Here is a 143,640-nt window from a genome sequence, read left to right on the forward strand (position 1 = left end):
GTTTTTTTTTATCATTGCTCCATGCCACAAAGCTACTCTTTGCTTACCAGACCTCAGGAAGGCTTTAACTACATCTGTCTGCAACAGTGCAAAACCACAGGTCAGTCTCAGGATCACAGCGTGCCGGGAACCTCGAGGCCATGGCCACAGGTATTGACTGGGCTGCTGCAGCCTCGTGGATTGTGCAGCAGGTGAGCTCACTGCTCCAGCCAGCACCCTCAGCCTGGGCCCCGACAGCAGCTCCTGCACAACAGAGGGGAACAAATTCCCCAGCCTGGTGCTGACTGAGGCCCTCTGCTCCCTTAAGCAATGGCGTTTAATTTTCTAATATGTTTCATCTCATGCATCTCGTTATGATTTTAAAGTAGCATATGAAGCTACAGGACTTTTAGACAGGCATTTTCAGGATTTGGCTATCATATATGTATATTTATAGCTCAATAAAATAAGAAGAAATATTCAAAGTAAACAGACTGTGGAAAGTGATTTCTTCCAATTCTCTACTGCAGAGTTGCAAGAAACCAATCAAAGAGGCTCAGGAGTGGTTTGAGCGTAATTTATTAACCCAAAAGGGGCCGCATTGTTAACCAACATTATTTATAGTGAATGTCTCAAACATCTCTACTGAACAATTGTGTGATACTGCAGGGACAAGTGCAATGAGTTACTACAGAGATAGGACAAAACCAGCAGCAGGTCTTTGTTACAGCTGTTAGAAGAAGCATCCTCAGGAGACAGACATTGAATCTCTAATGGCTATCTTATTTCTCTGACAATTTATTTAAGTTTTAACTTAACAGCAGGAATGATAGCCACAGTTACACAGTGACTCCCAATAAAGGAGCATATTGCTGATCTGCAGCTGGTGTTTTCTTATTTATTTCAAGGTCTTTAAGTTCCAGACTTAGCATATGGTGCCATATAAATAATGATATAATAATACGTTTTTGCTTTCCATGTGCCCGGGTAGAAAAAAGCCATGTGATTTATCTTACATGAGCATTGTATTTAAGGCATTATTTTGCTCAGAATTTTTAATGCATTTAAAATGCAGCTTCTGCTTTTTGTAATCTGTTCTTTTGAAAGAATAAACAGAGCAGTGATGTTTATTTAATAGAGTCATTCATCTTAGTTCCTTGTGCAAAATCCTAGCTTTCCAGTCCCAGCAGCCAGATCCCTGCAGTAGGCAGTGGGGTTGGAAATGGAGAGATCTGCTGTTTACCAATGAGGCACAGATGAAAGGAACACACGGGGCTCTAGATTTACCCACAGCACAACACTATTTGAAGCCAGCAGGCAGCTGAGAACCGCTTAGTCCCATCCAGTAAAGGACAGAGAGGAGAAACCCATGGGAAAACTTCTGTAGGGAGTCATGCTGTGGAGAACACAGCACTCAGATGGCTCAGCACACAACATACACAAATTTAATATCAAGGTGAGTCCTTCAGATAAAACTGTAACTGCAGTTACCAGAGCAAACACCACCGCCACAGAGTATGACAAGGATGTAACTGTTCAGAGCTTTCCTTTTAAACCCTTGATAAACAAGCTCTGTGAGCATTACAACTGCAGAAACACCCAGCTAGAGGGCAGGGAAGATCTCAACTCATACCTCAAGTCTTTCTGGATGTTGCTGTCTTAAGTTTCTAGACTGGCTGCAAAAGCTTCTTGACAGTTACAAGAGTCTTCAAAGCTATAAGTGTTGCAAATGTGGGTTTATAACCGCACAGGTCATTGCAGAACAATCAGAGTATTTTTAAGGGGCATAGAAGACTAACCAGTGAATATTCTACTTGCAAACACAAGCCTGATCCGTTGGTCCACAACTCCTAGAGGAAATATGGCAGGGTCCACTAATCAAAGACGGACAACCCCGAACACCAGACAGCATGCTATACTCTCTCCCATCATGTGAGGATTGGATAATCAGCGGAGATTGAAGGAGTTAAATCCTGAAATCTCCCTGAAAGTCCACCCACCCAACTGCCTAAGACCCTTCAATGATTTTACCAATTTTATCCAGAATCTTTCAAGATCTTCCCAAGTGAACACAGACCAAAAAAACCTTCACACTCAAAGAGCCAGAAGTCCCATGCTGTCCAGAACCATCACAGTCACATGGCAAAGTGGGAGAGGCCAGATAGGCTCAGGGGACTCAAGTAATGACCTGGCATCCCGTGAGTGCAAACAGCTGTGCTCCAGTGCAAGATGAACTGAGTGGTCAGTGTGGTTGAGGAGATGGACAGCACTGTCATAAACCTGTACTGGAGCAGTGGGGCAACTGTTCATCTTAGAAGCTCAACAGCATACCCTGAAAAACACACACAAACTGAGCTGCTCTGAATGGAAGTGACATCTGTATGTTTAGAACAGCTTTTGAAGTCCTATAGTTCCCTCCCTCTCACCCCACATAAGCCCCCATGGCAGTTTCAGCCATTTGTTTCAATCCCAGCTCTTGCAAGAACCAGAATATGTCAAAAGCTGGTTACTGTAGTAACCTAGCACAGCTTTTATCTCTATTCCTTTCATGTCCTCTTTGGGGGAAACTGGCAATCTGTTTATTTGCTTTTTCTGACGAAGTTCATCACGCAGCACACCAACTGTCTGTGTCCGTGTAAAACTGAGAAGAAAGTACCTCTCGCATGAATGCACATGTAAATATTTCTCTTGGCACTCTACTACCCCACCTCTTCCTTCCCTGCTTCCCTTTATGAGCTATTTGACATGTCTTTTTCCATCTGCCCCTCCATGCACAGCTTTTCTCTGCCCTTCTCCTCCAGGCTTCCTCACTACTATGGCAATTATTAACAGGGCCAACAGCAGCAAATGGCTTCCCTGGGCTTTCCTGAATCCCTCATATGAGCGTGGGAATGTCAAAAGGACACTGGAACTCAAGAGTGAAGTATCTCAGCTCCTTGCAAAACAGAAGGCCAGTGGCAGGCTGGGCTATGGGCAACCTCCCTGCCCTTCTCTGTGCCAAGGGAGGCCCCACAGACGGTTCTCTGGCTCTGGCACACACCGAGAAACCTCTCTGGCTGCTTCAAGGGGAACAATAACACAGGCAAGGAGGCGGCTGCCAGGATCAGAAGCAGAACCAAGACCAGGACCAGAGTTAGTGCCAGGACCAGGGCCAGGGCTAGGCACTGCCAACAACAGCATCCTGGCCTGGATCAGCAACAGTGTGGCCAGCAGGACTAGGGTATTGATTGTCCCCCTGTCTTGGGCACTGGTGAGGCCACACCTCGAGTCCTGTGTCCAGTTCTGGGCCCCTTGCTACAGGAAGGACATTTTGATGCTGGAGCAAATCCAGAGAGGGGCAACAAAGCTGAAAGAGTCTGGCACACAAGTCCTACGAGGAGTGTCTGAGGGAACTGGGGTTGTTTAGCCTGGAGAAAAAGATGCTCAGGGTGGAACCTCATCGCTCTCTACAACTGCCTGAAAGGAGGTTGTAGCCATGTGGGCATCAGTCTCTTCTTCCAGGCAGCTAGTGACAGGATGAGAGGATGCCAGCTGCACCAGGGGAGGTTCAGTTTGGATATTAGACCGAAGTTCTTCACATAAAGGGTGATTAGACATTGCAATGGGCTTATCCAGGGAGGTGATGGGGTCACCATCCCTGGTGCTGCTTAAGGAAAGACCAGACGGGCACTTAGTGCCATGGTGTAGTTGACATGGTGGTGTTCCGTCACAGGTTGGACTCGATGCTCTCAGAGGCCTCTCCCAACCTGACTGATTCTGGGATCCTGGAATTTCCTCACCCGCCACCCGCCCTCCCCTCTCCCCCCGGCGCTTCCGCCCTGACCCAACATGGCCGCGCGGCACCCGCCGCCCACGTGACCCAGCGGCACCGCCCACCCACACACGTGACGGCGGTTTCCCCGGCAACCGCCCCGGCGTCTCGCACCGCCCCCCCACACACACACACGCGGCCAGTGACGAGCAGCAAAAGGGCGGCGGGGGCGAAGCGGCCCCTGCCTTGTCCTGCGGACCCGGGGGCAGGTGAGGGAGAGCCCCGGCCCCGGGAATCGCCTTCTCCCAGGCAGCTATCAGTAAGACAAAAGCTCTGCCAGGGGAGTTTTGGGTTGGATATTAGGAAGAAATTCTTTGCAGAGAGGGTAATCAGGCATTGGAGTGGGCTGCCCGGGGAAGTGGTGAATTCTCCGTCCCTGGAGGTTTTTAAGATGAGGCTGGATGTGGCACTTAGTGCCATGGTCTAGTAACCACGGCGGTAGTGGATCAAGGGTCGGACTTGATGATCTCAGAGGTCCTTTCCAACCCAGCTGATTCTATGATTCTATGATTCTGTGATTCCCGGGCTACACCGACCCGCGCTGCCCCCGAGCAGCTTCCTCGCCGAGTACCCGGTATCTTTTGTCCCCAGGCTCAACGCCCCCTTCCTAATTGCGGGGATGGCTTCAGGCAACGCTGCTGTCACCGGGACCCCCAAAACCTTGGAGCAGCCGTGGCTGCTGCCTCCTGTCCCGGGCGGGTTTGGAATGGGAGGGAGAAACCGGGCAGGACTCTGCCTGCGCTCAGTCACAGATCTGGGAATGGGAGAGCAGGGCGTGGATACAGCACAGCCCACAGCCAGCTGCTCAAGGAGGGACTGGGTGAAGCCTACACAAATTTCGGTGGCTTGCTGCCAGAGAGCAAGACTGGGACTGTGTCAGGCAGGGAGAGGAGCCGGGAGCTGAGGGCAACCCCAGCACAGGCAGGTTGCTGGTAAGAGGGATCACCGACGGCCCCAGGCAAGGAAAGGTCATGAACCGGGTCTGGGATCCATCCAAGAGACTTCCATAGAAACAGAACTACCTACAATACGTACTTACAGAGTCGCCCTAGGACAACTAGTTAGTAAGTGAGGATCAGGCACAGACCAGTTCTGAACCTGAGCTTAAATGGAGTTCCTGGGATCATGCAGAAGGTGCAGGTGGGGCCAGTCACAGAAATTAAAGCCTATTAGTGCATGTTTTAAGAGGGGTTGCAGCATATTTGCAAAAGGTTACAGTAATGTGATGTATCTGATCTGTGGAGATGCATGTTTAAAATATTCTTTGTTCTTTATTTGTTAAATATTTTAGCAAGAGCACAACAATCATTCAGAATCCAAAGTGGAAGAATCTAGCATACCGTCACCTGCCGAATCATCTGAGGACCAGACACCTGTAGTTGAATCCCCACCATCACTGGATGACTTACCTGGGTTTAAAACACCAACTGTCTGTAGTGGAATTGCCAGTGTCTGCAGACGACCTGATTATTGAGAAACTACCAGGTTTTGAGGACCAGTTACCGCTCATTGAATAGTCCACATCCAGGGAAAGCTCACCTGAGATCAGATCATCTGTGGGTGAACTGTCAAGTTTTGAAGTCAAGATGTACATGTCTGACTCCACACAGGGTGGTAACACATCTGAGGCTGTATCATCAGCAGCAGAGACTGCGTATGAAACACCAGAGCCAACGATATTTGAAAATGCCTATCAAATGTCCATCGATTACGTGGAGAAACATAACATTATGCAGATATTTCAGGTGAAATATATATTTCCTTCTCCTTCCAGAAGCTTAAATGAGAAGCTTGGCCTAAAGTTAGCTTGAGCCAAATTATCCCTTCCCCAGATCCCTCCTTGTCCTTGTGCTTTCCTAAGTGTAAACTTAGGAAAAGCAGTAGAAAAGGACCCTTGATCATCTTTGAGGTTTGAAAGAGATGCTTGCTTTTTAAAATGCAGATAGTGTTAGAGCAGAAAGTGCAGCCACCCACCTACCCAAGGATCAATAATTCTTTCCTTCTGTCTGTCTCTGTCTCAGGAGATCACAGAAAAATTGGTGTACTCTAAACCTGATGACCCCTTGCAGTTCATACTGATGGAGGTATGGTCTTGCTGAGGCTCAGTGGGGACTGCCTGTTAGGGCCACAACAGAAAGCCGGCTTTACTGAGCACACCAAAGTCAGGGTCAAGCCAGGACTGTTTCTCTCACTGTGTGTCTTCTTGGGAGGAGGAAAAGCACAGGGCAGGAGCAGAGTGCTTGGGATGCAAGGGGCCGCGTGTGCTCCAAAAGGAGAGGGAGAGAAGGTATGAGAGTGTGGGTGAAGAGTTCAGTTTGGGGGAAGGATGGGGTAAATGTGCCCTGGAGTTACCTGAGAAATGAGGGAAGCTTAAGGACAGATATAGGGCCCCTCTGTGACCCTTCCCCAGCTACCTCTATCCTAGACTGGGAGGGAACACTTTTTTGCCCACACACCTCTATTCAGGAGAGCTATCTCTGCTGATCCTGCAGGGTATTAAAACACAGCTAATTCAAAGTCAGTCAAATTAGACAATAGTTTAGGAGTGAGTAGAAGTATGGGTTGCGTCTTGGAAAAAGGAGGAGGTTAGAGAAAAGAAAGGAGACAGAAAGAGAGTGAGTCTTTTCCTTCATTGCCCTCTAGTCAGTCAGGAAAAGCACCATCTTTGTGGTTTGCTGCTGGGTTCATGGTGTACTGAACACAAAACCTGCAGAGGAATGGCAAGGCAGTTCTGGGCACCAGTGTGTGAGGAAATAAGCTCCCAAATGACCTTTTTCCTTTTCCTTTGTCCAGGTGCAGTCTATGATAGAAGCCAGGCAGGCAGAAATGGAGAGAATATCAGAGGAGAACAAAGATGTGTAGGTATTTCTAGAAGAGGCCTGCACACTCCTTTTGGGCCCTACTGACCTTGCTATTGTGATATTGCATCATGCTTTGGTAGTCATTGGCAATAACTTGGAAAAGGTCTGCGTGTATCTGTCTTTCATGTTTTCCCTGTTCTGTATGCTTCTGCTTCCCCTTGGGTTTAAATCCTGCAACCAAATATTGGTATGGAATCACAAACTCAGATCTAAGTGTGCATGGACCTGCATGCACATATGGCACACCTTGAAGAGGCAGGTCTTCTGAACTCCTATGTGGTCTGTGCATACAAATGCATAAGTCCCATATTTAGGCCACTCCTAGACTCTGCTTTTCCATGCAGAGAAATCCCACAGCTCAGACAACAAAAGCACAAAAGCAAGTAGAATTTAAGAGCAGCCCTGGAAAACCCACAACCCTTTCTTTTTTTCCTGCTGCACTGGTGGCACACAGCTGTGCAGCTATGCAGCAGCACCAGTGCCCATCTAATACTTTGATGGGCTGGGTCTGGGCTTTCCTGCTGGCCCCAGAGCTCCTCTGATGCAAGAAGCTGTCTTCTGCCTCTTCCACACACTGGGTGCAGCTGTCACACCCTTTATCATCCCTGTTGGGTACCAATCACTCTGCTTCTTGGGGTTGCCTTACTTGTATCATTGCAACTACAGTGTATATCTTGATAACAAAAACAGTAAAGCAACAGTTGCACACACCCTTAATAGCTTCAGAAAACATTGTCCCTCAGGAATGTGGGAGGTGAATAAAACTAAACAAACCAAACCCAAGCACTGGTAGCTCAGGAAATTCATCAGAGTCAAGGTACATTTCACAAACACGTCATTTGAGCTGCTTTTGATTCTTAAAACACAATTCTCATTTTCATACTATCCAAGTGTCTGTTTCCACCCTGATAAGAAACATTGTCTTTCTTTTTTTTGCATCTTGCCTGAAGATTATTGAAAATCTGCAACAGAGCATACTATTGTTTTGGCTTCATGTATTGTGTATGTGCAGTAGATGCCAGATAGTGGGTTTTTTTGCCACTAGGCTTTTCTCTTTTTTAGGCAAGTGCTCTAATTTCCTGATGGATGGCAATGTATTCCCAAATGACTGTCTCTATGACTATGAAGAGAACACCATAGAAACTTCATCTATCTATTTTTAGCTAAAAGTCTGATGATTAGGTTGTGTGATTCTCTGCAGCACAGCTTGGGCCCAAAAAGTCTGGGAATAACAGAAGCAAGTATTTGACATATGAATTCCATGTCTGAGAAGAGTTTCTTTTTTATCTAAGGTTCTCAAAAAAAAAAAAATCAGTAACTCATTTGTTTCCAGGTTAAAGGTAGGTAAGCACCCATCATTCTTAGAGCAGGGAGGTTTTTAAGGTTATTTTGAGCCTAGGGGTGGCTCAAGATTCAGATTCAATCTTTGTTGGTTTTGTAAGAACAAGCATTGAGGCCATGTTGCTGAGAACACAGCTGCACTAGGCAGGGCATGTCTCAAGGATGAAGGACCACCGCCTCCCTAAGATCTTGCTTTATGGTGAACTTGCCACTGGCTGTCGCAAGAGAGGAGCCCCGAAGAAAAGATACAAGGACTCCCTGAAACAACATCTCAGCCTTGGCCATATTGATCACCATAACTGGTCTACTCTGGCCTCCAGTCGGGAGGCCTGGAGACACACTATCTTCAACACTGCTGTTTCCTTTGAGAACACACTCAGGATCACTCTCGAGGAGAAAAGACAACGCAGAAAGAATCGTGTCTTGCAGAATAGACCACCTAAGGAGCCTTTCTGATGTGCCTTTTGCAATCGGATATGTCTATCTCATATTGGCCTCATTAGCCACCAGCGTGCTTGTAACAAACGTGGGTAGAGCCTTCCTAAATCTTCGTTCGCGAAGCCTGGCCATGAGGTGTAGACTTAGGCATCTAGGTGCTACTGAAGTGGTGAGATGCTTTTGAAATCCCTACTTATCCTTGGCAACTGGAAGAATCAGACACTGAGATTGTTTTTCAGCCTGATATATTTTTGATCAAGAGTTTGTAAGCAGCCCTGTGTATATATGCCCTGTCCTAACGTATCTCTGTGAAACAGAAAACATGTGGAAGATGAAGACAGTGGCTGAAGCCTTCTCATCTCTATGGTCATTTGTCATCATGTTGTCCCAGAAGATGGAGAAGTTGGCATGTCTTTAAATTATGTTGTAGAACAGGATTAGGGTACAGGATTGGGTACAGCCTTAGCTGTATGTTTCCTGCTTTTGTCATTTGTGTATTGTATTTTGTTGTTCTGTTTTACTAATGAAAAGCTTTTGACTTGTAATATGTTCTCAGACTATAAGTGTATGCCTTCAACTTCATGTCATGATTAAGGGAGTTATGCAAGGAAGGATCCTTAATCCCTCTGTCATGTAGGTTGAAATGGACTGGAAAGCAGTATTCTTACAAGTGACAGAAATTTTGAAAGAGAGGCCCTACCCAGTGTTCCTCAGCAAACTCAGGGCCAAAATTTTCCTTTGGTGGCCTGGCTACCTTATCTCATGCTAGCAAAGTTTCTGTGTGGTAGCAAGAAGTCTTCCCATTGCACATAAGACAGAGCACCTGTCTTTTCTGCTTCTCAGAAAAGTGAAACAGAAACAGTGTTTTCTGTTCATTTCTCTCCTCAGAGGAGAGGTCACTCTCCTTTGGGGAGCAGCAGTTGTATAGAGATGAATGAGACTGTACTCAGGACAGCTCTTTGGGCCTAGATTTGTCATGTGTAAATGGCAAGAGACTGAGGAAGACAGTAGGCTGAGGACAATCCTTCAGCTTTCACTGACTTAGAGGGAGTTGATCAGCTCTGAGCAAGGACTTTGACCAGAAATCTTGGGGAACATACCATGAGCTGAGGAGAAATGTCACTTCCTTCACCTTGAGCCTCTCAGATGATTGAATTGTATTTTAAATTGCAGTTTTTAAAGCAAAAAGAAGCTCAGGAACTTAATTTTATGAAAACAAAAAAGCATTCTCCAGAATGTTAGCAGATTATTGTGTTTAAGCTAGTGTCACCCAGCTGTGCTTTTTTATTTGCTTCACAGTTCTTCTGAAAAATACTTTAGTCCTAGAAAAATTCTACTTTATAGTAAAGAACTGCTGTTTGTGTATAAGAAGGCTTTCCTGTGGCAAGGAGGCAAGTTAGATTTCAAATGGAAACTTTTACTGTAGTCTTAATTCCAGAGTGACTGCCCCTTTTCCATAATTTATTTCTCAAACCATTGGATCCTTATTTCTTCTTCATAAGTGGACATTTATCAACATGACACTAAACTGTCATTAAATTTCTTGCCTTGAGTGCTCTGAAGGAATTAGCAGTTCATTGTGTGTAACTGAAACTATTCCATATAAGTCCTTATAGCACACTAGTCACAGTATATTTGAATGCTCTCCAGAGTGTGCTAAGCAACGTGACTAACATCTGTTGTTTGCTCTTTTTCCTCTCCACATGGGAGATGTCTGTGCATTGAAGTACATTCTTTTGAAAAGGGTGGCTTGTGGTTTTTTTTACCCACACCTGTGTGTTGCTGTGTGGTTCTAATGGATAAGGATAGGTCATAGAGTGAAAAGCGTTGAAGTTGGAGGTAATTTGTAGTTCCCAAGGATGATTACTCCTCAATATGAGCTGGACACCAAGAAAGTAAATTATTTTGAAGGAACAGATTTTTTTTTTTGCCGATCCACGGACAGGCACAGAAGCGTGACATCCGATTCATCTGCCAAATGGCATGACCTTATGGCCCATAGAATGTTTCTGTTGTGAACCTTGTACTCCAGAAGCAGGATCCAGAGGAGCAATCAGAAGGAAAGTGTAATCACTGTGGAATAGGTCTCTTGGATGAAAACATCAGTTTCTTTTTCTGCTATCTCTGTATGGAAGTTAAAATTACTCAGATGCACCAAACAATACTAAAGTTGCCTATGTATTGCTTCTAACCAATGCAAAAAAACCCCAATGTTGCAACAGCTGATTAAAGATCCTTTTGAAAAGTTCACAGACTCTGCTCTGCTTCTTAGTTAGGTGGAGAGCACATTTTTCAATGGCCAGCTGCTTATAGCATGAGACATTTCATTGTGACTCATTGGATATGAATCACTGCTACATAACACCAACTTCAAGCTAGTTTAATGCCACTGATTTCAAAGTTTCACAATCATGTGAAACTTTTAGGCAGCAACAACTATTGAGGGCTTTCGTGTCTGAAATGGAAGAAATTAACCTCTGGGTAAAGTCCGACAAAGAGCTCAAGAGAAAGCTCCAGCTGAAGACTGGAGAATGTGGAAGAGCTTGGAAAGGAATACACCAGGGCAAATTGATCAAACCCTATCTGGCATGCCTTTGAGTTGTATTCAAGGGAAATCTGCTCTTGACCATTCTTTCAGCCAGAGGAAATGGAGAAGAAAATGAAGGTGAATGAAGAAGAAAATGACATTACCTGAAGGTCAGGCATTAATATCCATGGCTGCATTCCTTTTTTTGGGACTGTCCTCATGGACAGAACTGATGTAGTAGCAGTACCACCAAAAGTTCATGGCCATAGCTCAACATACAGAAATGAAAAGGAGAACTTTGAGTTGTTGGGGTGACATGGATTGGATGAACACTCATCTTCTCCTGGGGAAAGGTGGCGGGTTGGAGTGTCACTGCAGAACAGATGAATTTAGGCGAAGCAGATGCAAGAGATTTCTATATACATAATTCAACACTGGAAACTAACTGCAGACGCTGCAGTAGTTGGTCTGTTTTAGAAACAGCTGGTATGAATTAGGAGAATGGCTCTTCCTTTCCCCCTTAAGGCTATCATCTCAATTCCCCATGCAACTCCTCTCACAAGTGGGAAGAGCTCACCCTCCTTTGTGAGACCTTGCTGCTTTCAGGCACTAGGAAGGACATCTCATTGGCTTATTCATCCAGGAGTCTGGGGTAAACTTTCTATCTTCCAGTGCAGAAAATAGGAGAAACCGCTGGTGTACTTTCATAAACTGCAGTGAAATAATACCATGGAAGAAATGAATTATGAGATGGACTCATTTGCTTTTTTACATTGTTACTTTGAGACCAAAATAAGCATCTTTTTTGTTGTCACTCATTAAAGCGGCAAGAGATGGAGGAACTTGGAACTGCATAGAGCTGGACTTACAAAGGTGCATGGCTATCGAAAAAGGAAGGCACTGTAGCTAAGGGAGTGCAGCTCTCCATTTACACTGGCCATAAAAACTTCACTATAAACTTTCAAGCCTTTGAGGCAAATACCTTATTTGGAATCACCTGGTCCAACCTTAAAAATCCTTATTATTAACTAGGAGGAAAAGATCTATATTAGGGTTAGGGAGTTTGTAGGAAAAAGAGATGACCTCTGTCCTTCCTCCTTCCTGTTCCCCAGCTTTCCTTCTAGCATAAAACAGGAAACAGAGGTGTATACAGGCATGTGTAAGAGCACAATAGTTTGTTAATGAGAAAAATGCATGTCATACCAGCCCTTGAAGAAAAACAGTTTCCACCCTGAGGAGCTTTTGGTGTTCTGACAGATGAGTCGACGTTAGGGAGAAGGCTATATTACATTCAGACAAATGGTCAGAGACCCAAGATTTTTAACAGTGGCTCAAAGTTACACAAGCACCATGAACAAACATCACAGCCCCTTTGAGGAGCAGAATGATGCTGGCCCTATCCCGCTATTGTTTAAGTATCCCCTTGGGTCTAGCACAATATCCTGCCTCCTTGCAAGGAGATTCAGGGGAGGGCAGCATTACCAGTTTGCTGAAACCCCACAGTATTGAAAGCAAGTATTGCCCACTGGATAACCCAGCTTTTGGCCCTGTGGTTTGAATCCTTGGTAGGATAAGAGAGATATCTTGAGAGACTCCTTGACTGTAGTATGGTGCCATGATGCCAATACGTGTTTGGTATGGCAGATAGGAGTGCATATAGTAGAAACTCAGCCTATTGTTGGGAGCAACAGCTCCCTACATTTTGCATTGGTAGGCGTCTAAATGTTTCCAAATGAAGAGAAAAGCACTTTAAAAATGTAAGAGCTAAGCAGGGTCCAGAATAACTCTAACAGAATCACGTTTTGTAGCTACATTTCATACACCTCTTAGAAGTTGTTCTAAGCCTTAGTGGCTTTTCAGAAGTCACGAGTGAAAAAACGGCTCTTGAGTAGCAGGTTAAAAAGCATCTTGAAACTGAGTGAAACATAACCTTTCCTATGTGTGCCCATGAGAGGGCAGCACAGACCGACTGAGCCTTCTCTAAAGGCTATTAAGAGACAGGGGGACTAACTCGAAGAGTTTATGTCCAGCCATGGAGCAGCTACAAGTAGAGAAGAAACGGTCCATGTAAAAGGTCTGAATTGCCCAAAGCACAACCGCATCCATCCCCCACCTGAAACTAAAACTCAGGTGCAGCTGAGTACCGGTTTGACTGAGTCAAACCCCAGGTGCATGGAAGGGTCTCAGGGAAGTTTCCACTTAGTTACTGAAACCTTAAGAGAGTTTCAGAGGAAGAATATTGGACAGTGCCTACAGTCCTGTCAAAGCAATGAGTTGATGTTAGACATCAACCACACCCTTGCCAAGGCAGAGGCTGTCACCCAGGAGCACTATAAACTTGCCCAAGGCGTGCATACTATTTATTTCCATCCCAGTATTGCACCAGCCAACACCCCTCTGCTATTGCCCTTTCTTCATGCTGCCAAGACTCTTGTGATACAGCTTTCAGTTGACTGTCCTCCCTCTTTCCCTCGGGTGCTCCAGCCCTTTGACAAGGTGGATGATGGAGATGCTGAGATAAATGAGACATAGGCTTGCAGCAAGTGTGTTGGAAACTGGATAGTGACAGCCAACCATATGTAGATGGCAGTGCTCCACAGCCAGCCCCTTACAGCCTCCCACATCAGAGGCAGCTAATGCAGAGGAGGCATCCATTAGGATGGATTTGGGAGGAATGAGATATCCCAAAACACCCTTCAATAATAGGATGGAATCAATTAATGTGAATGGATTTCTTTGGCCCCTTGCAAACAAGCAGTAAAGACCGCTTCTTTTGAGCATGTTGTGGCTCATGACTGACACACAGAATTTTGGAGAAGAGGTTTTTAACCATAAGAAAGAACAATGCAGTCACTAGGTCCAGACAGAACAGCTTGTTCCCAGTCTGTTAGATGAAACTCGACTGAACCAGCAGTAGCAAAGGACCATCACAGTGCCAAGGCCATTTGGTAGCTGGGACCACATCCTAGTGGATATATTGACACTGACATATGCAGTCTTTTAGAGGCCAGGAAATTCATAACCAAGAGCAATACAGAGACACTGTCTAGCAGACCTTCCCTGGACATTGTTAGCTTTTTAAAACAGAAGCAGAAAATTTCTATATTCTCAAAAGTCCTTTCTTCTGTCAGAGATTTCCTTGCAAATCCCAGACAATCCTTTGCCAAGACACAATGAGATTTCTCTCCTCCTGTGAGCCTTCCCTGTGAGCACTTCACCTATGAAGACAGGCTGAGAGAGCTGAGACTGGTCAAACTGGAGAAGGGAAGGCTTAGGGGAGACCTCATTGTGGCCTTCCAGTACCTCAAGGGTGCTTATAAAAAGAAGGGAGAGGGATTTTTTATACAGACAGATAATGATAGGACAAGGGGCAATAGTATTAAACTGAAAGAGGACAGGTTTATATTAGATGTCAGGAAAAAATTCTTTACTCAGAGGGTGGTGAAGCACTGGCACAGATTGCCCAGAAAAGTTGTGGATGTCCCATCCCTGAAAGTGTTCAAGGCCAGGCTGGATGGGGTCCTGAACAACCTGATCTAGTGAGTGGCATCCCTGCCCATGGCAGAGGGGTCAGAACTACATGATCTTTAAGGTCCCTTCCAATCCAAACCATTCTATGATTCCCTCTGGTCAGGCTCCTGTTCAGAGTGAGCTGCCTGCCCTCATCAATCTCATCGGAAGATGAGATTGAAAAGAAAGCCACATCTCCTTTACTGGCACTTTTATGCTATCAAGGGTGTTGGCTAAGGAGCATCACTCTTGAAGGGCTTGGCTCCCTTTCCCTGCCAGGAGAAACTCCTGCCAGTGGGAGGGGAGTCAGGGCAGGGCTTGACGTCAGGCTCCTCCATGCGTGTTTTATCATCTGCTCTCTGCGTGTACAAAAATGTGACCTGTAGGTTGCTGAAAAACATAGGTGAGATCAGCTACTCTAAGATGCAGATATTTTGGTCTGCGTTTTCCTTTGCAGAAATTAGCCTCAGGCCTGTGTTGAGGCTCTCCTATGAGTTTCTTTCATAGTCAGCAGAGTAAAAGAGGCATCCTTATGGTGAGATTTAGAGCCTAAATCTCTCTCAGTATGTGCAAGAAGGCACCCTAAGGGTCTTCTTTATTAACAGTAGTAGCAGCCAATAGAGATTAACCTTTATATACATCCACTACTTCTCTAAGCTTTTGGGTTGAGACCGCTGAGGTAGGGAACCTAAGCAGCTGGTCTAATTGTTAGCAGTGGGGTACCAAGATTTAATTTGTTACTGGATTTATCCACGCATGCAAATATCACTATATGCACTAGCCCAAAAGTCCCTGGGGAAGCAGTTCCCTGCCTGAACTCAGTTCTTTACCACACAGAGTAGCTTCCTCCAAGTTGTTCTTTCTGCTTGCTCACGTGTCAGGAGAAACAGTCTCTTCTGAAAGGCTGAAAGTACAGATTTTCATGCAATCTCATGATTCCAGTAGCTCAGGCTTTATGCAACCACCCAAAATTGCGAGTCTTAATGACACCAAAATACAGGCATGGTTATAAGCTCATTAATAAAGCTACCCTACAAAATTAGAAAAATACGGTGTGTCCCTTTCCTTCCCCAAAATATTTAAAAAAAAACAATTCTTGAGAGTGTGCCTTAGGAATGAGGAGTGCAATGCCATATTCATTGCAAAATGCAAAACACCAGGATTACCAGCGTCACAACGATGCTTGTTCTCTGTAACACTCTTTCACCAAGATATCTAAGTTTTAGAGAGAAGCTACTTACCGCATTCCACATTATACTAAATATATACATACAGTTGGGCTTTTCAGCCTATATGTTTGCAGGTTTAGCTGGGGTGGCCAGCCCAGTGACCCGGTGGTTTATTCTAACCCACTATAATTAGCCCATGGTTGTTGCTAACCGTATGCCATTTGTCTCCCCACACTCAGCACTGTTTGGTAAACAATTTCAGAGACAGAGTTGCTCTCCCCTGATCTCACTAGGTGGTGTTCACTTATTTATTCTCTGCACCCCACAGTTATTCCTCTCTCTTGAGATTGAGGTTATAAAAGTGGCAAAAAAAGGGCAAAAATTTGCCAGAAGAGGGAAGTAGCTGTAGCAAAAGACACAACTGGGGAGGCAGGAGGCAAGCCTGGCAGGAGGCCAGGCCAGCTGCAAACCCGAGGGGCACAACGGACGTCTGTCCCCCACAGCCCACATCCTCGCCCCCCATGCGGATGCATTGAGATGGGAGAGGAGGCAGCCATGAGGAATTCCCTTCTTCTCCTGGGAGGAGCTGGCTCCTGGCCATGGCACGTGGAGGGCTTGGGTGGTAGGCACGAGCCTCAAACCCAAATCTGGCCCAGGGAAGGAAGGTCAAACTGCGGACTGGGAAGCAGCTGTTTGCAGCCCTCGAAGGAATGCAGGAGCAGAGCTGGGTGGCAGGAACTGGGGCTGCAGCCACGGGGAGCAGTGCCCTCAGGAGGAGGTTGCCGGTGAGGTTGGGGCTCTGCCAGGAAAGGCAGCAGCCTCTCCACTCGTGGGCAGCGCCTTTGCAGCTTGCTGCAGCAGGGATGCTCGGCTTCACTCCTAGCAGGGCTGCCATGCACTGCCACCATGTGCTGGAGGGGCAATCATCAGAAAAGCCCCTCTCCCTGGGACGAACAGACAGTGCCAATCAAGCTGAACCTGCATATGGGTGCACGGGCTTGGCCAAGGCTGAAGCTGCACTGCTGGGGGTGCAGGATTTCTTAAGTCCTCTCCCTCAACCATGAGATCTGATCTTCCCATGCAACATTGCAAATCCAGTCAGGAGCCTCCTGTTCATGGATGGGAGTGGCTCCACCATGATGCTGACATGAGACAGTCACAGAAATGACTCCTGGCAATCTACTACTTTGACCATAAGCTCCTTTTCCTCTCTGTGTGCTCTCTCCCTTCCTAAATCCACCCTCTCATATTCTCTCAGTCTTAAACCCTTATTTCCATGGTATGAAGAAAAGAAATTCAAAGGATTCAGGAAGGTGAAAAAGTATTCTTAGAGGTGAGGAATGGGGCCAACCCACTGGAATTACCCACAACATCTAATCAGCCCTTTTCAGCAACTTTGGGCATCCTCCAGCATGCCTTCCATGACAATTCTGAATAAACACAGCATACTTCATGACGGGCATGTTCTCACATTGCCCTGTCACCCACAGAGCACACTGCAGTAGCCAAGTGATAGATCTGAAAAATTTCATTTTCCACCTCTATCTGAAAATAGGCCAGGCTGTGGCCTCAGCATCTGACTGTCCCTCCAGACGAAATCCCAAATGACTGTGTGTCTTCACTCCCAATCCTGCACTTTGCCTTTAACTCGAACGCAACAGAGGTGTGGACCTCATATGTGGACCTATGTCTGGATACGCAATGAAAGCACGTGCATGTGTGGATTTCTACATGTGCAGATACACGTGTGTGTTCATGTGGCTCTGTGAGAGGGTGTGCACACTTGTCAGTCTGTAGCTTTCACAAATACAAGAGCTTTCACAAATGTATGGGTCTGGCAGTATAGAAGTGTTGGTCCACCTGCAGTATGCCAGCACAGATACAGACAAAAACACAGACAACAGTCAGGCTAAAAGAGCTGCAGGCACCTCAGTGGAGGTACCCATGGGGGCACTTCCCACTGCATGGCTTTTCAGCCCCACTGCGCTCCCTTGCTCGGACAAGGTCTCTGACCCTCCTCTGCATGGGCATTCAGGCAAACTTACAGACTAACCTTGTTAGCGCACACCAAGAGAAGTGCAAAGAAACAAACAAAACTTCTCATTCGCTCTCTCCTTCTCCATATCAAATTTTGCTCCAGAGATCACCAAAAATATTCTTACCCAGATTCGAAGCCAGATTAACAAATTGTGAGCAGACAAATGGTGATGGCAGCTGAGGAGTGACCACCACCCACCCTAGCCTTACCCTCTCTTCCAGCCCAAAGAAGGATTCACTCTAACAGCCTTTTGCAGTGTCTTGGACAGGGCTACAGAGCTGCAAGAGCTCTGCTGCACCAGTGCTGGTGATTGGCAGAACTACGAACTTCAATGCCAGCTTCCACTTCCCTCTCTCCTCTTTCCTCATCTGCTTTTCCCAAAACAATATTTCCAGATGAGAGGTGAGGAGTGTCTTACCACAGCAGGCTTGTGTCTAATCACTGCCCAAGATCAGCCAGACTGAGATGCTCAGGAAGTGCACTGCCTTTTCCCCCATCAGCTGCTCTCAGTGTCCAACAGCAACAATGAGAGCCTGCCCTCCTGGAGCTGAGCACACCAGCTGGTGTGAAACACCTGGTCCTGCCAACACTGCCAAAATATGGGGTGGCGGCTGCACCAAAATAGACTTCACATGTAAGGAGCACAAATAATGGGCAAGGAGATCTGAGTTATTTAAGTCTAGACAAATAAGCATCTGTATGCTTGAGGAGCCAAATGACCACTTTCTTGTGCCTGTCTGCTAGATCAGACTAAAATGGCTGGGTCTTCTTTTGTGTATAGCTGTGATACCTCATGGCGCTGGAAATGCTGAAAGCACTGTCTTTCCTCAGGGAGAAATCTCTCAGGGACCTCATGCAAGAGCTGAATCTCTCTTCAGTTTTCTCCAGGTACCAAAGGATCCATACAATGTTAGAACTATTTCAGTTCTCACTAATTTCACACAAAATATTTTCCAGGATGGCTACCAATGGGATATATACATGTTATTTTCATGTTTGGTTTTGACTTGTGAAGGCTCTAACAACATGGAACTCCCCTCACCCTTCCCAAGCCCATTATTTATTTGGCTGGGTTTTGCAGCAGTAGATGAAGAACACCGAGCACAACCACCTGTGCTTTTGCCAGAGACATGTTCAAGGCTCCAGTAACACGAATCATGGCTTTTGGAAGATTTGGACTGGAATGAGTGAGGGAGAGGAAGGTGAGAGACATTCCTTTTTTTGCCATGTTCCTCAGCCTTAGTCCTTCTCAGTTCATCACAGGCCAACTAATATATATGTCTGTGCTTGACTTTGCTCAGTCTTAATAAGACTGAATATGTTAAAAATCCAGAGGGCCCCAGGAAATGGGATGGTCTTCCCACTTTTTGTGTTATCCACAGTGTCTTGCAGAGTATCCAATGCTTACACTTCTGTTTCCAAAAAAAATCCCAAACTAAATAAGATGAAAATGGACCCAACCCAAACCACTGGATTTTTTTCCATGCAACATAATTAAATGGAAAATTAAAATTAATTTAATCTCTGTTTCTATTCAGTACATTCTTCTTATACCCACGTTCAAACAGCAGTCCAGTAATCTTTTAGTCCAGCAATACTTACGTCCTTCCAATTTACCCATCATGTTTAAAGTTCAAGTACCTCATATGAGTGACTCATTCATCCACCCTTTCAAGAGTATAATAATAGAAATTCTTTAAAGCTTTGTGTTTTCAGCACAACAGCATTCCAATACGATCTAAGAATCACAGAGACACCCTCTGGTCCCAGGAGGACTGGGGAACAGGTTTGGCTAGAAAAAAAGTTTTACTCATGTGATGGGCACCCTACCAATCACACAGCACGTTCCTCAAGCGACCTGTGCTCTTTAAAGCCCAGTGGAGGTGGGAGAAAGGGGCTTTGTTGGCTTTGCAGGTGCATTGGGATTTCTGCTGGGAAGCATCACAAGAAGAGAGAGGTGAGTGCCTTGCTTTGGTCATCATCTTCCTCTTAATGAGGCATGTGAGCCATAAGTGTCTGTTAGGAGAAAAGGCAGCTCTTATGTTTAATGTCTTTTATTTTAGTTCCTGGACTGTGTTTAGTATATGGGAATCTGGTACCTGGATAAGATTAACTGCAGTAAATTATCAAGTATTTCATTTTTCTTCCTCTGGCTTCTCTATGGCTCTTTTAATTTGTTTCATATTTTTTCTCCTAAAGACTGGGTAGGAAGGAATGGAAAAATTAAACCTGTTGTAAATCTGAGTGTAAAAGAAAAAAAGAAAAAATGTTGCAGAGGAAGATGAATCTTGTAATTCCCTCTCACTTGTGAATATAGGAAAGGAAAAAAAACCCTCTTGTTTTGGCTGTGCTGAACTAATAAGGGAGAGAGGAAAAACCTACCTCCCAGCACTATTTCCGAGGTAATTATGCTTGATGATGATTTACCATCCACTCCACTCTTCACACAGGCTTCATTTCATAGCAATCTCTCTCCAAAGGAAACTTAATTAGTCTCTGACCCCTTCTTGATGCCAAGCTTTGGTTTTGCTTTATTTTTCTCCCTGGTAGCACAAAATAACTGTCTGGCTCTTCCTTTTCGGAGTGTGGTTGACTCCTAACATACAAGCAGTTCTCTGTCAGAGATGGCTGCACTTTGGGGAAGGTGGAGCATTGCGAAAAGTCCGGAGGGGCAGGAGGAGTGCACGAGTTTGTGTGCATGGGAGGTGTTTGCTTTAAAATAAGTAAACATATGATGAATGGATATTTGCAAAGCATTTGATTTCTTACAGCGAAGCACAAGCTCATCATTAACATATTAAATTACATCCTCTTAAAACCTGTGTAACTCTGATGATGACCCAAGCACTTGGAAAATACCTCCTTTTTAAGTCCCTTAGGGGCTAAATTTTCACTCTAACTAATTAAAAAAAAAAACAAAGTAGGTTTATCGCTTAATGCATCAGACTCCACAGCAGGTCCGGGTGTGGGCAGGTCTGTGGCTCACAGAGGCTTCCCACGGCACCAGTGCTGGCATTGGCACAGCACCTCCGGCAGCGGTTCCGCCTCGGTGACTTCTGTCCTTCAGCACCACAGGACTAGCCCAGGCATCTCCCTTCTGCCTGTGGAGACATGCTCTCCCCCAGGGCAGGGTGAGCACAAGGGATGGGAGGTGTGGTGCCCGGGCCTCTGTGCCGGAGGGGTGTACAGGCAAGGACCAGGTTTCTGCCGTTGAACAGCTGGGTTTGCTTAGTTGCGCCCGAGTGGTACCGAGCCCTTCAGCCGAGGCGTGCGGAGCCCATGAGTAATAAGGCAAAAGCGTCCTTTGTCTCTGCCTCCTTGCACCTGGGGATGGGAATGCAACGCCCTGCACGGGGACGCTGAGGTAGCAAGGGGTGATGTGAGGCCCCTGTAAGCCCCACCACCGTGCTGAGAAACCTCCATGAGCAGGGTTTAGAAGCAAATAATACTCACAGAGGTGGTTTTGGACATCCCTTTGTCACAATGCTTGACAAGTACCACGAAACACAAGACAATCAAAATGCCACTGGCTTCTGCATGTGACAATGCCAAATCAATTCTTATCCTGTGGCTTTTTTGTCAAGAGGTGGAATAGAGCTAGGCTAAAAAGGGGAATTCATCTGTAAAGCCACTGAAATCCTGTCCTGATCTATAGAAATAGGGTATGGAGGCTTCAAAAGATCAACCAGCCCAATGTGTGTGAAGGGCGCACAACAGAGCCCAAATTGCACTTGAATCCAGGAACTGCTGGCAGAAGGGCTTCCTTTCAAACCCTGCATGAGATTATCACCTCAAACGCAAGGGCAGAAGCCATCCTCTGCAGAAAGAAGCTTCCTTTTCATCTCCCACAGTTGTGCTGCAGGTCTCACAGAGCCCGCGTGAGTAGAGGCAGTGAGGAGAGGTCAAGAAAGCTCAAAGGGCATGGAAAAAGCAGATCTGTCTGCAACTTTTGGAGGAGCAGGGGGAGGGGGAGGCAGGGCTACCACTGCTCCTGAACTCGAACAGGCTCAGCTGGACCCAGGGAGTGTCAGGAGTATTTGAGGAGTCTGAGTGGAGAGGAGTGGGGAGAAGTTGCAGTCTGGGTTGAGACCAGTACGTCAGAAAAAGGAAGAGATATGTGCTTCAGGAGGGATATAGGGTTTTTCCATACAATGAGAAAAACAGACATCTTTCCAAAGCTGCTTGGACTATGAAGCAAAGTCTCTGGTAGTGATAATTGAATACCTCAGCTAAATTGCAAGGTTTTTGGGATGTGCTGAGAAACACTGGGTCAAGGCTGAAATCTCAGGACCTGGCTGCTTTCTTATGTGGAGCTTTTGGATAGTGGTTGCAGCTGAAGCTCCAGTTTCCTCTAGGAGTTCACAGAAGCCCCAGGAAACTGTATTTGGGTCATAAAACTAATCTTAACCAGCCCAGGAAGAAAGCTCCTCTACCTCCAAATGCATTTGTGTCCACAGGCAGAGGCTGATGCACCTGTGTCTCTGGGGGTTGGGAGAAGGGCTGCCTACCAGTGTCACACCCGAGTTGTTGTCAGGTCACATCACAGTTGTTGTGAGTCACATCTCTGTGCAGCTTGCCTTGGGCAAGTTGGCCAAGGTTTGCCTCATGCCTCTGTACTCATGTACCAGCACCAAGTGCTGTGCTATCTGCTCTTGCTTAATGCAGCTTCCCTCTGAGGCATGAGGAGCAGATAGTAGGTGGAAAGCTCCAGATCTTCCACAGCTTCTCCTCTGGGGCCTGTTGAAGGATTGGCTCTCCAGCTGCCCAGCTATTGTCATGGCCTTGGAGTACCTGCATGGTCTCTGATTGGTAATGATGATACTGGACCACCTGAAATGCAGAAGGAGTCAGACAAAGGGTTGCCATATGTGGCACAGGGGAATGAAGTGAATACAAAGTAATGGACTCTTTCAATGCCAATGACTTGAGGTAGAGGGAGAATTCACAGAAATACGGCAACATTATTACAGTGTTTATTTTTAGATCTACAGTAAAGGCTTTTCCTTCCCTTTTCCTCCTCCTGGTCTCTCTGCTTTTCTCCATGCTGCAATCCTATTGGATGTACCTAAGGAGAAATAGAAATTTGCCACTCTCCAGCTGATACCTGTGTGGTGGTGACTGTGTCCAGTTTTCTTCACAACTATAGTAGCCTAAGAGATGGGCTAACCCCAGGAGAAGAGGATTGCTTTCTCCAACTCATGTGACTGCAGTAATAGCTGCCCAAGGGGAGGGAGGAGTAAGCTGGGCTCTGCCTGCCAAGGAGGAGAAGAAAGCCAGCTTCTGGGGAGGCAAGAGCATGGGCCAGATGGACGGCCCACATACAAGGTGTGAGCACTCTTGTTACACTGAAGAGGCACCTCACGCTCAACCATGATATTTACATGGCAGCTGGAGCAGACCCACTTTTCAATGTGGTACTCAGAGTTCAAGTGCCTGCATTTGAGCAGGAAAGATTTCCTTGCTTTTTGGACTGCTCCCTGGCTTGTCATGTTTCTTAGATTGCAATAACTGAAGGCTTTTCTAAAATCTCTGGAGTTTGCAGCACATAGGTCCATGAGCCAGACAGCAATCTCTCCAGCTTTCAGATGAGTAGAGGACCAGGATCCATCTCAGGTTTGCCAGAATTTGCAGCGCTGTATTGCTGAACATGTGGCCAAACATTGCCCAGATCCAGATTTGACCTGCAAAACAGTTTTACGTGACCCCCTGGACATACTCACTGGTCAGTAAGTTTGGCAGTGACAGAGCTTCAGGTTGACCTCATGAGCCTGCCATTTTCAAATACAGAGCCATACAGCTTCATATATATTGGTCTGGCCTCCAAACACCTGTTTGTGACTAAAAATGGCTTCTCACCCTAGAAATAATGGCCATGCCTACACATGCTATCACAGGAAAATAGAAAATACTTATGTGCTCTGCTGGTATAATGGTGAGAGCACTGGAGATGTCTCTATGCCTAACCCTCAAACCACTGCAGAAAGAATAGTAGGAAATACCTGTTTTGCATCTGTCACTGTTGGAAGTCTTGCATACCCCAAATAGAGCAGCTGCTTAGGCAGCATTGTTAGAGAGGTCTCGCAATTCTCTGTTCCTCAGGGAAGTCCCCTTCATTGACACCTGTGTCTGCTTATATATTCCCACAGCTTCTTTGAAGAATCACAGAGTCAGTGATCCCAGCAAGAGACACACAAGTGCAGGTACTCTGGCAGAAGTAGGATGTTAAAGCTGCTTTTCCTGTTGTCTGCTTAAGTTGGGCCGACTTCAGCCTTTCTTTCTGGGTTTATATTTTCATAACCACCTGGCAAATGCAGCTGTCTCTGGGTTTGGGTTTTTTCCCTCCCCCTCTCCATGCAGACACATGTTCCATCCCTTTGAAAGAAGGACTTCGTAGGAGCTGGCATTTGAGCTTCTTTCTCCAAGAGGTCTCACACCACTGACTAGTGCCTTTATGCTCCTCTCTCTGGAAGGGGCTGAATTTGACACGGGGCACCTGACTCCAGACTGCAGGATATAGCACTCTCAGGAATTTGGTGGGAATGCTACTTGGCCTGGCTCCCATGAACCAGCTGCAGCCTGAGCTACTCCCTCCCTCCTTCCCTCACATCTGACTTGCGGGGCTCAGCCCCAGTTTCCAACATGGGTGGGATATGGGCTACCCTTAGCAAAGTGCAGCCAAGCCCTGCACCAAAGGTACATGTGTGGGATACAGCTAAGGAACCGTGCTTACCAGTTCAGTCCCATGGTAGTGAAACAGCCAGCAGAGTGGACAGCATCCTCTGGAATAACACTGGCTCCTTTGGAAGAGGAGTGAGGTGAGGGCACTGAACTTGTCCGCTGTCCATCCAGATGTAGCTGGTGTTTCTGGCTAGGTGGAAATGCAACACCATGAGCTGAGGTTGGCATGGGTGCTGTTGTGATGATGAAAACCCTACCCAAAACAGAGATGAAGACACGATGCCCTCAAAGTGGTCCCAGTCTTCTGTAGCTCAAGTATCAAGGAGAGTTATCAGATTAATACCTGGGGAAGTTTCTCCTCTGAAACTACTACAAAGCAAGGGCTGAGAGGTATACAGACAGGCTGGCAAGTTCTATCTATCTATCCTTCTCCTCAAGGATAATTTCTATTTCTTTGTGAACCATATTGTACTGGTGGTCTAATTGAAGACTATTTGGCTTTTCCTAGGTTGCATGAAGAACTAAAGATGGCAAAAAGTGAGGACTGCATACACATTTTACAGGGTCTATTAGTCTTTGGAAATGTGGTCATTGGGGTAAGTGAAGTGGAACAAGTACAGTGGAGGCTTCCTTCCAGTATGACACTTCTTAAAAACAGCAGTTTTCAAATGTGAAATCCTTCTTCAAGTGTGAAGTCCACACATAAATAGTCCAATAAAGTGTGAGAGAAGAGGAAAAGGAGAGCTGTCCTAGATGAACAGTTTGGTGGGAAAGGGACAGCAGGGGGTGATCCAGAAGATCAAGGTAAGTTCTAGAGAAAGAGTCCTAGAACTGTCATCAGAAGCTGACTAACATCTTTCCAGCCACCTCTCTCCATATAATGATGGAATGGTTCTGTTCATTCTTTCATAACAACATCCTCAGGTCCTAGGCCAGACCTCTCAGGTCTAGGCTGGGTGAGATTTGCCTGTAGTTCTTCTGTGAAGTCACAATACAAGAAATTGTAGAGCTGGGCAGAGGAGGAGTTGAGTAGCTCCCATTTGTCAGGCAATCAAATGAAAGGAAAGCAGTCTATGCCTGCTTCTGTCTCTCCTGTTTCTTTAGGGAAGCTTGACCTAATGCATTTCCTACACTTGTGCTCCTCAGATGTGTGGCATTGCCCTGACAGCAGAATGTATCTACTTTGTGTCTGATCCACATGGTCTCTACCCTCTGCTGGAAGCCACAGAAAATGATGGCATCTATGCTGCTGCCTGGATTGGCATCTTTGTTGGCTTTGCACTGTTTGCTCTATCTATCCTTGGTATCATTGGAATCATTAAGTCTGACAGGACCTTGCTGCTGGTGGTAAGTATAAGAAAGTTTGCCTACCTATTGCTATCAAACTGAACAAATGCTGCCTTAGTTTCCCTGATCACCTCAGTAATCCACCAATGAGCAAAGACAGCTTTTATAGCGATGAGGAGCCAAAGGTTCTTCTTGGTCATGGCTGTGGTGTCCCAGAAAATGACTCCTGTGAAGATGCATGCATGAGAAGATCCCAGACCAGGCTGAGGGAATGGATGGAGGTGGCCACAGTGGAGGTTTAAGCTGACTGGCTTGACCCTGACCTTGCCCTTAAGCAATGCAGAAGCACTTGTGCAATCACATATATCTGGGATGTGGTTTAGATCCTTGTTTCTCCCCACCCCTTACTGCTTTTCAGCTGTCATGCACCATTCAGTTTAGGAGCTGATAAGTAATTATTTCTGTACAAGGCATTAGTAAGTGTCAGTATACCAACTATGGATGCAGTTGAGAACATGAGACATCAGCAGGCAGGCACAAATTACAGGGGTGGGGACAGAGATTTTGATAAGCCGAGGACAATGTTAAGATGTGAACAAATCTTTGTACAGTGTCTTACTTAGTCCTTTGGTCTGGCAAAACATTAGTGGCAAAACTTAGCTGATGCTTGTATGAACAAAAGGTGGAGCTGAAAACTCTGGAATTGGCTCTCTCTTGGATTATTGTGGGGTGGCAGGGTGTCTGTTTTAGACAAGAGGCACTCAGAGATCTGAACTCTTGTGCCAGGGAATTTGCCAGCAAACAGCTGAGGAAATAGAATTCCCTTAACTCTGAATTTTGGTGTCTTGGCTAAATCCCAAGGCTCTGATTTGAGAGATATGAGAGGCTACAAGGGACAGAAGCTTGGATAAGAAGGAAACTTGAATCAGAGATGAACATTATAAAATGTGAGAGGAGAAATAGACATGAGAACTCGAAAGGGAATATGGAAAATGTTAAAGGGATTGTGCAGAAAAGGGAAAAGAAGGAGTGAAATAGACCATGAGAGGTGACCCTTGGAATCTGTTTTCATGAAGGATCTTTGCTCACAGTGTAGGAGTGTTAAGGAAATCTGATGATGAAAAATCAAGAGGATCTGAATGATACCCTGAATTGCACCTTCTGTTTCCCCAAAGTACAAGTTCTCCTGCTAGGAGTGAACAGCTTCTTGCTGAAAAGCCTATAGCTGTCAAGTGGAAGGAGAAGACATGACACAAACATAGGTTGCCAATGAGTTGCAACAAAGAAAAGGGCAAATGTTATTCTAGGACATATTAGGCAAAATGTTTTCCATAAAGGCAGTGTAGTCTTAATGCCATGAGGTCCTGATGAAATCTCATCTGTGAGATGGGGAACAATTCCGGTCATTTACCTTCAAGAAAGCAGATTGCAAATTGAAACAAGCACAGGGAAATGCTATATGAACATTCAGGGGCACAGAGAGGACTGAAGAAACCATGATAGCCTGGCCACCTTTACCTTGAGTAGGGTTTCAGGCTTAATCTCGAAAAAAATGCATAACTGTTTCTCTAAGAACTAACTCTGCTCTCTGTCTCCCACAGTACATCATTCTGATGCTGATTACTTTTGCATTTGAAATGGCTTCTTGTATCACGGCAGCGACTCACCGAGACTTCGTGAGTATTTCTTTCCTGATGTATTCTTTTAACTGCACTGGGAAATGCAGTTCTAGGGCACACAGTTGTGCTGTTCCGTGTAGTAAATGGCCTATGTGATAGTACAGTGTAAACTCATAGGACTACTGCTAAGCAGAAGACAGCCCTTCAGGGAAAGACTCCAACATCATCATTCTAATCAAGGAAATAACTTTGTTTTTTCTAACATAGTTTTGTTATTTTTAACATTTTAAAATGTTTACAACCTTGCAGTTAAGGAAATAATAGCGTGGGCTAGCTGAATCATCAATACAGTGTTTAGTCTTTCAGCTACAGACTGATTAATCTATTATACACGTCAAAGACAAATCTTCAGTATTGCCCCAGGCAATGTTACTAGAGAGGGAAAGATTATATGGGTTATTGAAGATATTGGTGGGGAGCAAAATGATTTGTGGTACTTTAGTTCCAAGCAACATATCAAATGCAACCCATAGCTTCTGCACATCTCCTGTGGTTTGACATCTGGTAGTGCCTGCTTAAGATCTATGTCTTTCTTGCTCCTGGTCCTCAAATCCTGCTCTTTATTCTCTTTTGTGTAAAACCAGGGTAGAGGCAGCATTCCTGTTCTCCATCAAGACACTGAAACAAGCAAACAAACCCTCCACAAATAACCCTATATTTTCTTTACATGGCCACTTATTTACATTGTTTTTGCATCAACCAACTGTTGTTTTTTTTCTGTAGCTCACTCCAAATCTCTTCCTGAAGCAAATGCTGGAGAGGTATCAGAAGGCAGAGCCAGCTAATAACAATGACAAATGGATGACTGAAGGGGTCACAAAGACGTGGGATAAACTCATGCTTCAGGTAATAATAACAATAATAAAAGTCACTAATTACTAAATGCTCTGCAGGTCTGGAATTTCAAGTCCTTCTTGGGGCCGCTCAGTAATAAAGAGGATGGCATCTGCCTTGAACCTTAAAGAAAGTTCTGACATACTCCCCCTTTTGCTTGTTTATCAGATAGACTGTCAAAGGCAGGCACTTCAAAAATCTCTCCCATAAATCTGTAGTTAATGCCTAACCAGCCATGTGCAGTGTCCAGACATGTGTGGGGCTGTGGCCTGGGCCCATAAAGACTATTCTCTTCTCTCACCCTGCAGAACCATTGCTGTGGGGTGCTGGGCCCCTCCGACTGGCAGGAGTACACGTCTGCCTTCCGCTCCACACACAGCGATGCTGACTTCCCCTGGCCACGAAAATGCTGTGCCATGGATGCCCAAGGGCTTCCCGTCAACCTTGATGGCTGCAAACTTGGAGTCCCTGGCTATTATAACAGCAATGTAAGACCATCCCTGCTTTTTCCAGTTAATGTATGTCAGTCAACAGTGCCTTTCTGGAAGGGAATGAAACTGTGAATAGCCTTTCTTCTCTACTGTAATCTCTGGGTTTCTCCTATCTTCTGGAGCAGAAGAGCCTGGAGTGGAGTCCTGGCCACGTTGCTGAACACAGGATAGGGGTTTTTTTTAGGATAGAGACTTTCCTGATGGATAGAGAACTATTAAGAAAACTCTCCCAATACCACCAGAAAGAAGTGACATCTCTAACATGTAGATGGACAGCAGCTGAATCAAACTTAGCCCAAAGATGAGTGCATATAATATGAGCAAATCAGCAGTTCTACCTCAAGGTAGAACTTTTCAGTAGACTAGCAACTAATCTATTCAAATAGGTTGCTGGGTCATGAGCATCAGCTTCTGCATTAGCATGCATTTCTAGAAGGCATTCAAGCTTCCAATTTTGCCTGTAGCTTCTTAATTCTAGAGGTCAATTCTGTGTCAACTGTGTTTGGTTATCTAAGTGTACTTGGCAAGTGGATGGCACAGGAAGCTGTCCTTGAAGTGTCTGAGATAGATTTTTGCATTTGGAGCTAGAAACAGGTAGGTTATCTAGAAGTTGTCAATAAGCAGTGTAGCTCTGGCTTGGTTTTTTCAGATCCTACGAGGTGCCCAAATTGCAGTAGGAGAGGAAGATGTCACCTCAGTCTCTCTCAGAAGTGCCTTGCAGTAAAAGCTCAAAGCTGGTATTGAGTCATCCCTGGTTGTCTTACAGGGTTGTTATGACGCTATTTCTGGACCAGTGAACACACATGCCTGGGGTGTTGCCTGGTTTGGTTTTGCCATCCTCTGCTGGACTGTAAGTACTTTATATTTGCCTTTACTTCCTCTTCTCTTTTCTCGGTATTCCACACCCAGCTGGGTGGAGGTGGATGACAGGACTGACACATTTAAAATGTCCATAGATTATCGTATTCATTCCTCACCTAACTGCCTATAGCCTGTTCCACTAACTGCTACATTTACAAGTTCTCCTCCATTCTGGCTTCCAGAGGTGAGGAACTAGATGGTTTTCTAGTCTGATGAGTCCTGCCGCCAGCTCAACAACACAACTCAGCAAATACAGCTTGCAGATACTTGTTTGTGAAGGGTATTGGATCATCTAAACAGCAATCATGATAGATAATTCAGTTTGTAGTTTGAAGACTTTGTATGAATGTTTTAAGTACTCTTAAAAGTAAACTCTCAGGGTTCAGCAGCTTCATGGAGATAATCCCTAGTAAGATGAGTGATACAGTCAGATAGTTATGGCTGCACACATCTTCTTTCTTCACTGCGTAGTTTCTGTGCAGATAAAAAAATTTAAGCTTCCTCTGCCTGAACAAGCTTTGCTTTTCAAGAATTTCTGTTGTCCCTCCTAGCAACGGGACTAAATGAGGATGGGGGAAAGGTGGAGAAAAGGAAATGGGGAGCAGAGAAACTTTAGCAGTCTTGTCTTTCCAGTTCTGCGTCCTCCTTGGTACCATGTTCTACTGGAGTGGAATTGAATACTGAAGGCCCGGTGTGCTCAGTGCTGTCCTGAAATGCCGTGTGAAACTGCGTTTGTCTTCTGCTCCATTCTCCTTGTGCCATGGAGGATTTGAAGTTTTCCCACTACCTCTCCCATATATACTTTTGCCTCTCCAAAACCTGACACAGAGAACTGACTGCAGGAAAGAATCTTCTTGTCCCTCCTTGCCCCTTGTTCTGCAGCCTTTATGTCTCCTGGCTGAGGCACAATCCTTCTTTCACGGTGCAAGAAATCCTTGGAGCATAAGATAAGAAGTCATCTGATTTGTTCTCTGATACCAGTAAAGAAAATCTCCATATACACTTGCTGCGAAACATGGCTCTCTAAAGTAAGATTGAACTTAAATGGTAACGCTAAAGGCTCCAGCAAGGGCTATGTGAGCAAAGCTGTAACCTCTTGTGACCAAAACTGTAACCTCCCATGACCAATAAAGATGGATGCTGCAAGGGAGAAGACTGCAGACCTCTCTAATATATTTTATTGTTCAACTTCTCTTCCTGGTCTCTATCACCCCTTGCCTTGGAATAAGGCAGATTTCCTGAGAGTTTTAGTGTGTCAGCAGTAGAGACATGTCACAGAGAAAAAGTGTTGCTAGTCAAGCCCAATAAAAGGCTAGCTCACTCCTCAGCAATATGCTGCCTATAAGCAAGCCTACCTTCTGTTGCTGATGAAACTACTGCATGTACTCCTACCTTCAGAAGTGCCAGTCCAGGAAAATCTTCACTTGCTGACAAGCAACTCCTTCAAAAAGCTGTTCTGTACCTCACACAAGATTTCACACATCTACAGGCTAGAATTCGTGCAGAATACAAAGGGTCTTGTGCTGTTGTTGGCTTTGCAAAAGTGGCTGTCCCATGCCCCTAGTTTACTGTGCTTCTTGCTTCGGCTACCTGTATGTATATGGTTACATCTCCTGTGTAATTCCCCTTCCACATCCCTGGGTCAGGTAGGACATAAGGCAAACAATGGCAATGAGTATCTCTTGTGAAAAATGCAAGCAAGGTGCTAACTGAACCAAATCCAGTCCTTGCATCAGCACTTACAGTTCTCAGTCAGTTCAATAGAGGTTGCGTATTTTGGCCCGGACTTATCTGCTGTCTTTCCTAGTGAACACTTCAGCAGTTAAATGTATCATGAGAAATATGCTCCTGTAGAGCATTTTAAGATTAATCCTTCGGAAGTTCTACTGGTTCAGGTCCTGACACTTGCCATCTGCCTTGATTCTTTGTTTTTGTATATTCACCAAAATACTAATTAAAAAGAAGTGGAGATGAATTTTTTCTCTTGTTCAAGATGGTGTGTTTGGGAAGGGGAAATAATAAAGGTCTGTATCTGGGTCGTCTGGGGCAGGACAAAGGCAGGCTTTAATGTCCTGTAATGCCATTCTGATGCATGGTGCTACAGAAACACTGAATAATCCTTTGCTAGAGTGCTGGGGAAGAGAAAGAGGCAGATATGAGGATGAATAGCTTAAGGAAGAAATGCAGAACTGCAACATAGAAGTTTTCTGTATGAGTGTGCCTTCAGAACTGAAAGTCCTCATGGTTCAGCCACTCCCCTGATTCAGTGGGTGGTGACTGTCTTGGAGACCCTGGACCCTCAGAAATTCCATAAGGAAATTAGTCTTTGCTTTTTTTGTGAGACATAAGTCATGAATAGATCATGGAAGCCCTGTATGTCAGTGGTTAGAGTTTGTTTTTGAAGGGGAGGAGGGGGGAGTTTGGTGGTAGGATTGGGGGTTTTTTGTGTCTATGCTGCTGAGAGCTACAGTAACACCTAAATGTAAAGAAATCTTAAGAGAATCAGCATCTGCCCAAATTAAGGAGCAATAGCAAAGACTGAGTTCTCTGCTACTTGACATGAACTGCAAATGCCTGTCAACTGCAGCCAGAAGAGAGGAGAGAAATGGGGGAGGAAGGACAATGCAGGCACACAGCCTCTGTCCTTGCTTGGCCAAATCCCCCCAATAACTCCTCAGCCATGGCAGCCATCGTGGATAGAAGCACTCCTGTGTAAGGGCCTCTTGCTTGAGTTATTTCTGAAACTCAAGTAGCTCTGCAAATGAGTGAAACAACTGAATATGGGACTTTCTAGAGCCTAGTAGTGCCTTCTGCACACGGATGTCTCTGTAGATACCCCGGAAAAAAACTTTTAGGACTGCAGAAGCAGGTAACTTCAAATATTATTTTCCTTCTCTAGTCTTTGGCTTCAGACTGAGAGGTCTCTTCATTTCTGGTGCATCTAAATGTGGTGTGATTATAGCACTACACTCAGTATAGGGGGAAATGCTGCAAGATTTTGCAGGAGAAAAGAGACTGAAACTACTTTAAATAGACTATTTCAATATTAACTGCTCCAACCAGATGCAAATGATACCATTGACCTATTACATAAATGGCAGCTCAAGTCAATTAAGTTTAGGTTCTTCACATTTGTTTTCTGCTTCCTAAGCCTTTCCCTCCCATTGCACTTCATGATTCATGTTCTCAAAAAATAAAAGCAGTAAATAAGTGATCCAGGCAACGGTGGATCTATGCAGACATGCCAAACATGCCTCAATGCAACCAGAAAATGCCAGCTTTATCCATCCTGAACTAAGGAGGAAGGAGAAGACTGGACTGATGGCAGAATGATGTCGAACAGGGTAATGAAAAATCCTGCACAGCTTTTTCTGGTTTTTCAGCTTCTGAAGGTTGATTCCAATCTCTGCAAGTTCATTGGGATGCCAGAGGGAGGGTGAGGAAGGGATGGAGTCCATGACAGGAATGGTGGCAAACAGGTTTATGTGTCAGCTGAGACTTGTAAAGATATCTTGGTCATTCTCGGCTGTTTGGATTGTGTCCTGAAGGTATGGATGTATGTGGCCTTCAGAGCAGGTAATATGCATATGTGCATGAAAACTACTGAACAAAGACATCCTGATAAGATAGGATGAAGAAAAAATCTCCAGGTAGAACTGTATGGTTTGTTTGCAGATTTGCTCTGTTTATTTGTTCTCTGTAGGAGTGATTATTCACAGTTCTCTCTTGGCAATAAAAATGCATTTCAATTCTCCCACAGAGTGACCAAACATATTTTTGGATTATTAATTTATTGTAATATTCCCAGCTCTGAGAAATCAGTCTTGCTGAGAAGCATCCTCTGTTCAGACATGATGAAGTAATGTGGCCTCCAAGCCAACAAGAATCCCACATCCTCATCTGCTCCTCTCCCATGTAGTCAGAAATGTAATCTGATGTTTTTCACACTGCCAAACGTTTGTGGCTGACAGTACTGAAGGCCTCTGTTCCTTCAGGCAATGAAGCAATGAGAGAGCTGCCTTTGCATATTTTGTGCCTTGACTCCCTTTTTCCAGCAGGCTTTCCTACCCTTTCCACCTTTCCTTTCACTTCTTCTGCATGAGATCTCTTTGCACAGACTCTCTCAGGCCTTATTTTAATTTACCTTGCTGGTTCATGGATGATGTACAATGACCATTATGTGCCATGCTTGCATCTGGCTGCGGCCTCATTGTGAAAACCAGGAACCAGGCTGCTGGTAGTGCTCGGTATCCTCTGACTCAGATGATTTATTCCCCATCCTGCTCACTGACCTGGCATCTTAGTTTTTCACATTCCTTACAATGGGGACTTGTGCCAAGCAAATGTTTCCTGGGACCAGGAATGACCTAAAACTAGCTATAAATGAAGCCTCCTACTCCCAAGGCTTGGCAGCCCCACCCTCCTTGACAACTGGGGAAAGCCCCTGCAACATGCGGTATGCTGGGAACCTCCTGCAAGAACTCTCCCTGAAATCTCGGCCATCTATCTTTAGGAGACTGCTGCAGAGGAGTTGAGGATGACTGTTGAGGGTTAATCCTCAACTGGAAAAAAAGGTAAGGGTGTTTCTGTGCTAACTTGCACCAAGGTGAAATTCCAGTATAGGCAATGTCATCTGCACTTGTTGTACATTCACTAGTTGAGATAAACCCTGTAAGAGAGCTAAGTGATGAGCAGTGAGCTGCTCTGGCTACCCAGGGCTGTTGCTAACTGTGAGAGAATGCAGGACTTCTCTATTTTTCTTGAGGCAACGCTCACCTTTAGGACGGTACTGTGGCTGGCACAGAGTCTGGAGCCTGTAAAGCCAAGTTACTTCAAAAAACTCTCTGCAAATGAGCAGCCTAGTCCTTTTACACCTCTCTTCTGCCTCCACTATCTGATCCTTAGTCTTTAAGTAAATTATCTCACAACGCAAAAAAAAAAAAAAAAAAAAAAAAAAAAAACGAAAAAGCCCCTCCAACTAGTAAAGCAGTTTGAGAACACCTGTTTCTTCTGATTTAGTCTTCCTGATTCTTACAAAGGAGGAGGAAAAGAAAATTTTACCTGATATTTTTCATACTGGTTCAACTCTATCTTATGTCTGAGTGTTGGAGTTTTTTCCTTTTTGGGTTTTACTTACCTAGAAACTTTCTCTGTTTAATAATTATCATGTGTTATTCTCCTTTCTCCAGAACTGGTTGTTCCCATGTTTGTGTGCTTTGTGGTTCTTTCTTAAGCAGCTACAAAATTTTCTTTCAAATCATTTCCTCTCACTGAATTCAAATATTTCCTGGTCTTTTCAGATAAGGGGTTTAAATTATACAAGTATGTAGTCCCTGCAGCAGATGTGCTATGGAAGAAAACAGGTCCCATTTTAAGATGGATGACATAATTCCTATGAGTTTTCTAGGTTTGCAGAATGTTCATCTCACACTGCAGTTTGCTAAGACATGAGAAAATACCTATTCTGTTTAATTATGGAGTGAAGCAAATATTCAAGTTTTAACACTCATACTGTATCTAACTTTTGAGGGCATCGCAACTTGGGCAGGTCTGAGCTTTGCAGGTCCCATTCATTTCTAGTCCTTAACACTGAAACACTAAATGCATGTGGTGAGGCATGTTCTTTCAAAAGTTTATCCTGCTCAGATGGAAAATTAACTCAGAAATCTCACTGTCTTTCTCTGTCTTGATCTTTATGATTCTGTTCTTTTTGCTGTTGTTGATGCCTCGTGCCAGTCTCCTTCACTGGGCTAAATTTCCTTCTCTGCACTGCCTGCCTTTTCCTTTGCTGCCAGGTGACCTTTAGCCCCATCCAGTGGAATAGCAGCTAGATGTTCTGTTGCCCACAGCTTCTGGACTCTGGGGCGCAATGAGGATGTGTGAGACACCAGTATCAAATGCTCTTTCACACTGAGTGGTTAGATTGCTTCCTGATTAACAGCCAGTTTGGGAACTTGCTTAATCTTGGTTTTGGCTTAGCTGAAAGTATTCAAGATGTTGTAGCTGTGGCTTCCAATACAACCTACACAGACAATTGTCCTAAGTCAGGCAGGCAAAAGAAACTGGGTGAAATTGTGTTCAAAGACTTCCATGTGTTTAAGCACCCTGATTTAGGGAGCAGTGCTGATTGGAGCATGAGCAGGTCTACAGTGTGCCTTTTACTTAACTTTCAAACCATGGGAATGCTGTGGGGCAGTTCAGGATTCTCCTCTTGCCCTATGGCCAAGTCATTGCTAGATTCTGTGGCACAAAGAATAGAAAAATACTGTTTCTTGTACAGAACTAGTAATTGGCTCTGGCTAACAATTTCAGAGTTCAACAAACATGATTTTCTTTCTCACTTTGTGTGCCAGTTGCCATGGTAAGCAGGAAGCACAACCCAAGCATTTCCCTAAAGGGAAACTGAAGTCATGAAGGAGGTAGGAAAGGGAGACAAGCTCTGAGTTCAGCTGCTGAGTAGGAAAAAAAAAAAGTATTTCATTTAACCTAATGATTCATCTGGTTTTTAGGGAGAACAGTGAGCAAGCTGCACTACAAATACATCCACCGAGGCTACAGCCACAAGAACACCCCCCCCCCCTTCCTTATTTTGTTTTCTGTTTTGTTCCCAGGATAGAAGGGGCACATACTAATAATATTGACTTCCATGCTACAGCTCAGAGATTGGGTTAATGAGAGTCAGGGAACTAAATTCATAATTTGCTTAAGTTCTTGCTTGTCCTTTACAAAGCAACAGAAGTGCATATATGATGCACCAGAGGCTTCATAGTAACTTCTGTTCCAGCTTGGCTTCTGCTATACAAACACTGGGATCCCAAAGTTTTTCCATACTGCACTCTGCATTGCTCTGCATTATTACAGGCAAGGCAGAATTCTGCAGGAGATATGCTTAAAGGGATGACACGGTTGTACGTCACGGAAACTTCAGCATGGTAGAACTAGAAATTGTAAGAAAAAAGATAATTTTACCCTTGAAAATTTTAAAGTATGTCAGGTAACAGTAATTCTACAGAAGTCTCCAAGCCCTCACTTCATCTTCAGAGCTGCAAAGCAGCTGCAGTCCTCATAACCCCAATCAGAAAAGTGTGTGGTTGGGCCCTAACCTCTAATCCCCACCATCCAAACCCTCACAAACACAATTCAGTGCCCTGGCCACTCACACAACAAAAGAGGGGCTCAAACTCCAATGTCAGAGGAAGACAAAAATGTTTGCACTGCATTCATAAACCAAATCTGGGAAAAAGAAAATGTTCCAAAACATCACTAGGGCACAGGTCTGTTTTTTATGAAAACTCTAGTTTAATCTAATGGCTGAGACCTGGCAAAACATCTTTCTTTTGTGCCTTTTGTTTTTCTTTCCTTTTTTTTTTTTTTTTTTTTTTTTTAAAAAAAAAGCAATTAGGCATGGGGGCAGGCAAGTCCACACAGAGGAAAAAAGCTTAACAAAAATGCAATTCATCAGAGCTAGCAGGAAAAATAATCACAAACCAGAGTTAGTGGGATTGGGACAGTCCCTTTCACAGTGTCTGACTTCCAGCCCTTCCTTTGACCTGGCAGCAAATAATATTTCAAAGGGGACCAGTGCCTATAAGCACAAGATCTAAGGTCTGGACTGCTGCACAGAGCCCTCAGAAAGCTCTTACCTCTTGCCATCCTTCCTTTCTGGGGCTGTTACAGTCCTACTCCATCTCCAGTCAAACTCAGTAGCAAGCTTTCCATTCCTTGCTTGGAGCAGAACTAGTTATCACCAAGCCTTTTCATCAACTGAGAGCAAGCAAAGGCTAAAACAAATAGGGATCAGCTACAGCTTCTCCCCCCACCCTTAGAGATTTTTATTCATTTTTTCTAGAGGTGGAGACAAGCAAAAGGGACAACTGCAAAACCTGGGCATGCTTGAAAGATAATATATGCTTCAGTAGACTGTTTGCATTTTCAAGGACTTGGGAGAAGATTATGGTGGAAAGTTAAATCAGTCCTTGCACTCTGGTCTCCCCTGATCTTATTCCTCCTCTCCCTGGACAAGATCCTGCTCAGGAAGGTGTATTCAGGCCTTCTGCCCACCACAGATTAGCCAGAACTAATTGGCTACTTTGTGGGCAAAAAGCCCACATTTGATCTCACACTCTCAGTGCTGCAAAAGTTGCAGCAGAAAACAGTTCCATGCATCAGCCCAAGTTTAACAGATATGTAAAATACTATTTAGGCAATTCCTTCATTTTAATTACATTTAGTTTTTAATATATTTATATAGAATGATCTTATATATATATATATATATAAATTTAAAAAGTGTTCACCACGACAGGCATTTCAGAATCAATAAAGAAAGAAAAAAGATTTTTATTGCACCATTTGGACTCTGGATGAGGGAAAATGTTGCAGGCTTTATGGATGCTCTCTAATACAGATCTAAGTTCCTCTGAAGCTCTAAAGGTGAAAAAATAAGTACTTCAGTCTTTCTGCAGTCATACCATGAGAAGGACATCCCAGAGGACTGGGATTTATAAGGTAAAACATAGTCTTCCTTTCTGTTTACTCTCCTGCAAATAAGGCAGCTCCCACACAAGCTAACATTAACCGTGTCCCTCCTTTCTGTCAGGGAATTCTCATCTTTGCCAGCTCAGCCATTTCACTCTGAGCTACATTTAACAGAAGCTGCACAAACCCCCGACTACATGGGAAGAATAAGTGCAATTTACTCACTTGTCTTCCATTGGTAAAAGTCCACAAGCAACATATGCTGGTGATATGTCATGTCTGATACTGGGGCCATCTGCAAACTTGGGAATAGCCTTTACACTGTTCACAGTCTCAGGAGAATTGAAATGTACTGCTGGGTCCCTAAAATGATCTTTGTGGAGCTGCAGAGGATGAGCCAGTCTATTTAGTCTTTTCAATACCAAGAACAACCAGTAGCTCTCTGGTACACAAAACTTCAAATTCTGGGCCAGACTCTTCTCCCATAAATCTAATCTATCCCTCTTCATAATGCTTCACAGATAAACAATTAAAAAACAAACAGAACTCCAAACAAACAAACAAATAAACACAAATCTCAAAACAAGGAGAAAAACCCATAAATCCTTTCTTAGCGAGATCAGGACTGACCCTAAAACTGACATCAGGGATAGCTTAATGAAGTTGGATCTCAGGAAGCTCCTGCCACACAGTCAGCACCATTCAGTGGGAGATGGCATCTGTCTTCTGGTTCTGGCCAACTATCAAACTCTGGTCCTTCAAGCTGACTGCAACTACCAGTATCAACATGGATCCATCATCAAGCATTACAGATTCCGCAGAAGGCTGAGTATGAAGTTGAGAATCATGACACCTGTCCAACGGCGCACCTTGCAACTAAGCATGTACTTTCAGCTCTGCAGGACCTGAGGCTTTATCTAAGCGCTCTTGGAACATAAGCTGAAGGCTGGAGATGAAATTGTAGATAAGAAACAGGATCAAGCTACAAAATAGACATATCATTACAGCATCTCTGCTTAATTAAAATCCAGGACCCGGATCTGAGTTCAAATTCTGAAACATCCTTAAAAAGTATGGTCTGGATACAGATTTTAGTTGAGGTTGATCTTTAATATTAAGTAAAGATTTCTAATAATTTTCTCTTGCAGGAGTTTCACCACTTATGCCAAAAGCGCTATTACTTACCGGAATGCTGTTAAGAGCTGAGACAGTGTATTATATACAAATTGCCAGACCTCATTTCTTGTTCATACATCAACTTATATGAGAATAAGGAGGGGGGAAAAAAAGTGGTTTCAGCATGCCAAGGTTTCATCACATTTTCTTTTTTCTTCTGGTACATTATTTTGTGAGCTTCTTTAGCTCTCTTCCAGGTGCCTTGGCTGTCAAAACTTCTAGGAACTCAGAGAATAAATCCTTGTCCAAAGTAAACTATTTTGTTGATGCAAAAAAACCCCTGGGCATCATTTCCACAACTTTGCCTTCTTCTAAACTCTTACAATACCTCATATCTCACCTTCCCGAATCATTTGCCATTAACCCAGCCATGGTGATTAAAAGCTTTCTCATGAGGCAATAAAAAAGGCATTTGGGTGTTAATGCAGCCTAGAGCTGTGATAACTATGAGGACCATGGAGGACTGGCAACTCCCTAGTTTTTATAGGAGGCTGCACAGGCATCTTATGGTCTGGGAGTAGAATTATACGATTGTCATGAAGCTGCATATTCTGGGCCTGCTGTCCACAGCTTGCCCAGCTAAAGCACAGGCTGCCATCTGTGAGAGAAAATGGACCCAAACAAAAACTCCAGGCTCTCATCTGGTTTACTATTCTCCCTTAACAAAACCGACAGCATGGATTTAGTTCTCTGCTCTGTTGCCTCTTATATGGCATTATGCACACATGAGGAGTACAGTGGGGAGGATCAAAGACTGCAACTGGTGACAGGGAAAAGCCCTCTTGTTTTTTCACACTCCCTTTGCATATGGCAGGAGAAAATTCTGCTGAAGATATATTGCTTGCATTTGTGGACCCAAAACTTCTAAAAACTACTCTGGTACCTCTTCCCGTTAGCAATCAAAGAGTGGAGAGAAAGCATTATACAGGCTCAGGGCCCTCCAGCCACAATAACACTAATAAAGTGACAGTCAGACTAGGAGCTCATGGGTTGAGTTTACTAACCATTTGAAACTGCTAGTACTTCAGAAAAAAAGCCCTAAACATACATCCTTTGGGAAATTCTGGCTGACACTCATTTTGGTGGCTATAGCACTTCATAACAGATGCTCAGTTACTGCTTCAACTACAGCCCATGATACCCAACAGAGGGCCTACAGACTCAGACATCTCCAGGAGTGACGGCCCCTGTAAGTGCCATTACAGGGACAATCTCAGTGCTGGCAGCAACACCTGTGTACCTGTCTCCTCCGTAGTCACTAGTGACACTTAAACTGCAGAGACAGCCTAGGCTGTGCCTGACTTTGCAATCACCCACGGTCACAAAGCAGTCAATAGATGAGCCTGTGGAGAATGTAGAGTTAGAGGCTTTATAAAGGAAGCTTTAATTCTATTCCCACAGCAGCTGTTGCATATCTGAACCTGTATTTTCCTGTAACATTAATGTTCCCTTCAGGGGAGACTTTAATTCACTTCAAATCTCCCTCTCAGGACTTGTTCATGATCTGTTCTGCAGTCCCACAAACCATCCTCTTTACCACACTTTTAATCAGTCTGAAAGCACTAAGGTCCGGGGAGGTGACAACCAGCCATACTCTCAAAGGAATAGTGTAAAATCACAAGGAGTGGAAGTTTAAAGGAATAAGAAGCACCTGGGGACATGCCACACAGTGGCAATGAAAGACCAAGGGTCAAAGACATGTCAATCAGGGTACAAGAGGGCAATAGCCCAAGAACATGCAGATCAGGAGATCCTCTTTCTTTTCTCTCCTGTTGGCAGTGTGGAGCTCAGCCAGAGATAGCTGCAGAGGTGTCACCTGGCTTTAAGCAATGATGAAAATAGTTGATACTGGACTTTGTCAAGACCACATCTTGGCTGTCACTGATACCAGCCTGAGAAGTCTCTACGCTGGGCAGCCAGCTGCACACTCATTCCTCAGCCACATGGATCTTGTCTACCCGAGGAAGGTGTGGCTGAGCACACAAAACTCATGAGCAGGACTTGGAAGATTAAAAGAACAACTAGGCGTTTCCTGTACAGCTGCTTTCATTCCAGCACTTGCACATGCTGGAAAGAGCCCATCTTTGATGCAAGGATAGAGCTGAGGGCATTGTTCAGGTTGTATGTTTGTCATTGGAACATCCTTGAGTGTCTCACACCCTGTGTGACTGTGACCTGCTCATGCCAGCTTCACTTTCCCCTTCAGCTATCCCCAGCCTCTTGCACTGTTTATTTACACTGTCTAAATCAAACAGTCCTTCACCAGTGTCTGGGAAACAATGGGAAGAGTTCCTAAACATCTGGATCTACCTCCTCAGCACCCTGGGCTGCAGTGTTTTGTAACAGGGTTTCCTTCAAGCCCTGTTTTCTAATTATAAAGAGATTTATTTTTCCTTTTCTTCCATAGGGAGGATGAGATTTTCACAGGGCTTGTTAGACAATAAGCACGAGAAAATGCAAGTTCCCTGGGACTGGCTTACAAAAAAAAAAAAAAGCAGGCAGTGAGGGACTAAGCAGAGGTGAGATAGGGAAGGAAAAGCAAGACAAAGAGACTATGACCTTCCATAGCAAAAAGCTTTGCAGGAAACCATAGAGGATTCAAGTCCATCTTGCACAAAATAACAACAGCAAAATGGCAACAGAATTGGTCTTGGACACTCCCATCCCAACCATCACAGAAAAGGAATAGGAGAAGCAGCTGCTATTCAATCTGCCTCCCACTTCGTCCATCCAGAATCACGGAGCGCCTCTGGGGCTGGTAAAAGCAGCTGGTAGATGTCTCCAGTCTCTGGCCATTCTTGGGGATGGTCATTTTGTTCCGCAGTGTCACCCCCTCAGGTGTCGTCCGCGAAGTCTCAGACAGATCACCACAAATGGGGCTCAAAGAGGTGGTCTGAGTGGGGCTCCTTATGGGTGATAATAATACCCTGGAGTCTGCTGAAGTGGTGGGGTGGTCCATAATGGGGAAAGGGGGGCTGAAGAGAATCAGACTTTGGGGCCTCCCGGGCCTAGATCTATAGGAAGGCTTGGAGAACCCTGATGGCCTCTCTATCTTTGAAGACTGTGGGTTATCTCCAGCTGTCTCCCCTCCAGAGGTGCGCTTTCGGCGCAGAACGGGGGCATCCAGAGGTGGGTTATGACTGGACTGAGATGGCTCCAGTGGAGGGCCAAGGCTGCCATGCCAGGGACAGGCTGAGTCCTTCTGAGCTGGGTCACTGTTTTCTTTCTCTGCTTTGGCTTTCTTCTCTGTCAGAGGGCTCTTGGGGGCCTCCAAGTGACTCCATGCCACCCGTGGTGTTTGCCTGATGGTCTGCTTGGCTTCTGCCTCCTTCTTCTCAGCAGGTGGAGCAGCATTCTGAGCCTGCAGGGGCTGGGGGATCTGGGTGTACTGAATCTTGGGTGGTATCACAGGCACAGCTCTAGCCTGGCACATCTTAATCATGAAGGAGGTCCTGACTGCCGACACACTGACGGGGGCAGAGTTACGACGGCCAGTGCTGGCATGGGCCACTGCCAGGTAATCCAAGTCTAGATCCACAGGGGAATTGAAACTAGACCCCCAAGGAACACCTTTACTGGCAGCAGGGCAGTGTGTTGGCAGGGATGGGACAGAATCACTGCTTTTTACTTCCTTCTGCCCATATAGGAGATTCCCAGGGGCAGATGGCACAGACAGGTTCTCAAATGTGAAGAAATCTGGGGCTGGGAGGAGCGAATCCAAGTTGAGGGAGGAAGGCCTAGTCTTTACTTTGCGAGGTGTTTCTTCCCCTTTATTACTCAGCTGTGACTCAGGGGCAGAGCACAATGCTTTGGTGACAGTCTCTCCTCCCAGGGCAGTGTCCTGAGAGATGGATAACTCCTCCTTTGTGTTCTTTGTCTGTGAAGAACTGTCTGGGCTCTTTTGGTAGGGCAAAGACAGCTCAGGCTTTGAGGTCCAAGGTTTTTCTTTGCTCACATCCACTTTCTTTTCCTCTGGCTCTGAAAGAGGTATTCTGTAGGGTCCTGCTTTCTCAGCTGGTACTTCCTCCCTGCTGAGGGCATACTTCAGCTTCTCAGGTTTTGGAGATTCTTCTGGAGGACTTGGGCCATTCTCATCTTGCCTAGCTTTGCCCAAACTAGAAGGAGAGACGGGTTTTGTTTTGGACAGCTCACAAGTCACTGACAGAATGTCACTGTGTGGTTGCTGCTGGTCAGTGGCATCTATGAAAGAGAATGGGATAGTCCATAAACTCATCACTGTGTCTTTACTGTCCAGGGAGAGGCTGCGACTGAATCGTGGTCTAAGAGAAAGGCTTGTCTCTGCTCTCTGGCTCTGTGGATGAAACTCCTGTATCATCTTCTCCTGAATGTCCTTAGAGGTGGGGGAATGGAGAGGGCTTGTAACCCACTGGTGATCCTCCCATGGCTCCACAAGTTCTAAGCTCTGCACATTATCTGTCCAGGCGTCCTCATCATCCTGGTCACCAGCATCCTGGGTTCTGCTAACAGCATGGCCCTCCTTCACCTCTGGGATTCCATCTCCACTCAGTGCCTTGGAGGAGAATGTGTCCCTTTCATCAGTAGTCATTATCTCTTGCTTCTCCTTCTGGGTCTGGACTCTGGTAAGACCATCCTTTTCCCTCTGCTGCTGGCAAGTGCTATCTTTTTCTCTCCCTGACTCTGGACGTGCTCCTTTGGAACAAGAAAATTCATCATTTGGGGCAATCTTATTAAATTCCAATTGACTATGAATCTTCTGGTCCAGGCTAGGAGCAAGACATTCACTCCTGCTGTCCACCATTGGGTGGTGGTTCTTTGGAGTGGCTGTGCCAGTTGGAAGAGTACTCAGTTCAGGTAGGGCTGAGCCACAGCTCTGCTGTGCAACTGCATCAGACTGGCAGTCGTGAGGGCTGTCTTGTCGCTCCATGCTGCTGGCACCAAATAAGGGCACCTGAGTTACTTGCGATGCTGTGCTTGAAGATGTCTGCTCAGCTAGTGTTGGACTCTGCCCTGGACCAGAGGAAAGATGGTCTGTTTGTACTGAAGAAGAAGATTCAGAAGTTCGGCTTGTCTTGGGGGCAGCTGCTGGCAAGAGCAAGAGCTCCTCTTCAGGTTCAATAATTTTCAGTTCCTGCTGTATCTCTGGCCACAGAGGTTCTAGAAGGGCATTTGCTGTGTCCTCCTCAGTCTGAAAAACAAAAGAAATGCCATGACCTGGGAGCTCACAACTCTACCAGTAAATACCCCTCAGTTTTCCCCAAACAGCTCTCTCAGAACAGAGAGGGTCCCAGATGAGCACGTTCATGGGTACAGAAATACAGACACACATACTGCTACCAGTTCAAGGAAGGAAATACATCTATAAACAAGTGGGGTTATGGAGGAGAAGATCCGAGGTGCAGCCAAAAGGAGGTCTGGACAGATGTACTGAAACAGTGAGCTGAATGAGTAGCTGGAATATTTCAGCCCATTTCTCAGCTCTTCCCATTCAGGCTCGCTTGGCCTTGCCAGAGAATACGCATTCCCAAAATTCACACAAACGCGAATGAATAATCTATTCAAGGAGCTATGCCAACAGATCTTTAAATAGCTGTCCAGAGATGAGTATCACTGTAAGAAACTTGGTGAAAAGGCTCTGCTAGAGATACAGAGGAGGCAAAAATAGTAAGAATTTAAAAAAATTTGTGTGCAGCGAATGGAAGAATAAAGGACTGTTCAGGCTGTCCAGGACAAATGGGACAGCAAAAATAGAAGGGAAATTCAGAGACCGTGGGTCAAAATGCTCAGACATCCGGACAGTCTCACATCTGGAGAGTCTCAGAGCAGACAGATTGCAAGGGCTGAAATTGTATAGTTACAGGAAAAGAAGACCAAAAGGGGACAGTAGGTAGTTATGTAAAGGTAAATCACCACATGGTGCTGTGGATAGAAGTGAAATCAATTCATGATCTATTCTTGACTCTGCTTTGCCTAGGCTGTGGACTGAGTTTTCACAACTACAGACACACAATGAAACTTTAAACAACCTCTCAGTCACTACCATGACATGGTTCCCCACCTTCATTCTCATGTCTTCTTGCTTACCACATCTCTTAGGCATGATCCTTCTTCTGTCTTAGCTGTCTCTATCTCCTGTTGATGACAGCTTCCTTCTGAAGAGACATCCTTCATATTGAGCTGTCCTTGCTCTGCTCTGTCTTCCGGGAGGGGCCCCTTATGAAACTCCGACACTGGTGTTTCTTCCAAGGTGGCTCTCTGCTCTAAGGACTGCTGGGGGCTCTTGGTGCTGCCTGTGCAGCTGCTTTGCCCACATGTCTTCTGATTTTCTGCAGCTGGCTGTGGAGTTTCTAAGGACTCAGGTTTCCTGGCTGCCACCAGTTCCTCAGGGTGAGAGCCTGGATCAGAAATGCAAATGAAAGATGTAATTGTTTGTGACTGAAAACTTGTGTCCCGAGAAAAAGTGGTGCTGCTAAAAGCCAATACCAACTAAAAAAGATAAGAGCTCCCTCCAGGCACAACTGGGCACTTCCCCAGTCTCTTTGCTGCAACAAACAACAACCCGACCTGCTTTCAGAGTCAACACCCACCCTGCTACAGCTTGGTCTCTTTTCCACCACAAGAGCAGGCTGGAGAAACCTCCATGCCACCAAGCTGTGGGGCACCTCCAGTAGCACAACTGAGTATCTACACCCCCCTCCCTTAACACAATGTACCTCTGGACGCTGCCACCGGCAGAGTGGGCTCCAGCTGTTTCTCCTTCTGCTCCGTTGCCAGGTCTGTCCTTGTGTGGGTCCCTGCTTCCAGAGCAGAGGGGCTTGTGCTCTCCACCATTAGGGAAGAGAGCTCCTCTAGGCTGGAAAGGGAAAGCTTCTCTTTGGTGGGCAGGCGGCAGGGCGTGCTGTTGGTGCTGATGACTGCGGATACCCGCAGGGGGACAGAGACAGCGAATGGCTCTGAGATGTTCAGGGCTTTCCTCTGGTGACGAGGAGAGGCCTCCAAGGGGAAGAGGCTGCTTGGGAAGCCTGACTTGGTGGCTGTTTCAGAGGTGTAGAACATGAGCGCTCCTTTGGCTGAAGTCTGCTCATTTTCAGCATCCTCTGCCACCCGGAAAACCTTCAGCTGCTCAGGGGGTGACTTCACCTGTAGTGTCCTGGGAGGACCTTTCTCCCCACTCAGCTCTGAGCTTCCTTTGGCCCCCATGGCAGATCCTTCACGCTCCCACTCATTCTCCTTGCTGAGGTCATATGTGCTGCCTGTTCCTCCTGTCCGTATCTTCGTCGGAACGAAAAACCCTCCAGTAGTCACTGACCGTTTGAACCTCCCTTTTTCATCCTCCCCTAGAGATGAGAACACAGGAGGAAGTCAATGGGAAACAAAGCACTAGCAAACAAACTTACTCTGTAAGGAGCCCTCATCAATCCCCCCAGGAAAGAGTCCTGCCCTGGTTAACACATTTCCCAGATAGATAGAAACAGTAGGTACTAAAGACCTTCCAGCCTCTAGCCCTGGGGCCTCCTTCAAACTGGGCAGGCAGGGCTGGATAGAATGCCCTCCAGTGGAAATCACCCAAGACTTTTATTAGATACCCTTCTTAACCAGATGCAACCAAGTCTAGGGCTATGCACATGCCAGGCTTTGTCTTATTGCAAGCACTTTTCACTTATGAATTGGAATTTTGTGCCCAGAATAACCAAAAAAGAAATCAAAGCTATTCAACTGCTAATAAAGATGCAGCTAGACACAGTGGTAACTCTCAGGGGCATGCACTGAGATAAATGACACAGAAAAGGGTCAAAAATGCATGCACACAAAGTTGGGGGCACACATCACCATACAAAAATACACAACATGGTGAGATAGACAAAGATACAGACTGCTGCATCCATTGAGGACAGCGAGGCAATGGAACAGGCTGTTCAGTGAAGTTGTGGATGCCCTTTCCCTGGAAGCGTTCAAGGCCGGGTTGGATGGAGCATTGAGAAATCTGATCTAGTGATAGGTGTCCCTGCCCATAGTAGGGGGATTGAAACTAGATCTTTAAGGTCCCTTTGAACCCAAACCATTGTATGATTCTATGATCCATGATGCTGAGAATGCAGAGCTGCAATCCTTCACTGTTACACTATTGATGTCTCACCTTCCACTGGGAGAGAACACAACGAGTCCATGCTCTTTGCAGGCCGAATAGTTGCTTTTTCTGTGGAAAAAAGAGTTTTAGAAGCAGGTATCAGATCCTGTGGCTTTGCAGGCTTCAGCCCATAAAGATCAAAGACTACGCACATATAGACAGGCGTGCCAGGCAGACATCAAATTTTCCATTTTCAAGCATTCTCCCCATGTATCTGCACCACGTGGCTCATTACCCACAACACTTGTCCGCACAGCTGGGGATCTGCTAGTGCTAACAACAGCTTTGCACCTGCTGGACATGTGGAGAGCTATACTTAACCCAGCCAGTCAACACCATCTCCACTGTGAAGCAGTTAAGCATCCCAAAAGCTGTTATGTTCCACTGCCCTCCCTGATCGAGTCAGGCTATTGGTTGTGGGGCACTTTTTAACTAAACTGACATAAATGCCTTTCACCTCTCATTCCTGATAGCAAATGTTGGGTTATTTTTATGTTGCACTCCCTGGCTCTTTTGCTGATGTGAGCATGCCCTGCCTCCAGCAAGCACTCGGAGAAATTTATGAGGGCAGTAAGAAACCTATTTTCCTGGTCATTCTAGCTGGACTTGCTTGTCCAGAAACAAGCTGCCATTTGTTACTCGACACTCTACAGGTCTGTTCCTGACAGGTTTTGGAAGCTTGTAGCTATTATTGCTTTGAAAAAGGGAGATGAGGAAATGTAGCTGGCAAGGAAGACAAGCTAGTCTCTGACAGCCCAAAAAGGGTCTGTGGAGATCTGGAAAATGTCTGGGAGCAAAATTTGCTGTTTACAGAGTTGCACAAAGTAGGTAAAGCAGAAAGTGAGCAGGCTTGTTGGACTTCATTTGTTTATATAATTAAGGCTTCTGGCTCTAACTTTTGTAGGAGCATAGGAGAAACTCCAGCTACTTTTTGCATTTATATGGAGTCCTGGCTACTTTTTACATTTATATGGCATGATGTCTTGAGTACTGGCTCAGCTTTCCAGGAGGAATAGAATTCAAGCTGTGGAGCTCGCGTTTTGTGCGACTTACAGGCTTGTGTGCATGGACACAAGCTGTGTTACATGTGCTTAGTTTCAACAGCAACTTCGTGTGTTTCCTTACATTAGGCTGTAAGCAGAGAGCACACAAATATAACATGGCAGCGCAAAAGTACTGCTTCTGAAAGGCACTACTTCAGTGCTTAAAACTCTGTGCACAGTTTTGCATTTATGTGTCCTGCTCATGGAAATGTACAGCCCTCTGTTGCTCATTACTGTTCCTGGAACAAGGCTCAGCCTTCACGATCACTGGGCTCCAGTCATTCCTGGGCATCCTTGGGTTAGCACTATTTTGAGACAGAGTATTCCTTATCAAAGTGAGAAGGTGGTCCCATGATCAAAATAGGATAGAGAGCTATTTTGAGGTCTACCATAGGCACCTTATGTAAAGCCATCCGTACATGCAAAAGCTGGGGAAGGCAGGGGTGCTAAAGAAGCTGGATCCAGCATTTGGCATCACACTAATTTCTTATACAAACAGAGACTGTCATATATGTGGTGGTAGGTAATGTTGCCAACATTAACTATTTTATTTTAAGTCTTGCAATATTTGGTAGTGGTCCTCCAGACACCAGCTCCTGGAGTCATGAGATTATATAAATAAAAATTCCATCTTCATCTTCTTTTAAAAACTAAATTCCTTGACTTGGAGATACTAAAAAGTCTAGGACATATAAACCTAAAACATTTCTTTATGAACTCAGAGAAAAGGGTATGCTTTCTTTAAAAACTGTGATTACTTTTAAGTCAAGTTCCTGATTTTTAGAACTTGAGTCATAATTTCTGAACACTGGGAATTGGCACTGTCATTTGATTTTCTAGGAAGCGGTGTTTAAGAGATTGCAGCTCAAAAGAGGCTAGAACTTGGGATTACAGCCAGAAGAAAAGACAACTTCTCTCTTGGAAATTCTGCAAAAGCAATGACTTCCTTCAAAGTCCTGAAAGCCAGGAGCCACAGGAACTCTTGGTACCTTGTTTTTCACAAAGACATTGAACACAGTTGGTTCTTACTGCCCTTTAGTGGAAGGACAACCCAGAAGGACAGGCTAAAAGGACAACCATTCACCCAGTGCCATGTAAGGAACATCAGGAGACAGAGGCTGACTGTGCTGGAATGGACTAATCCAAACCTACATAGAATTTCCAAGTTCCCAAACTTGACAGCTGGACAAGAGGAACCTGTTTAGGTACCAAAATGAAATATTTACTGTAGCTGTCTGGCATATCCTCCTGAAAGGCTGCTTCTTGCCATCACATGAAAACGAGACGTGTGAAACCACACAACAAGCATGACCCCATTAGACTATCCCAAGTCTTAGTGGCATGTGGATACAGGTTGCCCCATGCTATCAACATCACAAGATAAAGCTTCAGAGAGAAACACTTCACTGAAAGGTGTGTTCTTACCAGAGAGCTTCTGTGCCCTTACAAAGACACTCCCATTTCGACTCAGTTTAGACTTTGATTCTGATCCAGAGCGGCCCAAGTTAAATATCGACTTCCATTTCTTGGACTTTGTGGATAATTTTCTCCTGGAAGGAAAAAAGGCTCAGGAGGTTACTGAACCCTAGAGACTTTTATCTTTTTAATATCCCACAAAGACCTCTGAGCTGTCTCCCCTCAATACTGTCCCTCTTTTCTTCCCACATCTCATTTAACTCTAAAGCATGCAAGGCATAGCTGCTATACAACCAACTCTTCTTGGTTATATAGCTAGCAATTACTCTGCAAGTGATTTATCTGTATTACTGATTTAACCATTTCATGGATGGAAAGTCACCTAAACCTTCGGATAGCTGGGTCTGGCATCATGCTACAGCAACTGCGATTGACTGAGCAATCACCCATGCTTTTGTCCAGAAAGAAGAGGTTTCCAAGGCTTGGACTATCATGCAATACACCAAAGAAAAATTGCCTTTTTAACAGGTTTTAATGATACAATGCATGATAAATTCCAGAGAATGGATGGAACCAGTGCAATTGCTCAGTGCAAAAAGCTATCTTGTAAAGACCACATCTTATGATGAAAATAAAAGGATCCCTTAATAAAACTAGCTATTAATGCTTCTCAAGCCAACATTAATTTAATCATAGGTGTTATATATTCTTATGCAAGTATAATGTACTAACCAAATAAGAGGAGGCTTAAGGGAATTAAATAATTTTCTCGGTATTGTCAGAGGAAGTGGAACATCATTTCCTTGGGTCTCTTCAGAAATCACAGTTTTATGCAGAAAGAAACTGCCAGTCCTGTAGCCATTTTTTTTCCTATGCATATTTTTGCATGAAGCTCTGTTTTAGTTCCTTCACATATCCATTCTGATTCCTCCTTCAATCTCCCCTCTTCCAGAGCAAGAACTTTCTTATCTCCCTGTCTTGCTCTCCATAATGGGCTTTCTACCCCCATAGTTCTACTTTTCTTTCAGATCAATACTCAGAAGAGTACAAATCAGTCCTACAAACAGGATTGATATCTTGGGGATAGGACTGTTCTCTTCAAATGAGAAAGGAAAAGGCACTCTAGAGGGACAATACATCCTTTTGTCTTAAGCTGGTTATCGTCTTGCCAGTATTCTGTTAGACGGCTCCTTTTTGCTTTAATATATCGAGTGACAATAAATATCTTTTCTCTGGTGCTTTATGGGTCAGTAGATTAATGAGCCTCCTGCTGCAGAGGCTGTAATCTATCAGAACCTGGCAGCAGAGTGGCCATGTATTAACAGTTAGATAGACCGATAGATAAATACTTAGGCTGGGCCACTGTGCCAACAACTGCAGCAACCTCAGCTGAAATAGGACTCTTCTCCTGGCATAGACATAGCTGGCATAGGTACTACTATCTAAGTATCTCTCCATGCTGGGAGTGAAAATTAGCCTTACTACTTGGCCATAATTGCAGAGGAACCTGGAGAATGATGAAGCTGAGCAGGTCAGTGGCACCAGGCGTGCCGTGGATCAGCCACCAGCAGGTGGAACTCGTAGGCGAGCTGGGACCCAACCTGCTCCACGTTCATCCCGTGTTTAGCCAAATTCTGAGCTGGCATAAGGTTGCAAAGGCAGCTAATTCCTCCCACAGGAGGCCTATGAAGTTCTGCCCTGATGGAGGGATGAGGACTAGTGGAGCTATGAACCCAGTAACTGCAATACTTCTCAGTAGCAGCTGTGCCTCTTTTGAGAAAGGCACAGAATTTTCTCTTGATGGTGGTTGTAGATTCATGTGTGCAGGTGTGGGGGTACCATGCTAACAAAAGGATCGTTCCCAATCACACTAGGGAGCCTGCACTTTTTTATTTGCACTTCAACTCCTCTTGACACTCACTTGCTGTCGGGGAGGTCAACAACTGTGTGGAAGAAGGACCCAGTTACAGGCACAATTTCAGGCAAGCTGTTCTCTCTCCTCTCCTTCCGAGCAGGGTGGGATGCAGACAGACTCCGTGCCTGTGCTTCTTCCAGGCTCACCAGTTTCATTGGCAGGGAGGCTGAGGGGAGGGTCAGACTTTTCACAACTGATGCACTCTCTGAAAAGCAAGAAAATACATTCCAGCCTGGGGTGAGAAGAGACGAGAGAAAGAATTTCATGTCTTTATTTGACTGGAACATCTCCTGTGGAGGGGGGAAAGGAGTGGCACGTGCAGGGAGAAAGGCTTTTTTTTCAGATAAGTCTTTCAACTCCCCAGCAACGTTATCCATCTGAGTGTATTCCCAGCAGGGGCCATGCTTGCCAGCCAAAGGCACTTCTGTTCGAAAGAGGTGTCTCTGAAAACCACCAGGATTCACACGGTCCCTTTTCTCCTCCCTCCTCCACCCACTCTCACCCTAACCCGATATTGGAGCGGTTCAGTCCCTGATCCAAATGTGGTGCCTAGTTCTTTCTCTCACTTCCACATCGTTCTCCTTTTCTTGCTCCAGGAAGGGGAATTGTTCTAAAAGCCAGCAATACTTTAACTTTCTAATCCATTTCAGGGCCACAGAAACAGTGGGGCTGACAGTCCGGGAAAATGAAAGCGCCTGTTTACAGAGGCAGTGGAAGAGCCAACCTCCCATATGCCACCCCAGCAACAGTGCTGTCCTGAACAGGCTGCCCCGAGGTGTGTGAAGGAAGCGCAGGCTCTGAAGTCCACCTGGCACTTAGCCCTACTGCTGAAGCAGGGTGCAAGTTCCTGCCTCTGCAGAGGGGCTGGGTGAAGGGGCACTTTCCCACTAAGAATCAACCGAGTTCATCAGTATGTTCCTCTCTTGACTCCATATGGCTATTAAAATGCCAGCAGCGTTCAGCACTTCTCAAAGCTGGGCCGGTTTTGGGTCTGTGACCTGCAGTACAACCAGAAGTCTTAGAATTTACTAGCCAGTGTTTCACTACAATGCTTAAGGCAGTACAGGAGCAGTTGCTCACTCCGTGCCTTCTGCCAGGGCATAATAAGGGCATAGGAATGACAACTTCACCACAGTGCAGGGGTGTTACAAGTTGAGCAGGGCACCACACCAGAATCGTGGGATATATGCACATGTGAAGGAAAAGATGGGCAGGACAAGCTGACACAAGGCTGGAAAGCAGAAAGGTGGATACTCCCTGAGTTCTGAAGGTATTACAAGTCTTTACAGTGTGTAAAACAGAAAGGTGCATATTTCTGAAATTATTTGAGGTCAATGTGGATCCAAACCTTCTCACTTCACAGCCTTTGCCAACAAAACCTTCTCTAAACAACAAAATCAGCATCTCAGAAAACTGTTGATGTCCGAGGAAAAAAAGAAATCTCTTACATAAAACATCATCAGGAACAAGACATAAGTTTTTGGAACAAAAAAATTAACTTTTGTCCTGGGAGTGTGACCTCTGACTTGGGTGGATACGGTGGCTGGAGGGCAGGTATTGTTGGTATGAGGAATTGTAACTGGGGGAGCCTGAGAGAAGAATTGAGATTGTGGCTGATGGACTTGGAGAGAGAGCTTAGACCAGGATTGAGAATCTGTCAGGTGGTCTTCTTTTTATGGAAAGAATTAAGCCAGATGAGATCATGCAAAAGATGACATAGGATCAACCTGAGAAAACACTGAAGGAGGCTAATATTCAAAAAGAAAATGTTGAAGATAGGGACAAAGAGAACAAGAATAATAAGGTATTGGGCGCAGGGTGTCTTTGGGGGAGTCTGTGATGCTGGTAAGGGTTAATATGCTTGAAATATTAGTTGAAAGGAGAGCTGGAGTACATGACAAGTGACAGTGTGAAGTGGCTCAGGGAGGTTGTTACCGATGTTCTCCGAAGAGCTGGCTTTTCTGTTGTTGTTGAAGATCTGATCAACGTGATTCAGGATGAACTCAATCACCAGTTGCTGCACTCGCACCTCCAGGAAAGCTGCATCCCCATTGCAGCCAACTGCCTCAATCTCCTTTGACCTGCATGAGGAAAGAGGTGTATCAGTTCTGAGAATTGCCACACACAGACCCTGGGAAGGAAAGACTAGATTTCTTCCTGCAAGCTTTGGAACATGAATGATTTCCCCACTCTTGCTGCACTTCTTGTTCTCCTTTCCTCCCAGGCCCTCATCCTCTCTTTGCCTTTTCACTCTTTTAAAAATTATTTTCCTTGTTTTCTTTGCAACCTCTGTTATTTTCTTTCCTGACTGTGTTATTTTCCCTATTTGGCTTTTACATTCTTCAACACAGATAAGATTGTGACTCTCAAACTCCATCCCTGTCTCTCCTTTCTCCTCTTTTAGCTATTTCAAAATTGGGCCTGAAAGACAACACAGGAGCTTTCAAATGCTGCCTCTAGATCCTACTACTCAGTGCTTCAATATCTCTTAGTGAAATCCCTTAGAACCCTGCTCAGGTCTTCCCCACGTCAATTTTTTCAACGCTTTCCCGTGTGCCCCAGTAGTCTCTTCTCTGCCCCCCTGTACTCCCACATTCTCACTCTTGCTCTCAGCAAAGAAACATTCCTTATCTTGACATGCCGAAGTGTTGCTGAAGAAATTATCTCTGGGCAATGGATCCTTTGTAAAGTTAATGACTGGTGTGTTAGATAATAGCTTGGGGCATTGCCAAGAGGATAACCCTGTAAGGAGACTGCAATTGCATTGCCTGCTCCTTCCTTTTCCTCCCTGGGACTTGTACTTATGAAAGATTGCAAAGAGAAAAAAACTATTTTTTTTTGACAAGGATAGATGCTAGAACGAAATTGTTTCAGTAGTAAAGGCCCACTTTATTATATTCAATAGAGTCAACATTTGATTCTTTTTCAGAACCTGCTCTGCTAGTTTTGTGATTTAGAAGGGTGAGATAACTCTTTAGAGAATGCTTTTCAGGCCTGTACCTCTCTAGCCAATGTCCTTTGCCAGCCCAGGGCTTCCAGTACCAGCTCTGCCATCACACCTTTCCTGCCCAGCTGCAGTCCTGGACTCTCCCTGCATAGTTCATTCCTCTAAATACAGGCGTATCGGATGGACAGCGAAGATAATTTCAACAGCATATAAAACATTTCTTTTTTTTCCCCAGACTCTATTTTTTCTTGTTCTTCTTAGCTCTACAACATATCAGCCAGACCTCTGCCTGAATCTTATCCAGGCTTCTTCCCAGCAGAGTGCCAGGCATAGAAACATGATAAACTAGGTGGTGATCTCAGATCTGACACTGGCCGCCATTTTAAGCCCACCAAGCTCATCTCACTTTTGGGCAAGCAGATCTGGGCACAGGTCTGCAGTATTATTGCCCTGTTGCTCTCCCTTCCAAGCCTTGCTCTCTCTCACCACTCCGCTGCAGAAGCACTCGCACCATGAAAAATGTCATTAACGTTCCCCAGTGATGAGCTAACTCCTCGTTTTTAAATCTATGCTCAACTTGCAAATAGCAACTTCTTTTTAATAAGAAACACACAAAACCACAAGTTTCCTTGGATGCTGGCAGTAAAACCTTAGATTATTCAACCTGGAAGAGCTGTTTGCTGTGCTCTGCTCTTCCCTTTAGTTGTTCAGCTTTTCCCTGTCTTTGCATTTTCCTCAGGTGATTGGGTCTTCAGGCTCAGGCGCTGGCATTCACCGTGGAGCTCAGCATGGTGCTCTGGACAAGAGGACTTTCTACTGTACCTGAGAAGATTTGGAGCCCACACCAAGGCCAGGTTTCTGGTATGCATGTTGGTCATGTTGCTGAAGGAGGCCAGGTGAGTCAGATGCTTGATCAGGTATTCCAGCGTTCTGCAGTGGTTTCACATAAAGAAAGAAAAATGTGTCAACTTATCAGTGCCTGCCCACTGGGACAGCAAGGCTCAGACCCAGCTCTGTCCCCTTCTCAAGGAAGGCAGTGCCTGCAGTGGCACAACAGACCCCACAGGGCAGAGGATACACAGCATCAGCATTTACATGGGATGGCAGTGAACACCTACAACTGTGCTCTGGGGTTGCCAAGGATGGGGCATGAACCTAACTGTCCTTAGCAAGATGGGAGCAAAGAAGATGGGAGATAGATGGAAGAGGAAGTGGGATTATGCAAAGACTGAGCTGTTGCTCAAGCACCTCCAGCAGATCATCTTCTCCTTACCACACCTATGACACTGACCAAGGGTGCCCTAGCAGTCAGAGCTGGGGAAGGAGGATGACAGACTGCAGCAAGGAGATCTTGTTCTGTCTCTAACAACAGTTTGTTCAATGACATTTAAATGCCACATAAGTTGTTGTCAGATTTGGAAATGGTGAGTCAGCTTTGGGGAATTGATTTCTGGAAATGAATACCAGTGCTGTTTCAAGCAATATTCCCTGATGGTGAGGATCAGCACAGTGATCCTCAGCACCTCAGGGGACACGTTCTTACCTGTAATGTGATGGTGGGAGCTCCTGGATGACATTTTGAATTCTTGCCAACTGCTCGTCCTCAGGGAAGCGTGATACTGCTTCCTGCAGAGATACAAGGGAAAAATACAACCTGGCAATGGACTTAGGGGAAAAGGAAAAGGGATTAAAAAGGGTCACATGAGACAGCCTGTCTCAGAGGGAATGCTCTCTTGTTACCTTACAGAGCAACTGGTAGAAGAGGTTGCTTTGTGCCCCCAACACAGCAGAGATTTCCTGCATTGTTACTTCAGGTCTCAGTACATCATCCACAGACATTCAGATAAGGTGGTCAGTGTTTAGGGGAGAGGGGCATTTAAGGACTTAGATTGGAATTGGAGTTTGTTTGTTTGTTTGGGGTTTTTTTTATAATTCTTTTCCCTTTTTTTAACTTGGGCAGTGATGGGTGAAATAAAAAGAGAGGGAACAAGACAAGTGAAAATAATGGAAAAAGTAAAAAAAGTGATACATTCCCCCACTCCCCAAACTGTGTTAAAAATCAATCAGGTTTCTGTAGTCCTGTGTTATGAGAACACCTTGGATATACATGTTTCATATTTTTCAAATAAGCAATATTTTGACTGTCACATGAAGATAGCTATAGGGATTGTTTGTGTGAGTTTGACTCTTTTATGATGGGAGAAGCCTTGGCAAAATCACTGTCCAGGCAGATTAATAAATTCTTACACTCAGGGTTAGACAGAATCAAGGCTATACATCTTGGTCTTGAGCAAATCTCTACAGACCAAGAGCTTAGAGAGCCACGATAGACTTTTGTCTGCATTCCTAGGAGTTCACTGCACTGGTATTCATCTGCTCAGCCATTCCCTTTCAATATGTGTGCTGGGGGAGGACAAACCACCAGAAAGTTCAAACAATGCATGACTGTCTGGGAACCTCCTGCCTATCCTACTGCCACTGGAGTTTGGAGCAAGTTCAAGGAAAGATGCTGCGACCCACACTGCCAGCAGAATCTGTGCCTACAGACAGACGTCAGCACTGCTAGGAAAGGAAAGGAAGGAAACAACCCTTCCCCAACCACTCGTTGCTTAAACACTGTGAACCTGAATTTGCCAGCCACAACCAAAGAAGCATCTTCTTGTAACATCCACACTGATGATGCTACCCTCTCTGTTTTTGTCACTGTCCTTTTCCCAGCAGATCACTTCTCACGTACAAGGACCAGCAAAATAAACATCACCAGTTTCAAGGACAGAGATGTGATGGCAAAGAAAAACAAGCTCGCTCACTAGTTTGGTGTATATGAGATGCAGAGGTACTTGTTTTGCTCAAATTAAAGGTAGGTTAACTCCTTCTAGTGTTTTTTACACATAACTACAGGTCTTTTTCCTTTTCTTTTTTTTTTTAAAAAAAAGCCTGTTACCATCAGCCTAGAAATCCTATGTAGAAGAGCCCTTATGATCTTGGTATAAGGTTTCTACTTCAATAGCCTTGTCCAAAGATGGAGACGGAGAGAAATAAAACATTTAACTGGCCCACCTAAAGCATTAGATTTCAAGTAGACTGTACATGATATTTTCTCCTCCAGTGCTGATTTTCATTCCCATATTTAACTTCCAGGTCTCAAAGACCCAATGATTTGACAGCAAGTGAATACCAACTTCTCTGAGGTCATGACCTGTTCAAACCTCTGAGCAACATTTTTGACTCATACAAGTTGTGCCTTTGAAATCTGAGGCTCCCTCCAAAACTATGGATCACAGTAGCAGAATACAGAATTCAAGGAAGAACCAATAATTCCATTTATTACACACTAGTTGATCATGGTATGAATTTATGTAATTTAGGATTTTTTTATACTCCACTAGTGACTCTGGGAGTGCATGATTCATAAGCCCTGGTTAACAAGTGGAATAGAGTCCAGAGAGAAAGTAGGCTTGGCCTCCTAGAGCTGATTTGCTCTGAGGGAGTACTTGATCCCTCTATGTGCAGGCTAGAACAAGCCAAGAAGAGTCAGTTTATCTATCCTGAGAAACAACCATCCATCATTAGAACACAAGATGGCAATCATTCAGCAAATGTTGATAGCCAGTGAGGTCATGACTGGGAAGTCACACCTGTGAACGTGACATAGTGATGACCAAATGGCCACTCCTTCCCTAGTCATTAAGAATTTGACTTTCCTTAGACAAAAATCTCTGAATCACTCTGATGACTCAAAGTGCAGCCTATCCCAACTCAGAGACAGCTCTGACTGAGTCAGGCTGGGCTTAACAAGTGTTCTTTATTCCTACCAGCACTCACTTGCTGAGGTACAGCTGCCACTGTTCCCTATTCAGACACCCCACGCATACACACGCTCCTAGTGGTTGGTCCTTGGGGAATTGGTCTTTTTTCTTTCTTTCCTCCTGGTGTATGACTGTGCTTCCTGTCAGCTGGGTTACCAATTATAAATCCATACTGAGTAGATTACATGAATAATGGATTTTGTGGCTGAGTGGACAAACTGAAAGGCCAGAGATGAAAAAAAAACCTTTAGGTCAGCCCAAAGTGATAACATTTTGAGAGTTGGCATAAGATTTTTGAAAACAATTGTTCAAGGTTGACAAAAGCATCACATTCAACCACACATTAAAGAAATTATATTATAAATTTTGGGCTGTTTAACCCTTTTCTAAAAGACATGTAAGTTAGATGTATTGATATAATGTTGAAACATTTCCTTTAGAAAGTATTTGTAGAAGAAACACTTAGTTACAGAAATGTTTTTCCTTTTGTTTTTGAATAAAGCTATTTCCCAAATGTATCTACTGAAAATCTGCAAGTCATCATTCCAAAACTGCACCTTTCAGCAAACATTCTTTCCTAAAAAAGTTTCCATCTAAATCGTCATGTTTCCTTTACAGCATTTTTCTTTCATAAATCAGTAGTGATGGCCAGAAAGACACCAGCCAAATAGCTTCAACAAGAATGAAACTCATCAGTTACAGTGAATGGTTGAATAATGCCCTGTATTTTCAAGATCCTATTCATCCTGAGTATCTCCAGAGATCCTACCCTATATCCTCAGAATGCTTATATCCTGAGGATACAGGTCAATTTTTCAAATCTGCTCAGAATTTTTCCTGAAAATTTGGCTATACATCACCTTGAAACATAGACCAGTTTTACTTAAAATTTGGCATCAAAACAGCAAGACACCTAAGACTATTGCATATCTGTCAGGCAGCACAGCGAGCCACTTTCCACCCCTTGTTCCCCAGTACAGTCGTGTCCTAATAGCTACCTGACTTTTTATAGCAGGTTGCTGCTTGTCTGGTTCCATCTGGCTTTGCCCCACAGCAAGCTCCCCCATCCACAGATATGCCTGCCTCTTCCTATAGCGGGCAACAGGCAATTCTCTTTGGAGAGTGTCTTCTTGTGTGGAGCCAGTGGATCTCCCTCAGTGCCTCCTGTGCCATAGCAGCATCACTTGAAAGTGTTTAATTCAGGATAGAGGCAACACAGACAGAAACACCGGATTTTGCAGAATGTCTTCTCTGTAACATCTGACATTTTTGGCAAAGACTGTCCCCTCCTTCTCCCAGCAAATAGGAAGGAGTAGGATGACAGAAATTCTTAACAAAGGATGGATGTTTCTGACACTGAGAATACAATAATTCCCATCCCTCCACCCCAGTTATCCATAGAAGTTGGTGAATTCTTTTAGCTGCAAATGCATACCTTTGACACATAAGATTTCAACCCCAGTGATGGGATTTAAAATTGTTGATGTTATAAAAAACTGAAAGTGGATTTAGAGTGGTAAGAAGCAGATAACTTTAACAACAAGCATAGCTTGCTGTGCCACTTTTTAATAAAATATTATCTGTCATCAAAATTAGCCAACTCTTAAAAAATTCAGGCATTGTGGTGTTATTTTTCTGCTCCCCTGCTATCTGCTCCTGGGCTCCAACTCCATCCACGTATAATCTATGGCTGTTTTACAGAATCAAGTAACTACTCCCTGAATTGTAATCTCTTTAAACAAAGTTAAAGATTTCTGCTTGGCCAGTTGCCACTTTCCTCTGCCATTTGTATTTATGATGTGATCCTGACTGACCTGATATGCCATAGCTGGCATAACCTGTGTCATCATTTGCACTCCTACAAACTGTGTAAAAAATGCTACAGATGCAGAAAAGCTGATGCTTTACACATGGGCTGAGAAATCAGTTTGTGCAAATGTCAGTGACAGTTGGAGGGACAGGAATGAGGAAACCACACCCTTGTGATTATGATCACAAGCCCCAGGTGACACAGAAGACTCTCAGTGATGGACAGTAATGAGGAAAAGAAAGAGCATTTGTAATTCTGAGAGGAGGTGCACAGTGGGGAGAGAGGCAGCAGGGAAACAATGCAGTGAAAAAATGAGAAGATGAAGGGGAGGAAACAGCAGACAAACTGAGAGAAATAAACATTAAATGGTGAAAAGAAACAAGGACAGGGAAAGAGAGCCAACACAAGATGAGAAGGGAAGAACACTGAGAAGTGTTTATATGGGTAGATGCACCAGAAGCCAGGACATTGGAGTGAATCCCAAGCAGCTGTCATGGAGGAATCTGCAGCACATCTACACGGCTGTAGAGGAGCAAGAACAGCCAAGGGTCTCACCGTGAATTTCTTGTAGAGCTCATAAGTGAGGAGAGGGTTGGGCAGTTCCCTGAAATACAGCTTGCAGAGTGACCCCACGCAGTGGATGTCCTGAAGGTACACTTCCCTTGTTAGATCCGGGCATTGGTCAGAAACAAACTCTTGTCTGAAACAATATGGAAACATAACAATATGGGTGAATAAGAGCCATAGCAGGCCAGTACTCCACCCTCAGTACTCCTTTACAGCTACAGAAAAAACAAACTGGAAAGCAGAAATGTCTCTGCAGGCTGGCCCAGATTGTCTGCCATGTTCAGGCCTTGAGGTTTCAACTAGTCTCCATTATCCCTAACATAGTCCCATGAGGGGACTCCACACTGATATAAAGATATTGCTTTCTCTTAAAGTGAGAGAGCAACTCAGCATTTGTGCTGAGCCCCTCCATGCCTTTCCCATTAATAGATGCAGAGAGAGAGAGTTTTTTACTTTGTCATGGGCTTGTCCTTCGAAATGTTGTATTTCCCTTTTACCAACTTTAGAGACAATTTATCTTCTGCATCAGTATAGAGCTCTGTTGGCCACAGTCTATGTCTGAGGGATTAACACCGAAAAGGTACTGAGCAGTGTCACTGAATTCCTCTGACACTCAAATATGCCGCCCTTACCTCAACTTTTGTATGTTGGATGTCACTCCTGAGAGGCGGTAGATCCCATCCACAATGCCATGAGTCTCAATGAACTCCGCACAGCTCTTCAGCACATAGGGGACTAGGAGAAGAAAGCAAGGCAAGATGCCCAATAAATACACGCTGACAACTTCCACAAGTCACCACAGAGGAGACAGTTACACAAAAAAACAGCAGAGGCTCTCTGCAGATGCAGGCAAGGGTACAGCAATGGGAGAAATACAGACCAAAAGTAGACCCTGAAAAGTGACCATGAGGATATGCTATGGTTGTGCCATGCCATGCTCCTTTGCAATGACTAACCCTGAAGTCACAGAAACATTGTAGAAAGTAAGGTAGGGTTTCTCTCTCTTGCTTTTTCTTTTCCTTCAAAAAAAAATAAAAGAAGCTATTTCATTCTAATTGAAAGCATGCGGTAAAGCATGAGGTCCTGGGAACCTCCCCCCTCCCCAATCTAGGCCTGTAGCCTCTCTGAATTGTGCCAAAAGGTCTGATTGGCTTGGATAAAAATCAGAGAAGCATTCACACTTCCATATAAGCCTACATACCCACAGTTTAGTGCTCATAAACTCCCACAGAGGGGTTATAAAGTTCAAATATTGACTAGATCTGCACACTGACTAAACCTGACATCTGCTTCAAAAGAACTCCAGCAACATAACTAGACAAAGACTTAACCAGTCTTAAAGCTGAGAGGAGCCTGAGGCACAACATTTACATCCAGACCTGGATCCAAAGTATATGTTTATTTTTTCCCCATTATATAGGCATAAGAACCCCCCATTCTCTTGGTCAGACCAAGCTTCCCCGTCCACAGTACTATAACAACCCTAGCTATAACAATAACAGTAAGAAAGCCCTTCCTTATTAGGTGCTAGAAACTACTGTGTACTTAATGCAATGTTTCATACAGCCATAGGCACAAAAGTCAGTAAATGCAGAAGTTAAAAGTTCCCCATTGTAACGCTGATTCTGCTGCACTGCACATTTGGAAAGCTGTATGGAAGAAAACAAAGTCATAGACTTGACTGGAAAGCCAGGCATAGGAATTCCTTCAGCTTTGAGGCACCACAGAGACAATGCCTCTGGCTGGACCTTCCCTGAGTTCTGCTCAAAGTTCAGGACCATAATGACATATTAACATGTGCTTCATCAGACGGCATCCAATGATAGCCTGAAAAAAACCAGCTGGTACATTATTGTATTTCTCCTGGGAGCCACTGAGGCCAGAGCCAGCTCACGGGTAGACCTGCCCCTACCAAGCAGCCTAGGGCACAGAATCTGGTGAGAAGGGCTCCCAAGCTGGTTCCTACCTCAGTGACACACTACTACCAAGCCCAATCACTCAGGGAAGTGCTACCCTTCTGCCTCCTGACCCCTTACCTAAGGAAGCAAAGAGGCCCTTTTGTGTGACCCTTCTCTTCCCTTTTGGCAAACCCAAATGCAGGAATACGCGAAGTGCCAGTGATTACTTGGAAGCCCAAACAATCCAAACAGACTAATGCTTCTCAGTCAAAGGAGCCTCTCCAGAACAACAGGGAAAATTTGACTTTATGAGTAAGGACTCGTAATGCAGGTACATTAGTCACGCTATGCTACACTCAAAGCCCTTGCGCTGATTTTTAAGAACTTCAGGTCGCTGGACTAAGACTAACTGTTGAGCTCACATCAGAGGCCCCAGCCTACTACAGCAATGTTCAGGGGTAACCGTGAGGTCACCAAGAGAACAGGTGAAGTCTACAGAATGAAAGCTTTGTCCACAATAGTCACAGAGTTATAGTAGTCTCTCCTCAAGGACTTCTGAGGAGACATCACATCAGTGCCTTCCAGAACAAACATGGGAAACATTCCTTTCAGTGCCTACAACACCTGCTTCCTAGGAGGACTTAATGGTGTGGAAGGAGTCAGAGTAAAAAAATAAGTATAAAATTTCCTTAATATCCTGCCAAGAAAAGTCCAAGTGACGCATCAAGAAAGAGGACCTTCCTATCTCTGAGTAAGTTCTGATTATCTGGAACCGCAGTAGGGGACTCAGATCATATGATGATGATCATGCTAAAAATAATAAAGGGGAAAGACAAATTACTTCAGGCCTCACTCCATTTCTGGATAGTCAGGCTGTAACCTCTTTATGGAAGGAGCTATGCATACACAGCATATTGAAATTTTCTTCTTGGTAGGGGTCTCCAGAAATAAATGTAATGCAATCAGCAAAAATGAAAGTTAGGCAGATTCACTTTCACCTCAGATCTATTTGGGTGGGAAAATGGAAACCATGCAACCTGAAAAGAGAATAATTAATTGAACAGAAAACATATTTGATCAGGATAGCCATGTGACAAGGTTTGTTTAAAAGTTTAACAGTCTTTCATATAGACAAGCTTCATATGATGGTGACTAGCTGCCACAAGAATGGGGTCCTTTATTACATACTTTATTTAGATACTTTTTTAAACCTCAGTGTTAAGAATAAGAACACCAACAAAAATGCATATACTGATATATGTTGTGACTAATTGAACCTCTTGAAAGTAAGATCTATTAAATCACACTGGTTTTTTTGGCTGAGTTTTAAGTTTCCGTGTAATAAATTAGGTCAAGAGGCCTCAGGCAGGTAAGCAAACCCCCCATACACAAACCAGAGAAGGCTAGATCCGTCTGTTGAGGACTGGTAAGCAAAAACAGGGGCCTGAGGGGAACAATCCGTAGCAAATGTATAAAATTCGACCCATTTTTTAAAGTGAGTGAAGACTCCACAGTAGAGACAACCTATAGATTGCGGATAGACAATATGCAGCAACCTCTGCCAGCATCTCTTACTGCAGCCCTGAACTCTTCCAGCCCTGGACTCCTCACATATCTTTGCTGGTGCCCTTCACTCATCATGTACAAGATTTCCTGCCATGTCTTTGGCTCGTATGAAGAGAAACAGCCAGTTACGCCAAAATTTGTGGCGGTTTTGTGATGTCAAAAAAAATCCCACATAGGACACTTTTCACTTCCAACTGAAAATTACAGACTTTGACCTCAAGTCCCTGGAGGTGAAGGGACTGCATCAGCTTCCTGCAAATCAAGCCCCTAAATGCAGCTCTTGTATGAAACTGGAGCACAATAAATGTTTTCTTTGAGCAGAACCTGTAGCTCTGACATTCCTGAGCAGCTCTGATCTCCTACAAGGCTGAGTCTTTTGGGCACTTGGGGGAGGTGAGGTTAGAGCAGCAGTGTGCAGCTCTCTACCATTTCCAGGCATTTCTGAGGTGGTTTGATTATTTCGGACAAAACTTCTGATGAACCAAGGCTGTGATCAATCCTGAGTGGAGGGAGGCACAGACTCTGGCACGTGCTTTACAACAAGACTCTACTGGCATTACAGGGTGTATGTAAATCACAGACCTGGGTCTCTCGAAGGAAGATCAGACGTGGATGGGGATTTGTAGCAAGGTCTGTACGTGAACACAGAAAGGAGTGGGTGGGGGGTGTCCAATCTTGACACTTCTATAATTAAAACTGCTCTGAAGGCTTAGAAGTTGGAAGAGGCAGCTGGTGTCACACAGACCCCGCTTGTTCTGCCAGACGGCCAAACTGTCCTCATTTAAAACTACAATAGAAACCAGATGGAGGAGGAGAAGAGAGCATGGAGCAAGGCATCAGTGAGAAGGGAAATTGAGTTATAAACATACTGCATACAAAAGACAATACTTCTCTTCCCCTAGACAAAAATAAGACATAAAGGCAGTCACAGTAACTCGTTCCACTCACTGGATATCACAAGCCCAGTGTACGCAGACATTCACCTTCACCAGGGTCTTTTTCAAGACCACAGATCATGCCACCTCCTTTACACATCTGCTGCTCCTGCTAGGTCAGGTACCGTGTCTTCCTCCTTCTGATCGCTCTGGCTTCCCGTGCCAGCAATGGGCATTGAACTTCTCATCTCTCAGCATTGCTGGTATGGAGGGGGGCTCTCCCTTCTGTCCCTTCCCAGCCATAGTGGTGCCACCCACTAAACCTCCCCACCAGCAAGGAAGGTGCTCATTCTTTGCCTGTCTGACAAAGGCTTCACCTGGCACTAGACTGGGCATTTTGGCTAAGCTGGGGAGACCTTTAAGCATGTACCTGTCTGAATCACCAAGCAGCCCAAGTAGGAGAGGACGCTAGGGAAGGAAGGAGTGATCCTATCTAATGACTGCTGGGAGGATGGCTTCCTGGCCTCCCACCAAAGCCAGCAAGGAGCAAGAAAGACCCTGGTCCAGCAGGAGATGCAGGCAATATCCTGTGGCCTTCAGTGCCACCTTCTAGAAGAAACTGAGTCTCCATGGGCTCCAGAAGGACTCCAGGGAGGCGGCTGCTGAGTCAGACACCCCAACCAGTCAGTGTGAATACTGCCCAGTAAGACAGTAAGCTATCTTACTGTCTTACTGGATCATGTGTTCGGGGTACACTGCACTGAACTGGACTGAATAGCAGCAGGCTTCATTTTTCACTTTTCCTTCTGTGGTTTCCTCAGAGAACTCCTTGTAAGGATAAACATTAGTGACAGAGATATTCAAGACCTCCTTACTAGTTGGTTTCTGTCACATGGAGGAGGTTCATGTCCTCTCTAATTTTATTTTAATTTTAGTTCAAGTAATTGTAGGATAAATGCAGACCTTTCATTTCACCTGGAACATCACCTTTTTGATGTTTGACTTGCAAGAAATAGTTTGGATTTTTTTTTTTTTTATTTCCCCCCAAAATGAATACTGCATTCTAAAAAAAAAAATGTTGTGGGCATTTTTATTTCATCATTTTGGGGGGTTTATATATTAGAATTTTTTTTTTAAATTGTCTTCAATTACCCTCAATAGCAGTGTATGCTTCCTATCATGCTATGTCAATAGCATGACAATAAAGGTCAAAATAGTCTCTTGTTTCAATGACTAAAATTACTAAAGTAGGAAATATTTCCTTCTCAAAAGTAAGTGTTTCAGTCTATTAAGCAAGAGTTGTTATTTTGCACAAGCAAAGAATAACAAAACAGAACAAACCAATGTATTAATTTGGTCTCCTAATCACAGGAAAGGAACAGGATTATACAAATGGCGACATACTTGAGAGTCAGTATCTCTGATATGACATTTTTCTGCATTTCCTGACTTTCTACTGTAAATCACGAGTTTTAAAGCTGATTCACTAGATATTTTTATTTTTATTTTTTGCTGACTTTGCCTGATTTTCACTAGGCATAAGGTTGGCTGAGAAACAGATTCCAGAGCAGATCAAACTGTGCTTTCCTCTCTGCAGCTTGCCCAACCCCGGGTCCAGCACATCAGTCACAATTCCAGATGGCCTCCCAATGCCTCCTCACCAGTGGCAGCTAAGGAAAAATCCTGCCTTGCCCCCAGGTATTACTTTCTTTGCCTTCCACTGTCCCCTTTTCAGTGGCAGATGTGGATGAAAGGGAACATAGCATCTAAAATCCCTGCAAAGGGTCTCTCCTGCTCAGAGATGAAGTTGGCAGAGCTGGGGAAAGGGGTGGTTTGCTCTATCTGGACATAACTGCTACAAGGACAAAGAGAGGGCTTCAGTCTCCAGGATGCCTATGCGTACTTTTCACCAGCACTAGATTAATTTTATAGAATTAAAAAAAAAATAAACTGTCTCACCCTCAAATTCCAGTGTTGAGTCTGGCGGTTAGTGCTGAGCTGCCACAACCCCTCCATGCATACATACACCTGTATTTAAATAGCATGAGATAGCTAAACAACACCAAGCAGGCCTAAAAACAAATCAACTTGTTGCAGTTCACCCTGTCTTTTCCCTCTTAGCTGCCATAAACATAGTTTAAAAAGATGAATAACTGGTGCCAAGGTGATCCTGTCTGCATGGACAGCACAACTGAGTCACTGTATGTCACACGTTTCATATTTGTTTTCCCCTCTGCTTTTGTGAGAAATGTTCCTGGAATGTCACAAAGGTTAACGCAACAGTGCCATTCCCTGCAATGAAAGCACTGTCCTGTACACAGTTGTGATTCTGGTGGGCAGAAATGTAGGAAAAATGGATGTCAAATCTGTCAGATGCTGCAAACCATCACCTTCCATGCCCTGCCTGGGAAGTGAAAATGCTGAGTGCTGTTCGAGATGTGACATTCTGATTTCAAGTAAATGCATTTCAACACAGCCTGCAGGCCAAGTGTGAGTTTGAATGAAGTCAACCACACCACTATCAAGGGATTTTTTCCCATTGATATTATACCCTGCTTACATCTGACGTACCTAAATAATACATGTCAGAACACCTGATTTTCCAGAGCAGATCTGACAACTGTGGTGTTCCAGACAGAAATGAAAGAGCCCAGGGCAGACCTGGCCATTTCATAGACAACAGACATCAAAGAAAGCCTAAGAGAAAGCACTGCCAAAGCAGACATTGAAGGCTGACTCTCAGCCCCAGCGGTCACTGCGCCCCTCTGAAACCTGACTTTACCTTGACATAGCTGGCAAATTCTGTCACGCAGGCACTTTTGAAAGAGGTTGTACTAAATACGAGAATAGTTTTGTTAGGAAAACATCCTGCTGTGAATTTCCTGCAAAAAAAGACCAGATAACCGAACAGGATATCTCCACTCCTAACTTTTATGACTCTGTGGTACAACTACCTTGGAAAATAGAAGCTTAAGTTCTGAATGGCAGGTCAATGAGCTGTGCACGTCCTCATCTAATAATTTAAATCCTAACGACTCTAATCCACAGCAGATTAGGGTGGACATTGTACAGCATTTTGTTCACCACAGCACAAACAACTGGGGTAAATAATTCTGGAGGTAGGAGTAACAGGATAATTTATACTGTCTCAGGAAACAGAGTTGGGTGTAAGTCTAGACAATATCAGAATAGTTTTGAAGTTGCGTGTCATGAATTGACCTCCGTCTCCATAAATGCCTAGATACTGTGAGGATAAGCAGATCATAAGACAGGGATTCTGTCATTAGCCTCAATTCTGATGACACATACTAAAAACACTAACAAATTCAAAGGCTGCATCAGCTGATGGAGTGCAGGAGTGAGTAGGGGGCAATGCCCATGCTGCAGCTCAAGAGAGCTGGGAGAAGCAGCCTGCAAGGGAAGAGTGCAGTGCAGGTAAGTGTTGGTGCTGGGGTGGACAACCAGTGATGTAGGCTTCATATGAAGTCTCTTGAGTGTCTACTGTATTTCATCCAGATCAATAAACAAGCTTGTGGACTGCAGGTGTCAAGTTTTCTATATCATGTTTTCCCTTCTTCCTCTGCTCTCTTCTCAAGCATGGATACTTATGAGAGCCATGCTAACCTACTTAACTGCTGGCAACAAAGCGATGAAAATATAAAGACTTTTATAAGCTTTTTCCTCCTCTCAACAGATTTTAATCTACATGTTTTCATTTACAAGGACTTCCAAAGCAAGTCAGAAAAGAAGCAAAGTCTCCATCTTTTACCTGAGCCTGCTAGATGATGCAGACTTGCTCAGTTTCTTACAGTCCCAAAATTCCTCTGGAGGCAACTTGTAAGCCATTACACCCATTTCTTAACTGACAAAAAGGTGTAGAAACCAACATCTCCCTTGACACATTGGGATCCTTACATGGGATTCTTAGGATCCCAGAATCTGGAGAAAGGCAATACAAGGGGATCAACGTATACTCCCTACCTGGCTGTCAGTGTTAGTTTGTCTCTTAGTTCTTTTCAACTTAGACTCTAGTGTGCCAGGCAATAGGGATTCCAAGCTTCTCTTTATAAGGAAGACTTTTAGGGCTGTTACAAAGAAATTCTGGATACTTAGATCTTCATGTGCACGTGGAAAACACCAGTTATTAGTTAAACAGTTTTGAAGTCCTTTGTACTGTGCTTTTCACAAGCACCACTTCCATACACTGAAATCTATAACAATCTCTGGAGGATACAATATTCTGTGCTGCTCTGTCATGATACTTCCCTGTTTGACAGATCCTTACTACACTTTTGCAGTGATGACATAGTGGTGACAAAGAAACTAACTCCCAAATAAATGCTCTTGGAAGGCTTTAGGAAGGAGGTGAAGAGACAGGGTGAAGCAAGGAACCAGTTTGTTATCTCATGAACACGCTCATGCTGCAGAAAAGTGGGCTGCTCTGCAGTTCTCTCTGCTGTTCTTTCCCAGGACATTTCTGTTGTCCCTTCAAACGTGCAAGGTTAAGATGGAGGTCCATCAGCACGCGTGGCTGTCCTACCATGCTTGCCACACAGCAAGTCATTTACAAGCATATATGACAGCCACTCCCAGGCTTTAAAGTGCACATCCAACTGTGCCAGCTAATGCAGAATGGCAGTGCCAATGAGCTTAGGGGTGTGAAAGGGAGAACAGATGCCCATCACCTCACTGAGAGGCCAGGTTATTCTTTGGTAGCAAGGTACAAAGTAACAGAGAAACTGGTCCTGGACCAAGCTCTCACATGGATGAAAAACTGCATGGTTGAATCTCACAGCACATATTTATATCTTCTCTCTCCTTTTTTATTTTGCCCTCTGTCACACTGATGGAGTGATGCAGACTGACACTAGACTGTACAGCAATGTACTTTCACTCAGGCCTCTCACTGATCTTGCCTCTAGGGCTCTCCCAGTGAAGAGCAATATAGCAATTTCCAGAGGTTATTCCAAATGGGCTGTTTTACAGGTAGTCAAAAATTTAGGGCAGAAAGCAGTAAAAATCACTGGGGATCATTATATATCACAGACAGACAGATGAGGAGCTTAAATACAAACCCATAACAGCTGCAAATGAGAAGTGAAAGGCAAATGAAAACAGACTTTTGAGTAAAAGTAAATAAGGCTTTATGATGTCAATCTGATTGAAAACAAACATGTGAAGGCATTAGAAATAATCAGTCATTATAATTTGAAGCCAAGCAGCACCAAATCCATTCCATCTTTGCTCAGTTCCTGAGCATATATTTAGACTGAGTGTTTTCATTTCGAGGTTGCCTGGGCCTGACCCAAAGAACCACACTCATACAAAAAGTCCCATTGAATTCAGTAGTATTTTCCAGAAGAGAGGAAAAAACTGATTTGTTCTACACCCTCTTACCTTTTACTGTGTCATGCAAATACTAGCAAAGGAGGCATAAGAATGATAGAAGCATTTTCACCAGCTTTACAAGAGCATAAAATGTTGGTGTGAGTTTTGACACAGAATGGAGAATTAAAAGTTCTGCTGGCAGTGGAAGGTCACCTAGAAATTCTCCTTCCAGCTCTGCTCAGAGGAGGCTGAAAACAGGTCAGTCTTTATTTGAAGAGGATTAAGCAGTGGGTGACTCGGACTGCTGAAGTTTTCCTGCTGAAACAAGTTGTTGTTCTACCCACCCTAAGTAGTGCCCAGGGTATACGATCACCACAGCCTGTGGGCTCAGTTTCTGTGTCTGTGAAGCACAAAGAAAATTCTGCCAGAAGCAGCTGGTCAGACATGTATAATTCTACACATATATAAGTGTATATCTATGTATATATCAGCATATATATATGTGCATATATATATATATATATGCAAGCATTTTTACATATACAACTATATTCATTTATGGACGTATATTATGGACGTGTGTGAGAGGTTTCATGTGCATTACCAGGAAATTCTTCTTAGAGAAATAGCTGATTTTTAATAAGGTGTCAATCAAAGCCTAAGAGAGTCAAAAGATGCAGAAGTGTAACTAGCCTGATGTCACAGGTCTTGGGGATACATCACCACATGCTGTATCTCCTGCTTGTTGAATCTTGCTCAGCCAACCAGAGAATAAGACATTGCCAGACATTTTCAATGCTTCCCTGTCCCAGGCAAAGGGCATTAAGCTACTGCATTTCCCTTCTACTGTGCTGAAGGTCTTTCTGGGTGAAGTACGTGCTCTCAGCCAAGGAAAGCTGTTGGTTTGGGGGTGTGTTCCTCAAGTATGCATGGATTTCTACATCAGCAAGTCCAGAACCAGTCTCAGTGGATTGGTTTAACACAGTAGCTTAGTTTAGAAGGGCAGCCCATGGGATATGGGTCATTTTGGCTACATCTTTTCATCTCCAGAGGCTGCACTACTCTAAAGTGTACTTTTACAGCCTTGATCAGAGGGATCATATTTTTCCTTTCCATACATCAGGGAGGGTAAAGAGCTCTAAAAGAAGCTGCTGAGCAGCCTGGCTCCAGCATCTGGATGTGGTGCTGCTCCTTCAGGGCTTCTTTCAGGAACAGCAGGGAGCACAGCACTGCTCCATCTGCCAGCCTTGTGGCACATCAGTGCTTCACATATGTTGCAAGAGGGCAGTTTGCTCGCTCTCCAGAGCCCAAGAGAATCATCAAGGACAGCAGAGGAGGCAGACCAACATTTGCAGATTGTGTCACAACGCCTCCCAACTTTCTAGAGGCTGATCCTGGGCTGGGATTGTTTAGAAGAAAATATTTCCTGCCATGTTGTTTGTGTCTACCTCCACCTCAGGATGTCAGCACACAACTACTGAGATGCACCCAGAGCACATGGAATGGTTTCTCTCAAGGCTGAGCTGCAGAGACTGTACTTCTGCAACTGCTTGCCAGAGTGGTAAGAGTATTAGAAACAGAAACTAGTTCTGTGAGGTCAGTGACAAAAGGAGGCACAATATGGCTTTTACAGACCCTAGTAAAAGAGGAAAAGAAACAAAGCTGAACAAAATATTCAGCATGGTGGTGTCTTCTTATTCCCCAAAAGGTTTCTATCCCCTCACCTAGCAGGGAAAAGTCACAAGAGATATCCATCTATACAATACTCTTCTTTATATTCCCAAGACCCTCCTACCCCCCAGTGGTAGCAGTTGTCCCCCTGTCTTTCATCCTCCACAGAAAATCCCTCCAGTTCCACACGGGATACAAGCTTCCCCCTCCCTTCACCTTTCAATAAGGGTGAATCTCAGGGGTTATCAAGCTGAGGGTCATTCTCAGTGCTAACAATGGAAAAAAAAGCAATATCAAGCTGTTACTAAAGTAGTAAATCTAATCACTTTGCAATTGTGCTCCTCAGTTTCCAAGCCCCCCAACAGATTCCTGATATATTCCATATTTCACTCTTTATTTTGTTTTCCATTTGGCAAAGGACAGGCTCTGAACCAGTATGAAGAAAAACAACCTTCCCGCTGCCCCTACCCCCTCAACTTTTTTTTTTTTTTCCCCATGCTATCTCTGCTCTAAGTCAGGCCAGGTAGTGCTTATCATTTCCTCTGCACAGCAAACACCAGTGTGCATGCGTTTCCTGCCAACGAGTCCTAAACCGTGAGCTGACATTGTTTTCAAGGCCCCCCTCTCTTGGAGGCAGAAGCAGCTCCGCTGCACATTGCTTCCTGTTGATGTCAGGGCCCTCTTCCTCCTAAAGCAAATGGGCTTCCTGATGGCATCTGTGTCCTTTTCCATGAGGATTAACAGGAGCCATTTTCCTACACAGTGGCCGGGCAATAAAAAAAAAAAAAAATGGTAGTGGAGAAAGGGATGTAATAGGGAGAAGCCAGGGTGGATTTGTTTTTTTCCTAGCAGTCTTGGAGAACATCTGGGACCCCTCGCAATGAGGAGGAGAGAGAAGAGATAAGAGGTCAAAACAATCCAGCTGTGTCTCAGGGATGCTGGTATTTGCTAGTACTAGAAAATCACTTATTAGCAGAGAACATCAGAGACTAATTACAGCTGCCAATTTCCCACTGCTAAGGAATGTAAGCTCACAAAAGAAAAGCTACAGCCACAGCCCCTTGTTCCAGCAGCGCTGTCATAAGCTGTGGGAAATGCCAAGACCTTTACACCAGACTATTGCCTTCGTTTTTATTCTCTCAGATGGAGGAATCACTACCACTGCCAGCACTGTTTCATCAACAGCGGAGAAACTGGGTGACGATTGCAGAACACAACTCACACCAAGCTGAATCACTTGAGCACTACAGACTGCCATTGTGTTAGCCACTGCCACAGCAGAGAAGGGAAAACCTAACCAGACACCATTTCACATATTCACCATTTCCCCCAGTCCATGGTATTTAAGGTTTGCACTTTTCCCATTAGAGGAAAACAGAGGTTGACAGTTTGCTGCACAGTGTAAGAAACAGTCATGGAACGTGTGACTATAGGCTCCATCATCTTGGTGGGGACACAAAACAGGGCAGAGGATGAGAAGCACAGCAGTGCTGCCTGTTCTTTACAGTGTTTCAGCCACGAGGGTCCCATGGCCTCCTGCATAGGGCAAGGAGTCAGGTTGCCTTAGGACATCTTCCCTTGCAAGCAGAGGTTTCCCATGGCTGAGGAAACAGAGACCCCCAGCATTTTCTATGCCACATCTGTTACCACCATGGCCAAAAAAAGGTGGGGTGAGAAGGGGGTTTACTAAGAGATCCCTAACAATAACAGAACAGGCCTGTCCCTTAGCAGACCTGCCAACCACTGCTCCTAATGGTCCTCTGGGTTGAGTTTCAGGTATATTTCAATAAAATTTACTGTTATAATATGATTTTTTCCTTCTTTTCCTATCTGTGGCCTGGTTACCTTCCTGTGTCACTGTAGGAACTAAGCAAAGGGTTACACTTCCAATTTCTGGCAGTAAATTGCCACAGAGGCTGACAAAATTATTCCAGCTGTATGCAACTGTAGCCAGCAGCAGATGTGGCCCCAAGTCTGGCAGAGACAGCAGAGATGCAAGAGAGTGAACTGGGGCTTATTTTTCCTCCCAAGAAGAAATTCCTCTTCAAGGTGCAACTGCAAAGTCTTAATGGCTGGTGTGGGTATAAGAAGCAAAGGAAAAAAGCCCACCTACATTCTCACAGCAGAGTTGGCCAGGGCTGCTGAAGTTTACATTGCTGACATTGAAGCAAGCATTCCCGGACATGGAAGGTGTGACAAGCACAGCCAAACTCAGCTGGAGCTGTGCCACTGTTCTCACATGGCAGTGGGATGAAGGACTAGGAGAGGAGATCTCCCTGCGCTTTTTAGGGAGCTCCAGCCTGCACAGTGCCAGCAGTTCTGGAAGGTGCTGAGCAGCTGGCAGTGCCAGCTAAAACTTGTGAGTACTTTGCAGGATGGGACCCCATTTTCGAAGCTGCTCTGGGAGCAACGCCTCACTTTGATGAAGGATTGTGCAAGAGAAATAGGCTCCACTGAGCCCAAATTTTCCCATTGCCCTCTCCCTTTCTTTTAGAACGGCTTGTTATTTGTGAATGAATTACCTCAGTCCCTGTTAAGCAGTGTACTGACCAGGAAAAGGGCGTGGGGATTATTAACGGAAAAATCCTTGAGTCTTTCAGCCCTGCAGCATGGCTACAGTTACAAGAAAAACAGGATACTATGCTTCATATGGGGAGGAGGAAGAGAAAAGGAGCAGAAACTCTAATGATCTACAGAGACCAACTAGCAAGGAAGAACATGTGGTGGTGGTAAATAGGCACAGATGGCCTGAATGACCAGGAAAGAAACGAAGGCACACAATAGTGTGTCTGCACAGGGCATGAATACCACTGAGGGAAATGGCTTGTTCTAGGCGATCAAGGGGTTGTAACTACGAGTGAGTGAATGAAATTATGAGGGGATATTTAGGTAGAAAGGTAGGAAAAACCTCCTAAGACTGAGGCATAGTATCATGTAGAATTGCCTTCTTAAGGGAGGAGGTGGGAGGCATACTGCCTGGATATTTAAATTCAGTCAGAAGATTACTCTGAAGGGAACAGTCCTGCTCAAGCCGGAGACAAAGACAAAACAATCTTGCCAGCTTTCCCATGCTGTTATCAGGTGATGCCTTTTAAGCCACAGCAAGATCCCTTGGAAGAGCTTGCTGAGTTAATTATAAAGGAAAGCATATAGTGCCAGCACTCACTACAGCAAGGGACAACCACAACCAGCAGCTGGAGTTTAAATTGGATACTACAGCATATGGGAAGAAGGGCTACTTGAAAATTATCCAACAGAATAATTTTCCAGTGGGAAAGTTTCACATTTCACAGAATCAAACTGTTTCACCAGGATACAGGGATTCTGTTCAATTTTTCAACCAAAGAAATACTCAAATCTATTGTTTCTAGAAGGCAAAATGTGTTCACTCCCATATCATTATTTTCAGTGTAATATAACCTTCTGGAGAATTTTTGTTTCAGGGGAGTTTCTACTTTTTTATTCCAATTCTGAGTGAAAGCAAGTCTTGTAGTAGGGGAAGTGGAGTACAGTGCAAAACAGGAACCAGCTCTAATGGATATTGAGTGATACCATCAATGACTGGCTAGCGTTTGCTGCTCTCTGTACACTTCCGAGGACAGCAGCACTCTTCCTTGCAAGCTGAAGCCCAGATTATTATCTGTATTTCTTGTCATCTTCCTTGCAAGCTCAAACCCGGAATATTGTCTGTATTTCTTGTCAATGAATGAGAGAAAAAGGATGCTAGTGCCCTATGGTTTGCTTTTGACCCTCATTTGAAATCCTGCCTGTATCTCACGTCCCCCATTGTGAGGATGAAACCCCAGCACAGTCTCACAGAATGTGCTTTGCTTCTGTCAGCAAAAATCTAAGCCCTTGGCAAGGAGTCATGAATTAAGAGAGGATAAGTATCATTCTCATTCTATAGGTACAAACAATGAGAAACAGAAATTATTTGGCAGCCTGAGGTCATGCACTGAGATAGTGGAAGACCTAAGGTTAGAGCCCATGGCTTTGATTTCCAGTCTGTAACTAATCAAAATGGCTAGTTTTCTTGTATCTGAACTCCAGGTAAATAGAAACTTACCTTCAAAAATTCAGAAGTTGGTAAAGCATGCAGAGATTGCAACTGATTTGTCAGAATCACTGACCCAGAGAGCTGAGCTGAAAATCTCGCATAAATGTGTTTTTCTGGGAGAGACTCAATTTCCCCCAAGCTTCTACCAAGCCATAAAGAGCCTCTCTACACAAACTTCTAGCCAAAACCTGGACACACAGGCTAAAACCTCAGGAGATTTGAGTCAGAGACCACTGATCAGATTGCGGAGCAACCTTTTGGGCTGTGTGTCCTTAAAGTTAGTTTGCCATAAGACCAGACTTCAGTAGCCCCATGCTTGGGAATGTTTGGAACTGGACCCACACTTTGTGGCTTGGTGTCACTTCTGTAATTCTTTTCTTTTTCTTTCCTCTTGAATGGTTGTCTCATAACTAAATACCACAATAATAGCAAGAAGCTACCAAGAGGTCATCTGGGGAGAAAGTGCAATACTTCTGATCATTTCAGGGAAGGGAGGTTGGTAGGGGGTGGCAGGACTGGTCCAAATTCCCTGAAAAAGATGTCCTGTTTGATCACAGATCAGTTATACGAAACTTCTTACATTCCTTGTCTACTGACTTCCTCCATCTCCTTAACACCCATTGGTTTCCTTTCTTTACCTTTCATTTTAATTTCACAGGGCACTCAGTTTTCAGCAGAATTTTCTTTCCATGGAAATCACACAAACCCCACCATTGGGACCTGGATAGAGGTTTGAAATCCCCCCTCGGCAAAAAGGCACTTGGATCTGGCATTTATGATTCAGGCCCATATCTTCCAACTGCAGCTCTAAACTGCATCAAAGACTTTTGTTCCTAGCTTTTGTTCCCAGCTTTTGTTCCCTTCTCTGTTCCCTTGAAATGTCAGCAAACATGATGGCTTTGTTGATGCCGTCAGGGTGGTCTGACCGCTTCCCACGCTGGGCATGCGGATTGGGTAGCCGTGGAGCAGTCTGCAATTCACTGGATGTCTCCTCTAGGATGTTGTTGTTCCTCACACCAAGGCAGTGGCCTGAAGCAGCAACACTGCCATGAAATCAACAGAAAACAAACCCGCCTCCAGCTGCCCTGGCTCACACAGGGACATGCAGACTGTTTGTTCCAAACTAGCAGCTGCTGATGCTGCCATGAGGACAGGAAACCATGCTGGGAACTCGGGGCTCTCCTTGGATATTGGGATGGATATCCACCCCTTCAGACATTCCCTGCTTTGTCTGGAGTAAGTCTCCAAATATGTGCATTACTGCTGCCTCCTGAGCCAACAGACTGCAGGGCTGTCAGAGCGCACAAACCTCACGTCTGCTCTAGCTCTCTGCTGACTTCCATGTGGAAATGGTTTCTCTCACATCCAAGTGTGTGTGCCTGCATGTGTGTGTGTGCGTGGCAGGGTAGGGATGGGATGGACAGGCATGTCCTGCACCAGACACCTCCTGTTACCTCCTCAGATGCCCCTGGACCACTCTGTGATGACCTGAGACCTTCCTGGCTACTGGTTGTTTCTTGGTGAGCACTGGATGCCCTATGGGTAGGGGTAGACAGCACTGCTGGCCATCCTGACCCACATTGCTCCCTGTAAGGTTGCAGGAGAGTCCGTGTAGGGCCCAGCAGACTCTACCTGAGCTCTGGGAACTACCTGCAAAACATGTCTGCTGTCACAGCATCCTAGGGCAGTTCATGGGAGGAATGGGAAAATCAGCTGAGTCAACTACCAAAAACAGGCCATATTTCTCCACCCCATCACAGGAAACACTTTAGCCTGCACTGCCCAGTAAGGATTGCCTTAACGTTACTCCTCAGCCCACCCCAAATATTTGTACCAAGGGGGATCTTCAGGGCTTCCAGGACATTTATCCTGCTCTCTCTCTCTCTGCTTTGCCTAGCAATGTGCTGCAAAATTTAAGTCATGGCCTCTCAGCTGTTCTGAAATTACATGTTTTGCTTCAGCCTGAAGAGCCTGAGCAGCACTGCTCTTCTGCACTTCCCTGGGAGCCATTATAGTAGGGATGTGATCCTATTTAGGAATGAGCAGAGGTACTTCTTGCTCTCTGCTCTGCATCTCTCAGGTTCAGTAGGTCTTTTCCTATCACAATGATCTTTCCCAATTTTCTTCAACTGCAGCAAATAAAAAGGGCCCTGGCCAAAGAGGAATTTTGCAGCAAGTCTCACAAAAGATCATATTTGTCTGCAGCTTGGTTTCATTTAAGGAAGGTCATTCCTTGGTCAAGAGCTCTCAAAACAGACAATGCCTTGTCTCCAGGTCTCCAGAACCTCCCATCCAGACACTGTCATCGAAGCTTTCAACTTGAGTGCTCCTCTGATCCATATCCAGCCTCACCAATAATTTCTCAGCAGTCTGAGAAGAGTTTTAGGCCAACACAACCTACTTCCCTTGGAATTGATGGTACCAGCATCTGCAGTGTCAACTGCAGAAAATAACAACAGTGCTACCTACTGTTGACAAATCCACCTAAAATTTGGTTATTTTTTTTCCTCTTGACACCAGTTGTGTTCTGGTGAATTCCTTGGGCTTCCCTGGGACTAATTCATGGCTCACTCTGGTCGTAACAGGGAAAGTGTGGATGTTGTGGAAGCACTTTGTCACAGGGGAGATTTGCAAGTACTCACATCACATAGAAGTTGCTTTTGATCTGCTGTTTCACTAACCTCAATCTTAAGCCCCTTTATGGCTGGGAATACTTTCTGTATATGCAGAGTTGAAGTACTTCCATACCAGTTGGCTGCAGCATCCCAGATTTATACTAGTATCACTGAGGTCAGAAGCTGGCTCGATGCCACACATGCTGTGGTTCCAGAGGAGCTCAATGGTAAAAGGCAGTGTGCTGAAATGAAGGCAAGGCATCAGAGTGCTGCAAGGTGCTAGAAAACCCCTATAGAGCCCCAGCAACAAAATGAAGACACTCTTTCTCTGGAAGCATGCAAAACTCTTATACTTCTCATGTCCCACTGCGAGAGACCTGTGTGTTGGAGCACTTGAAAGGACACATGGGGTGACGAGAGCCACATGCTATGGAAGACTTGTGGTACAAACGTACAGCCAAGGTATGTTCCTAACTGGATCCCTTGGCTTGTACAGCCCTGCCCCATCCAGCTTTGCCACACTGCTCTGCACATTATCCTCTACTCCATAGCTTCATATGGCAAAATATAGCTGAGCAGGAGACATCCAATGAGGCCAACTCTGCCTCTGGTCTATCTGAGCAGAGTAGGGAAGGGTCTGCAGGGAGGCACATCAATAGAAATGCATGAAGTGCAGACACAGCTGTCAAGGTCTACAGACCAATGCCCTGGTCGCCTGGGCACAGATGATCCCTTGTAAACTTAAAGACTGGTTTCACATGCAGCATTCAGGCCATCCCAGTTTCTAGGACAGCTCTGGGCAGAGATTGAAGTCAGTTGTATGAATCCTATACGTAATGCCTGTCCCTTGATCTGAAATGCTGGGCATGATGGCATGATTCAGGTGCATAGCCTGGTACATAAACCCCTTGGTTTTGCAGTATGTAAGCAGATATTTGGGTGGACTGGGGCTGTAAGGGGAGATGGCAAAGAGGCTGGGAGTCACAGTCAGGTGTACATAGGCAAGCTTAGAGAAACAAAGGAAAAGTAGCAAAAGATAGTGATGTTCCCAGGGAATCCACATTTGAGTTTGGCTTGTCTGACCATGACCTGAGACTCCTTTATAAATTGCATCAGGAAGACAGCACTGGCCAAAAGAACACAACAGCTAATCATAAAATGTGAAGAATATCTATTATGTGCTCAGCTAATGACATTTTAAAGCCTATAATTTTTTGCATCTGTAGTTTCCTGGCCTGTAGTATTTTTTCTCCTTTCCCTTGGAGCCAAGCTGGAGGCAGATTCAGATAAAAATCCTGCAGCTGAACACCCTGTATTTCAGGGAAATTGAACTCAGGCATATGTACTTCATATTCAGCCCTGATCAGAGCAGTCTGAGAGAAATCAGTTCAAAATGAACTGGGCTCCAGACAGGCACCTTCAACTCCCACTTTGGACAAGAGACAGCAGAGGCCAGTGCGAGAGCTCCAGAGTATAATTCAAGTGGGCTTTTGAGATACGCAAAACTCAAGTGCAAATCAAGTCAGCTTTGTAGGCCTGTAGACCTTCATAGACAACACAAGTAAGGTCTGTTTCTTCTGATTTCAGGTTTTGTTGGGGAAATTTCTTAACATCGATTTGGTAGCGCTTGGGTAACCTCAGTCTTCTTTTACACAACTGCCTGAGCACTCCTCATTGGAATCTTTACAGAGGGTTTGAAAAAAAAAAGCATTGGAAGAATATGAATTCAGGAAACAGGAATGTTATAACCTTGCTAACACAAAGGCATAACCAATTGTGCGCACACAAATTTAGAAGCAGCAACAGCAAAAAACTTTGAAGGAAAACAGCAGCGATTTTTATTATTGCCTTATATGAGTTCAGAATGTTGCAAAGTTAAACAAAGCAATTATAAGGCTAGGCATTTAAAAATACCTAATGTTTTACAGGCCCCTTTGAGATGAATCAGGTATCCAAACATCTGGGGACTGCAAAATCTATCAGGAAACACAGACAGATGAGGTACATTGAGACAGGAAGGTTCAGGGCTGCCACTGATGAGACAAGGAACAGCAGGAGATTCCCACACCTTCTTTTGGGTACAAAATGTTAGTTCTACATGGATGTGTGCACTAAACAAAAAAAGGAAGAAAAAGAGAGAGCTAAAAAAGGTTTTTGCAAGTCTCATGCTGTTCTGTGTCTTTCTCACTTCGCTCTGATCTCTCTGTACATGTCACTGGCTGGCAGGATGACTGCTTCCTGATTCATGATTTCATATTTAATTCTTTCTATATAAAAGAAATTTAAAGGAAATAATTACAAATAGTTTGGCCACACTGCATCAAGTCACTGGAAACTATTTCATTATCCCTGACATCTTCTCTTTTTTTCCTCCTTTTTTTTTCCCCTTCAAGGGAAAAGCTAAATACTTTCCTAAACACTTTCCAGACTTGAGCTATTCACAGATTGCATGTGGAAGGCAAACACAGCCCAGGCCTGGAAGAAATACTCTCTCATACTGGTCACCCCAGTAGCTTGGGGCGTTGCAGGCAATGTCCTCAGTAGCGTTTCCTTTCAGAGAGCTGTTGCTGCATAAAAATGCTTTGGGTGTAGCAATCCTGTGCTCATCCCACAGGCACTTCATGAAAGAGACAACTGTTCCATGTTGGGAATTCAGAGAAACCTCTGGCCAGTAGTGGCTGCTGGAGGCACCCTGATTAAAGCCCCATTGTTTTGCCCACTCCGGCTAAACCACTCCCTGATGAAGCCCCTGTCTGTCCAGTGGTTTGGGAAGAAGCAAATAAGTAAATACAGTTGTTGCTGGGAATAACAAAGATTGGAGGAAGCAAGGAAAGAGGAAGTAACAAAAGAAAAAATCCTTTAATGCATTACATTCCTTCAAAGGCACATGCCCAGAAGTTGTGTTTCTGAACTGTGTTTCTTTTGTCTTTCTTACTCCTGGATCTTGCTGTACTAAGGGCTTTGAGACACTAACAAACACATTGCAAACACAAGAAGGGGTGTTGCAGGAAAAGGGCGTTGAGATCATACTTAATCAAACTTCCTTACATTTTGATAGCTACAGTACTGCTATACAAGTCAATCATCTCTTTGCCTTTGCAGTTCTCTACAACCAACACAGTGGAGCCACGCACTTCAGTCCATGACCTGTATCATGATTTTAGTACATGGCTGATGTGTTTCAGAGGGAAAAAAGTGCCAGGCTAAGTTCATTCCCTTGCACAGGTCTATCTCAAAGGGGGATTAACTGAATGAACTAAAAGCAGGAACTTGCTGGAGACTGTAAAATCAGAGAAGTTTTGATTCATAACATAGGCTTCCAAAGCAAAGGAAGATGAGACACTACATCCTTCAGCAGATGTGGCTGAGCACATTCAAACATAAATATTGAAAACTTAACCAAACGAGACAAAGCTGCTCTTGCTCACATCCATAGACTTTGGAACTGATCTGAGACTGAAGCTCATTATAACATCAGTTAGGTACCAAAAGGGGAATGAAAAAATTTAGTTAGGTAATGAAAAAATGTAGTTGGGTTATGAAAAAATGCATTGCTCACAATGTAGTAACTCAATGGCCTCTCCATGCACTTCACAAAGCCAAACTTTCTTCAAGGGCTGAAAGGAGTCAGAAAGTATTATTTTACGTCTTGCCTTGTCTCAGTTTTAGGTAAGAATCTGGAAGAGGAGTTTTGGATAACAAGAGTTGTTGGCACTGCAAGCATCTTCCTTTACTCCTGCCTATCCTCCAGCTGACTATACCCGAAAAGTATCTCTTCATCTGCTCTACCCCTACTACTAAAGCTGCCAGGATTTTGAATTTTGTTCCCACTTACAGCCCTCTCTCTCCTACCATTCACTGGCAGGCTCTGTTTGTTCCAATACAGTAAGTTTTGCTCTCAGACTAGTTTTTCCAACCTCCCCCTCTTCCATTTCAAGCATATTGGAATTTTCTTACATGCTTTTCTCCACTCCACCTTTGCCCTTATTCTCCATCCATTCCCTCCGGTGTCCTTTTCCATTTCTCTGACACACTTTTTCCCACCCAGCTGTTTCTTTGAATGCATTATCATTAGATTCTATCCATAAATTAAGGTTGGGCCTGGTCCCAAAACCAGAATCAACTGGAGTTGCTGCCGGTGACTTGTAAGGGGCAGTCCTATCCACAAGCCAGTAATAAACCATGTCCTGTGGTGTGCAAAGAGAAAGCTGTGTTATTGCATATGCTTCCTTCTAAATCAGAGACTATAAAATGAAGACTGCAGTCTTGCAGAAATTCTTTGTAGCACTTTTTTTTCTGCTTGGTTTCTTTTTTTTCTTTTTTTTTTTTTTTTTTTGCAAGATTAGCAGAACTAAGGACAGCATCCTGGCCAAATTTCTATTTAGGGTAATCTCTTCTGCTATTTCAGATACATGCTGCATTGTTTTTTTCCATTTCCTAACCCCAGAGGTTAGGTGGTAAATGGCTGTCATGTTCTCTTAAAATCTAAAATGTCGCATATTGGAACAGAGGTTTTACCAGCTCGGAAGGAAGCACTAGCAACCTTCCACTCTGGGTAGTTAATGCCACTCTGGTGATACTCACACCTCCCTCTGAGGTTTGTGGTATGAGGCCTGCCTGAGACAGGCAAGCTGGGCAAGTACTATGCTTTTCTCCTCTCACTGGCACCCAGTGTGGCACTCCATAGCTGCAAGAGCCCACTTTTCAGTACTGGGTGATGAAAACATCTATGACTCTTCACATTTAATAATAATAATAAGCAACAATAGTAGTGAGAACTTTGAACCAAAAAGAAGACGATACCAGCATCATTTAATCACTGAGGGGGGTAGGATGTGGAAAATGAAGGAGTGCCCTAAGGTCTCTCACTGAGTCAGGCAGTGTCAGCAGCAGAGCTTGCCATAGCCTGTGGCATGCCATCTATGTGACTCCTGCCACCTCCTTTACGCAATTCAAACTCCAGTTTGAGAAACTTGGCCTTCATTTGTGTACAGGCACTGGAATCCAAAGAGAAAAGCAAAATGTGTGCTTTTAAGCTGCTTACATATCCATCAGGTCACCAACTTGTATGCGGGACACAGGAAGCCAAGCTGAGGGTGCAAAACCTCATTTCACACATGAACATCCCTGTTCCCTTGTAGCCACCAGTACTGCCTCTGCACAGGGCGTGGAGAGGACAGCACTGCTCAGGGCACACGTGGAGCTCTTCCCAATATTTCAGACAACTATGCTGCTGGTAGCTCGCAAAAGCACTCAGCCAAAACTGCTGACACGTGTCAAATTCCCCAGGCAGCATTACTGGCCTGGCCAAGTGAGTTTGAGGAGCCATCTGGCCAGGGACACGGAGCCCACGTGTCAGGGAGTGGCCTCTTGCTCCCCGGGCTGGGATAATTGGACATTGTTCAGACACTGAATCGCTGCTCTGTTGGGCTGCGGGCTTGTCTCGTAGGGACGAGCTAATTAACATGCAAACTGCCAGAGGAAGGAGAGGGTCAGAGATGGCCCTCACCCCTTCTTCTCTCACATATAAACAGGAGGATTTGGTGCCACCACAACACCCCGAACCAGAGAGGGGAGAATGGGTGGGGATGGGGAGGTGAAGGGAGAAGCCTCTTGAACGCATCCCATTCAAACACAAATACAGGAACCCGCGTCAAACATGGGAGAGGATTTTCCTGCCACAACAGCCCACAAAGCCGCCCAGAGATCTCAGCAGCACACAGTGCCGTGCTTGCTGCCTTCTCTTCCTTGTCCAACATCAGCCAAGGTCCTGCTTTTCCCCACCACAGTCCAACCAAAGAGCTGAAAACACTGCAGAGACAGGAGTGCATTGAATGTCCCAATCTCCACACTGGCATCACCATGAGGTAAAGCCAGTAGCCTTACTGCTGTCAGCCTCTTTTCAAGGAGACGGGAGTGGGGCAAAGGATAGAAACAAGGCACTTTACAAGATAAAATATCTTTCCTTGAGCACAAGACTGATGTCAAGTGCACCTGCACTATTTCTTAATCAAAACTATACAAAATCTTTTCATATCCTGCAAACATTTTCTGTCAAGAGGTGGGAATGGATTTTTCTGTTTTTTCTCATTCTCCTAAAGAAAACATGCATGTGTCTCTCCCCTTTTTCTACCAATGCTCAGTTAGATTGGTTTCATAGGTATCTAATGTTGGAAATAAAAGCCTTGCTGTCACCCTTTGTCCATCTGTTAAATCCTGCCACCACCCTGCAATGAGTTCAAATCTATAGTAAGATATGCATGAAAAAACCCTTGTAGGGAACAATCATTAGGGCAGGGATAAGCCTCCAAAGCACTTAGGATGCAGAGCTGCAGTTCACGTCTGCCTTTAATGCCCAAGAGCTAACATCAATAATTTAATGAGTGCCTTACATCCTGAAATATTTCACAAACGGCAAAAACAAGACTCACTCCACCCAACTCTAGGCTGGGAGGTGGCAGCTGTTGAGCCAGGCAGAGCAGTGCTACGTGACAGTTTAGGACACTGGATGAAAAAACAAATCCTAGCTCCAGCAGAAACTGCTTCTGTGAAGGAAAAGACACAGCACAGCATGTACATGTATAAAAAAGCCCTGTCCTCTAGGAAAAAAAAAAAAAAAGATAAGCCAGGGATTTTTTAAAAGCATTGAGGTCCTTGTTTTACCCTGTGCTCAAATGGCAACATTTCTCCAAATGATGCCAAAGCAGCAAGTTGACTGAATCGATACTACGCTTGCCATCTTCTGAATCACTCACTCCATTCCTGTAGCAGATTTTTTTTGGCCACTCCCATACAAGCACTAACCAGACATAAACCTGCTTAGGGTGTAATTGCTGCAAGTGTGGCTTAAAGCTGAACAGCAGCACACTTACTAAGCTGCCGTGCTGAGGAGCCTAAGTAGTATCCAGTTAATCTTCTCAAATCTCATTACTGCAGCAGAGTGACAGATGCATATTTTAGCAGGCTAGAAATGAGGCCTAATTAGGACTCCTAGCCCTTCTTTGTATTTATCTCATCAGTTCTTCCCTGACTCAAGCAGCTTTGTGACCAGCGATGGAGGGCTGCCTCTATCACTGTGCTCTGTCTGCCACCCCGAGGACAGCAGGCACTGGGTCACCTGCACCCACCTGATCTAGGCTGCAGTAGTGTCTCATTCCTCATCTAGGTTCTGGCAAGTCTGGAGGACGAGCCCAAACTAAAGTTATTGGGATACAGAATTGAATTTCCTGACTCGGACCCCGTTTGTGGCTTTACACAGCAAACCCTGGGCAGCAGCATGTAACCCACTATTGAGCCAGGAGGGAAGAATGATGGACTCAATGGATCAAAACCAGCTCTTCTCATTTCTCCTCCTAAGCCTGCCTTAGGCACAGACACTTGATGTATTGACTTTGGCAACATGTGCATACTGCCATCCTGGCAATAAAGTTATTGAAATGGAGGGGGACAGGAGGGGATAAAAAAAAATCTTCAACTAAATAGGGGGAACTGAAACACTTGAGAGAAGGGAGAATCCTCCACAGCCCCACTGTAACCCTGAGCCATCGCCTCAGGCCTCCACGCTCTTTTTAGAGATTCCAGGACATTTGTTTTAACTTCTTTTTTTTTCCCTGCATTCCTCCTTTTTGTACTTCTGGTTTCCAGTTGGGACTGGAATGGAGAGAACAGGATTATAGAAGGAAGTCTGTTGCTCTATTTTTCTGGCTTGATTAGAAGCAGAAGATGCAATAAATCTCACAAGAGAGTTTGTTCTCATTTAGCCTCTTGTGTATCTGAAACTACCTGACCAGGGCAAGGGTAAGGAAAATGCAGTACCAAGTGGAGCACACTGAGAAGATAAAAAGAGAAAGGGCAAAGTACTGAAGCTGTTTCCCTCTCTGATTTTGTACAAGGAAACAAAACAATTCAGTCCCACCGACAGCTTATTTATTTCACACAAATTGCAGCACAGATGCAAGGGCTCCTGAAGGAGTCTTACCCTGCCTGATCACACCTCTGAACCTCCTGAAGTGTGACTGCCACCACTAGCAGTGGCACCATAATGAGAGATGAATAGAAAAACAAGCACTAGTTGCACATGGAGCAAAGGGTTTTCCACATGCTGGATGGCCCTGTTGTGCTGCCAAGATTACTGTCTGCAATAGTACTGACAGTCACATTTGCTGCTGAGATGGTAAAATGCAGAATAACAATAGTATGAAAAATATCCCATCTTAAATATTCCCAACCAGATACACACACAGACACATACACACACCCACACCCCCTTCTCTCCCAACGTTCTGTGTCTGCTAAATCATCATTTTTCTATGAGCCAGTGACTATAGATGGTGAGCTCAGGCACAGATCTAGCCTAGATTCTCAGCCCTGGATCCCACATGTAGAGAAAATTTGTGAGTACGTTCAGCACCTTTCAGATAAAAAGGTGGTACCAATGCTGCTGTATTTAGTGAAAACCAGCAGTGGTATCCTTTAAATGAAGTTTGTACTGGAGAATCTGACCTGGTCTCCTGTCTAATGCTCTTTAGAAAATAAGTTAAACAACTTAGTTACATCAGGAACATCTTCTGGCCATTTGGATGTTCCATCACTATTTTAGAGATGGAGGTATATCTCCGCTAACCATTTCCTCGTGTGCCAGTATTTAATGACATTATAAAACCAAATACGTGTACGTTCCCAGATTGGAGAGAGAAAAGAGAGAACATGAGATTTAAAGAGACCTTTGCATTTGAGTTGGCATTTATTTTTTGTTCTTTCTTTAACTGTTCTGTGCTTTATAGAACTAAACAAAGCCTCCTGTTCCAGATGATAAATCTTCACGCTGCTCCTGGCCCCAGAGAGCACAGGAGATAATAGCATTTCCAAAGGCATTTAGTTAGCTGAGCCTTGAGTGTAGAAGAGGGCAGTAAGAGGAGCTAGAGATAAATGGCTATGAAACCAACTCAGCTGCTCAGGGCATATTTCTAAGAGCAGCAGCCACAGCTGAGAATCCTGCAGAGCGGTGCACGTTTCCCCTCCCCTTGCTCAATCCCTGTGCTGGAGAAGGGCTTGTAACACAGCCACCACAAAAGAAAGAAGCCTGGCCACAATGTCCTGGTTCAGTGCACAGTGGCTTTTTGGGGAGGGAGAATGGAGTTGTTACAATCACCACTTGAGAAAAGTGTGCTGTTTCAAAGCATTATTTGTAGACTTTCTATTAAGCCAAGGCTCTACTAAGCTTTCAGAAGATGCAGCATATCAATGTATTATATAAAGCATACATTAATTCATTTAAGCTGGCCCACAGCAAAACTGCAGAAACCATTAAAGAACAGGGGTTCTTTATGAAAAGACAATTCATTTCAAGCATTAACCAGGGCAGAAAGGATCCTTTACACTGTCCCAATTGCACATTAGTTATTGACTGAATTTTACAGCCTAAGCTGGGATAGCAAGGTAAATTCTGATAAGTAACTGTATCAATTACTTAAGAACATCAGAAGAATTAGGAGGAGGGGGGTTGAGGGGGGAAGATCCTTCCCCTCTGCACCACTGAGCCCACACCTGGAGTCCTGTGTCCAGCTCTGGGCCCCATAGCACAAGGACTTACTGGAGCAAGCTCAGATGAGGGCCACAGAGATGACTAAGGGACTGGAGCATCCCTCATATGAGGAGAGGCTGGAATTGTTCAGCCTGGATACAAGACGGATCAGGAAGGATCTGTCAATGTGAATGAATGCCTGATGGGAGGGAATGAAGAAAAGGAAGCCAGTCTCTTCTCAGTGGTGCCTACTGACAGTACAAAACACATGAATTAAAAACCATGAGACTCCATCTGAACACAATACTTTTTTACTGTGACAGTAGTCACAGAGGTTGTGGAGTCTTCATCTGTGGAGATATTCAAAACGCAGCTGGACACAGTCCTGGGCAACTGTCTCAAGATGACTCTACTTGAGCAGAGGTTTTGGTGTACATAGACTCAAGAAGTCCCTGCTCACCTCAGTAGTCATGTGATTCTGTAACATTTTCTGCTGCTGTTAAGGTAACTCTTCCTACATGGACATTAACTAACCTAAGTCAAGGCAGCCACCCAGCCAACCCAGCATTGCCTGGAACTCGCTCTGTCAGGCACATTATCAGCTGCTGACAGCAGAATGGAGGAAGGCTGGTTTGAGTCTAGGCCAGGCTGCTGCTCCCAAACGAAAACACAGCAGCTGAGGTAGAGGAACTGAAGGCAAATTCAAAAAGCATGAGTTTTGTTCTACCCCTTTTGGTGCATTGTTAAAATCAAAAGGCCCTCCGCTGGGGTGAAAATGGGGAATCTAATCCAGCTGCAATATCACGTTCAAGGCAGGAGGATGAAACAGAAGAGGATTGGGACTTTCCTGTCTTCTTATGTGCCAAAAGACTTGTAGCGTTAGGGGCTGAACTCCTCACCCTCACACACAAGGATAGCATTGATCTGGCACTTGAGTGAGGGTGAACTTCAGCATTGGTGTCTTTAACTTCATTATATGCACAGGCCACAACATCTGACAATAAGCTACGTTTTAAGCCCGTGGTAAGTACTTTCATATCTGCAATCACACTGGTGCAGAAGATTAGACAGAGTGATGTGGTTTCAGATAAATATAGAAAACAGAGGTCTACATTATTGAATTAAGTATGAAAGTTAATAATACAGTCAGCACGGTTGCACAACGTTATTTCATTTAACATTAAATTCAATTTATGTTACACTGTTCTCTGTCTGTGGCCATTGTAAACATGCTGCAGATTCTTTTTCTTTTTTTTTTTGTTGACAATGCAAAACACATTAACTGAAGTTATCAGCAGAGAAGCTGAAGGCTCTGGCATACAAACAAAAGACAGCTGGGGCTTGAGGCTCTGGGAATGTATGGAGAGGAGCCACTAGTAGGCAGCTAGCAACACTGCTTGCCCTTAAAACAACCAGCACTGCAGCCATTTAGCAGCCTTTGCATTTTAATAAGGTATCTGCAGGTTTCCATGTCAAAGTTTTAAGTGTGTCTGGTGCCTTGTTGGTGGTTCAGGACTGGAGGCAGATGCTGGTAGCTCTCCATCCTTTAATCACTCTCCAGATGAGAGATCCAGTCCAAGCCATGATGTGGGCAGTCCATCTGCCAGCCACCCCAGCCCAGGCCCTTCAGAACAGGGCTGGGTATGCTATTACTGACAGGCTGTTTTCATTTCCCTCATTACCGTTAAAGGAAAAACACTGGAACATAAATTTTTGGCACAACCCTGACTGACAGCAAATGTTGCTGCTGTAGCACTGCGTCATATATGCGAAGCCCAAGTTACAGATGTGAGCTTTCGAGTATTTTTTTTTTGTGTCATGAGTGCTCCAAAACCAAAAGTTTGGATCCAAGCACCCACGCCAATGGGGATCTCCCAGACTTTTTCATCATATCTAAATCAGCCTGTGTTGTACATCCACCCTGTGCAGTGCCAGCATTTCATCCACCTTTGAGAGCTGTGATACCACAAGCAGTGAAGTTTGGTTCACTCCTTGGTTTCCATGTTCAGATGAAATCAGCTGTTACCAACAAAGAGGAAACATTTGCGAAATCAAAATATATTTTCTAATCTCATATGTGCAGGCAAGACGTGTGATTCATGCTGTTCACAGGGGGTGGGGGAGAAGGCAGGATCAAAGTGGGGCTCAGTGCATGCAAACGACACGTCTGCCTCCTGTGGTTCTCAGAAAGGCAAACGTAAAGCAGGAGGCAACATGGAAGAGCTCTCTGCTAATCACACAGTGCTAGCAATGCAAAGTCAATACAGAACAAGGAGCTGAGCTCGCAACATGAATGTTAAATGGCAGTAACACTGTGCTACAGAGACACAAAAAATCCAGCTCCCAGGAACCAGAAACAGATTGAGCAAGTGACAAAAACATCATCCAAAACAAGGAGGAACAGCAAAGCAACAGAGGCAAACAGATGGCTTCTGCTCCTGTTGTTCCCAGTGTCTTTTTGCTCTCACTTGTTGCCATAGAGGCTGGTATCTGGGACTCAAAATGTGACGCTTTGCTTGTGGGAGCGGGTAGAGAAAAAGCAAGATTTACATTATTAATAATTTCCCCCACACTGTCCATTTTGGCAGCAGAGTTTCTCACTCTCCTGTCTGATGGACATGCCTTGGCAGTCTCTGAAAGAGCAAGGAGCTGTCTTCCCTCCAAGCCCAGCCCAGCTTCTTCACTGCCAATATGTGTACTCACCACATGTACTCACCTCTCAGTGCCCCTCTGCCACAGCTCTCCTATACTGTACAATAGTACAATCCCACTTCTTTTGCCCCCAAACTTCAGAGCTGTCCCTTTTTCTCCTATCGCAAAGATGAGGGATGCATCCTTAAATATCCACACAGCCTGCATGACTATAGCCAGGAATAGACCCCACAGAGAGCAGGTCATGGGGCTTCTCAGCATATCAGCACTGTGAAAATGTAGAACAGACCACAGCAGCACAGCACACAATAAAAAAGGACTAATTCATTTCCAAGCCAGCCCAAGAGGCCATTCTTGTCCTGTTCTCATCCCAGCCCCTGCCACTTCCTTCCTTGAATGGAGACAAGTGTTTGCATAGCCACAGAGTAAGGTAGGTCAGGGAAGAGATCTAGGTTGAAAGCAATTTGGCTACAGAAAAAGGTTTTTTTTCAGCTTGATCGGTTTTTGAGACAGAAATCCCCAGTGCCACAGTTTCTAATTTTGAGAGCAGGATGAATGCAGCCCTTCATTCTTCTGCAGCAGATTAAATGAGCGTATGGCATTTTCATTTTTCCAAGGGGACTTTAAAAAAAAAATACCCATCTTTTTCCTCCACTTTGCCATTAATGGTCCTTCAGCAGTTTTCCCAGGATTTTCTGCATGCATCACCAACCAAAAGCACCTATCCAAAAGTATGAGCATGCATTCACTTTGAAATATCACCACAAGAAAGGCAGCTTAAAAGAATGTACTAAGTGAATAGAAATGCACCTTTGTGTGGTACACACTTACTTGTGCTATGGACTTGCAAGCACCCTCCTGATCATATCTGCATGCTCTTCTCCCACAAACACATGCAGCTGCACATGCAAGTGTGAGGAAGGAAAGCCACACGGCCCAGAAAAGCTGCTTCACATCTGGGTAGCAGGTTTAATGATTGGCTCCAAAGGGACTCTGTTCTCAAAGCAAACCACTTTTTTCCTGAGTGACAGGTCTTTTCATCCATTCAAGTATGGACAAGGCAGCTTCACTATGAAATACAAAATGTCAAAACCAGGCAGAAGGTAGCGTGCTTAAGGAGCTGCACCAACACAGCCAAAGAGTATCCAATACCATCTTTCCTTCGTACAAAGCGCATTATTGCTGAAATTATTGTTTCAATTTTCCCTCGGAACTACCTGCCTATCCCACAGAAAAGTACCTACTGCAGCTCTCAACAACACTTAAGATCCTACTTGTGAAGCCAGTGCTACCATGTTTCTGAGATCGTTACCACTAAATCAAAACTTTCCTTATTCTTTGATTCAAATGCAGTTGTGACAAGGCAGAAGCAGTCATTGCACAGCATAGAAGAGTATCATATGGACTAGCCATATTGCTATCTCCTTTCCCATACTACAATCCAGGGACTTGCAAGGGTTTCCTTATGCTTGCAGACAACAGCTCCCTTTGCCTCCCCAGCCTCAGGGAGTGCTGCTGCCTGGCCTTGCTCTCTGCCATGGCAAGAAGGACCCTCAGGTGGGGAGCACAAGGGATTTGGTAGCTTCAAAGCTTCTCAAATGCAGCGTCCCTTTTTCTAAAGCAAAAAAAACAAACAAAGCCAATAAGCAGCATTAGACAAAGGGCTAGAAAGTGCTTTGGGTGCTACAGGCTCAGGATGAGAGTCATTGAGGGAGCTGTGGGGAGTGTGGGAGGGGGTTGAGAGGAAAAGCTGAGCTCATTGCATCCCAACCAGACAACATCAGGCAGGAAACAGATGTGGAAGAAACCACAGAGTGGTACAGCAAAAGCAGAACTAACTCTCCAGCAAATAGGGGAATCTCAGACATATAGAGCTGATCTGCTCATCTAAACAAGGCATCGAATCTGAGACTTTCTGCAGTCCTGGCAGCATCTGCTAGCACAGCATTGGGACACCACCATACTAAAAAATGAAGGAAACAATTTAGCCTTTTTCTACCTGGCTCTAAGCAAATGAAGCAAAAGTAGGTGCAGATTTGAAGAAGTTCCTATGTGAAAGACTGGATTATCTTTTACTAGCACAATCCAATTTTTGTAGATGCTGTGTATATTTCCATTCTAAAAAGGGAAGTTGTACCTGCTTGTGTATCTGAAATTCCAGTCTGAATGTCTCACAGTTAGAAGCACTGGGAATATTAAACTCCATTTTGACTTAGTCCCTTCTCACTTTAACAGCTTTGACTCTTACAACAGCCTCCTCTTACAACACTTCTCTGATATAACCAGAAGCAAGACTGCTCTCTGTGACTGTTTTCTTAAGCAGTTCAGACTGTCCTGCTCCAACTAAAGATGGTGCACAACTATGTGTCTTGTCTTCTCTGCTAGCCCATCCATCACTAGAAAATGATACTGTTGTTATTACAGAAACTGAAGGTGTGACGTGCAGCTCCCATTGACTTCAGTTGAGGCACAATGCATTTTTCTCCTCTGGAAACCAAGCTGGTTATCAAGAGGCCAAAACATGATTCTAATGTTAATCCTTTGAGGCTTATATCTGTCAGCCCTATTCCACCTGTACAATTCAATAAAGTTTGACACAGGAAAATGTTTTAGAAGAGGGCATTAACTTCCTCCTGCATTGGTGCCTATCCATGTCCAAAGCCTGGGCATAGACACTGCTTTCTAGTAAAGCTCTGATATTCCAAAAAATCACTTGACTTTGTGTGTGGATTCAGTGCTGACAGCAACACGAGAGGGACTATGTGAAATCAAACAACTTTTACTCATTGGTATTGCCAGCCATCGTATCTTTATGTCCTTGGCCTCAAACACACTGCTATTCAAGTCATTGTTTGATAAATGTAGTGGGAAGGAAATAAAGTTGATTTTTCCCCAAGTTTCTAGCCCTCTTACCAGGAGAAAGATTTGAAAAAATAACTCAGATGCACACTGAAGTTTCAGAAAACAGAAAGCAGACAAAGAACCCAGCACTGATTTTTATTTAAATAGGGTTTGTGGCCTTAGTCATGATTTCAAATGCTTGTGAGCACTGATAGCAGGCTGTCCCCATAAGGAGCATGACCAGTGTCTGTGTAGAGACCGCCAGCAGGAAAAGGCCAAGTAGGGTCAAATGTGGTAGTGACAGGAACTGGCTTGAAACACAGCAAATTTAACACATCTGAGATTCTAACCAGCCACCAGACAGCAACATCTGTCCATCACCACTGACCTGTGTCAGATCTGAAGAATCGACTTCGAGCTAAAGGCTTTGTGTCTCCTGAGCTACCCCACTGTACCTGCTAAAGTCTTTCCATTTGGCTGCTTTTAAATACTTTGTAGTTCTGCCGCAGCTTTTATATTATCATAAAGTTCTTTCTAATAGAGGCTTAGGTACATGTGTCTGGTAGGGGAGACAGCAGGATCTTCAGCCGTCTCTGAAGTGGACCATAGCAAGTTATTAAACAGTTAAATGAGAGGAGAGGAAATGCTGATACCTTAAGTAGAACATAATTCGCTCCACTGGAATTTGGCAACAACACAGGGACTAAGGTCCTTGCAGAAAGCACAAGCTGCTCTTCAACAACCACAAGCATGTAGAGACTTAAGTTGTGCCTCTCCTGCTCAAAGCAACACGCAAGTAGTGCAGCACCCCCTAACTGTAAAGGCCATGTGCTCATCCAGAGGAAAAAAAGTCAGACTGAATTGTCTACACTAGCTTTGGCCATCCCCTGTGCTCCCTTTGCCAGCACCAGCAAAGCAGGTCTATGCATCTCTTTGCCTGTGCAGGACAAGTCACACAAAACAGCACTGCCGGATGCCGTAAAGCATACTCGAGCACGAAACCACAACTAACATGACTCGTGTCCTGCCTATCCTACAGCATCTTCTTTTCCAGTTAACCCTTCTGGGTGCATTTTAAAACCTGCTTTCAGAAAACTCCACGAAAAATGTTTTCTGGACAGCAGCCAAAGTGCCCTTCTGCTCCTCATCACTTCCAGATACCGTGAACAGTCTTATAACTTCATTGCTTCCCAGCAGGGAACAACTTGAGCCTGTATCGCACCAGTTAAACACATAGTACTATGTAAAGCAGACAGAAAACTACCCCTTTATGTCTCTGCCAAAGTCCCCTGTTTGCAGGAGCACTTACTTGTCACTGGAAATAATTCTTAGCAGGAAAATTCAGCTGTCCCCAAGTCAACCATATCTCATACCCTAAATGCTCCTCTAATTTTGTATAGTTACAGGTTACATGTTTGTGATGTCCTTATGACATCTGAACCTTCATTTTTTCCCAAGACATCATTTTGGCATACTTGGTCACATTCCCATTGATCCCGAGAGCCCTACTAGCAACGAAATTAATATCTCTAACACTTTCATTTCTTCTCTCACTGTCCTGATGAATAGTACCAGTCTAACTTACACCTTTCCCAGTAAACCGATAACAAGTGAGTCCTTCATTTCTGGACCCCACACTGGGTGATGGGATGTGCTATTTAACAAATTGCAGTACTGCATAAAGGGAAAGGAACTTCATATTCTCCCGCACTGCTCCTCAGCACAGAGACATAAGTAGGTTGGAACTGTGAACCATCCCACAAATGAGATTTGAGACAAAGTCCTTCATTCTTGTGCTCAAAACAACTATTTAAAAAAAAACTATGAGAGCCACTGAAATGCAAGAAGGGGGTAAAAAGTTGGGAAACTAAGGAGAGGGAGGAGGAGTGAATCGTTGAGAACCCTCCTCCCCGGCAAACATAGATTTTGCTCTTCTAGCCTAATTTCTACTGCAGTAACTATGTTTCTCCCTTTAAAATTCCCCTTGCTGCTTCAAGTGAATATACTGCCTGTGCCTACTTTCCCTGAGTTGTTTTCCAGTGATTCTGTAAACAGCTGTGAATAGTTCCTCCACCACGGCAGTTCATGTTAGCACTGGATGGAATTCACCTATCTGCACCTCACATTGGCAAAGGGACAGCAGTTCATTAGATGTGTTATTTTTTCCTATCTCAATTCAATAATCATTAAGGGCCATATAGGTTAGAAGATACAGTACCTGTTACGGACAATCCACAGTGAAATAGAATGACTGATTTTCCCCAGTTTATAAGTAAATGCACAATATAACATTTTACCTTAGTGTTACATTTACTGCCCTCTTCACTTTGCAATGGAAAGGACTACTGTTATGTAGTCCATCCCTCTGCCAGTGTGGTTCCACACTGCACTTCATCAGCCATGTTCATCAGCAAATGAAAGACCTGATTGTACAGCCCTGCCTGTACAAAGCTGACATTCCCGATAGAAGTCTTTTTTTTTTTTTTTTTTGCTCAGAGTAACCTGACATTGGTAAAAGTTAAGTAACTCAAACTGGAACATAATGCTAAACCTGGATCATAATGCTAACATCAGGGATGGTAACAGGCACGTATTTATTTTTTTCCTCTTGCTAAACTGCAGGTCTTTCTGCCTTCCAAACTCACAACGGCTTCTCTCATCATCCAATCCACTTTAAAAATCGTTCTGCTCCTTCCCTCATCAACGACTAACCATTTCAAACTCAGGACCCTCTGATTTTATTGGGAGTTACCTTTTGTCTGAGCTACTGTGTCCTTATCAGATACCTGGAGGCATTGAGGTCAGGAGGAGGAGGAAAGATAACAGGCAGAGTAGTGAACATGTTAGCTCAGCTGCCCCCTACACACACCCTTCTCCACCCCATACCCCAATCTCTGTCCTGTCTTCATCCAGCAGTGAAAGGACAACATGGGAACTCCCTACAATCCTACAAAATTCTAGTCTCGTGGACTTCGGCAGGATTTGGAAGTCACGGAGGAGACAACACAAAGCACAGCTCAGATTTTCAAACCTGACTCTCTAAAAGCCTGCTACTCCCATCCACAGATGGGAGAGGGCATCACAACATATGTCTGACTGCCTCTGTACACACTTAGACAGCTCAAGAGCCCTAGCCCAGTCCTTTCCCCACACACAGTACTACTCATGCAAGGGTCATGCAGACGCGTCACCAAAGCAATCTTGCGATCGTTCATTCATTGTGAGTAATTGGACAGTGACTCCACTTTCCAGAGATAAACCAGCTCCAGGTTGTCTAACCCTTAGCCTTGGGAAAGGTCTGGTTTGCAGTCCTACCAGTTAAAAAAGGGGGACATGCGCTCTGCTTCTCTGCAACCATAGTGAGAATAAAGAAGCATTTACCATCCTGCCCAGAGCTCTCGAGATACTCCGTCAGGTCACAGCCGAATGCGCTCGCAGCTCCCTTCCTCTTGAGTTTCTGTTTGGCTCCCTTGTTCTTCATGAGGTTAGTCCCAAAAGAGGTTCGCCTCCCCTCCTGCCTTGCCCCCCTCCCCCCAACCTCACGCTGAGTGACAAAAATCTTGCTCTTCTCCTCAGACCACCGCCCGTGTCCCGCTCCCGGGGAGCAACATCGGGGGTCCTGTACAGCGTCCAGCCAGAGAAGTAAACATTAATCCCCACCAGATGTTGGGCTGCTCCTGTGGCAGAGGAAGGTCAGGGTGAGAAGAGGCTCCACAGCCAGCAGCAGCAGCAGCGATCATAGCCTGAGCCCGGAAGGGTTCTCATCAGAGGGAAGTGGGTGGTGGATGGGTGCCCGCATCAGAGCTGGCAAGTTGGGGGCAGGAGATGGAGGGGGGATGTCTTGCCCTCAGCGCAGTCCCGGGACCCTCCACGGCCACCTTCTGGGTTTCGTCAGTTGCGCTGTCGCCACTTCCAGCAGAAAGCGTCCCAGTCTGGTCGTCCTCCTCTTGGCTTTCGGAGGAGACTGGAAGTTCAAACCGACTAATGAAAAGGCACTGGGGAAGAGTCTGCACAAGGCTCCTCTTTGGCTCCCCCCCCTTCCCCTCCTCCTGCCTTTGGACAGTTAGAGGAATGAGAAACCAGCTTCCTGTCCTGACTCCCGCTCAGTCTCTCTCTCCTTTCCCCCGTTTTACAAATCCTAGGATTATCCAGCTCAAAAAAATGCTGAAAGGAAGTTAGCTGAGGAGGGGGGCGGAGGACGATTTTTGGCAGTAAAATGTGTGTGTGTGTGTGTGTGTGTGTGCGTGCGTTCGTGAGAGGCTGAGGGAAAGCAGGGAAAGGAGTTGGGGGACAGGGATGAGGATAGCAGGAGGAAGAGGGAAAATTCGTCCTGACGGTCGGCAGATAACGGACTGCCTGAGAGGAAATCACTGCGAGCCGGGACGCAGCCTGTGGGGCGGTCAGACGCTTCCTGCTCTACCAACGCTCAGCTCTGCAAAGGCCCGAGGAGGGTCCGGAGAGGAGGAAAGAGACCAGGAGCCTGTCCAGTAAATCTCTGCCTCTGTTCATCTTGTTCTTAGTCACAAGGCGGCTTCCTCCCCTCAAACGCGACTCTGTGACTTCAGGATTTGCCTTCCCCTACAAAGGTGCAGGCTGGAGCTACTGAAGTGCAAGAAGGGGGCAGAAAGTTGGGAAACTAAGAAGAGAGGGGAGGAGGGAAACCTTGAGCTCCCTCCTTCCCGGCAAGCAGAAACAGATGCTGTCCGGGCATCTAAGTTCACATACTTTTGAGTCAGCTCCCAAAAAAGGCTCCCCTTCACCAACAAAGGGGTTTAGATAAGGAGCTGAAATGACTCAGTAGCAGCAAGAAGGTCTGCCTTCAGGCCCTGAGTCTTGTCCATGTCATCTCCCCCCTCTCCCTCACGAACCACTTTTCTAGTCCACTTTTCACTACACGCCTATCTCTGCTCATAAGAACAGTTGCTTGCACTTACTTCACATTTTTAATCCTGGAAATTCAGACTTTTTTACAGGGCAGGGTATGCCCACCAGCATACCTAGGAAGACAAAACTCACTCTGCTAAGGTTTCACTGATCCCTCTTACACTGTGCCAAATGTAGCTGTGTGGGTCTGGGTGGAAAAATAAACAAACAAATGAAAAACAGGAAATTGCAGATTTTCACCAAAAATCAGACCAAAGACAAGGAGAGTAATTCGGTTTGAAGGAGAGTAATTTGGTTCAAAACTCTCCAGGAACAGGGCAAAGGACTCCCTTAACCCACCTCCCTCCACAACCCTGGACTCTGCACCCTCGCACAGCAGACAAACTCCATCTCCTCCCATACACCTCTACAAACTCACCACCGCACCCCTTTATTTTCAGAGTCATTTATCATAATTATCCCCATTTTACAGCTTGCTGACTGAGGGGTTGAGGGGAAAATGGTTTGCAGAAGGTGTCATAGAGATGTCTGGCCTGTCATCTCCCTGTCTTCTTCTTCTACTCCCAGGCTAAGGAGGAAACCGAGCTCTCACCACCAGACCAATGGTTGTTCTCAGGAATCCTTAGTTCTCATGAAACACTTAAAACTTCCTTGAATTTATTCTGGGATTCTCACAGCACCTTGATGTTGAGTCAGAGCACGGGATCCCTCCCTGTACCGGCGTGCTGCCAAAGCCATCGCGTGCCACAGCGCATCCTGCCTGTCTGCCAAGGGCAGACTTCAGACGGGTTGGACAGACAACAGGACGCTCAGACCTGGATATCTTGCCAGGCCATCGTCTCACTGCTCGAGTGGCTGGCTGCCTTCTGTAAGAAGATAAAGCCCTCTCCTGGAGCAGGCATGTCCTCCTGCACATGCCAGCCCTCTCCCACATGGCTGAGTCCTAACGCTGGACCAGCAGTGGGAAAAGAGGTTCACCATAGCAAGGAACCACACCATCTTCTTCGAAGTTCTGCAGACCCCTTCCTCCGCAAACCAAACAGGATGTTTAATCTCACTGTGCTGGTCTCCTCTGTTGTTCTATTTAAGATGGAGATCACATCACTAACAGGGTCTGTGTCCACAGCATTCACGTGGGCCTTCTGCCTGGTGATCCACTGTACTACGCTCCTGTCCCACTCCATTGCACTGCCTCATCCTAGATATGGTTTCTCCAGTCCTCCCTTGCAAGTTTATCCAAGCAGGATGTCTTCAAAAGAGGATGGCTTCATTTAAAAACAAATAAATTCAATAAATAAAATTAACCCCTGCATGTATAGAGTTTCCTTACGTCATCAAGCAAGGGAGCTATGGCCTCAAGGGCAGCGGGGAGAATCCCATGCAGTATGGAACCTCTCCCCTCCCTTGCACAGCCCTGATCCAAAGCCCACAAGCCCAAAGCATGGGCACTCAGCAGCACTGCTGGGCCAGCCCATCACCCTCACCCCTTGGTATTTCTTACAGGCCAGTAGGCATTTTCAGTTGGAAGCACCATTTCTTGGAGCTGGCTCTGTGGCAGTTGCCTGCAGCCACCGAGGGAGGTGCCATCTTTGGAAGCCATGGTGGTGGGTCCCGGTGGTTGATGAACACTGCAGAAATTGAGTGCTACTGTCCAATTTTGATTATCTTGGGACTGTGCTGTGCTGCCCCGACCCCAGCCAGGACCCTGGACCATGACTATCCAGAGACAGCCTGTAGGATCCAGCAACCACCATTGCCACCTGGGTGCTGTGGTGGGGAAAGGAGAGAGACTGCCATCTCTATGACAAGAAAAAGCAGTACTTGAAGCGCAAGTAAAGAAGAGAAGTTAGAAAGAAAACAGGGAACATTCTTACTTTATTCACAGAGGCTCTTTCAGGCACTGTAGATTTGCTTTCCCTGCTGCCTTGTGCTGATGCCCAGCTCCTCATTCCCACGGAGGGAAGAGAGAAATGGAGAAAGGAAATGGCATGGCAAGCGAGGTGAAAGAGGCATGTGCTGCAGCACGTGAAAGAAGATATGAGGAGCTCCAGGATAGCTCTTGCCAGGCAGGCTGGTCTACTGGGGTGGCTCTTCCCGTGCCAGTATGAGGTTCAGCAAGAGGACAGAGGGGAGGTCACTGCAGGATTGCCTAGGGATCCCGTGGCCAGGAGGAGGAGGAGGAGGAGGAGGAGAAGGTCAGGCAAGGTGAGCGGGAACCAAACAAGGGAGGCTTTACAAACAAAGCACTTCATATCGGAGCCTGAAATCAGTGCTGAGCCAAGGGATTTTTCTGAGGGAAAGGGGTGATGTTCTATTTCAGAGAGGAAAAAATAAGAAGTCTGGATTTGTGCAACCCAGGTCTCTGCACCAGTATGAGTGAGCAGGACTAAGGAATAAGCCAGTGTCCCTCCTGGAAAAGCTTTCACAGACAAGATCAGGCAAAGCTAGAGAGCAAAGGAGCTCAGGCAAGAAGTATGGAAAGCAAAACGGAGTTCAAAGCTAAAACAGATGGAAAAGAAGGGGGAATTTCTCTCCCTCCTAAAAAAAATTAGAAAAAGAAAAAAGTGAGTCTGCAGAATAAGAGCAACACAAAGCCAAGCCAGAGCTCTCCTAACAGCCATCTCCCTGTAGAGATTCCTTCCTTGTCCTTGCTGCTGTACGCACAGTGTGATGGCCAGCTGCCCCCCACGGTACTACAGCCCAAATCTGGAAGGCATGGCCCACGACATTACTTTAATTCCTTCCCTTTGAAACTGTAAATATAGGTCAGGACTTTACGTTAGTCACAAAGGCCTCCCTGTCAGCAAGGGCCACAGGTTCACACAGGAACATGGGGCACCTCCCCAGCCCACTTCACTGCTGATCGGCGGTGCCTCACCCACCCTTCGGCTTGAGAACGGATGTGGTGAGCCAGTGTTGTGTGTGAATGAACACAGCACAGACAACTAATGTACAGTTCTCTCTGTTCTCATAGACAAGGTATTGGTGACACCCAAAGCAATCAGAGAGCCTGGGGAACAGCTTTGGCCATTTGGTCTAAATACTTCTTCCCCTTCCAGGAGTTGGGGGCCATGGCAGAGGCATTGCACAGGCTATTTCTGGGCACCCATCTCTCCCCTCCCTGATGCATTTCCTTCACTGTGTTTGAGCTCTTTCCTATCTGTGTCCTCTAAATCTCCATCTGCCAGGCGCCACTCAGCACAGAAGAGGGGGCGTGGAAGACCCAGGGAGGGGGAGATCTGAGCCCCTAAAAATAGCCCTGCCAAGTACGTCTGTTTTCCTGACACAGACAGTTCATTGTTAGACTCTGACACGGCAGTTCACCCTCCCTCCCCACCCCTCGACATACTCTCTTTCCTCTCCTGCCCCTCTCCGGCCCAGTTTCCTGTCTACTCCCATCTCTGTGGCCAAAGCCAGAGTGTATTGTAAAGCCAAAGGCTGACATGAAGGCTTTTGTTTCTTTGAGTACATTTCAGACCACAGACTATGGGGTTGACCCTTGGCACAGGGCACTTACCACTCTTTGTTCCTAATTTCACCAATTCCCAGCCACACAAGCCCCATATTCTCAGCTCTCACCTCCCTTTCTACCTTTCAGAGGACCCTCTTGACCCACATCATGACACACCTTGCTCTGTGTGTCTGTCTGCCCTGTGCAACTGTTTTGTTAGCTACTTTGCAGATTCCAGCACTTCAGTTAAAAGTGAAGGAGGCACCTCACACATGCTACTGAGTCTCCTTGCTGCTGAATGCCTGCCCATGACATGACAGTGAAACCAGGAGGCAAACAGTCCTTTGCTAAGAAGGTTCTAGTTATGAGCCTTCATGATGATGTGATATCAGTCATGTCAAAGGCAACCAGAAAATAATTGGAACGCCCCTTCTACCAGGAAGGTACTTTTCTCCCTCTTTGCTGGTTGGGGCATAAGGCAAGGATTTTCAGCCGAGGATCAGATGTAGTCACTGACATATTGGGAGCAGACATACATTTACAGAATCACAGAATATTCTGAGTTGGATACCTCCTTGATTATTGTCCCAGGTGAAATGAAATCTGAGGTACATAAGATATGTAGATGTGGTGCTTAAGGATATGGTTTAGTAGTGGACTTGGCAGTGCTTTGTTAATAGTTGGACTCAATTATCTTAAAGACCTTTTCCAATCTGAATGATTTTGTGATTCTAAGTAGCTTAAAATAGCATGATATTCAGTACTGACCATACACAGCACGACTACAAAATGTGCAAATATGTTTTTAGCCAGATTGCCTTCTTTTACTGTTCACAGTCATTTCAGAGACATCTTGCATACAGAAAACAAGATGAGGAACATATCACCATTCCCTTTCTCAGAGCACAAACTTGTCTGAACTATTTGCATTGACATTTGCCTAATCCTGTGTTTGTCCAGCATCTAGCATGGAGGAACCCTAATTCTTGACTAGGATCTCCAATTGTTTGTTATTTAAATGACATAAAGACCATTACAGAAAGGGTTTATATCTCTGTGTAAAACTCTATTAATAGCTCAATAATATATATGATAGAGTTATAAAGCAAACTTTTGAAGAAAAAAAAAATCTATCAGACAGCTAGCAAAATATTCCTTCATCTCAGAGGCATGTTCTGAACCTTCTCCAAGGTTCAGAACCAACGAGATGACCCATTTGGTGAGGCAGGAAGACCACAAACCTCACATGATGGAGCCATTTCAAAATCACAGAGGCCTTTTTAGGAGCATCCTGCTAGCAATTTTTAGGATAACATGGAATAGGCAACTGGCAACTCTATGCTGAGTACAAGCAAAGTAGTATTTCATAGAGAGATATGATTTCTTCAACACATTGTCTCAATGCAAATAACAAAAATAAGGATTCTCACGAAACCAGGAAATGTTTTTGCCTGCTTTTTCCCTCCTGACCAGCTAACCAAAGAGGACTACAGAAATTAAACAACTTGCTTAAAACACATTGTGACTCTACAGCAAAGCAAAAAGCCAAATCAACAGCACCTGCGAACAAGGCAAATGCCTTAACCATCAGTCCATTTCTTTTCTTGTCTTACTAGCCTGTGAACACAAGTGATAACCTGGATTCTCAAGCATAGATAGAATCTCTAGAATCTGAGAAAACTCAGCTCATTGGGAAAGAAAATCCTGAGGAGATCTATCTATCCCTTCAGACACCCTTCGCTTAGTCACTATATCCAGCAGCTTTACTACCACAGTCTAAGGGATGGCACAAGAGTTCCAAGTATCAATCTCTTCCTCCACACTTGCAACCCACTGGTTTTATTGCAGTTTCCCCTGCCCTTTAGCCTATAGACACTGTTCTAACAGTAATGAAAAATCTGGTGAGCCAGAGGCCTATATAGCAAAAAGAGAAACTATTTAGTCATTTAGTCTCTCCTGCTCTCAGTTGTGCCAAACAACAGCATTAGTAGTACTCTGTAAAAGACCCCACATATATAATTTCTGATTAGCCCAGCTCACCACCACTCAGAAGACACTGACACCAGCACCCACTCCACTGCCTGTATTTCTACTTTCACATGTACCGCTCTTATTATCTGTTCTGGTGATCATGTTGCTGTGGGAGAAGGAAGCTGTGGGTTAACCTGACTGCATAAAAACAGCAGTCCATTGCACTTGCATTATTTTAGTGGTGATGCAAGGCTAAGGGCTGAGAAATAATCTATGTTATAAGAACTAAGCTGAAAGGGAGAAAAGAAACGAGTTTAGGGGTTCACTCAAACAATCATCCATTTTGATCACTTTCTATAGAAAATAAGTGCTGTTTCATAATAATCTTTTTTTGTTGGAAAAAAACCCCAACAAATAGCTCAGGGGATGCTCACTATTTTAGGGATAAAAGCTAGCCTGTTATATGTTATTTTTAGAAGTCACTTAAAACTTGACTTCTTTTATTCTGAGGTCTTCTCTTGATCACTTGCAAAAATCATCTTTTCTATGAGAGAGCTACTCTTGTTTTAGCACAAGCTTTCAACTAAGATTCCTCTTGTTATGTCTGAACATCTACCACAAGGATGAGTTCATGTGAAGAATCACCAGCTGTGGTGGTGATCTTCAGCCAGGACAGTCTGCTACTTCACCCCTTCTCTCTGTCTCTAACAAGGCAAAGTATGATTTGGTTGCAGGAAAGGGGAAGAGAGGAAATATGTTTGCAAAAGCCACACGTCCCCTTTGCAAACACCTCTACAAGAGGGCTGTCAGCTGTGATGGGTGGAGTGTTCGCAGCTGCGTCAAGCATGGCCAGGTGTTCTTGCAAGTGGCAGGCTCAGGTACAGTTGTTGTTTCTTATTTCTACTCACTGAGCTAAGTCCCTGTAGGAAATGCACTGGTGGGTCTGCACAAATGATCTGCTATTGTCTTCTCTGCAAGGCTGATCATATCCCCTCTTCCTTCTAGGCTTTTTCTTCCTGCCTTGCATCACACCTCTCTTAATGGTCAGGCATGTGCCTAGATTAAGTGGAAAAACAACTTGCCTTTTTACTGTGCTCTCAAATGCTGAAGATACCGAGCAGGAAAATCAGCTATGTGGGGAGATTCCTTCTGCCTGAGATTTAAGTGCCCCCTCTCTCAGGATGCATAATATTAAAGTTCTCCATAGACTCCCATATAGTTCCTCAGGAAAAGCCACATTTCTCCTTTAACATTTCCTTACCTGTGTCCTGGCTGTTCTAGCAGAATGTGTTTTCAGTGGGGATGTGCCAAGTTGTGGAGGATGTTTTTAAACTTCTTTGGCACACTTGCTTTCTCTTTTTCCTCTGCTTTCAGAAATGTCACCAGCCCTGCAGTGCTGTCAGCAACATTATTTAGTTTGAATCCTACCAAGTCTCAACACCTCCAGGCAAAGGTGGCACAAAGTTATCCTCTTTCCATCACGGGTCAAAAGGGCTTGGCTTGCCACCACTCTGACACCTCATTGTCTAAATCTGTAGTTCAGATTATTTCCTGATTCATGCTGAAGTTATACTGGGTGTGAATTATAGCAGAAAGTACTCAGAAGACTTCAGGCTGGAACCAGTAATATTCTCTCTGTGCTTTGCGTTTACTTACACAGCTTAACAGGCTACTTTCATGGCTAGTGTAGCATTCTTGTAGCTGGCCAATACAACTGGGACATCTAGAGCCCTCTTCTGTGTAACTGGGGTGCTTACAGCAGAACTGGTGTCTTTTCTGTAGACTAGCAAAGTAGTTTTGTCGTCTTTAGAGTGAGCTTTTGCTAAGAAGCTGGCTCCCTCAATGCTGCCTTGCTATATTTAGACCCTCTTCTGGTGTGCCCACCCAGTGCTGTTCCCCTTGTTTGTTTCCTACCAAACAATGAGACCTGAAAGAATTGCTTGGAAAGGAGCCAATGCTCTTGCAAACGAAACTGTCAGGCGGCCAAGCTTTGCAACAGCCCTTTGTAACATACTGTACTGGGAAATGGGGAGCAATTGTGCCTCTGCTTCAACCTCCAGCGCGGGCTTTTTCCCCATGCTAAGAGCTATGTGGTATGGCCTGGCCCCAGGAACTGTCTTTGAGGAGGTGTCAGAAGACATGGGGGAAATGCCAAGAGGCAACAAAATCAGGATGGCAAGGAGCATTGTAAGATCTGCTCTCTGTTCTCCCTCACCCCTAATCCTGTATTCCTGTCAGAATGTATTTCAGTGGCAGGTTGTTCCTGGAAAGCTTTTGCTATCTGCACTGATTGTAGTGGAAGCTGGTCATGTACATATAGGGTTACAGGTGTGGTCAGATGCCCTTCTCCCTCACCCCGTTTTTCTTTTCTGTGCTCTTGTGGTGTTTGGCCACTATTCTCTGCAACATCAGCACTGTAAGGGAAGCGAAAAAGCAGCCGCAGCTCTACTGGTGTGCAGAGCAAGAACCACGTTAAGATTCCTTTTGCTTGTTTTAAACAAACGGAGACAAAGTTAAAAACAAAGAAGGAGGGGGAAAAAACAAAAACAAACAAAAAACCGCACCAAACAGGCAGAGGAGAAAATGAACAAAAGTTTCTTTTAAGACAGAGAGGTCTGCCTGCTCCGCAGCAACCTAAATGATGAGAGCCTGCAAATCACAGATTTTCATCCAAAATGGATTTTGTTCCACTACCTTAGGTTCCAACTTTGTTGCTTCTTTTGGCCTTCTGAGCCAAAATTTCTCTAGCCAGAAAAGGACATGTGTATCCCTGAGGGAGATTCCAGGAACATCCTTCAGTTGGATCTGGATTGGGTTTTCCTTTAGACCCATAAGCATTAGAGAGGTCAGAGCTTAAAAAAAAAAAAAAAAAAAAAAAAAAAGAAAGAAAAGAAAAGAAAAGAAAAGAAAAGAAAAGAAAAGAAAAGAAAAGAAAAGAAAAGAAAAGAAAAGAAAAGAAAAGAAAAGAAAAGAAAAGAAAAGAAAAGAAAAGAAAAGAAAAGAAAAGAAAAGAAAAGAAAAGAAAAGAAAAGAAAAGAAAAGAAAAGAAAAGAAAAGAAAAGAAAAGAAAAGAAAAGAAAAGAAAAAAGAAGAAAAGAAAAATCAGATGCCAACATTTCCAGCTAGGAAAGAAAGGAAGAAAGGTGCTGAGCACCAGAATGACAGTTTAGGTAAAGAGTCTGATAATGTAGAAAGGTATCTGCCTAAACCACACAGGCATCTGCTAGTCCTGCCTGAGAAAAAGGCTGTAAATCTCCTGTAAAGAGCAGAGAAGAAGTACATGTGACCCCAGTGCCAGTGTCATACTCTCACTCCACTGATCACCACATACACACTGTTCTCTGGCAGATTTAAGGGATACTGGGACAAATCCAGTGGTTTCAGTTATAGTTACATAGCATCTTTTTGTAACAATAACAAGTATTTGCAATTTGAAAACAGAACCAACTTTTAAGAACAGCTTAGGAGGATATGTGCTGGCAGGAAAAATGCAGCTGGGGGAAAAATAAATAGATAATAATATTTTGACACCATAGGCAAACAACACTGATTTATGGGCATTGTAGCACAAGAGTCTTGGAGAAACTGTGTAGATATATGAAGAGTACAGGGAACAATTCAAGTGTTACAATTCAAGTCTTACAGGTAAATCAGGTAAAAGGGAGAAATTAATGCAGCAAGGAGAGGCTGCATTTCAGATTGACCCCTAGGAAACAGAGTCTGTGGGATACATTGAGTAAGACCCTACACTGTTGCACTTCAACATATCACAGAAGACAACTTGAATAACAGAAGGGTCCCTAATAAAACTGAAAGAGTCAATTGGAAATGTCCCTTGTCATAGGAAATAAGACAGTTATTAGAAAACCCAATATGTGTTGGGTTTCCTGGGTTGTAATTTTATTTTCATACATAGCAACCGTCTTAAAGTTGAGCTTTAAGACATCCCAGCTCCTGTAGTCAGTGGATTTCTTGTAAGACTCTCAGATTTCAGTATAAACCACTACCAAAAAAGCTACAGCCATCATTAGTGTACAGGGAAATTTTAAAAATGCAAACCCAAAAAGCTTGGAAAATTTTGGATGTCAGGCTGAAAAAAAAAGGCCAGCTCCTGATTTAGTGCACACAGGCTGGACAAGAAATCTGCGATCCTCTCGGTTCATGTTGCAATAAAGAAGGGGGTTATTTCATACTTGCTGTTTATTGCAGAACACAGATCCACTGTGCTCAATCACTAAAGATCATTTATGGAGCCTTAACAGTCAACAGGAAATTATTCTCATTTTGCCAAATCACTTTATCATGATGCCATTTTGAAAAGACTGTTCATCTGTTTTGATGGTTGCTTAGGAGATGCAAGAGGGATTGATCTCCAGCCACTTCCCTCTTCTGGCTCTCCCCAGGAGTGTGCTGCAGCCCCTTACCTATAAGAAAGCCACTGGGCAACTGCCTGACTGTCCAAGGAGACTTTACACTTGGGGGCCTTCTGTGACCTGTTGTGGCAGCATGGCCAGGTGGAGGAACTCCTGTGCTCCAGCCGAATGGGAAACATAAAAGGGAGAATCAGGAGAAGAAGGTGGATTAGTGACATCCTGAGAAGCTCAGGGATGGCAGTGAAATGGCTGCTGAGGTAGTGCTAATTCTTTGGGGAACCTGCAACAAAAAACTGTGTTTGGTGGTTGGATGGTGGACCCTGTTCTGGGAAGAGCCTTTTGCAGAAACTTCTGTGTAGATGTGAAATGGAGTAGGAGCAATCGGAGGACTGCTGAGGGAGGAATCATAGCAGCCTTTTTTTTTTTAGTTGTGTTTTTAGCTTTGAATGAAACGAATCCTCCTTTTAGAAAATGAAGCTGTTTGAAAAATGAATGCAAAATTTCGATACAGTGTATTAAAGGCCTGCTCTCACACCAACAAAGTGAGGCAAGTCACCAGTGCAAAGTCTAGGAGAATTTTGCTGAAGTCCAAGACCTCCTTTCCCTAAAATTTGCAGCTTTTTCTGGAAGTTCTAGAAGGTTTCCTTAAATTTATTTATTATTTATTATTTTTTTAATTCAATAAATAATACTCTGATCAGCACATCAAAGTTCATAGCAAGTTGGAAGACTGGTCTCAATGTAAGTGAGCCTTGAAATGCTGAGATCTATTCACTCTAAAACCTTGTGAGACATATGAACCAAAAAGAAACAATTCAATTTATTACTTATAGATACTATCTTGCTAAATCATTTTTTATCAATTTGAATATCCTGCACAAGTACTGTGTAGCTCCATTTTCTAATGAAAAGCAGAATTAAAATGCTGTCTTTCTGCATCTTAATTGAATTCCAATTCTTATCCAAAAATAGCTTGACACAAATCAAAGTAAAAAAAATAATTATCATGTAAATAAGCAAAGCCATTCACTATTTTCTAACATAAGTAAATGCAAATTATGTATTTGAATAAATGTGAGTGATTAGATTGTTCTATTTACATGTGCAGAGAGCCCAAGCTAGCAAAAAGTTACCAAATTTAGTGGAAGGGCTATATTTAGTTTCAAATCAGGATGTTTTAATTACTAGCTAACAGGAAGCAACCTTTTTAGTTTAGTTGAGTTTTGTTTTGTGGTAATTTTTATAGAGTTTTGGAAATAACTACAAATATGAAGCATAATTAAAATAGATTACATCAATCATCCTTTTTTTGCTCTCTGATATTTTTAAATCACACCATCTTGAACAGACATAATCATATATCTGTCACATGGAAACTTTACAAATGCTTTTCTAAGATACCCCAGTTTGTGTCAACTCACAGTTATCTCCCTTTCAAACTATCTAGGCTACTTACAAATTAGTTAGAGGTGGATCACCTCTTTTCAGGTTAACCTTTGCAATAAGTAACACAATTTCTCATGTGTTTGCTGGTTTTGTTCATTCTTTATGGCCAGAGAAGAAGTGGATATCAGTGGAGACTCCCAACACTTAGTATGTGCTTAGCAGTCTCCAAACAAAAGAAAAAAAATACAAAACATTGTTCATTATAGTCTAACACTACTTTCTGTTATTACAGGCATGTGAAACCACAGCCACTCAATACCTGAGGGTTATAAACATTTTTTTAACCTGTTTTGAAATGCCACTGCATCTGAGTACAGCTCTTGCATCAGGGATAGTTAGGCGCCGCATTTCCAGAGGACCTTGGAGTCCCTGTCACCCCTGTCAGTCCTCTTGCTCTGCCCTTTCCGGGTACAACGTTTCCTGTACTTCAGCTTTTCATGCTGTCCTTGGGTTCCCAGAGCCCATTTCTAGACTGCAGAACAATAGCAATTGCTGAAAATATGAAATGGGAGGAAAAAAACCTCTTGGTAAAACACTCACACACTGGGAATAGGATATAAAAATGAGACGTGACAGCTCAGCTCTGGGGCCCCAGGATCTATAGGTTGTGGATAAAAACGGCTTCTCTTTTTCTTCTACAGTCTTATCTCTTTTTCTGCTTCTGAAAAACACCAATAAGGAGATAGATCCTCTTTGTCATCTCTCCAAGGAAGTATATTCCTTCTGTGCCAATACCATCATACCTTCTATTACAGTAAAATATTCTGGATCCTTCTCCCTCCTTTCATTTGGCTCCTAAAGCTCAGTGAATAATTTTGTAATGAATTGTTTATTCAGCAAATCTCACTTCTTTTTCCATTTTTGGAGTATCCCAGAGCAGATTGAAATTTCCTCAGGTTCTTTATTATCTTATGTTATCTGGCAAGTTTTCTGCAGTTTCTTCCTCTCCTCCATGGATTGACTCTGAACTTTGACTAGTTGTGGTTTCAGGCATATGAGCCAGCTGTGATGAGTGAGACCGCATGGCCTGAGAAAAATAAGAGCATAGTCACATGCCAATGTTTTACTGTAAAAAGATCATCATTATTACTTTCAGTTGCTGTTAACTTTTACACCTGTATCTTTCGCTTAAGAAGGATGCTGAAAGGAGGATCATTTAAGTACAGGACTGCGTGAAATAACTTTTTCATTATATTCAGGACAGGATACAGCTTCAGATATAAAATTCAGAGAGAGAATTGATGACTGAAAAATTATATTGTCAAGCGGCCAAAAGCCGCTTCATTTCACTGTTATCCTGGGGCACCCTGATGTTTTCCATGTCCCCATCCCTGCCCCTGACAATTTGTTGTTCGGTTGCTGGAGGCAACTCTGAAGGCAAGTGGAGCGGGTAGTGACACAGGGATAACACCAAAACAATCCTTACTTTAAACACTGTGTGGGTTGCCATAGTAAGGAAGTCCCATGAAAGAGTGTCCCAACATTGGCGCAGTATGTGAAGGAGGGCCCTTTGAAGGGAAGTGCTTGTCTTGGCTAGCCTCTGGTGTTGTGTGCTGGCCACACCTTGCTGTAATGGGAGCTCTGGTGGAAAGTGCAGGCTTGCTGCATGCTCCCGTCATCCCTGAACTCCTTCGTTTACCTTTCCAGTGAGGGAAGGAGAGCCAGGGCGTGGAGAGGAATAGAGAGACGGCTTTTTTGAACAGACACTGTCCAAGAGCCAGAATGCTTTGCAGAAAAAGAAGAAAACATGAGAACTCCACCCTTTTACCACAGAAACGTCTCAACCACATCCCAAACCTCGGCTAGCTAGAGAATCCTTCCTCACACTGAGAAGCAGGCTGGAAAGGGAGCCAGGAGAAGTGGGATGCACAGGGACCCAGAGATATTTTTAAACATGCTGGAGGTTTGGTTGCATAGTTTTGGCCTGGTTTTGTTGGCACGAGGCCCTTTCTTTGCTGGTTTTGATAGATCACACTTGCTAAGGAGGGCCTCCTCGTGTGTCAAGATGAAATTTTCTGGGCTGAGGAGACAGCTTTGGGGACGAGTTACTAGACCCAGCAGCTTTCCTAACCATTCTAGTTCTGCAGCCTGTTTTGTTAAGGAGACCCTCCTCTCAGACCTGGTGCCATGCACACTAAAGCAGGGCTGCCAAAGAGGACCTACTGTGGGCCTTTACATAATGTCTTCAGATAAGGACTTCAGGCCAAGACTGCCTTTCCTTCCCACACAGCTCTTTGGCTGTTCTACAGCCAGAGCCTCCACTGCCTGTGTGGGAGGCAGACAGCCACCATGCTATGTTGGACAGACCATCTGTCCTTACAGAGCTATGCCTCAGGGCCTCTTACCAGCTTGGTAGCCATGGAAGAGAACCACAGAAGGAGAGAGCAGAGAAGGAACCAAACAGAGCCATGAGCCATGACTAACCTTTGTTTTCATACTGAGCACATGTGGAGAATGGACAGAGAAAGAACTGTGGCTATATTCAGGGCGGGAGCTTGGGTGCCTTATACCTTTCAGAAGTGTAAGGCACCTTTGCTAAATGAGAAGGCCAAAACCAGATGATTAAATCCTCCTTATTAGGCTGTGGAGGGAGGCTCTGCACTCAGTATACTTGGTCACTCTTGATCCGCTGGGAGATGATGATGAAGAACTAGAGGCAGGAGAGGCCCAGCCACTTCCCCACACACGGCTGATCTCAGCCCATGTCATGCTGCGGTGATGTGGTATGTTGTGGTGATGTGGGACATCCTGTGACAGAACTTGTGACAAAGCCGAGAAGGTTTAAAAGTGCTAGAGAAGAAAAGCCTCGGTGTGTTTATTTTTGGTAGGAACAGGAAGGATGCTGGTGAGGCTAAAAAGAGCCCAAGCGGTGTCCTTTCAGAGGCCGACACGTAACAAACTGTATTTTCCAACACATGGCAAAGGCAAGATTTCATCCTTTACATAATAGCTTTCATGGAAAAAGTGCTCAATTAGATGGGACTTTCTTCACCTCCTGCTGAGAAGCAACCCTATCTGGGGTTGTCATTTTAATGTAAAGGTGACAAAAAGAAGCACACATCTGAGAAATCAAACTGATGGCAGGTAGTGAGTTCAAACCTCTACAGAGTAGCAGTGCCATGGACCTTTCCCGAGGAAGGAAACACGTCACTGGTAGTTAACACCCTTTATTAGAGACTTCAGTGTTCAGCTCATCTGCAAGGGAGCACCTCCACTGCTTCCAACTAAGCTACTCAAAGGAATTAGCAACTCTTGTTGGTTTTATTCCATGCAAGGAAATCCTTGATCCAGATGCCAATCACAACTTCTATGCTTCATGTACAAGTGCTGCTAGAGCTGCAGTCCTAAGCTAAAGGCTCCTCAGTTCTTCTTACTGATTTTTGTTTTAAAGCAGCTGAAACTTGCTAAGACAGAACAAAGAAATAATATAGCCTCTCTTGCTGATAAGTGAACTTTTTCCCCTGTGGACCTATATTAATTTCTTCTTTCATTAACGGTGTAAGCAGGTAGATTTAATTTTTGAACAAAATCACAGTTAGCAGCTGTTAGTAACACCTGAGCCTGCCTCTCTGGGCAAAGTACCCCTTTAGAAATGCCTGTCTGCGGTAACTAAAGCCCTTTAATTCAATCATTTGTAAATCATTTTCCACCGAAGAAAAACTGAAATCTACTCTGACACTGTTCCTGAAAAGGCTGCAGCAGGACCGGCACGTAGGGGCCTCCATCACTTGACACCGGAGGCATTTGTGGGATTTGGGACACAGTTTGACATCTAGTGGTAACGTGTGGTATAATCCCAGAGTTTACACTAGAAAGTGCAAGGGTCACAGTCCCACATAAGGGAAACTGAGGGAGGATCCCTCCATCATCCCAATACACGCTTGTATGCTGCATGTACAGCAGTGTTATACATCTTCTTATCCTGCACTGACTTTTGATTAAGGGAGAAAAACAGATAAGAGGTAGACCCAGGTCATATTTCATGCAGAAAAGCATCACCTTTTAAGATTTGTGTTTTGATCTCTTTGCTTATGAACTCTTACATCATTATGCATGCTTTTACCACGCTAATGAAGAATAGCAGGAGGGTATTAACCCAAGAAAAGCAACAGAAGATGTGCAAATAGTTAATTCTGAAGTGTGGTAGGAGACTGACTTTAAAGAAATTTGGAATATTTCAGCTTCAGGTCTGATTGGTGCTATTAATGATTGCAACCAGGAGAGTCTTGTGAAGCTGATCCACTGCTAGGAACTGAATAATGAATGCACTGATAGAGCAATCTTTATTAAAAGAAAATGTAGGGAAGAGCAAAATGATTCAGGTGACGTGAGCAGCAGTCCAAAGTAACTGGAGGGCTGTAGAAAGATTGAAATCTGGAGGGCTATAGAAAGATTGAAATCTTCTCTGTTTTTTACTTCTCCACATTTCCTACAATCAGAATGGGAAAGTATCACTATCCCTTAAGAAACATGATTTTAACCCAAAACCTCCCTGGGAAATCACATATTCTCAAAAAGTTTGGCTGGTTTCTAGCTCTAAGATTCAGCTTGGATTGCAAGGGTGAGAAGCTCTTCTGTCTTGCAAGATCCGCATCTTACCACTAAAATCAACCTGTGCAGATAGAGAATGGTCATGTAGTCTCTCTATCTGTCTGAAAACACTAGATTAAGTATGTATGCAGGAATTAGTAACAATTTATGAGGGATGAATTTGGCCCACTGTGTACAGCTGCTGAAACAAAATGAATAAATGTTAACTGGAAATTATGTGAAGAATTCTCAAGCACTTAGGGCAATTGTTTTCTTTCTCTTTATTTTTATAGAAAGAAAATAAGAATAATCAGAATAGCAATTATGTATTAGAGGTGATGAAATAACATACCCTGTCCTTGAGATGTAGCAGAGTAGAGAAATTCCTTCTCCCTCTTGGGGAAGTAAACCATTTTTCTGTGTGCATAAAGGCAGGTAGCAATGCCCAGTCTCTGTAGCATCATTACATGAACCCTATGTGCTATGGTGCAAACAACATTTGGGTGCAGTAAAATGATGTTTGTTCCCTCAGGAACAATTTCTCTGTCTCTGAAGTGTGTAGTTTTAACTCCCAGCTCAGATGATCACCTGAAAATTGCCTTTTCAGCTTTTTCCTGGGAGAAACAAACCTAAGATTTGTGAGTGTCTAACAGATACACATGGGGAGATTTCACTGACAAGGCCAAAAGCTTTGGCCAGCTTAATCAGCCTGCCTGCTTGGAGATATTCCTCTGTTCAGTACGTAAATCAGGCAAATGGCCTGGCTGGCTGAAGAGTCAGGATGGCTTGATTTTCCCTGGCAGGTGGATGGGAACCAGGCTTCTTCTGCAAGTAATTCTCCAGGTTTCAAGAAGTCTCCAGGTGCAAGAGGTGGAAAGGAGTAAGAAGTATCAGTGAAGATTGGTTTGTGATAAGGGAAATTTCCTATTTTCCCTGTTCTTGCTCTGTTCCACGGTTCATTCACACACCATAAAAAGCCCCAAGGTCTGAATGTAAGAGTATCTCAGTCAATCAAGGCTTCAGACTCTCTTTATTGCCCTGTTATGCACTTCTCAGCTGCTCGCTTCCTCAGACAGTCAGATGGGCTGGTATGGTTTCCCTAATGAGGCCCTTAGTTCTCAGGACAGATACAGAGCACCCATTCCCAGTGTGGAGCAGAGGAAATCTGCACAAGCAATTTCCTAAAAGCCTTGCATTTCACTCTCTTCTTTCTATTATCAGGCTTCTTTTTCTCTTTTCTTTTCTTCTTTTCTTTTTTTTCCTCTCCTTTTCTCTCCTTTTCTCTTTTAACTAACCGAAGTCAAGAGCTCCTCATGGCAGGAATTATCTCTATCTGCCAGGAGGGTGCCACAAATATTTGTAGCATAAGACAAACAACGTAGTAATGTTTCTTCTAGAAACAGGTACTACTAGAGAAAGAGGAGAAAATCTGGAAGTAATAGGAGATTTGGGGCAGAAGAATCAGCATTCTGACCAGTGGCAGCTCTAGTGTTTTCTAGTTGGTGGGGATCTTGAAAGAAAATTTTGTAGTAGATATGCTTATGCATGTGTGATGTGATAAAGGTTTAAAGGAAGACTATCAAACAAGAACAGTGAAAAATTATTCATAATCAAGATATTACTATCAAGGTGAATCATAGGATCATAGAATCAGCCAGGTTGGAAAACACCTCTGAGATCATCAAGTCCAACCCTTGATCCACTACCACCGCAGTTACTAGACCATGGCACTAAGGGGACATCCAGTCTCATCTTAAAAACCTCCAGGGATGTGAAAGTATATAAGGTTGGGGATGGGGGTGAAAAACAGAAAAAAATGGCCATTACCTCATAAAAGACCTGGTAGTCTTCTCCTACATGTCCCATCTTTGCACTCAGCCTGAGTCACTGCATGTCTACCTCCAAACCTGGGAACAGCCCATGAAATCCCCACTGAGAACTACTGCACAGGAGCACAAATGCAGAAGAACTCTAATGTTTCAACATTATCTATAAAGTGTATAAATCTCTGATAACTCTTTATGAGTGCTCTTAACAAGTTTCCATTAATATATTTCTTTAAATAACACTTGAATATTTTGAAGAGTGGCAACTCAGATGGACACAAAAAAGCCTACGTAGGAGAAAGCTGTAAAGGTTAGTCCTTTACAAGGTAACAGCTATGTCTTCTGCCTTCCAAACATAACAACAAAATCTTCTTGTCTTGTTTGTATGATCTTGATAATGATAGGCAATGCTGTTCTTGTTTTGTACAATATTGTTCCCTTAAACACTTGTTGCATTTTGCAGTGACTGTACATTAAAACAAAATAACAGAGAAAGATTTTAGTGACATTTATAAAGCAGTAGTGGGTCTAGATGCTGCTGGCCCAATGCTAAGAACTACTCTGGTCTTGGTCTTCCAAATAGGAGGAAGAAATAGGATTTTTGTTCCTGTTTGTGGAAGTTCCCCCTTCCCCTTTCTCCTCCCATCATGTCTCCTCTAACAGTCCTACAGTCCTTTCTAGCTGGGAAGGGAAAATCCTGAATACTCAGATGAATGATAGATTTCTCTGTCCAGAAAGGGGATCCTGGTCCTCTGGTCCTGTGTTTTGCACAGCAAGTCTCTCAGCCCTAAGGACATGCTATACCACCTGCACAATATTATTGCTCTATGCTCTTATTCCTCATGTTCTTGCTCCTCAGCATCTTCTCTATGCTCCTATTCCTCAGCCAACCTCTTTCATCCTAAAAAGCACATTAAAACAAACACCAGTTCATTTGCTATAGAAAAATAGCTGAAAGAGCTCATGTAGCGCAGTGTATCAGCAGTTCTGATGCCTTTTGCGGACACAACAGAGCAGGGACTTTTGCAATCCTTTTCTGGATATTGTTCCCATTTATCAGTAATGCCTCTTCAGCCTGTAGCTTCCTGTCACTGCCACAGCCCGTCTGAGCCCACAGAGACCGTGCACAGAGCTGGGGTGTCAGGGTGCACAGCAGCCAGTGACCACTACCCATTGTGCTTACTGGCAAGAGCCCCAGCATTGCCACAATTCAAAAACAAACCAAAAGCCAGGAGAAACCTGCCCATGTGTTCCTGGGCAATAGTTTCCTTCACAACCCGGGCATCAGACACTCTCTGCAGCAGTGCAGCTCACAGGCAGAGCCCACGCGGAGGCACTGGAGGAGCAGAGCTTTCCATGCCCTCTGGCAGGTGCCTTCCTTACGCAATCCCTTTGCAGAGGAAGTGCCATTATTGTGCTAGCTGGGACCTGTGCCTGCCACGTGCCCTGCCCGGCCGTCCTTCCCCTGAGGTACCATTCGCATCATCTTTAAAGAATTAAACTGCAGCAGCTTCAGGGCTGGAGCTCAAAATGTTTTCCCAACAGATTTTCAAAGGAGATGTCAGGGGAGGATTCTTCTCCCCCAGCTGTGCTATGCCTACGTCAGACCTTGACATCTACAATATCTCTTTTTATGATCAGCCACAAGGAACAGGCATTTGAAGGGCATGGTTCATTTCTTTTTGCTGACTATAAAGGAAGTCCACAATGACGAGCCTACATGCAAATGTCTGCATTCAATCAAGGGAGGGAGATGAATTCCGTCCCAGTGCCCAAAATTTTTGGAAGCTCTAAACATTTAACCCTATTGCTTCACATTCAAAAATTATTCCACATTTTTTAGGTTGGAAGCATTTATCTTTTTTTCTGGCAAGCTCGTCTCTCCCTTCTTGAATGTTTTTAAAAAAATCTTGGCATCATCTCAGCCTAAAATGGTAGATGCTAGTTAATTGTCTAACAAAATTGATTAATTAATTTTTTATCTATCTATTTATAAAACTCTTTTAACACTATGAAGTGCTATAGAAATGCCATGTTGTTGTCAATAATTAATGAAGTAACATCTGGTGGACACAAAGATGGATCACTGTCCCACAAATTAAGGCACACTGTGTTAACTTGAACGCTATTTTTAGGTGAGTGCAGCTCATTACAAGCCTTCACAGAACAGTTTTGCTGAAAGAACAGTCCTTGCCTCTGACAGCTTTTGTTGCTGTTCTTGCTGTAGCTCAAATAAAATAGTAGCCCAATACTTTGTTTTCATCGGGATTATTATAGATACTCTTTCCTCTCTCTCTATTCTGCTCAATTTCTGGAGCCACACCAGCAACTGGGATACCTGGTCTCCTGCCAATGCTCCACCGAGCATCTGTCCTGTGAGCCTCTCCAGTACCCTCCCCAAGAGGTAACTTCTGTGAGTGTGTGTGTTGGTAATGAGATACATGTGGCTTCGTTTGATAAGTTCAGGGAAATGTGTTGTGCATTTGGGTTCCAACCGATCCCTCCTTTTCAAGGCTGCAGGAAGTAAATCAGTCATGTTTTAAATGATCCCACGCTCCAGCTGCTGCAGATTTGGAAATTGTTAATGAATGCTGCTCACAGCGTTATCTGCTTGTGGCCATATGGCTCTGTAGGGAGAAACTTTCATCCCAAAGAATTCTGCACACCTTTCTGCTGTACTTGCAGCACTGCTGGAAGGCAACCATCACTGGGTTGGAGGGTGACAAACAAATCAGGTTCAGTAGCCAGTGCATTGTATTTGGGCGTGAGGGAGAATTTCATTTTTATGGGTTTTATGCAGGCTACTGGGGCAAATTTGGTTTTCTATGCCAGTGTAGAGCAGACTTTAAAGGCCTTGACTCCTAATGATGTGTGGACAGCATTCTGTTTGGCATACTAATGCATGAAATGAATGGTTTTTGATGGCATATTCTGACTTCAAAACTCTCTGATTCCCTTCTCAAGGCTCAATGAACTAATGTCCATTCCTTCTCCCCATATTTCAGTGCCAAAATCCTAACCCCTGTGTGTGCCTAGTGTGAGGCTTTATCATATTAAATGTAGACAAGTAAAAAAATATGAGTTAAAAGGGACCTCAAACATTCCTTTTATCCACCTCCTGCGCGAAAGAGAATTTTTTATATCTGGGCCATTCCTGGCAGATGTTTATCTAAGGTTACCATGATGGAAACTCACCCATCCCAGACAATCTACTTCAGTGCATCTGTAGCCTGGAATTTTTCTTGCCGCAGTTCATTACATTTCCTTTCCCCAGCATAGATATAAATTTTTTTTTCCATATCTTTTGCAGTGGCCTTTTATGTGTTGAAGACTGTGCATCACATCCTCCTCCTCAACCAATGTCATATTCTCTAGATTTTGCTATCCCAGTACTTTCTGTCTTTTCTCACACATCTTGATTTCTTGACCAATGACCTCTGTTGGCACCCTCCTCCCAGATTCTGCCCAGTTGATCCACAAACATTTTGAAGTGTGATGCCAGTTGTCAAGATGAGATCATACCAATACTTGTGCTGAAAGATTACTTCCCAAGTTCTTAACAGGAGTCTAGCCATCCGTCTTAGTATGGTCTTGCACATTTTCATAACAGTGTGACTTTGATGATTCACAGTCTTATTTCGATCTGGCGGAAACCCTTCCCACCCACCCTTTTCTCAAACCCCTCTGTACAGGACTGTTACATAGATAGCAACAAACAGTTGCTTTTCAGTATCTAAGGGACTTGTTTCCCTTTGAATGCTACTGACTTTCCCCTGGGAGGGATGCAAAATCCCCTGTAGCTCTGAGATATACTTTAGAAGACCAATCTCCAAATCCTAGACATGATTACATGAATTTGCATAGCTGTTCAAAAATAGGCTTCTCCATGTGAGGTCTTTTTAACCAGTATATGAAGTATTCACCCTGTTTTGGCTGGCACCAGCTGAACCTTAGCCCTCCTTGGAAGCAGAACAGAGTTCACTCCAGCAATGGCAAGGTCTGGAAGGGCTTGACTCGAACTGCAGAATCCCATGTGTATGAAAGAGAGTTTTGTCACCTCTCCTACTGCAAGGGAGTATTCTTATAGGTTAGAGGGAGTACACTTAGAAAAGCCCTCTGTTAGAAAACCAAGAGCACAGTTAGCATATTATCTTCTCTTGTTGCTTTGCCTTGCAACAGAGAACTACAACAGTCCCTTTAATATTTCACTGCAGCTTCAAGGAAAGGCCCATTTGAGTGTTGTTCCAAGGGCTTCAGGGTAGGTCAGTGAAAACAAAGGAATGATTGAACTACAGACCAGCTGAGGTGAGCTTGACACAACTGCTGATGTTTGGGTCAGCCAGTGCTTTTTTTCTGTCCAGGGGATTTTCCTTTCGATGGAGGAGGGTCCTGTCTCCAGTCACACAGCTTGCTAGGCTGAAACAGGGACACAGGGCTCGGAGAGGAACTCCTCTGTGGCCCAGGGGAGGCAGACAACTTCCAAGAAGGCTAATCCACCATTTTTATGGCTGTCAGTGTGCATATGTGGCTGGAAGTGAATGCTCAGGAGAAGGTCCGTAGCAAAAGCTGGTTTGACAGCTCTTGAGGATGAGGTGACTACTCTGCACAAAACAATAGGTGGGTTACTTCTCACACTATCATGGCGCCACTGAGAGCTTCCTACCTGCCTGTGGCCCCTTTCCCCTCCTGCTGTTGCTCAGCCAAGTTCTTTGACCTCCATGCTCCCCCTCAGCGGAGAAGAAAACAGCCCTGCAGCAAAGCCAAGGACAAGGCAGAATTGTCAGCCTCTGCTGCTGGTGTCAGGGTCAGGCCAGCTGACAGACAAGGAATCATTTGAGCTCAGCACTTTGGCAAGCTAAAAGAGCAGTGCTGGGATCGATCACACAGCCCTGTAGATATTCATCATGGGTTAGATGCACTGTCCCCAGAGGATGGTGCCTCACACAAGGGGCATCCCTGTCTCAGCTCCGTAGTTAAAGAGCTGGATTGGAGAGGAGACCTGAACTGTATGGAGAGATTTGTAGGAAAGTGAATGCCCTACTATATTAAAAAAAAAAAAAAAATCAACAGAAAATCTCTAACTCTTTTAAAATGAAGCTAGTTGCTGATCTAATTCTAAATGCTCTCTGCTTGACTTGAAAGTGATTTCAGCAATGCTTTGATCTATACCCAAAAGCCACTGGGAATAGCACCAACTGTTCAAATAGGCCAAAGCCAAGAAAGGAAAGGATCCCTACGCTAAAAAAAAAAAGCATCCTGGTTCCTAGACCTCCACCAGATCCATCCTGCACCCAGGCAAGCTCACAGGCTCGTAGGAATGCTTCTGTTCAAAAACAACAATACCCTCTGGAAGGTCATATGCTGTTGGGAATATTTCCCTTCTCTTTCTAGATCACTCTATCCAGCCTTCTAATTACAGCTGGCTAGATTATTTTAACAAATAAATTATCCAACTAATTCAACCCTTTATCCAGCTCATGAATCATTAGTAAACAGACTTTGCTTTTTGTTGCTCTTAGTAATTATTTCATGAGTGGTTCATGCAAATAAACTTCAGTCTGTGGGAGGTGTCTGCAGCTTGCTCCCCTCTCCTCTTCAGGCCATGTAAGTGGCTCCCTCGCTGATGTGCTGTGCTTTATAGCTCTTGAACTGCATGTCAGAATGCTTTTAATTACAAGACTTCTCTCCCCTAATGCAGAAAACACCCCTGCCACAGCTGTGTCCCAAACGTACACGCCAGGCAGAACCCCATTCACACCCGTCCTCATGAATAAGAAACAAAAGAGAGTGGGGGAGGAGAGGAGATGAGCAGCTGTGCAGAGTCTGAATAAATATTCACTGATTCCCTTTCCTGCAGCATCTGCTGTCTAAGTCTCCTCCTCATGTGCAAATAGCACATGAAGTGTTATGCAGGGAGAGCTCGGAGGCAGTGGTATGCCACATTTTTCTAGGGACTGGCCCACAGAAGTTAACAAGTCCTAATCATGTTTCCATACAGAAATAAAGATTCTTCTGGTTAGTACTGCCTCATCTTCACACCTTATGTTTCAGGCTCCCCCAGCCTAACTCCCTGGGACATGCAGCTTTGCGTATCCAAAGGTATCAGAGGAATAGCAGAAGTTTACATGCTAGAGCAGTTTTGTTCATCATCTATCACAGTATCCTCTCCTGCAAAATGATTAGACAGACGTGTTCTAAGATGTAGCAATATAGCTGATGACATGTCTCATGTTTTCATGTATATTTTGGAAAGAAATGCCTTCCTGATGGTGATCCATTTAGATCTTGACACAAGAAAATTGGCAGCAGTGGTTGTTTTCACCTACTGAGTTGTCCTGCAAATTCTGCTCTTTTGCATGGGCTAAACTCTTCCTCTCCCCCTGCCCTTGATTTCTTCCTAATATACCTTGCCGTACTGTACTGAATCCACAGCTGTTGTGCTGAGTGATGTGTATCCCTTGTATTGTATTGTATATGTATTACTGCCTGTAGCCCAATGCAAAAAGAAAATGCTTTCTATCCTTTACAAAAAAAAAAAAAAAAAAAAAAAAGGAAAGAAAAAATACAGCACAACAAAAAAACTTGGAATAATCAGTTCACACTTAGCCCTAAGGCAATTATTCACAAGATACTATGAGCCAGCTCTCTGTGGTTGGTGTTCACATTCTCTGTTTAATGGAGCTCCCCTTTATTTACAACTTTTTATCTGCCATGCCTTCAAGGCACTGGCAGACCTTAACTGCCCTGGCTGACTTACCTCTGCCCATTAGCCCAGACCTGAGCTTCAATAAATCTCCTGGGCTGTGTTGCCTGTGTACCTGTGCTCAGCACTGCCCTGGCTTAATTAATTCCTTTTCTAGAGATATACTGGGTCCACCTTGTAGGAAGCCTTGTCTTGTTCCCTGGTGGAAACCTCGGCTTGACTCATCCCCTTGCCTTGTCTGGGGCTGTCAGTGGACTGCATCAACACCCTACCTGCTGCTGTGGGACTGTGCCTGGTCAGTGAGGGCACCACCTGGGCTGTGATCACCTTTGTGATAATAATTTCTCCTGGTTGCTTTGTGCCATGAACAGCATACTCCAAGGAGTTGTCATTTACTCACAGTGTTGCACCAGGATTTCACAGAGCTGAAATGATATAGAAATCTGTTTATACACCAAAAGGTGTGAAGTTTCTGACTTTGAAATCATATGACTACCTCAAATCTCTTCCACTCAAAAGTAACCTTAAGTGGCTGCCACCCAGTAATGGTTATCTCTTATGGACGGTCCTCTCCTGATGCTCTTGAGGAACTGTCAAGGTTAAAGCTTTCACCACAGTTGCCCCCCTTATACCCGGTGTCATCAGGAGGGATGAAAAGTTGCTGAAGCCTGTCCTATATTTGGAGTATATTCCACTCTCCTGTGGAAGATGGGGGATTTCAGTCTCAGCAGTTGTCAGGGTGACATCTTTCAGCAACAATAAACTTGACAGAGAGAGTGAAGGGCACTATTATAGACAATTAACCTGATTTCAGACTATATATAGCCCCTATATGCATTGCAGACATTCACAGAGAGATTTATGCCATGGTACAGGGATTTCTATAGCACAGTAGCCTTCAGCTGGAGATGGGAAAGTGTCTTGAGAAAGCAATGTTAGGAGCATGCTGTGCCAAGTTCACCAGTCCATAAAAAGCTATCACAGGCAGTTACCTGTTTTAAGAGGCTATTTGGCTCTTCTTGCTTTGAGAGACTTTCATTTATTATCCTGGTTAGAATGAACTGCTAATACGTTCATCGAAGGCTTACTTTTCTTCTTTTTTTTTTCTGAGCAAAAACTGAGTTTTCAAAGGAACAAATGCTCAAGAGAAATGCCTGTTCCCCTAGAGATTTTAATTCTTCAGAATGAAAGAAGCACTTGATTCTTCTCCAATTTTTTGTTTGTTTAGGCTGAGGAAGGGGTATTAGAACAAACAAATACTTTTATATTAGAAATGAAATAGGATTAAATTGCTTAATATGACTGATGAAAGATGGTCCACATAAACTGAAACAGAAACTCTGATTTAGTGTTCATGGCTAAATGAAACAAGTTGGGGGTTGGTGAAACTTAGAAGAAAAAATGTGAGGAGATGTCATGAGTGGAAAAGAGACACCACAGTTTGGTATTCATAATGAAAGGTAAATGTGTTTGGGTAAAGTTGGTGGGATTTTATAGTTACTGTTCACCAATTTTAATCAGAGCTCTGGCAGTGAATTTCACAGCCACAGATGCCCTGTTCACATTCTTTTTGCAGACCTTTGGTTTCATTGAACGCAGAATGCAAAGTGTTCGCTGCAAGGAGTGAAACTAATAGTAAGATTAAAGTCAGTTAAGAAAGCATGCCAGACTGAAGAAGCTCTGGCATTAGAACACTGATTTGGGACCCTAGCAACAGGATCATAGAGTAATTTAATTCAGATTGAAAGGGAGAACCTCAGGAGATCATCTGGTCCAATCCCCTGCTTTAAGCAGGGTCATCTATGAGATCAGTCTGAGTTGCTCAGGGCTTTGTCCATTCTGATCTTGGAAAAGTACAAGGATGGAGGCTGCTCTTGACCAATTAAACCAATGTTTGGTGACCTGAACCTTATCATCCTGAATCATTTAATCCATTTTATGCCTCTGTTTATCTCCTCATGTTTCAACATCCAAATATCTCTAATCATAGCAGGTTGTGATGCTAAAAGAGCGGTTCAGAGAGAAACTGTCTCTAGCAGATAATTACCCTGCTGGTTTACCACCACTTCTCTGCTATCTCATTGTAGGATTTGTGTGCATTCACCTGTTAAATATTCAGATTCTTTGGTGATAAACATCAGCAAGATCAAATAACAGACTGAGAAGCCCTCCATGTTACTTTAAAATGTATCACATCGAGCAAACTCTTAATCCAGAGGTACTTACATGGAGTTCTAACTTCCTTGTACGTTACTTTTTAGATTCATGTCTGTTAAGCACCTGTGCTGCCTGCTGATAGGTTGGCTGACATCAAATACATATTGGCTAAAATTCAGAGGCACAACTGTTCTTAATCCCCAAGATACACTCAGAGTTAAAAATTCATACTTCGTACCTGCAAGCCCAGAATAATAACTCAATGCTTGTTACAAGCACCCGGGAAAGATCTTTATGTACAGGAGACCTGCTAACAAATGTGTGAATCATGAGTGAATGATAAAGTTCTGTGAATTTATCATGTTCGTTTCTGTAGTAATGGCTGTAATGGAAACTGAGGTTGCTCCCCAGGACTGGATTGGTTCTACACCAATGATGATAACTTCAGGTGACTTTCAACGCCAAAAATACAGTAAATTAGCCTTCCTTATTTACACAGCTGCCTATTTTTATTAGGACTAACTCCTGAACCAATTAGTGGACCATGCTGTATGGCTGTACACTGAGAAACTGTAATATTGGACACTGGAGAAGACAATAGATGGAAAGGTGGATGCAAGGTCATCTTACTGCCTGTTTCATCACACATTCTGGGAGACTGGGCTCCTGGTCAGTGAGAGTGATCCTTATTGTCTAGAAGACAGTCGATGATAATGACAATAGTTATATTTTTCATTTATTTCTTGTCAGTTGGCTCTAGCAGACAGCTACAGCACATAGCCACATATTCTTTTATCTACACTGGCATATGCCAAGATAGATAGAGTCCAAGTGCCTGTATGTCTAGAATCTTCATCCTTAAGTCCTTACAAGAGCAGAAAAACCTCAGAGTCAGCAGGAAGGCTGCCAGCAGTCAGTCCACAGCTGCCTGTGAGTGTGTCCACACTGCTACTTTAGGGACACAAGGAAAATGCTCCTTCTACTCTTAAAGTCCAACCACATCTATTAGGGATCCATGAGATGGCCGAGAAGAGCATGCCAGAGGTGGCCAGAAGTGACTCTTTACTTCCTAAAAGTTCTCCATTTTTATTTTCCACTGGATATGGGGAGGAAGGGGGTCTCCTTCTCTTAAAATGATTTTTTTAGGGCATAGCAGATTTTTGGTCTGCTAATGTGTTGCATTCCAAGGGATGGTATATTCATAGGGGAAATTTCAGAACAAAGGCCCTAAAGAAAAAGAGGTTTTTAATACTTAGTCTGAGTGCCTCTGAACACATTCTGGACCTGATTTCAGGAATTCAGTTTAGGTATATATTTTTATGCTATCATATTTATAAATGTTTTGGATGACCCATATATTTTGTATGAAAAAAAAAGAATACTTTGTTAAAACAGTTACAGATGCCTGATATTAAAATCCACTTAAAGAAATGGTTACTGGCAAAGGAAAAAGCCCCTTAGCTTCCCCTTCTTTAACATATTTCAGCCCAATAAAAGCTACTCACATTTTCAGCTGACTGAATCCCATCTCTCAGGTACTTTGAAAATGGGCAGTAACACAATAAATGCCGACTTTCTTGTAAGTCACACTGAAAGTCAAAAGTTCACCTCTCTGAAAAGTGAAGATGGATGTGCAGCACAGAGGATGTCAGATATGTTACTTTTCCAGGGGGGAGGAAGAGATTGTACTCCAGATTTTCCATTTTAGTGCATTTGAGAGACATTTTTTATCCATTTACTCCTCTAGCATCAGTAGCATGGAAGTGCACATGAAAGAGATTACTGAAAATATAAAGCCATTCAATAAATCAATAGTGTGCTTTCACATGGAATATTGTGTTCATTCCTAGCCACCAGCCATCAAGCAGTGGCAGTAGAAATGGAAGAATTTCAGAGACAGGTGACATGAATGATTATCTGCTTGGGAGGCTGCTGTTAAAGAAAGATTGAGAAGGATGGAATCCCTTAGTTTAAAGAAGTTACAAATAAGAACAGTTAGGGAAGTATAAAACAGCAAATGGAAGAGGAAAAGTAGAGTTACCATTTCTTGGGATTCTTCCCACTGACAAACACTATGAAAATTCCCGACGTGGATCATTTTGGCATATGATTTATTGTATATTATTATAATAACTACTGTTTAATACAGCATCATTTAAAACTGTGTGTTTTATAGACAGACTTAAAACACAAAGCACCCACTCAGCATTCAGTTTCACCATCCTGTGGGACAGCTGTAACCACTCTCAGTCAGCACAAGTCACCACAGAATGAAAATTCTGCAATCACAAACATAAGTTTCAATACATATTTCTACCAACACATTTAGAAGTGCTGTACTCTTCTTCCTTCCTCCGTTTGTTTTTGACTAACACTGGAATGAAGCACAAGTTTTCCATAACCTGATCGTTAGGAACAGCTAATTTAGGTTCTGTAATATTTAGGGCTCAGTAAGATGATTCCTTTGAATGTATCAGTGTTCAGCAGCTGAACTTTCTCTGCCACTATGGCAATTATTTCCTCTCTTTGTTTAGATGCTTCAAAGGCTTCCATAGTCTTTGGTCTTATGTGGGGTCCAGGGAGAGAGGAGCTATACTTGGGACTTGATCAGTTTATAAGAAGCATTGTGACACAGTTGCTTCTGTTAGCAGGGGCTAGACTAAGTCACATTGGAGAACTCTTGCCTTCATACCTTCCTAAATCATTGCACATCTAGCAGCAGAATAGTAAAGTGTGTCAGTTATGAAAGCCTAAAGCATTTTACTCCATTGCAAGCTAAAGTTTTGGTCATGCTCCCAGTTCTTCCTGCCAAAGGCTGAACATATGACCTACAGCACAGTTTACACATCCTAGTTTCCTGAAGTGTTATCTGCTATCTTTTTTATTCACAATGAATATCTTATTCCCTCAGCTGTCCTGCTGAAATGAAAAGAGCCGCTAGTGATGGAACAAAGTAGAGCTACATGCTGGGGGAAGTGGTGGAATTTGTGAGATCTAGTTGAAGATGAAAATTTGTCATATTGTCTTAGAGTCTGGTAAGAACAAATCCTGACACTTCAATCCTGAAGGCATGGGGCACATTTGCGTGGAGAGACTTGGGGTGTAAATAGCGCTTTGCTTAGAGCTTAGGCAGTATGAATTGCAGTGCCCGTGTCCTGAGGTGACTCTCTCCAAGAGTGCTCTTTAAGCACCACCAAGGCATGTTGCAATGTAACAGTGCGATTTTTTTTTGTCTGTAGTCTTCCCTGGGACATCAGGAAAGGTAACATCCACCTGACAACATATCCACGTCATCCCAGGGTTTCACTACAGAACCCCCTGCCAGCACTGAGGAGCCCTAAGTTGTTGTGACAAATATGCTTCTCTTAAGCCACACTGCTGTTAAACCTTTTTGCCTGTAGCATTGCTGACAATCCAGCCAGATTAATATTGTTCAGATGGAGCTGAGTTCCTCTTCCACTTTATCATGCAGACACAGATGAAAAGCTGAGGAAACAGCTGATTTTCCCCTTCCTGGGATGTGTTCTCTTTTAAATGCTTGACTCAGCAGAGAGGTGACCAAGTATCTTCTGAATAATTTGCCTTGCAGCAGACACCTGGGCTTTTCCTCAGCCCAGAGTGACACAAGTGCTAGTACTTGGTGACCTGATGTTCACAATGCATTGAATGTGACAGGGAAAGAGATGAATCAGAGGCAGGCAGAGAAAGTAATCTGGGGCAAAGGAATAAGGTACCCATTCTGACACGTGTTCAATGGCAATGGAAACTATGACTTGCAGCAAGCTGGACAACAATATCCCACAGGTTTGTGCATGGATGTGTTGTAAACATACACCAGAATCAGATTTTAGACTAATTGACATTTTACATACTGTCTTTCCCAGATAAACCACTCATTGCCCTCTTGGGTGTTTACTGTTTGTTTGTTTATGCTAAACAAGAGCAAGCTGAGGCACATGAGCAAATAACATCTCTGTCTGGTGTTGCACTTAGTGATAAAAGATCGTGGCTGAGAGTCTAATGATAAGCATAGACCAAAAGCAAATTTCTGATAAAGGTATGTGTTTTGCTAGGGAGAGTTGTTTTTTCTTGCTTTGGTTTGTTCCCTATTAGCCATTTTTGAAGTGTAACCAAAGAGTCTTTCCTTTACAGAGGAGGTGAGGATACTGGCCAAGTAGATGATCCTCTTGCTCCAGGAAGAACCAATGCTGACTCTCTCCCTGCAGCCTGTTCCTGGAGAATCCAACAAACCTGCTATGAGTTGGGAAAACACTTGTCAGTTGGGTGAACTTCTCTTTCCTGGTGATCTCAAGGATTTCAAATTGATGAGTGAGATCACAACATCTGTGGGATTGGCTGTTTATAAAACCAAGAATTTTTTCAAGTTATTATAAAGAAATTTTAATCTGTATTGACTCTATCTATATGTGTATGACTATCAGCATTTACAGATCTGTTGTCTCAAACTTATTATTGACGTCTGATGTCTTCTGCTGCAAAGTTTTTTGTCCCGTCTAACCATCTGTCCCAGGGAGGTTACAGAGGAGGCATCCTGTGATGAGGAACAGTTGCTCATCTGCCTTGGAAGCTCCTGCCTGCATGACTTGAAACACTGCCCTCTGAAAACCTTGGGAAGATGGAGAGGTGTCACTGATTCCCATACTATTACTAAACAACTAAGCATGTGACATGGCCAGCACCACTGGGCTGGTTTCGATGAACCCTGGGATATTTAACTAGAGGGAGAGCAATTCAGGCAAGAAAGACATTTAGCTGAAGCATAGAGGGAAATACTCTGACTTACCTTATGGCTACTATCTAAGGGACTCCCAACCTTCCAGAGCAGTTGCACAGATACCACCTCTGTCCTGTACTCTATCTCATCATCTTTAGACCAAAGTACAAGAGGTACCTCTCCCGATAACTCCCCCAAGACTCCCTGCATCTGTAAATATGAAAAACAATTGCTTTCCATTCTAGTGTGTCTCAGCATTAAATATCCTATCATGAGCTTACTGAAGACAGACAGACTTGACAGGTGCCAAGTTCCAATGCAGCAGTTTTTCTGGTTCTTGTAGGCAAAAGAGCGAGCCATCTCAAAAGCTGGCCTCTAGCACTGTTACAAAACAAAGATGCTGATACAATCCTGATACCAGATCACACATTTTACATCCTGTGAGACAAGCCACAGAGTGCAGGAGTGAAAACCTGACATTGAACTCAGCTCATCACAGAGAAACTACACTGATATGGCAGCAATATGGGAAGAAATGTTTCAGTTGCTCATGTTGCAGGGCAAAGAGCCTCTGTAACAAGAAAAAGAATTAGAAATTCTCGTTGATATAATCGGCATTGCTGAAACCTGGTGGGACAATTCACACGACTAGAATGTTAAAATCCATGAGTTTAATTGGTTTAGGAATAAACGAGCAGAAAAAAGAAATGGAGGCTGCAGTCTGCCTTAAAGACATCATTACTTGATTTAGAGTTATTGACAATCCAGAAACAAAGGATGTTGAATGTATATGGATTAATGTATTACCTAATAAAACTCAGGAGGCAGGCAGGTACAGGAATGTTCCAAAGTGTTAAATCAAAGCAGAAAGTAAGATGGGTTATTCTTTAGGCACCTGTCTCTTCTTCATACCTACTGCAGAAGGAAAAAAATGAAAGCACTGTTTTAACGAGCTTTGATTATAAGGATATATGCTAGAGCTGACAGAGTTTAAAGGTTTCTAAAATTATAGATGATAATGACTGCAAGATGATTACATTAAATGTGGGCAAACAGAGGGCAGTTGCAAAGAGCTAATTTCTCAAGAGTAGAAGAAAAATACAAGCAAAATTGATGGGGAAAAATTAGGCATGAAAGATGAATGAAAATTGGCAGGTCTCACAGAAAAGTTTGCTAGAAAAAAAGTATGGCTTTGCAATCAAAAAAAGGGATGCTTTGCCTGAGAGCTCATCATCTTTATTCAGCTGGAAAGTCAAAGCAGCAATCAGAAACTGGGAAGACATGTACAACAAATGGGTTGTACTGTATCAGGAAGCAGATGACAGTCAATATAAATTAGAAGTTGTGAATAAAGAAAATTGATTAAGTAAACTAATCACAAGTTGAAAACAAGTGCCTGGTAGAGCTAAGGACAATAAAAGAGAAGTTTCAGTGTGTTAAGAACTATGTAAATTCTATCAGTTGCATGGGTTCATGACCAGTGGAGATAATAATCTATTACATATTGGAAAAATGGGAGACTGACTGACTTAAATACTTCTTCTGGTCTGTATTATAAAAAAAAAAAAAAAAGAAAACAACATCATAAGAGGATGAAGAAGTGTTTCCAGTCCACCAGCATCTGAAGCTATTGAACATCATCTGCTAAGGTTAGATATTTTAATGTTTCCAGATCTGAATGACTTGTTCCCAAGAGTCTGAAAGAGTTCACTGGGTCACCTATTGATTAGAGACAGTAATCTACAGTAAACAAATCTTGGCACAGAGGAAAAATCTCAATAGACCAAGAGAACGTTAACGTTGTGTTAATGTAGCAAAAGATGCAAGCTTGTTCCAAGTAATGGTAGGTCAGATAGCTAGATGTCAGCTGCTGACAAAGTAATGAGCAGAAATATAATTAACGCCAATCAACATGTTCTTACTGAAGGAGAACTTGTCAAACCTCTTGTGATTTTCCTGGATTCACAAGTTTAGCTGATGAACATAACCACACAGATTTCTATTCACTTAATAGCACATGATATTTTGATTAAAAAACAGACCTGTGATGATTTTACAACATCCATAAGGCACATCATAAATGGGTTAAGAATAAATAGCTGTAAGGCCTTTAAAAAGAGTTGTCAGGGAGAACAACTCTTCAAATGGGGACAGTGTCTCACACAGCTCCACAACCATATCTGGGCCTAATGCCTAATGATCTGGAAGTAAATAAAAAATCACAGCCAGTAAAGTTTATAGAGACATAAAGTTTGGCAGAGTACTAAATATAAGAGAAAATGTAGTCATGGATGCTGAACTACATTCACTAGCAAGTGGATGCTTACAGACAAAATGAATTTTGACACGGTTCAATGCAAAGTTAAGAAGAAAGAAGGCAAGATATTCCTACCAAAAGTATCTCAGGACACACTGACTCTGAAGAGGATCTAGTGGTGATGCCAGATGAGGGATGAACAACTTGTACCACCATGTGACAAAGAGGGATAATAAGAGCCTTCAATGCAGAAGAAATTAGTGTTTCTTACTTCTCTGGTGTAGAGAGGTTATTTTATGTTTGTATAACAGTCTTAGTCAGACTAAGTCTAGAATAATACATTCAGCTCTGATGTCTGTCCTTTAAAGGATGCTGAAAAATCAAAGAGAAAAGAAAATAGCAACTGAAATGTTAAGAGGGCTGGAGAAAGTGCCTTACAATAAGAATCTCAGCATTGAGTTTATTTAGATTATCAGAACCAGGACAGAGAAGTGACTTGATTGCAATTTACAAGTACCTTCATGGGGACAAAATGCCAGCTACTAAAGAGATGTCTAATCTAGGAGAAAAGAAACAGTGCAGAAGTCACTTACTGGAAGCTAAAGCTGCACAGATTTGTGCTGGAGGCAACGCATGCATTTCAACAGGAAGGGTGGTTAACCAGGAAACAGCCACTGACATAAGATATGGACGTCCCATCCCCTGCTCTCCTTAAATCAAGACTAAATACTCATCTGAAAAAATGATGCTTTCACGAAGCACAAGTTCTTCCTGTCATTACAGTGGCAACAGAATAAGAATATGAAAGACCCACAGTGCACAGAAGGTCAGACTGCTTGATCAAACTGTGATTCCTTTTAGCCTGAAACTTGGCAGACCCAGGAATTGCATTTGCGTTCACTTGGTCAAGTGAGTCACACTGTAAAAGTCCAATCTTGAAAAATAAAGAGAAGGTCTTTTCCTGCCACCTGTGAATATGTTATTCTCCTCTACTGACCATCCACTGTGGAAGCAGATGGGGAGCCTGGAGAATCAAAACTAACACTGTGCTGCTCCTTCATCTGTCTTCCTTATTGTTACCTTTAGAGGTCTGGTAGCATAGCATTGTGGAGAGTGTTGAACTAATTTCTCTCATCTGGAAGACTGTCTTTAACTAAAACCCTTTGGTATTACTTGGTAATATTGTATTGTGCTGCAGTGTAGCAGGGAAAGAATTTGTACAAGGCAGGACCAGCTAAAGGCAGCTGCAGAGCCAGGAAAGATCTTTAATTCCCAGGACAAAACAGCACTGCAGTCCAAGATAAGCCAAAGCAGTTTGGGGCTGTTTTACTCATTGAGTCGGAGTGACCACATAGGCCAACCCATAGGAGGGTAAGGATTGCCTGGATTTATGAAGGATCTCCACCACTGAGAGACCACGTACTAGTGTCTATTTGCCAGAGGACACCACTGCACCTCACCTCCTGTTTGAGGTATGGATGCCTGTGTACTGTTTCTCTGCCTGCCAGCCCAGGGACTGGCTCCTGAAGGTTGATATGGCTAACTTGCTTGCTAACTAACTTGCAGTCTGAGGAAAAGAATGGAAAAAAACAAGGGGAAAAAATTCAACTCCATCTTGCAGCTAATTTTTAATCATATGCAGTTTCCCAGCATTTCCTGAGTAATTCCTTGGTCCCCTCAGGACTATGCCATAGCCGTATGAATCAGAAACAAGCTTTTCTCTTTCTTTCTCTTTTGCAACATATTGCCACACGTTTTTTCCATTCTTTTGCCTCTTCTCCCCTCCCCATAATCATACACTTTCATTCCTTTCTCTGATCTTTCTTTCCCCAGCTTCTGCTTTCCAGTTTCTGTTCCCTGTATCTCTTCTTCCATCATTTCTTTTGCTCCATAGTGTTTTCTCTCATATTCCCTCTCTCATAGCTCTGCCACAGCAGTGCCCTGACACAGAAAAAGTGATCTGTTTCTATAAGAATAATACAGCTGCAGCCCCAGCCTATTTAATGAAAGCCTTGAGTTTATGGCAAGAACAGCTTTTGAGTCCCTGAGGTAGAGGTAATATTTTGTATTAATATTTCATGCATCTTATTTAGAATGTTAAATCAGATGCATGAAATCTCATGGGAAGAATTGAAGGCAGAATTCTGCTTAAATGATACAGTGCTAAGCCAGGCTGCTGGACCACTTCCTTCTGTCTTCCAGCCAGACCTCTCTGAGCTGCCCTGGTTTTAGATGGACCACAACCTGCTGTCAATCAGAGAACCAGAAGAATAGTATTTACCAAACCATATGTTAAGATTATGTTAAGATTCCCTGCAACTGTGTTGTCTTCCAACTTTTGTCTTGAGTTACTTCTTTCCCTGGTGGAGTGCCTAACTCCAAATGCTGAGTCAGATCCCTTCTCACATACCTTAGACCAAGCAAAGATGACTGTGTATTTTTTCACTCCTCTTTCTCTCTCACACACACATATGCAGAAGGACATTCCCCCATTCTCTGCATCTACATGTATGTAGCAGGGAGAATTAAAAAAACCTTACACTCAGTCTCAAAATGCATAAAGCCAAAGTAATTCAGCCCCTGTTGAAGATGAAGAGGTCCCAGCTTTCTCCTTAAAGCTTCATTCAATGGATGTTCATACCTTCCTTTACGTTACCCCCAAAAGATGTGTATGCACCACTGACCTTCCGGGAGATGTTTTGGAGACCCTCATCTCCAGAGCAACCTCACTCTACCAGATCTGCTCCTGCAGCTCCCGGCTGAGCTCGTCTCTCCCCTTTCTGAAACCCTGCATGTCAAGGTGGCATTAGCAATAGCTTCTTTCCCTTCCCAAGCCTACAAGGGGGGTAACTCCGGGCTGGGAGTGAAGGTAGATGCATTCTCTCTTTGTCTCTTGCCTTCTTCCTGAGAGAAGATGCGAGGAAGTAATAAGCAAGTGGCAGAGACAGAACATGCGTTTCTCTGGAGCCCTCATTGGCTTTTCTGCCCCAGGAGGCAGGTGAGGTTGGGGAAGATCAGCCCTGCATGCCACAGGCACAGCTTGTGTTCAGACAGGTGTTAATGCTGCAGGACCTGCAGTCAGACACAAATCATGAGGCTTGGAAAAAAATGAGTTCCCTGGCCTAGAGTTTTGGTCCAAAGGGGTTAGATCTATAAAAAGCTATGATCTTTGTGTACCATTTCTTGAAGATAACATTCCCCTCTACTCTGCCCCAGAGAAGCCCTGGCACAATGGCTCCTCGCTGCATGTCTGCTACCCTTCACATAAGTGCTTTTCAAAAACACTGTACCTGATTGGGTTTCTTTTTTCTGGATGCAGCATCTCAGCATGACAGCCACCTCAGCAAATGGGTCAGTGGGAGAAGGGAGGTTACCTGCCTCACAAACACCCAGGAGGGCAGTAACTGGAGAAGGGAGAAAAAAAACCAAACACCTTTTTTTTCTCCCTTCTGGGCTTGGGCAGACTGACAGGCACAATGAAATGTGTGGGTGTCACTTGGCAGGTGTGAATCGTTCAGGCAAGCTGCAGTACACATCTTTAGTTGTTTCAAACTGTCTTCATATATCAGACCTCGCCGCCCCTTACGGAGATTTATTGCTGTTATCTTTCATTGAAAGGATTAATGTCACCCAGACCTGGCCACTTTGGACATTTGCATCAAGGCTGCCAGCCTGGTAGTCAACATTTCCTCCATGGCCACTTCTTTCCTGAGTCGTTTAGGAGAAGATCAGTGCAGGGAAGGGGAAATTCTGGCAACCTTCAGGTGAAGCAGTGTCCTGTCAGCAAAATGACTGACCCTCTGCAGCTCCTCTCGGAAGCACACAGTGCATTGCCTCATTGAGCGTTGAAATCCCACCCAGGGCCTGGGGGCAGTTTTGGGGAGGAGGTATTGCCAGAAATCTGAGCACGCATCTGGAAAGTCACACGTTCTCTTGTTAAACTGTGTGGCTGACTCACTGCTTGACCCTCGAAGGCAGCCACCTCCCTTTGCTGAGCTTGTTTTCCTGTGTAAGAGTTAGGGCTGGTGGCAGGGACATAGCCAGAGGCAAGATGGGGGGGTCTAAACTTACTGTGAGCAAAAAATCGTTGTTGATGTTGAGCAATTAGGTGTGTGTTTGTGTGTAGTTTGGCAGATTCTGGTGTTAGATCTGGCTTCATACAACCACAGGATTATTTTTTTCCTGAGGAATGGTGATCAGCTTTATCTCAAGAATAAATCAGAATAACTTTCCAGTTCTTTTAATTTCCTCATGGAAGCAACACAAACATTTTCTCACACCAGAGCTAGCACTTCCTTCTCTCATTCGCTGCTGGCTATGCAGGAGCCTGTGAGCAATTGAATTTCTTTTATCAGGCTGGCTGCCAGCACGGTTAACCTACCTCAGCAGAACCATTACACTTTTGGGGATGCAAAAGCCCGCTGTCGCTACAGACAGACAGTCCTGCCTCCCTCACTCTGTGCAGTGCACACACACAGTTGCTCCCCATATGCACGGATTACATCCTCCCCATGATTAACCATTTTTATATGCTTCTTGTTTGCTTTTTCATCTCAGGACTGTGAAACTGAGTGGCACCTTGCTATATGTGTATCCTTGTCTGTCTGTGTATTTAAACAAGCTGGAGGATGCTGGCCTCTCACTGCAACAAGGACAGACCTGAAAGCTCTGCAGAACTGTGCCAGACAGCCTCTCTAGAGTACTGTTCCGTGGCTCCCAAGGGCAAATTTTCTTCCTTATATAAAATACACTGTTCTTCATGTCCTTCTTTTGGCTACTGCTCCCAACACTATTTTGGTCATATACATTTGTGCTATAAATGGTTTCCTAAAGTCAGAGCTTATCAACATTGGCTCTGGTCTCAAGGCTTCTTTTATTGCTTCAAAGGTGCACTGACATTTTTCCATCTAATTTACTTCTCTTATTTTTGGCTTTTTTTTTTTCCAGTAAATTTGTCAGAGGAACATGGTAATAAGCAAAAATCAAAAATAGATGTCTGATAATAATCTTCTACCCCTAAAATTGTCTTGCTTTTTGAAGCTAGGAATTCAGCACTTCCCCTACAACTCCAGCTTTAGAAACTACTTGGTTTTGATTTTCCTAGTGTCCTTAGCATACTTTAAGAACTGGCTTTCTGAACCAGTCAGTGTATGTTTAGCAGGGAAGGTAATGAAGACAGCTATGGATAGTCATCCCCACTTTGACCATTTAGTTTTTGAACTTATTTCAGTGGGGTTGAACATCGCTGCAATTAGTTATGTGAGAGATCATGTTCCTTAGGCTGCCGTACCCTCCACTTGGAGCTGTAGAAATAAAACCATGAGATGCTGGAAGGCCACCACCTGTGGCCTGGAGGGTCTGGACATCAATATAATCCTGTAAAGGTGGCAAAGCAGATTTACATTTACATCCCTACTCCAGGGCAATCAGCCATTCACACTGGCAAGGTCCAGTATGGCAATATATCTGGCTCTGTTTTGCAGATCTAGTCAACCACACAGGTGAAGCAGAGGGTAACTGGTGCTTCAAAGCAGGAGCCAGCTCTGAGCACTGAGTCTATGAAGAGACAGCAAAGGCAGTGACTCTGTTATCTGCGGACACCAACACCTGTGCTGCTTCCTTCTTTCACCCAAGGTTTGGAGACCGTTTATGGGAAGCAGCATGTCTTTTTGATATCATGTATTCCCCTGCATTGGTCTGCCCCTGCCTGTATATAAACACATTGACAAACTTGCTAAAGCTGTGAGCTCTTTCTGCTAGCTGTCCCTTTGGCTACACATCCCCTGTTCCCTCAACAACTGTGTGCCTCTACCTACAAAAAAATAAAAAAAAAGTAGCTTTTTTTTTCCCACCTCTGAAGTACAGTTCAGAGCTTCCTGGGATTTCATTCAGGCCAGAGACATAGTAAATCAGCTTCAAAGGTTCTCCTTGGACTGCTCCATCCCATAATCTTCCCATTCTCCTTCTCTGCTCAGCCCAAACAGCTCTTGCCATTTTGCCAGTAGTTTATCTTCAGTTCCAGGTAGTAACAATAAAGCTCTTCCTCATTGCCAGCCTGATTAGTCTTATCAGCCAGCCTGCCTTGCTGCTTTTGTCTGGGATTTTTCCTTACGCTTCTCTCACTTATCTCTAAACTGTGATGGAAGTGTTTGGGGTTTAGCTTTGGACTGAGGTCCAGAAAGCTTTAGGCTGTCTGCCATTCAATACATTAAAAGGAGAAGGTCCTGCTGAATTGTGTGCAACCTCACACTGGGCACACAAAATGTAGGGCAAAAATCACCTGAGCTCCATTCACCTGCTTACATTTCTTCTTAGGGCCCGATTCATCTTCTTGACTAATTTTTCCATCCAGTGATGATCAAAAGATATTCAAATGGCTTTTCTTGGGGGAAGAAAGACTGGAAGTAGTCCTCTCCTCCATCAGAGTTTCTCAGCCTACTCAGAAATGTTTAGCCAAGCTTTGCAGAGCTCTTTCTGCTGTAGTGCTGTGTAATGTAGCTCCCTCTGGCCATCAGGTTATATTATCACAGATAATCAGAGCATATCAGTTTCACACAAAGCTCAGCCAGACAAGCAAGACAAGACAGTCTCCAAGGTGCCACGAATCTCTCACTCACATTACACATATTTTGCTTTTAGCAAGACCACCCTGTCACAGCATATGATGTATAGTACCCATCTTCTTAGAGGGCAGCAGTGAAAAATGGGTTATAGCTGTAAAATGTTTTATTGTTAAGGCCTATTTATTATTTTTAGTCTTATTCTGAATCTGAACACCTCAATATCTATCTTTCTCTGTTTGTTTTAATGTTTTTTCACTGTCATGCCTCAGAAAACCCTTTCTTCTGCTCAGTAACACCAGACATTAGTTTTTCAGACTGCAGTAGGGGAGGAACCAGTGTGGCACAGTACTGATGATCACATGGCTGGGAACCAGCACAGTGGAAGAGGTTTCTTAACCAAAGGAAGTCACATGAAAAAAACTTATGTTTGTACCTGCATCCAGCTTCCTCTCCATCTTTCAGACTGCAGCAAGCAAGGAAGGATCATGTGGAATCACAGAGACATGGTAGGATGTTACTCATAACTGGAGCCACGGTCATGGATAAGTTGCAAGTTGTTTAGGAAGGACAGGCAGGATCAGAGAAAGAAACATGAGGTTGTTGTATTTGGGTTCCATCACAAACCCCTTGACCAAGAGGAGGAAATAAATGACGCTTTCTAAAAACAGCTAACAGAAGTTTCCTTAGTGCAGACCTTGAACCTCACAGGGAATATCAACCATCCAGACATTTGCTGGGAGGGCAACAGGAAATCCAGGTATGTCCTAGGAACCTCAAAACGCTACAGGGATAAAGCAATGCTCTTCCTGCTCACAAACAGGGGGAAGTGGTGGTGAATATTGTCACAGAAAGTAGTTTGGACCACAGTAACCATACAATCATCGAGTTTAGGATCTAGAGAATGGTTTGGAAGGTAAACAACAGTTAATACTCTGGATTTTCACAGAGGAAACTTTGATTTTTTTTAGAGACTTTCTAGGCAGAATCATTTGAGAAGCTGCTATGAGGGGCTAAGATACCCAGAAAGCCTGACTGATTCTTAAAGCAAAATTACTGAGAGCTTAGGAACAAACAATCTTATCCAGCAGGAATTCTGGGTATTTCAGCATAAGGCCCATTTGGATAAGCAAGAAACTTCTCAATGAATTAAAATGCAAAAGGAGAGTGCACAGGCAGTGAGACAAGGATAGACATCAAAGGCGGACTATACAACTATTTTGTGGATCCTTGGGGATGAAATAATGAAGACCAAAGAAAACAAGGAACAGAGTGAGAGAGATTGGAAACCTCAGCAAGAAATGTCCAGATGGGATTCATTTTAAAAAGCCAAGGCTAAAATATTGCTAGCACATACTCAGCAAATAGAAGATATGTGAAATGTTTCTAGTAAGAGCATAGGTCCTGGTGAGAGGAAGCACCAACTAAACAGAAGGTTTTAATACAAAAATGTGCTGAAAATGATTCTTGTTGCTTTGGGTGCTTGAGAAAGATGGGGGGAAATCTGACTTTGGCAAAGGTTTACATCAGCTGTTTAGTTGTAGCATTTCTGGCAATTTCTGGAACTGTAGATCAGAGAAAAATGATGAAATCAGTCAGAGGACTAGAAGGTCAAATTTGCAGCAAGTATTACAGAAGTTAAATCTATATCTGTGGGATAATAGATGACCAAAAGAAAACACAGCTATTCATCAATAGCTAAAGGGCAAGGCTGCTAGGGAGGCAGGGAGACAAGTTGGAATAAGTAGGAGCAAAACAGGATATTTCCTGCTTGGCATCAGGTAAGTTACATGGCCAAAGTTGCATTGGGTTGTGGAAAAGTTTTTTCCTGCAAGCAGAGATGGAAGCTCTCTCTACTTCATTTCTCTTGTGTGGTAGCCTCTGTGATGGGTAACAGAGCGATCTGTGCTAGCAGTGGGTGGCAGTTTTTGGAGTCAGGATGTGAGAGGGACAAGAAGAAAGTGGTGTCAGGTCCTAAGAAGGGAATGGTACTACTATGTTTGATTGCCCTGAGTTTCTGCCTGCCATATGCTCTTCTACCTTCACTTGAACCAAAACACCCACCAGGGATTGCTATGAGAGATCAGGGTTTGGCTCAGAATACAAACCTGATTCCTTGTAACCCTTATTTTTGATCTCGTTGCAACAGAACTGACTTATCTCTAGCTAGAATGACACAGCACAACAAGAGGTACAAGTATCTCCCGTGAACCCATTTCCTCTCTAGGCAAGAGTGATAGATAAGTTGCTCAGTTCCTTTGCAGTAAAGTCCCATTCAGCCAGATGAAAGGGACACAAATAGGATTTGTTTTAAGAAGGTGTTGGAAAGGAGTGGGTAAAGACACTGGCTGACTGGGAGAAGTGAATCCTTCTTCTCTGGGAGCCATCTGGGGAGGAAAAATCAAAGTGTGGCATTATAGACCCCAGGAGCTGAGACCTGAACATTTGGGTGAATTGAGTGCTATGTAGAGTAGGGAGAGGCTGCATCGTGGCTCCCCAGTCCTGGCTACTCTTCCCACCATACACATGGCTGCCTACTAACCTTTTGCATAATGACTCCCGGCTCTTCCACACTGGGCATGCAACTACAGATTTAACTCCTAACACACACTTCAGAGAGAGATGACAGCTTTGGAAAATTGCAGTCTAGTTAACTGGAAACCTGTTCCATCCGTGCAGACAGCAAAAGGGAGGCGATTCCCCCCTCTCCCTCTGCCGGCTCACACCTTGCAGTGCCCCGACTGAGCGCTGAGCTGACAAGAGAGGAATCTCTCACTCGCCCCTGGCAGCTGCTGAGCCGCTAGGGAGAAGAGCACTTGGTAATGATATGTATGCTTCGCTCTGTCAACACGAAGATTTGTCCCCTTGCTACCCTCCCCAACCTCACCCTGCAGCTGGATTTCAGCCAGTGGAAGCCCTTTAGAAAATGGGTCTTTCACAGTCATTAGTGTGGATTGTGCTAATGGGATGTCATGATAAATACTGACAGTTAGCTGAGGGCAGCAGCGTTCACTGTGAGACTTCAAATGAGAGGGCAGCAGATGCTACAACAAGCTCAAAGTGTGCCCGTGGAGGGGGAGGATGCAGTAGGAAGGCAAAGGAAAGCTGGCGGGAGGGCGGGCTGGTGGCGAGGTAATAGAGCTTGCTGCTTCAAGGTCACCAGCCTGAGAGCACTCTTGGGTGCTAGCAATGCTGCAAACACAGAGCACGGGGGTGAAGGATGCAATGGCTGGGGATTTTGCATGTTAGAAAGATGAGGGTCTGCGGAAGCCTCAGAAGAATCCCAGATGTTAGCAAATGTGTGGGGAGCCAGGGAAGGGCAAGGCAGGTGGCTGCATGGCAGGAGGGGGCACAGGCAGGATCACACAGGTCCTCCTGAGCCCCGCTAGCGAGGGTAGTTGCAGGGAAGCGATGAGACGCTGATGTACAAGGGAGAGGATTACTTGGTTTGCATTATCATTCGTGCTCGCTCGCACATGAAAAAATGAGCTTAGAGCTTCAGTACCTCAGGGAACTGACCAGCATAACTATAGTTAGATAATTATACCATTAAATCTATGCTAATACTACTAAGGTTGGTCATGAATTTTTTAACAAAACAGTGTTTCATTGGAAAATACCGACTGATTTTATCAAAGGTGAAATTTTTCTCAAGGACAAGGACATTTCAACTAATAAAAAAAAAGAAGACAATAGGAGTCAGAACACACACTTATTACAGTGAAGTGTTTTCAGGACATTTCTCTCTAAGTCGAGTTTCCAAGCAAAAGTCCATCCATGAATTAGACAGTCAAGGGACCTCAAGCTGTGGATCCTCCACCCATTGCAGACACTGATCAGCAGTCTGCTAAGAAGCTCTTCCTGACGTCTCTGATTTATTTTCATGGATAAAAATCTCAATCTGATTTTCATTCTGATGCAGATCAGAAAAGAATTTTTGAATCCTGAAGTTTGGTAAGGCAGGAAAAACTAGTTCATTCTCTGCTCTTAGTATAATTCACCCTCAGGGAAATGCCATTCTAGAATAAAAGCATTTTCTTACTTTGGAGTAATTACTCTTATTCCAGAACAGATTATGCACATGAGGGAGTGAAAAAAAAACATAGCTAGAGCAACAACTGTTATTCTATTGCCACACTGCTAAACTTCCCAGTATATTCAAGTCTTAAAGGATACAAAAGTACATGTGTATTCTTTTTCTTATTGAGAGTATTAGCTCTCCTTAGGTAAAGGTTGCATATAAACACCTTGTTGATAAAATTAGTCTGGTCTGACAAAATTAGACCTGCAAAGACCAGTGAAGAATGAACCGTGACTTGCTTGAGGAGTTAACATTGACTTTACTTCTTGTGCAGCACAGCTGTGTAGTGTCGGTGTGCACACAAATCCACGTATGAACACACATGCATGCACACATACACGGGGCCTTTGCATAGTCATGTTTATTTCATGTCCTTGGCCTGATCCTTTGCTGATTCTGAGATGGGAAGCACAGAAATAACAAGGAGGCCTTTCATCACAAATGAGACTGAAATAAAGGGGGGGGTAAAAGGTGCATGTGATGTCAGCACATTACGTTACACCCACCCATCGTTTTTCTCCCAGTATTTCTCACTGGAAGTAGCTCTGAAGACATCATAATAATGACTATTGGCAGGATTTGTGTGGGCGAGGTGCTAAGAGCCAAGCAAGCCCAAAGTCTGAATTAACGTTTGAGTCTCCCACGCAGAGTGGCCTCTGCAGTGCTGAGATGAGGTCAACAGATGGAGGAGGATGGAGAGGAAGGGAATTCCATATCGGTGTTCGTGAGCTCATCCCATTTCTTTGTCCACCAGCAAAGGACATAGAGTATTCCCACCTGTTCCGGGTTGGGTGGCAGTGACTCTTGTTCTTAAAGGCAGCCCGTCAGCAAGAGGATTTTCCAGAGGTTTGAAGGCTTTCTGAGCCCT

General features: G+C 44.1%; 3 protein-coding genes across 7 annotated transcripts; 2 read left to right on the forward strand and 1 right to left on the reverse strand.

Moving 5' to 3' along the window:
• Positions 1-3,911: 3,911 nt before the first annotated feature.
• TEX55 (testis expressed 55) lies at positions 3,912-8,975 on the forward strand. 4 transcript variants are annotated; one of them, XM_064644410.1, is made up of 5 exons: positions 3,912-4,049; positions 5,082-5,535; positions 5,812-5,874; positions 6,584-6,648; positions 7,714-8,975. In XM_064644410.1, the coding sequence occupies exons 2-5, from the start codon at positions 5,377-5,379 to the stop codon at positions 7,724-7,726; spliced, it is 300 nt and encodes a 99-aa protein (XP_064500480.1). In that variant the 5' UTR covers positions 3,912-4,049; positions 5,082-5,376; the 3' UTR covers positions 7,727-8,975. The 4 variants fall into 4 exon arrangements, 2 of the variants coding, with proteins under 2 accessions (XP_064500480.1, XP_064500481.1); XM_064644411.1 differs by lacking the exon at positions 3,912-4,049 and adding an exon at positions 4,345-4,364; XR_010428096.1 differs by lacking the exon at positions 7,714-8,975 and having other exon boundaries at positions 3,912-3,999; positions 6,584-6,757.
• A 10,431-nt stretch (positions 8,976-19,406) lies between these two features.
• UPK1B (uroplakin 1B) lies at positions 19,407-31,483 on the forward strand. Of its 2 annotated transcripts, none has more exons than XM_064644413.1 (8): positions 19,407-19,631; positions 24,861-24,948; positions 25,499-25,699; positions 27,241-27,315; positions 28,042-28,164; positions 28,461-28,640; positions 29,410-29,493; positions 30,138-31,483. In XM_064644413.1, the coding sequence occupies exons 2-8, from the start codon at positions 24,880-24,882 to the stop codon at positions 30,186-30,188; spliced, it is 783 nt and encodes a 260-aa protein (XP_064500483.1). In that variant the 5' UTR covers positions 19,407-19,631; positions 24,861-24,879; the 3' UTR covers positions 30,189-31,483. The 2 variants fall into 2 exon arrangements, with proteins under 2 accessions (XP_064500483.1, XP_064500484.1); XM_064644414.1 differs by lacking the exon at positions 19,407-19,631 and adding an exon at positions 23,110-23,874.
• A 1,680-nt stretch (positions 31,484-33,163) lies between these two features.
• On the reverse strand, positions 33,164-97,931 carry ARHGAP31 (Rho GTPase activating protein 31). Its single transcript, XM_064644412.1, has 12 exons — positions 97,180-97,931; positions 61,405-61,507; positions 60,761-60,905; positions 56,130-56,212; positions 55,409-55,516; positions 53,575-53,720; positions 51,646-51,844; positions 49,734-49,858; positions 47,275-47,334; positions 45,851-46,474; positions 45,222-45,532; positions 33,164-44,325 (listed from the first exon to the last, which is right to left on the reverse strand). Exons 1-12 carry the CDS (start codon positions 97,277-97,279, stop codon positions 41,860-41,862), a joined length of 4,470 nt encoding a protein of 1,489 aa, XP_064500482.1. The 5' UTR covers positions 97,280-97,931; the 3' UTR covers positions 33,164-41,859.
• Positions 97,932-143,640: the final 45,709 nt, after the last annotated feature.

The sequence above is a fragment of the Pseudopipra pipra genome, chromosome 2 (assembly GCF_036250125.1).
Source record: "Pseudopipra pipra isolate bDixPip1 chromosome 2, bDixPip1.hap1, whole genome shotgun sequence".
NCBI lineage: Eukaryota > Metazoa > Chordata > Aves > Passeriformes > Pipridae > Pseudopipra > Pseudopipra pipra.

What these genes read in the sequence shown, in the direction of transcription:
- TEX55 (XM_064644410.1), top strand. Translation starts at nt 5,377, where the DNA reads ATGTACATGTCTGACTCCACACAGGGTGGTAACACATCTGAGGCTGTA. An exon ending in ACATTATGCAGATATTTCAG is followed by an intron (nt 5,536 to 5,811) that starts GTGAAATATATA and finishes TCTCTGTCTCAG; the next exon opens with GAGATCACAGAAAAATTGGT. An exon ending in TGCAGTTCATACTGATGGAG is followed by an intron (nt 5,875 to 6,583) that starts GTATGGTCTTGC and finishes TCCTTTGTCCAG; the next exon opens with GTGCAGTCTATGATAGAAGC.
- UPK1B (XM_064644413.1), top strand. Translation starts at nt 24,880, where the DNA reads ATGGCAAAAAGTGAGGACTGCATACACATTTTACAGGGTCTATTAGTC. An exon ending in GGGATAAACTCATGCTTCAG is followed by an intron (nt 28,165 to 28,460) that starts GTAATAATAACA and finishes CTCACCCTGCAG; the next exon opens with AACCATTGCTGTGGGGTGCT. An exon ending in CTGGCTATTATAACAGCAAT is followed by an intron (nt 28,641 to 29,409) that starts GTAAGACCATCC and finishes GTTGTCTTACAG; the next exon opens with GGTTGTTATGACGCTATTTC.
- ARHGAP31 (XM_064644412.1), bottom strand. Translation starts at nt 97,279, where the DNA reads ATGAAGAACAAGGGAGCCAAACAGAAACTCAAGAGGAAGGGAGCTGCG. An exon ending in TCCAACATACAAAAGTTGAG is followed by an intron (nt 60,906 to 61,404) that starts GTAAGGGCGGCA and finishes ATATTGTTTCAG; the next exon opens with ACAAGAGTTTGTTTCTGACC. An exon ending in GTTGACCTCCCCGACAGCAA is followed by an intron (nt 49,859 to 51,645) that starts GTGAGTGTCAAG and finishes TTTTCCTTCCAG; the next exon opens with GAGAAAATTATCCACAAAGT.